The 121896-nt window shown below is 39.7% G+C and overlaps 8 protein-coding genes across 9 annotated transcripts in view; 2 read left to right on the top strand and 6 right to left on the bottom strand.

Moving 5' to 3' along the window:
* Positions 1–248: 248 nt before the first annotated feature.
* LOC130917754 (extracellular calcium-sensing receptor) lies at positions 249–10131 on the top strand. Its single transcript, XM_057839420.1, has 13 exons — positions 249–302; positions 384–462; positions 539–659; positions 854–1083; positions 1204–1286; positions 2125–2304; positions 2445–2633; positions 2711–3184; positions 4096–4305; positions 4383–4506; positions 4566–4759; positions 9327–9608; positions 9709–10131. The coding sequence occupies exons 1-13, from the start codon at positions 249–251 to the stop codon at positions 10129–10131; spliced, it is 2643 nt and encodes an 880-aa protein (XP_057695403.1).
* A 7017-nt stretch (positions 10132–17148) lies between these two features.
* LOC130917753 (extracellular calcium-sensing receptor-like) lies at positions 17149–23304 on the bottom strand. Its single transcript, XM_057839419.1, has 9 exons — positions 23105–23304; positions 22738–23032; positions 22571–22657; positions 22086–22355; positions 21507–21707; positions 21165–21425; positions 20841–21068; positions 20646–20769; positions 17149–18074 (listed from the first exon to the last, which is right to left on the bottom strand). The coding sequence occupies exons 2-9, from the start codon at positions 23023–23025 to the stop codon at positions 17149–17151; spliced, it is 2385 nt and encodes a 794-aa protein (XP_057695402.1). The 5' UTR covers positions 23026–23032; positions 23105–23304.
* Positions 23305–29533: 6229 nt separating this feature from the next.
* Positions 29534–34373, bottom strand: LOC130917750 (extracellular calcium-sensing receptor-like). Its single transcript, XM_057839416.1, has 6 exons — positions 34270–34373; positions 33921–34206; positions 33018–33836; positions 32712–32933; positions 30511–30634; positions 29534–30444 (listed from the first exon to the last, which is right to left on the bottom strand). Exons 1-6 carry the CDS (start codon positions 34356–34358, stop codon positions 29534–29536), a joined length of 2451 nt encoding a protein of 816 aa, XP_057695399.1. The 5' UTR covers positions 34359–34373.
* A 5592-nt stretch (positions 34374–39965) lies between these two features.
* Positions 39966–46386, bottom strand: LOC130917749 (extracellular calcium-sensing receptor-like). Its single transcript, XM_057839415.1, has 9 exons — positions 46343–46386; positions 45782–46053; positions 45279–45340; positions 42834–42955; positions 42502–42769; positions 41497–42300; positions 41168–41398; positions 40961–41084; positions 39966–40876 (listed from the first exon to the last, which is right to left on the bottom strand). Exons 1-9 carry the CDS (start codon positions 46384–46386, stop codon positions 39966–39968), a joined length of 2838 nt encoding a protein of 945 aa, XP_057695398.1.
* A 5030-nt stretch (positions 46387–51416) lies between these two features.
* On the bottom strand, positions 51417–54391 carry LOC130917748 (extracellular calcium-sensing receptor-like). Its single transcript, XM_057839414.1, has 6 exons — positions 54252–54391; positions 53851–54139; positions 52954–53763; positions 52595–52822; positions 52398–52521; positions 51417–52330 (listed from the first exon to the last, which is right to left on the bottom strand). The coding sequence occupies exons 1-6, from the start codon at positions 54260–54262 to the stop codon at positions 51417–51419; spliced, it is 2376 nt and encodes a 791-aa protein (XP_057695397.1). The 5' UTR covers positions 54263–54391.
* Positions 54392–61859: 7468 nt separating this feature from the next.
* Positions 61860–64833, bottom strand: LOC130917747 (extracellular calcium-sensing receptor-like). The gene is made up of 6 exons (XM_057839413.1): positions 64673–64833; positions 64302–64593; positions 63425–64213; positions 63130–63351; positions 62933–63056; positions 61860–62773 (listed from the first exon to the last, which is right to left on the bottom strand). The coding sequence occupies exons 1-6, from the start codon at positions 64759–64761 to the stop codon at positions 61860–61862; spliced, it is 2430 nt and encodes an 809-aa protein (XP_057695396.1). The 5' UTR covers positions 64762–64833.
* A 9558-nt stretch (positions 64834–74391) lies between these two features.
* LOC130917377 (extracellular calcium-sensing receptor-like) lies at positions 74392–91051 on the top strand. 2 transcript variants are annotated; one of them, XM_057838711.1, is made up of 10 exons: positions 74392–74465; positions 74531–74825; positions 76773–76859; positions 80921–81028; positions 81829–81995; positions 82060–82513; positions 84805–85035; positions 86431–86554; positions 86629–87101; positions 90200–91051. In XM_057838711.1, exons 1-10 carry the CDS (start codon positions 74407–74409, stop codon positions 90632–90634), a joined length of 2433 nt encoding a protein of 810 aa, XP_057694694.1. In that variant the 5' UTR covers positions 74392–74406; the 3' UTR covers positions 90635–91051. The 2 variants fall into 2 exon arrangements, with proteins under 2 accessions (XP_057694694.1, XP_057694693.1); XM_057838710.1 differs by lacking the exons at positions 74392–74465; positions 74531–74825; positions 76773–76859 and adding an exon at positions 79444–79712.
* A 19262-nt stretch (positions 91052–110313) lies between these two features.
* LOC130917376 (neprilysin-like) overlaps positions 110314–121896 on the bottom strand; it is an 89290-nt gene continuing 77707 nt past the window's right edge. Inside the window, exons 21-23 of the mRNA XM_057838709.1 lie at positions 116268–116363; positions 116076–116152; positions 110314–113726 (exon numbers count right to left, since the gene is read on the bottom strand). Of these exons, the coding sequence (XP_057694692.1) occupies positions 113627–113726; positions 116076–116152; positions 116268–116363 (273 nt within the window). The 3' untranslated portion in view covers positions 110314–113626. The remainder of the gene's footprint in view (positions 113727–116075; positions 116153–116267; positions 116364–121896) is intronic.

The following is a 121896-nucleotide window of genomic DNA, read 5'->3' as shown; positions in this document are numbered from 1 at the left end:
TGCTTTTATGTTACTTCAGTGGTTTAAAAGAGGCTAACTGGTTGCACTTTAAAAGACAAAACTGGCCACTTATGCTGGCCGCCTTTCAATAAGTGGATCCCTGAGTGGGTTATCTCTGCGGCCTTGTTGCTTTGCACTTGAAAAACACAGCTGCCTACTTTTAATGACTGTTTTTGCTGCATGTTTGGGACAAGGGAGATTGAATGGGCGTCTTTTCGCCCAGGGCAGTTTGCGACACTTAGAAATAGATGTGCAATGAGACGAAGCAGGAGGCGGCCACTGAGGCAAAGTACTTCTCAGGTGTAGGTTGTATTATGCGTAATGTCTCTTTCATTGAAATCATTGGTGTCTTTTGAATAATTATGTTTTGTGTTGTCTCACAGTTTGCCCATGTCTTGGCTCTCCTGTTTCTTCATGCGCCGGTGGCCATCCTCAGCCCCGCTGATGCTTTTGGTGGGGCTGGTAAGCAGACAGCCTGGCCTAAGGGTTGGTCTACAGGCAGTTCACGCACAGTCTTGCCATCGGTGGGGAACACCAGCTAGCCGGGGGCTTTACCAGGATGGAGATATCATCATTGGTGGACTGTTTCATCTCCACTACGTACCTCCAACCACAGACCACAATTTTTCTAGTGAACCAGATTACAAAGAATGCACTGGGTATAACTGACGTTCACAGTTTAATTATTATAGTGCATTTATTTTAGGTTTTCAATTCCATCATGACTGTCCATCATTTCCTATTCAAGAATATGAAACAATCTTTACGATAAAAACACGGAGGTTTCATTGGTCAATCAGGCTTCAAGTTCAACTCACTATAGTGTTATGCTTTGTTTGTCCCTTCACTCCAGTTTAGAGCAACTCCCTTTACAGTACATTTATGCCACGGTGTTTGCCGTGGAGGAAATCAACCGGAATCCTCGTCTTTTGCCGGGTGTAAGCCTGGGCTACCACATCCGCGACAGCTGCGCCATGCACCCGTGGGCCACACAGGCAGCTCTTGCACTGGTGAGCGGGGACAGCAGCACCTGTAACCTCACGGTAACGCCAGTGCACGCTTTTGAGGAAGGTGGGAGAAAAGGTACCATCAAATAGCATTATTACCATGTGGAGTTGGAGTTAAGCAGATATATATGTGTTTATTTATTTATTTATTTATTTATTTATTTATTTTTAAATAACATTCTTAGTGTCCTTCTAGGTGTTCCGTTGATCATTGGTGGGGCTTCATCCAAAACAGCCATGATACTCTCTAGAGTGCTTGCGCCACTCTCTGTGCCTTTAGTAAGTTTATTCTATTGTATGTTAGATGAACTTTACAGAGATAATCATGTTTAATTTCAATTGACACAGTCAATAAGCCATTAGTTTATACATTTTTAGTGTTATTATAGTTTTGGTTCCCTGGGCCAGTGTTTTTTCTGTTATTGTATATGTTTGCTGCAGCATTTTCGGAAGTTCTAAACACAATGTATAACAAATTAGTTATAAAGGTGAATGAGAATAATAAAATGTACAAAATATTTGAAACAATTGATAATGATCAAACATGGTGAAAACCGAAAAAAAAAAAAAAAATACAAATCAAAATATTAATATATCAGGGCAGCACAAGTCGATATACAATGTATTTATTTATTCATTTCAGGCAGTTGCATTCATTGAGAAATTACATGTTATTACATTTCAAGTAACAAAACAAACACACAAAAATGCCTGAAAGGGAGCAGGACAAAGAGAACTTAGAAGCACATTTCCCCCCCCAAATTTGGCTTTTGAATGTTTATTGTGTGTTATTTTTTTCATAATTAGACACCTACTTTTGCACCTATTTGCATTTTTCCAGACCTTGGAAATTATTGATATAGATTGATAAATTTTAATAAGTTGAAAGAAACACAGAAATACACAGTATAAAACGTTTGTATTGCCAGACCTATTCTATTTCACAATATTTGAATGATGTATGTACCTGCACAAGAAGAGCAACCTATTATTATTTTTTAGCACAGGCACATAAACATCTTTTCTTTAATTACATTTTCATATGATTTCACCAAAAGCTCTTAAAATGTACTCACATTTTTAGAATGTTGTACCCAATCTTTTTGAATTCTATTAGATGAGCTACCAAGCAAGCTGTCCTTGTTTGAGTGACAGGCGCCAGTTTCCCAACTTCTTCAGAACCGTCCCCAGCGACATTTACCAAGCTCGGGCCATTGCCAGGCTGGCTATATACTTCAAATGGACCTGGATCGGAGCTGTGGTGGCGAACAATGACTATGGTCTGGTGGCTGTTAAGGTGACCAGTATCAGAAATCCCAATAATTATGCCACCCTTTTTGAGGCATTCATTGATTTTAGTTTATAGTGTGTAACAATTGTATGTCATTAGAATAGGGTAAAAAATATCATTAATAATGTCATGTTACGGGCCACTAGGTATTCCAAGAGGAAACTCAGGGGTCTGGGGTGTGTCTGGCCTTTGTGGAAACTCTAAATAGGCAAATCATCAAGAATGATGCCAGGAAAGCAGCCCTTGCCATTAAAGCATCGAGTGCCAAAGTGATCCTGGTTTTTTCCTGGTACACGGACGTTAGAGAACTGTTTCTGCAACTGGCCGAAATGAACGTGAGATGCGAGCACTGCTTTACAAAAAAATCTTTAACGATTGTGTATCATATGACCTTTATGCATGCTGACATCAGGTGACTGACAAGCAGTTTCTAGCTAGCGAGGCCTGGAGCACGAGCGGCAATCTTCTCCAACACCCTGTCACTTCAAAAGTGGCGAGCGGTGTCCTGGGCATGGCCATTCGAAGCTCGCCGATCGTCGGATTCGAAGATTACATCCGTGGTTTGACCCCGTCACATCGCCCGGATGATCACATCTTGAGAGAATTCTGGGAGAAACAATTTGCATGTAGGCCTTGGCTATCCAATGTCACAAACCTGTCTGACTGGAGTGCCTCTCTGCCCATGTGCGGTGGGGAGGAGAGCCTGAAGGGGGTGGATAATCTCTTCACTGACACCTCCCAGCTACGACAGGCCTATAACGCTTATTTGGCTGTTTACGCCGCAGCTCACGCCCTCCACGACAGACTCTCTTGCCCTAATTCTAATATGGTCTCCAGGGACAGCAGTTCAACCTGTTTGTCACCCGGAAACGTTAAGCCTGCTGAGGTAAGTATAGTTTAGTGTGAGACTCATTTTATATTCATATATTTGGCAGTGGCGTGGTTAATTGTAACAATATGGGCTGACGGATAGTGCAGCAAACCTTTAACTGAAATGGAATTTTGTGTTTCATTTTGGAATAATAGTTTAATGAAATGAATAAAATATAAAATAAAATTTTAAAAAAGTTTTTTTCTCCCTCCAATGCATTTTCCTGCCCTACTTGGCAAACATAAATATTTCCTTTTATTTGTAGTCATCATTCTAAAGTGTATTAGAATTGAAGCATAGACAAAGGACACATAATGAATGATAAAAAAAAAAAAAAAACAGCAAACGATGAAAAAAAAAAGAAAATAGAAATACATTATTTTACAAATAAAACGATAAGAACAGCGGTATTGAACTATCGAACAACAATAGATGATCGTACCTTTAAAAATAATAACAATTGGAAATTAAGTAAATATATGAAAAAATGCACTGATAAAGAAGTTTAATATTTTTTATGGATTGAAATAATCCGATCAGATAATTTTAAATCTATATATTTAAAAACAATAAAAATCAAATCCAATAAATTACAATATGTTTTTGCAACTTCAAACTAACTAAATAAAAAACATTAAATAATACAATAATTAAATATTTATTTAAAAATAAATAAAAACATATAACAAATAAATAAAAACATAACATATAATAAAAAATATTTCGTAATAAAAAAATATAAAAATATTTAATAATCAGGAAAAGACAGCTGATATACTTCACTAAATGCTTCAGTATAAGCTGAGCCCCCCTCTACTGTATTTATGACAGTTCGTCTTAATTTGACCAAACCATGTTACAAAAATGTTATTCTTTACACATGAGTTATTGTTTTTCATGCCTTCATATGCCTTCTATGTTTTCAGCTCCTGCAGCACTTAAATGATGTCAACTTCACCACACCACAGGAGGAAAGGCTTTATTTTGAAGGAGCAGACATTCCTGCTAAGTATGACCTTGTGAACTGGCAGATGACCACAGACGGTGTTTTGAAACTTGTTCTGATTGGCCGAGTGGAAGGCTACGAAATCCTTATGAACGACTCAGCCGTCCAGTGGAGCTCGGGATATAGCCAGGTGCCTAATAGAAGCCTATTTGCTAAAATACTATACACATAGACAGTTAATGATTAGCTTACAATTTTACTTTACAGGTCCCCACATCTGTGTGTAGTGAGAGTTGCCCTCCTGGAACCAGGGTGGCCACCAGGAAAGGAGAACCCATCTGCTGCTTTGATTGCATCCCATGCGCTGAAGGGGAAATCAGCAACATAACCGGTGAATGAACACAAAGACTTTTATTTTACTAGCTGACTTATTCTCTTGATATGTTTCAGGTTCACCCACTTGTGACCGCTGCCCACTGGAGTTCTGGTCCAACGCCGAGCACACAGTCTGCGTTCTACGACAGCTGGACTTCCTGGCCTTCAACGAGACCTTGGGCATCACCCTCACTGCAGTTGCCGCGTCTGGCACCTTGGTGACCACTGCCGTCTTTGTGGTCTTTCTCTACTATAAACATACGCCTGTGGTAAGACTGTACACACTGTCATTTCAATTGACCTGGGAGCATAGGCGGAGTTCGACTTTTGGGGCAGAGGGGCACAACATGTTGATGACCCTGAAACGCAGTGTCAGTAATAAAATTAACTTACAAGAATATTTATAATAATAAGTTGACAATGAGCATTTTTGTTTCCCCTCATTCTTGAGGGGAATTCTAAATCAGGCTGCTTAGGCAATACTTTTCGCCAAGATCGTCATCCATTGAATATGGTATGCCCGCCGTGTCGTGCCAATGTAGTTATCCCAGTCAAAAATTGTATCCCCTGGGTTGAGCCATATGGAGGTAGATTTATGTCTTTATTATTCAATCAAAAAAAAAAAAAAAGTTGTTTCGATTTTTAAAAAAAAATAAATAAAACAAAAAGTTGCTTCGATCAAGCAACTTTGATGATTGAAGTAATGTTGATTTGCATTTTGGGCCAAACTTTGGCTAAGACATTTTTGTCATTATTCAATAAAAAAATAAGTTGCTTCATAAAACGATATATTTTCAAAAAGAAAAATCACTTCAATCAAAAAAAGAAAAATTTCAATGATGCTAAAAGTTTTTGAATGCGAAAAAATATTTGAGATTGAAAAATTTGCATTTGAACACTTCATTTTTCTTCGAAAAAGTTTTCTTAGATAGAAGCAATCCTTTTTGTGTTTGGGCCATATTATGGGTAGGACATTTGTGTCTAAATCATTTAATCCCCCCAAAAAGGTGCTTCAATAAAAAAAAAAATATATATTTTCAATCAAAGAAAAAAAAATCATTTGAAAATTTTTTATAAATTTATATGCAAAGCAAATGACCGTCTAAGTTGCTAGTCACATGATCTGTTCAAAAAAAATGTTGTTTGTTTGTTGCAGTTTTATTGCTTTACAACTTTTATATACATAGGAAAGTCAATTGCATGCTATGACACTTTTCGGCCACCAGAGGGGGCCTGGCCCCCCTTTAAAATCCAGTTATGCCTGGGAGGTCACATTTTACATACCTCGATTTGATTGCTCGAACGCAGTGGCTCTTAAAGGGAAAGACAAATCTTGATTGATTGATTGATTGATTTATCATGTACTTGCCAGCACAAAGACAGTGGACAGCTTTTTAAAAGTTAGCACTGGTGACCTTTAATCCTTTAGAGAGAAGGTGACTATTTTTTATTTAAAAAAAAAAAAAAAATTAAAATTGACACGTAAGACCTTTTAAGCAACCCTAGGTAGCTTTTCACTTTTGGTCGATTTTAGGGACGCTGGTAGACAAAAGCGGTAGTGTTTTGCTGTAAGGAAGACTGCGTTTCCCATGGGGACCAGCGCACATCTGCACAGTGTCGTAAAATCATGATCTCCCAGTGGCCTGTAGATGGATTAAATGATAGTTGTTTTTCCAGCAGCTGTGTGAAGGATGAATAGTAAAAATGTAATTAATCCAGTTGTGGCTAAACAATAGCATATGATGGTTAGCAACCGTGTGGCATAGTGTGGCTAACCCCCCAACCCCACTCGAACTCGTCAGTGCTGATGAGGTCCCAATGTTTTTTCTTTTGTCCCTGGTAGCATCCCTTTTAAAATATTTTATAAAGGTTGAAAAGTTACTTAGTGTTGCATTAAGTAACTATTTTTAGTTTAAAAATGTTTTAATATTAGCGATTATTATTCATATTTATTCAAAATTATTAATCATTATTGTTTTGTATTTTATCTTTGTACAATTATAAACAAATTTATAGATTAATACAGTGTTATTCAAAGATAAAATAAAAAAAACAGAAATACATTGGCTGCAGATACCACTCTAAAGTTGATTTTTGTTTTCGTAGTATTAACTCATTACCTGCCATTGACGGCGATAGACGTCCAATTCATTTGAAGTGGGAGAACTGGCCGAAAAGGCCTATCTTTCAGTGCGGGTGACGGCACTAGACTTCCATACCGTTGTTAACTGGAGGGTAAAGTTCATTCGCCCCACACAGTTAAAATGGATTGGACATCTAGCGCTGTCAGAGACAGCCAATGAGTTAAATGAGTGCCCTGGAAGGATTAGTTACCGTCAGTATTGTTAATCTTACTTTAAAAGTAAGAATTAGTTACAGTTACAAATTACTTCTCCCAAAAAGTAATTGAGTTAGTAACTCAGTTATCTCATTGTATGAGTAATTAGTTACTCAGCAAAGTAACTCACGCTACTTTTCACGTTCTAAACGTTTTTACATCATACATTCTATAACATTTTTTACGTCAAAGATGTTTATATTTACTGATTGAATATAAACACTGTAGTTTAGAACATTTGGTATTTACCCGTAATTTCCCAAATATAACGCACACTTTTTACCACCAAAATCAACTTGTAAAATCATGGTGCGCATTATACATGGGTACAGGGATGGAGACAGAAATATATATATATATATATTATATATATATGTATATATATATATATATATATATATATATATATATATATATATATATATATATATATATATATATATATATATATATATATATATATATATATATATATATATATATATGAAGACCAATTTTTTTTTTTTATTGACACGGCCATGTTGTGTTGAAGAAAACGTATGCGACGATGCGTTGCCGACCATTATGGTACATGACGTCACCATTTTGTTTCAGTAATGCTTCACTCTAATTGGTTGAATTATTTCATCTGTGTTAAATTCAGTTTTTTTCACTCTTCATAAAGCACTGAATTTAGTTTCTTGTACTCATTTGAGTCAACGATTATTGCAACTCGGACCATGACAAACATAAGACAACACAGACTTCCTGTGTCCGTCAACTATATCTGTCCCTCGGGAAACTCAAACCCAAATAACAATAGTTCCTCTTGTTACCGTCTACAGCAGGGGTCCCCAACCTTTTTTGCACCTTTTTTGGGTCTTTTTTTCACGGACCGGTGTTCTGACAAATTTTGCAACCCATCAAAAATTGCAACGATGCGGTTCTGCGCATGCGTGTAACGTTAACCATAGTCGCAAAATGTGCAAATGCAGCCATTCCAAAGTGAACACTACAAACTTTCTTGAAAGAGAAGAATATTAACTTACGCTTGATCATGGAAGGACTTGTAGAAAAGTTCTCCTCAGTTATATCCTGCCATGTAAGCTGCACTCAACAACTGCACACCGCTCTCACCATTAACGACTTCGCCTTGTCGTCAAACATTAATTAAGAAGCCCGCTTCACAAAGATACGGTGTTGGAAATTGTAGCAAGGTTTTCAAAGCTCTCGTAGTGATGTCAGGATATTCCAGAATGACTTTAATCCAGAACCTCGGTAAAGTTGTCTTCTCAAGTGTTAATAAGGTCGCCGTCATATGCGATTTCGACAAGTTGATCTTCCTGTTGCACAGACATGCTCGAATCACTCGGTTTATTCACAAACGGGTCATGAATCCACTCATTCGCCGTTCATGGGTCTTTGAGGTTGTAGGCTCGTCAGGTGCCTTTTTCGCCGTAAAGATATCTCCAAAGACGTCTGTTTTCCAGTCATCTTCACTCGTGTGGGGGCTAATTATTTCTGGGAACAAATGTGCTGCGCCTGCGGCCTAGCAATACGTTATTATCGAGGACTAGCGCACATAGATATATTATATACACAAACAAGATGTACTGCTAGCAGTCCAATCAATGGATTTCTATGACAACATTCTAATCTATCCCGTAGTATTATATCTAGAGTCGACAGGGATATTGGTGTGTTAAGCAGGGCCACAGGGTTAATTCAGCCAGAATGCGGTTGTTATTAAATTATTTCTATGCGGCCCGGTAGCAAATGCGCGGCAGATGGGGACCCCTGGTCTACAGCGATGCGCTCTTTCCGATTTCCGACTTCAGTCCTCACTTTTATTTTACCGTATCAATCCAAAGAAACATGCACGTTATACATGGGTACAATAATTTCCCCTAGATTTTACAAGTAAATTTGGGGTGCACGTTATACACGGGTGCGCCTTATATTCGGGAAATTACGGTATTTGGATCAAAATATATTAGTCTGTTAAGAAAACATAAATGCAGACTGACCATTAACCAGTGCAAATCTTTGAAACTGTATGTTAGGCCTACTGCAAAATAGGCAGAACACTATCCTTAAGCATGCCAGAAAGTAACAATATTAAATATTGAAAATAATTCAAGTTTGAGAACGCTACATTTGAAATTCCTTGGTCTTGTTGTGTTTGCCAGAGCGTGCAGTGAAGCAGGGCATGAACCGCCCACGTAGCCACCTATTCCCGGGCAGCTGATGTGTGACAAAATCAGACAACACGCACTTCATTCAACCAAATTGTAGTAACGCGCCCTTTCAAATCCTCAGTAAAGGTCATGGTGTTGCAAAGATGGGAAAAGTAATTAGATTATTCACTGCTGAAAAAAATAACGCTGTTATTAACAACAGTTACTGTACATGCCAATGACATAATAAAAATAAGAAAACTGCCCAATACTACTATAAAACAATGTACTGTAACACCAACAAGACGGACATAACCAGCTGTTTTATCATTGCCCTTTCAGGTTCGAGCCAATAATTCCGAACTGAGCTTCCTGCTCCTCCTCTCGCTCAAACTCTGCTTCCTTTGTTCGCTTCTGTTCATCGGCCGTCCGTCCGTGTGGTCCTGCCGCTTCCAGCAGGCGGCTTTCGGTATTAGTTTTGTGCTGTCCGTGTCCTGTCTACAAGTCAAGACCATCGTGGTCCTGGCGGCCTTCCGTTCAGCCCGGCCTGGTGCTGAAGCTTTGATGAAGTGGTTCGGTCCGGGACAGCAGAGAGGAAGTGTGTGTTTGTTCACTTCCATACAGGTCAGAGTGGAAATAGATAATTGCAGTTTTGCAAGAGTATTCGTAACTTTTTGAGGAGTTAGAATTCTATTAATCTGAGATTTGCATTTTTTTTCAATAGATCATCATCTGTATAATTTGGCTGTCACTAAGCCCGCCTGAGCCTAAACCAGACTTTGATACCCCAGGGTTAAAAGTCACCCTAAAGTGCGACATGGCCTCTGTGGTGGGTTTCTCTCTGGTGCTGGGCTACATCGGTTTACTGGCTTGCACTTGTCTCCTGCTGGCCTTCCTCGCCAGGAATCTCCCCGACAACTTTAATGAGGCCAAGATGATCACTTTCAGCATGCTCATCTTCTGTGCCGTGTGGGTGGCCTTCGTGCCCGCCTACGTCAGCTCGCCTGGGAAGTACATGGTTGCTGTGGAGATCTTCGCTATGCTTGCCTCCAGTTATGGTTTACTTTTTTGTATTTTTGCCCCAAAGTGTTTTATCATTCTTTTGAGGCCGGAAAAAAACACCAAGAAACACTTGATGGCCAGGTAGCAAATAAAAGCAAAGCTATTGTTTATTTGTTTATGCTATGAAACATGTATTATCCATTTTTTCTAATCAGTAGTACTTGACCATATGATGAAATATACCGGTATATATCAACACATGAATAATGGCTAATATTTTATGTTGTCCCCTGTTCCTAGTTGACTAAGATGTTTTTTTCTGTCTTGGGAGGGCCTTTCTTGAATTTTATACCCATTGCTTGACGTTTGAAGTGGCTTTATGATGAAAATGCTGTACAACTGCATCCAAGCCTGTTAATCGCCCATCCTACATACTCATTACGCTAGTTTGATAGACAATGTCTTGTTTTACAGAAAGTAAATTAAAGATATCTTTGCTTATTTCCTCTACTGTTTTCTTCTTGTGTATGTTTTTGGTCCGTAATGATGACAACGGAGGCAATATTGTGATTAAGCTTAACATACTGTACTTATTATCAGTGGCGGACTTGGCAATTTTGGGGCTTAAGGCGAACATATCCAGGGGCCCTTTTCATGGGTCAGGGGTTAAAAAAGTGAGAAGGGTGTGTAGGAAATATGTTGCGGTACACTATGACTGTCCTAAACGACAAATTTCTCCTGATTAGTCAGCTGACTAGTTATACAATTAGTCGACTAATCTAATAATTTTCTTTCTTTTTTTTTTTTTTTTTTTTTTACTAATTTAGCGATGACATTTTTGTTGACGCTTATTAATTCACAAAACCATTTTGGAACACTTAAATTCTTTATTAAATTACAAATAATCATGTAAATAACAATAATTAATCACAAATAAACAATGTGGTTAAATGCTGATAGCATTTACTAGTGCAAAAGAATGGAAAATAAACAGATTCAGAACTCTGACTTTGCCTTTCCATCATTATTCAAAACAATTCTTAAAAAAAAAAAAATCCAGCATTATTATTAGGGTTGTTCCGATCATGTTTTTTGCTCCCGATCCGATCCCGATCGTTTTAGTTTGAGTATCTGCCGATCCCGATATTTCCCGATCCGATTGCTTTTTTTTTGCTCCCGATTCAATTCCAATCATTCCCGATAATTTTTCCCGATCATATACATTTTGGCAATGCATTAAGAAAAAAATGAATAAAACTTGGACGAATATATACATTCAACATACAGTGCATAAGTACTGTATTTGTTTATAATGACAATAAATCCTCAAGATGGCATTTACATTATTAACATTCTTTCTGTGAGAAGGATCCACAGATAGAAAGACTTGTAATTCTCAAAGGATAAATGTGACTTTGTATATTGTGACTTAATATTGCCATTTAGTGTATTTGTTGAGCGTTCAGTAAATGATACTGTAGCCATTTAACTGTTCTGCCCAAATGCATGATGGGAAGTGCAACCATGACTGTGCGTTGTGGTACCAATTGACATATCTTCTCTGCATTGGGAAATAACATAGGGTGTTAAGAAAAAGATCAATTACTACCTTTCTTCCCCACATTGCTTCCCATGATATTTCTAATCGTAGGGAGAGGGATTGTAAGGCTTTAGCCGATTAAAAAAAGGCTCCAAAGGCTGCCAAAATTCACTCTACTCATTTTACGCTGCCTTTTAGTTGAATATATAGGTAAAACGGTGCCATTACAGATTAAACGCAACACTGCGTGAGTGGGTCGTGCAGCGCATGATATAATTGCGTTAAATATTTTAACGTGATAATTTTTTTAAAAACATTAATTACCGCCAGGATAAATTTGATAACCCTACCTTAAGCCTAAACTAAAGACTCTGGATGAGTGTAACATATTATGTCTGTAACATTAAATACAATTAGAAAATGATTTAATTAAAAAATATATATATATATTAAAAAAAGGCATCTCCGATATTTTTTTGCCGATTCCGATACTTTGAAAATGACGTGATCGGACCCTATCGATCGGGACATCTCTAATTATTATTATAGTATACTACTATATAAAATAGTAGTATAATAATTATAATAATTAGTCATTGCCAATCATATTTGTCATAGTGTCATTTGAAAGTTATTCTTAGTGTAGAATCTGTATTCTGTTGTATTTACTCAACATATTATAATATTAATTCTGAAATATGTGGGATTAACTCCAGGAATCGTTATTTATATGACGAACATGACGTGCTTTTATTTTGAAATGTTCACCGCTAACCGAAAGCTTAACACTGTGTAAAAAAAACATTCTTCGTCATTGCTCGTGGTGTCACTAATAGATCATTTAATTTTTTTTTTTGTTAGCAAATGCTGTTAACCAGCTGTTGAGTGTTATTGTATGACTGATTGGAACTGTACTGCATTGTTTCGCCACAGGGTGTGCTATCGTGTATTTTATGTTCGGTTTGAAGAAGATGAAGAAAGTTAAAAGAGGCATTAGTTTTTAGGGATGTGGTTTGATGAAAAGCTTACATGGGCACAGCATATAGATAGATTGGTGGAAAAATGTAAAAAGGTCAATAACATATTGAGGTGCCTGTCAGGGAGGGATTGGGGAGCAGCGAGAGCTGCCTTACTCAATATATATCGGGCGATCATGAGGTCTTCAATTGATTATGGGTGTATGGCTTATGCCTCGGCAGCGAACTCCCACCTCAGAAAGCTGGAGGTGCAACAAGCGCACGGTCTGAGAATATGCAGTGGAGCTTTCAGAACGTCACCAGTCGCAGCAGTACAGGTGGAATTGGGGGAGCTCCCGTTGAGACTTAGAAGATTGAAAATTATGCTTGCATATTGGGTGAGTGTAAGGGGCCATGGAGACACACATCCAGTAACGAAAGTGTTGATGGACAGGTGGGAGGACACAAATCAACAGAAGATGACCTTCAGCGGGGTGGGGAATGCAGTGGCAGAACTGGCAGGGCTTAGCCAGTTGGAGTTCGGCAAAACCAGTACCAGTATCCAGTGTTGCGCCCTGGCTATTCACAATGCCGGTGGTAAATTTTGGGATTAAGGAAGTGATCCGGGAGAGGGGAAACCAGGGTATGGTGGATGAGGAGTATCTGGGACAGAGGTATGGGCAAAACGTTCTGGTATTTACGGACGGGTCGAAGGATCCGGAAACTGGACGTACTGGGGCGGCGGTACATGTGCCGAGTTACAATGTGGACATTAAAACGAGGTGTACAGATCACTTGTCTGTTTATGCAGTGGAAGTAACAGCAATTATAATGGCACTTGGTTGGGTTCAAACAAATGGGATAAAATTGGCAGTGATTGCTTCGGACAGTTGGTCGGCGCTCACGAGTATTTTAACCATGAAGTCCAGTAGACTTGACTTAGTATTTGAATTGCACAGGCTACTGTATGAAGCACAGAAAGGTGGGCTCAGGGTGGAGTTTGTGTGGGTCCCGGCGCACGTGGGGATTGAGGGAAATGAGGTAGTGGACATCCTGGCCAAGCAATCGCTGAGAGCACTGGGGATAGAAAGGCAGGGCGTCCTGAGTAGAGCGGAAGGGAAATCCATTATTGGGGGCTACATACAAAAGAGGTGGCAAGAGTATTGGGAAGCACAAGAAACGGGGAGACATTTTTTCTCAATACAGTCACAGGTGGGTATGGGAAGGAGATTGGGGAGAAGCAGAAGGGAGGAGGTGGTGTTGAGTCGAATGAGGATAGGACACACGGGGCTAAATGATTCGTTGCATAGGATAGGAAAACACAAAGATGGGAAATGTAAACATTGTGGGGAGCGTGAAACGGTTGAACACATTCTAATGGTATGCGGGAAGTATGGAGAGCAGAGGGATCGGTTCAGAATGGTGCTGCACCAGGCAGAAGAGACATTTGGGATGGGAAATGTTCTGCAGATGAAAAGGGCTAATATTCAAAAAGGGCTAATAAAGTTTCTCAGGGACACAGGGTTGTTGGACAGGATATAGGAAGAGGGTAATTCATTAGTATTTAATTCGGTTGTTACTATGTCATTTATCCAATTTTTTGGCTCGGGTTTTATCTACACTCTGGGTGTGTTTCACTGGTTGTCAGGAGGGATTACTTTTAGTCTGTAACTGCCAGATCTCGTGCTAAACCGTCGGTCCAGTAGGTGGCGGTAATGCCCCACGGCACCGAGGGGTAAACTGCCAATAAACAAAAAGAAGAAGAAGAAGAAGAAAGAGGCATTAGTGGCCTGTTCTCAACTTCTCCCTCACTGCGCTTTGGCTCTCATGGAGAGCACGTTCGCTCATGTGTTCGAAATAAACGATAGCCGTCGTGCAAAGTAGCAAGTAAGCTGTAAAAATAGCGAGCTTAGTGACGTGAAAAACACGAGAGAGCTAAGTGAAGCTAACAAACAGCTAAGCGATGCTAAACAGAGCTAAGCCAAGCTAAACGGCGCTAAATGAAGCTAAGCGACTGATATTCAGTCCATCGTCGTGGAACAGTCCATTGTAGTGCGTGTATGTGGGGGAGAGATAATATAAATGCAGCATTCAAATGGCTTTCTTTTTTGTTTTGTTATTTGTTTGTTTGGTATGCCGACATAAATACATGACGAATAGTTGGGGGTGCTGCTGGCTCCGGTGGCCCAAGCCCTTGCTCGTTGGGGCAAGGGCAGCTGGTTGCGGGCCCCCCAGGCGATCGGCTACTTCACCTGAATAGTAACTCCGCCTATGCTTATTATTATTGTCTTCAAATTGTCTGGCTTTTTCTCATTCAACCAAGTGTTTCATCATTGTAAAAGTGAATTTATAATACAGGACTCATTAAAAATAGCAGCTTCTAAATTTATTCAGATATTTAGGAAAAAATGAACAGATACATATCACTCACAATTCCCTTCCAAGGCAATGTCTACACGAAGCAGGGTATTTGACAAAAATATGTTTTTCTACAGTTTTCAAGTGCCTATGACAGCAAAAAGCGTGTTTATTTGATATTTAACGCTGTATTTTATGCTCCTTAATGAAATGGACCGCTTGGATGTGTGTGGAAGCAATCGTTTTATTTATTCCATTTTTTAAATCCCGCGCCATGAAAATGAGCATCTTCCGGCTCCAGTCTCGGGTTTAGGACGAATGCAAATGTGACGTCACCCGGGTCAGCATCTCACAATATGCCACTGCTTTATAGCATGCAGATGGACTGCGGATTCAGTTGATTTTGCAAATTAATTTGTTTTATTTTTCGCATCATGCCAGCCAAATGTACTAGTTGCTGCACCAGGAAGAGGCGTGTGAGCCTTTTTGGATTTCTAAAAGTTCCCGTTCACCCCGGAGATTGGCCAAAACAAGTCTAACAACTGTGGGACCATTTGACTTACGAGGAAGTGAGTAACTACGTGTTTGGTATTATGTCAAATACTGGGATCATTGCACACGTTTTAATTAGGAAGTGGCTTGCATTTTGTGGCTGATTGTCCACCAAGAAGGCCACTCGGCAGACGACCAGTGGCTTGTCACACACCCCTCTCGGTCCTCTTCGCGTGCCCGCCGAGAGAACGCTATACTCGGCTTATGCTTGTGAAACCCCCCACTCTCGTCTGCAATTTGCTATAACGTCCAGACTTCCAGCCCCCTCTGCCCTCTTCGTGTGCCTGGCAATAGACCACTATCCTCGGGTCATCCTCCTACGTTGGCTGGTTTGTCTGGCGGTCATTCTCCAGCATTTCCCCCTCAACAAGCATTCCTGCCCGCAGCAGGGAAATGACGAGCTTGCTCGCCGCCGATCGGTGAAGGCTGTCATCTTCACCGCCATTTGTGTCATGAGTTGGGGTAGCTTTTTGCTTTTTTTTATTTTCGAAAGGTGAAAAAGATTGGAACAGCAGCTCGGCGGTCATTTTCCAGCTGCTTCCCTGTCAACGAGCACTCTTGCACGCAGCAGGGGAACGACGAGCTGTAACTTGCCCGACGCAAGTTGTCGGTGAAGACAGTCAATCCCGCCACCATGTGAAATGTTCCGGGGTAATTTTGGGTGCTTTTTCATTTTCGAAAGGTTTGAATAAGATTTGGAAACGCCGCTCCATTCGGGTTAGCATGTCGGCTCGCTGTCACGCCTCCTACTTTGTTTACACTCTTCCCTCCATCTCCGAAGTCAGGTCAGGGAAATGACAAAAGCCGGACTAACTCCAGTGGCATAAAATACCGCTTGGGAGGTGCAAGAAGTCAACAGTTTTGACCATTATGCAATAATTTTGCTCTTTCATACTGAAAAATGCATTTTTAATATTTCATATATAAGATATATAAGATAAGACTGTTATTTGTCATGACCATACCATTTATTTAGGAATTGGGGAAGAATACTTAGATAAAAAGAATATCCTGTAAATATACTGGAGTAAAGAGATTGAAACAATGATGACATTTTGCTGCTCCGTGTCATATTTTCCCTCGTTCTGAATCCTCCCTCTCAATGGGCTGAATTCTAAATCAGCTGAAATTGTGACCCTGCCGATGTCATCCTCCAGCTGGGGACGCTAGAGTATTATAATGACAGATGTGGCTACACAGCAGATTAAAAGACTAATTTCTCGTCATCTGCACTTTGCCAAATTGTTGTATATAGTCGAATCATCTCAAAATATGATTCTAATTCACATGGTAATGCTATTTAAGATTTTTTTTATGCTGTCGCAGGCACTTTAAACGAGGGTTCTTGAAAACTGTGCCCAGAGTGAAGATTTCTGCATTTGTGGCGCCTGTTGTGAACACTTGTAACCAAAGATTTAACTGTGGAAACGTCACTGACAGCGACAAACTTTGTCCCTACGTCACATATGAGACCAATGTTTACAATTTGAGTAAATTAGAGAGGCGCTTTTTTGCTTCCATTTGTCTACAAACTCTTGCAGTGCTTCATATTGAAGAATACACGCGAAGGATGGGGTATTATGGACAATTATTTTTCACGCATTGTAATGAATGTACTTAAAAATCAATAAATGCGGTTGGCTGTGGAAGCTTTTTTTTTTCTAAAAACGAGACGGTATGGACATAATTATTTTTTTCCTGACGTATTAGGTCAGGATCCTCGGTTTTAAAAAACCCTGATAGGTGTAGACATGGCCTAAATGTGCTTGTGAGACTTGTCTGTGCCTCGCCCCATGATGGCTTTCTTGGTGTTCCTCTCTGGTCTCAGAAGTATTATGTAGCATTTTGGTCCAAACAGCGCCACCAAGAGGCCAAAGCTAGAGGCCAGGATGGCAAAGACCTCAACTGCGTCCGCGTAATTTCCCGGAGAGTTGATGTAAGCAGGGATAAATGCGACCCACACTGCACCGAATATTAACATACTGAATGTAATCAGTTTAGCCTCGTTGAAGTTATCAGGGAGATTTCTTACCATGAATGCTAGAAGGAAGCTGAGGATAGCCAGTAAAGCAATATAGCCTAATAGCACCGCAAAACCGAGCGTGGACCCGATGTCACACTCATAAACGATCTTGTCTTTGTAGTAATTCATGTTTTTATGAGGATTTGGTGAGGCAGAGACAATCCAAGCAATGCAGACTACAGCCTGAATGCAAGTCAGAGCCATAATTGTGCCTCGCTGCTGCATGGCTCCAAACCACTTGAGACTGGCTCCCCCTCCTGGTTTGGAGGCCCTGAACACAGCCAGAACGACCATAGTTTTAACCAATATGCAGGACACGCAAAGTACAAAGCTGATGCCAAACGCTGCGTGCCTCAACTGACACGTCCACAACCTCGGGTGACCAATGAAGAGAAGTGAACAGAGGAAGCAGAGCTTGAGTGACATTAAGAGCAAGAAACTGAGTTCGGAATTGTTGGCCCGCACAATGGGCGTGCTGCGATTATAAATAAAAATCCCCAGAACAACAGCGCAGATTAAAGTGCCTAGTAAAGAGAAGCTTGTCAAACAGATGCCGAGGGGTTCGTGGTAGGAGAGGAACTCTCTTTTCTTTGGCACACAACGGTCACGCTGAGGACTTGACCAGAAATCTTCTGGACAGCTCGAGCACTCCATGGAGTCTGTAGAAACAAACGTCATCACAAAGAATTGAAGCGTAATCTTGCCCTTTCTAAAGCTAATTTTGGTTACGCTATGGCAGACATATCCAAAGTCCGGCCCGGGGGCCAAATGTGGCCCGTGGTTAAATTTCATCCGGCCCCCAGTCATAAAATCATTAACGTCTGGCCCACACACACTTAATAAATTGGTCAGCAGTACTGCTACCAGCATATGAAGTAGCTTACAACCTAATTGCTGCTCCTCATTTACCCACTAAAAGGCAGCAGCACTCTAAGCAACATTACCCCGTGTAACCCTTTACTCCCAATTTTCTAAAATGGCGACAATCAACAAAAAAAAAAGAATGTTGATTGCGACAGCCGACGCTTGAAGGATAGGTGGAAAGTGGACTATTTCTTCACTAAAATATGCAACAACTGTGTCTGCCTCATTTGCAAAGAGACAGTCACTGTTTTTAAAGAGTTCAATGTGAGGCGATATTACCAAACAAGACAGGCTGACATGTACGACAAGATTACAGGGAAGATACATCGTGAGAAATTGAAGCTAGTTTAATTTCACAGCAGCAGTATTTCGCAAGAGCCCGAAAATCGAAAGAGAACGCCACAAAGGGTAGTTGCTAGATTGGTGAAATTATGAATTAAAAAAAATAATAAAGCAAATGTGACACACAGAATGGCTTGCTAAAATTGTCTTAAATATATTGTTCTACGTAAAGGAAGTCAGCCAAGGTCGGCCCCCTACATTTTTACCACACCAAATCTGGCCCCCTTTGAACGTTTGGACACCCCGCGCTATGGTCTTGTGTTAAATCTTTTTTTAAAATTCCCAGATAAAAGCAAGCTCTGTGTAGAGCTAAGGGCCGATGCGAAGGTCAGTAGCTAGTTAAGCAAAAATGATATAATCAATTGTGTGAGGCTTTAGACCAGGGATCCCCAAACTTTTTCCTGTGAGGACCACATAATTTTTTCCTTCTCTGATGAGGGGCCAGGGTCAGTTTGTAACAGAAAAAGTGTGACGATTGCAGGAGTGCATAAATGTAAAAATGTATTGTTTTTCAGAAAGCCACAATCAAATAACCCTTTCTGGATTCTTCACGGAACAAAAGTAAATATAATATAATACAATATAATATAATATAATATAATCAGGGGTGCACATAAGTGGTCGACATGCGCGCATGCGTACTGAACGTAGACAAACGCGCTGGCCCTCAATGGCTTCCATACGCTTTTGCGTACCGATGGAAGACCACTGTATTTGCGGCGGAGAGGAGAAAATCACTTCTCAAAATGTCAAAGAGGCAGGCCCCACTGAGTAATTATTTCCGTGTTCCCCCACCCCCGTCAAAAGACAGACAAATGACAGAAACATCAACGGAGCGACCGAAAAAAAGGACTTTTGCTGAAAAGTGGCTGCAGGAGGTACCATGGCTAGAAGCAAATGATGCTTGCACGGAACTGTGGTGCAACATTTGCCGTGAGAATCCCAATGTCGCTAATAAGAGCAGCGCATTTTATGTAGGGTCAAAGAATTTTAGCCATCCAAACTTTGAAAAGCACGAAAAAAACAGAGCATGTGGCAATTTGGCAAATTATCGATGTCAGACAGGACCCCACTCACCGTATGGACAAGTGGCGGAATAAAGTTATTGAAGAACAGCGCCATGCGCTGACAAACGTGTTTTTGCTCGCATTTCACAAAGCTAAACATGCACGTTCAGTGAGCTCTTATGAGGACGACATCCCACTTTTACAAAGGCTTGGAGTTAATGTGGGAGCCGCATATGAATGCACTTTATTTTGAATTAGTGCTTTTATGTTTATTTCTTTACATTTCACTTTAAAGTAATGCCAATTTTGTTGTGCCAGTTAATGTTAATCAAGCGTTAATTGTTTATATAATTAATTAAAGGTAATTGGCTCTAAGTAAAGCTTGTCATAATTTTATCACATCAGGTGGGTCGGCTCTCAAGCTCAATGAGGACCAAGTCATATCTCCAGGTCCTCCTCTGAGAACCTGGGCAAAAAAATATGTGCACCCCTGAATAGAATAGAATAGAATAGAATAGAATAGAATAGAATATAATATAATATAACACAATTAATTAATCTGGGTTTTTCCACAGAAAAAAGCCAGGAAATAAATAACACTATTGAAAGGAAAAAAAAAAAAAATGCTCTCTGGTATTGTTCAAGGGGCCGGACCAAATGTGGAGACGGGCTGCATCCGGCCCGCGGGCAGTAGTTCGGGGACCCCTGCTTTAGACAGCTCGGCAAACAAAGATTATTCCATAATTTTGGTTTGTATGAATCCTACAGATTTTTGTTTTTGGGGTGATATACAGTATATTTAAGAGCAAGCCATATTCCAATACTTATACAGTTTGTATAAAGTGCTAATGTGGCCTGAGGTTGTAATAGTGTACTGTACATTAATCGATGTACGATTTTAGTCATTTGCAGCTCATTCTTTGTCTTCGTTGTTGCAAATGACCCCAAACAAGTAAATACGTAGACATTTTCACTATTCACAGCTAAAATGTTAAAAACCTGAAAACAATGACACACTTGTCATGTTGCTGATCTTGCCCTCGGAGCAAAGGATGCAGTCAAAGCAACACACAGGTTGACTTTTCTTTCTGGCCATGCGAGAACCTGGAGGACAACTCTCACTGCACACAGACTGAGGAGGCTGCACAAGAGGAAAACAATGAATTGAACATTCTCACAGCATAAGTATACTGTACCTTATAACAGTTGTACCGTTTTGGATCCAAATCCCCAGACAATTTTATCATCATGAAGTGTGAGCTCTTCGCCTTTTAGTGCTGATTCCTTAACATCCCCAACATGCTGAATCTTAATTTGGCCATCAGGCAGTGTTTGCCAGTTTGTGACATCGTATATCCGTACTGCATCACCAGTGTCGTCAAATGACACTTGGTCACCAAAAGTTGTGGTAAAATTGACCTTTTGCAAATAATGTAGAAGCTGTGAATAATAAACAATAAGAAAAAAATAAGAGTGGGTATGTGCATGACTAACTGGACCTCAGTACACCGGTCTATAGGCTACCTATTCCTATACCTGCCATGGCTCTAGTCCCTGCAAAGTAGCACAACTGTGACCCCCGAAAGGCCCTCTCCCAGGTACGCACTGCAGCAGGTCATGTAGAGCGTGGGCAAGTGCGTAAACTGCCTTATAAATATTATACTCCGGTCTGAGATTCGAAACATCCAAAAAATCTGTCCCCACATTCGTAAGGTTTTCGTTTCCTGTGCATGTTACTTCCCCCGTTTCCAGTGGTGCGAACCGACAGTGAAATGTGTTTTCCCAGAATTTTTTCACCTGGAAATGTATTAAGAAGAACAGTAGACAATGAACTTGACTGTTACAGTTGAAGGTGCAGTTCCAAATTCAAAGGCTTACCAGACTGTATTCACTATCATCATGTTTGTCAGGGCGTATTTGTGAGAGGAAGTCGCGGAGTCCCGGTATTTCTCCTCTACGGATAGTGATGCCCACTGTGCCCCTCAGGTAGTACAAGAGACGGGGTGTTTGCAGCACTGTGGCTGCAGACCAGGCTTCACTGGCTATCCACTGCAGGCCTGTCACATTCTGCTTTTCAACCTGATTTGTAGGGTTCAGATTATCCCAAAACAAAGGAAGTTTGAACTCCTTATTAGATGTTTTAGCTTTAATCGACAGTGAATTGCAAAAAAATGAAAAATAAAAAGATGAAAAATAAAATAACTTTATTCTGATCTTCTTCAATATGGCATGCGTTTACATTTTACAGTTCTGCATTTCCCTGCTGATTAACTAAAAGAAAAATGAAGATCAGTACTCGACATTACCCGCACAGTCTAATGACTGTGGTCATTTTTTGTGGGAAAAATAACATTTTCAACTCAAGTAGTTTTCACAACTCAGTTACAAATAAAAAAGCTGTCACTTGGATTTGCTAAGATGGTGTTTGTCCAAATCGTACACTATTTTGATTCCTACCTCATCCAACAGATGCAGCATGTGGGTCTCGTGTGCAAACACCATGACAACGCGGGCTGTTGATGTCCTCATTAAGTTCACAATCCTCTGAAGGTCGGGTGTGTCGTTGTCCCAGGGAAGGACTTCCAGGTAGGCCAGACAGCCGCCGCCAGACTCAGCCAGCTGGTGCTGGAAGGCGCGAGCCACACCTACTCCGTAATCGTCACCTGTCACCAGCAGACCGGCCCAGGTCCAACCGAAGTGTTTCAGGATCTGAATCAAAGCTCGCACCTAAATAAATAGATTGCACTCATGCAACACTTCAAGCAGATTATCAGATTTGAAAATACATCTTTAATCCTCTCACAACCAATTGTTAAAACCTCTGAACAAATGATCACATGTTGTATTACTTTATTTATTTAGAACTGAGCATCAACTTTGCAAAGACATACTTATACAGCTCTCATAACTATGCTTCTTTGTTAAAACATAAATATTCAAACCTGGAAGTCGTCATTTGGGATGGTTCTGAAGAATGATGGGAAGCGTTTCCGGTTGCTCAGACAGGAACAAGTAGAAAAGTAGCTCACCTGTTCATGGAAATGAACACAATGCACCTCAAGTAATTTGTGAAACCAGTAATTAAATACAGAATAAGGAGGACCCTCACAATAGGCATTCTGTATAAACCTAGCACCATGGACGTGGCGATAGAAAATGTCGAATAGGAATCACCCACAATTCCAAGCACCGGAGGGGGTCCCACACAGTCGTCCTGCAACACAAATTGCTTCTCTTGCCCCCCAACGAGTGACAACCCTCCACTGAAACCGACCACAAGTTCGCCGCAGTTGTCGTAAAGTCGATAGCCCAGAGTCAGGCCTGGCAAAAGCTCCTTGCTTCTGTTGATCTCATCCACAGCGAAGACCATGGTCATGACGTGCCTGAAGCCTAACATGTCAAATCTGACACACGCAATTTGTCAACACGGGAGTGAGTGGTATTCTTAATACAGCTCGGCATCTTCCTGTACGTACCCCTGGCACACGGGCTGCTGTGGCTCCGAAGTGAACGCCTGCTCAGGGAACACGGACGTGAAGTGCACCTCAAACAGTCCGCCCAGGACCACATCGCCAGGTTGGTGCACTTCGTTCAACTTGAAATGCCTCCATAGCTTGCAGGAAGTCGAATTGGGGGATGAGCTAAAAGAGGATAAGGAGAGATGAGTCAAGAACAGAAACAAGAGAAAATGCTTCTCTAGGAACACCCCCATGACACCTGGTCTCACTTCTGCGCATCATGCCACGATTTATATGCTGTGCTTTTTCACCATATTTACTGACATGAGCACCTCCCATTAGGATATTAAAAATGGGGTTGGGAATCTCACTGATTGGCCCAATAATGAATAGTCATCCAAATTAAATTATGCATCCTATATTTAACCACAGTACGCTTGTGACTTAAGTAGAAGGAAGAAACAATTAAATTCTCTTCCACAAGGTGGCAAAAAGTAGTATTCACCCTTCCATCAAAGATGAAATAAACAAATAGCATTGTGTGCAACTAAACAGGCCTAGATTTCACTATTCGTAAGATTTACGAGTAAATTCAGAAGAGAGCTCAACATTACATTGTGACATATACTATGGTGGAGTTCCATGAAATAGCACGGACAACAAATTTTAGCGGGAAATCCAGACTTCCTTCCCCCAGCCACTTTGGTTAGCTCGTTCATGGGCATACCAAACCATTCCCAGAGCAGGGAAGGAAACATTGTCTCTCCAGCAACTCTTGGTAATCCCTAAAGCCTTCACCCAGTGTTAAATGTCTAGAACACCTAATTAAGGAGCAGTGCTTAATTTGTAAATCATAAGGTGCTGGAACGCAAAGTACATAAGACAGCGCAGGGATGACGAGACAGGCACAGGTCCCGGAACATCAGCAGAAAATGGTTCTGAAAACAACACGCAAATTCCCACTTGCCATGCTGTGGAACTTACAAGCCTCAATTTCAGATAATATCCATGGTATAAATGTTATGACAACAATTTACAATTATTTAGGCTATACTCTGCACTGCACGGGCAATTGCCCGCATAACCACAGGTGAGACTTACAGTACACAGTCAGCAATTAGTTTCTCAACAGGTCTAACTTGTAAAACATAAAAAAAAATAAATAAATAAATGAATAAAATAAAATAAAAAAACATTACAATAAATACTAACACAAACCCATTCTTATGCGAGTTTCATCCCCCTGTTTTCTCCGTCCCCAAAGTTCCCACCGCCTTAAAAATTGTGCGGCCTAAACCCAAATTTCCATAAGTGTACTGGCCTGTTGCTCCGGCTGTTGGTGGTCCACCTGGCTGACTGCTGGCGCTGTAGCTGGCCCCCACTCCGAGTGGCGTTGAACCTGACCAGCTGCTACAACGGTAGCAGCCTCCTGCCCCGGCCTGGCTGGCTGTCCGTGAACCTGGCTAGCTGCTGCGGCGAGAGCCTCCTGCTGCACCCAGTCCTGCCCGTTAGCATGACTGCTGCAGCTGCTCTCATCACCAGTTGTTGCTTTTCTGACTCGTTTTAAACCATCTTCCTTCTTGAAAAAAGACAGTAAATGCAACTGTCTTTTTGGCATGTTGAAATACGTTGGTCCTGGCTGCATGCTTCCCAGATGCTGCAAATTTCCAGGTTTTTTTTTTTTTTTTTTTTTAATGTCAGGAGCGGGATTTGTTGGTGCTGCTTTTCAATGCATTAACAAATCTCCTACTCTTTCAAATTATGTTAAATTTTCACAAACAGCATGCAATTCTTGGGATTTGTTCTGTAAATGAATTTATGCATATTATTATTTTGTTTAATTAAAAAAAAAAAAAAATCTATATCATTATTATCAGTGATGCACGATAATACATTTTTCAACCGATAACCAATAATTTCCTCCTCATTCCAACCGATAACTGATAATGTCAAGCCGATAATTCTATTAAGAGATTTATGTAAAATTTTAAAGTACATACAAGAGAAAATATTACTGTGCAAAAATATAATTTATTGCTCTTTTTTTCAACATGAAATGTGCACAAGTAGTAAATTCCAACATCTAAATAAAGACAGAATATCTGACGTTGTGTAATGGTAAACTTTTGGCAACAATTACTTACAGAATAAATACCTAAGTTGTACAAAAATGCCTTTAAAAGTAAGCCATTCCTAACATATAACATTACTACACTGCAAAACACACCTCCTTAAAACTAGTTAAATTCCCTTGTTTTCAGTGTAAATTTATTTGAAATAAGTGAAATTATCTGCCAGCACTTCAAGAATACTGTATTTCACTCAGATTTCTTGAAGGAAAATAGCTAACTGAAAATAAGATTAACAGCCTTATTTTAAGCAATAAATTATTATACTTTATCCTAAAAAAACGTTCTTTATTCAAGAATAGGCATGGTTCAAAACATTATTTGAAAGCATTTTTTCTTGATTTAGGTAAAAAATGACTTTTTTTTTTTTTTTTTAGATGTATGGGCTCAATAAGGGTTAGGGTTTAACCTAACCCTAAAGAAAGTGCAACAATCCGGCACATTCATCTATTAACTAGTCTTTAACACTCAAAACAAGATGGGGAAAATTATTCGACAGGATTTAAGAAGAATGATCTGTTTAAGACATCATAAATTTACAGCATACTGAATGCATTACTGATTGGCTGAATTCTTTGTGAGTGTGGTTTGGTGCATGTTCAAATTATTATCTAACCACTGTGCCGTCATGATAAGCATGCTTACTTGACATTGATAAGAGAAATATAGTGTAAGTAACTTAAAGCAATATTGCATCACAAGTAGGAGTGGAAACCTCTTCGTACTTCACGATACGATACGATTTGCGATACAAAGCTCACGATAACGATGATCTGACGATATGGCGATACAACGATTATCGATACATTGGTCAGGAAATAATTCTAGGATATTCTACAAACGACTAATAAACAGAAAAACAAGCTTCTGCTGTGAATTGGAATGAGTTTATCGCTAGTACACGTCCAATCAGTTTGAACTGGGAGGGTGGCAGCGAATGAACATTCGTTCATTCACTGCCATCCCTCCCACTTCAAACGGATTGAACGTCTTTGGCCGTCAGGGGCAGCCAATGCCAGCCTATGAGGTAACTTTGGGCCATTTAAGGTCATTTTACCTGTTGATGTTCAGTTACTTCAGTTATTTTATGGGTCACTTCCTGTTTATTTCGAGTTACAGAACAGGCAGTGACCTGGGAATCAGCCAAATGAATAGGTAGTGACTCAAATGACTCAGTTTTGAAACCATGAGTTTTAAATGACCTTTTATTTAATGATCTGCGATTACTTGTCGCTGCTTGTGGAGTGGATAGAAGCCTCTTCTTCCACTTACACATTTTTAGTGGGAATTATCCTTCCCTCTCTCATGAGTGCCACAGAGTGACTAGTGGCTACTCGTGGCAAAATATTTACAGGCTATATTGCTAAAATCATGTGGCAGTGCATTTGCGATCATTTTTTCCCCCAAACTAAAGTCGCATGACCCCAGCAACCTGGTGCCACCTAGCAACCTGGTGGCCCAGGCAACTGCCCAGCCTGCTCATGCCAGGAACTGCCACTGCTGCCAGCCTAACTTTTTACATCAAAGTTCTATTAAGAACAGGTGTTTGTGTTTTGTGAGTAAGAGAGAACCAAAATCACTGTTTCTTAAGCCTGAGGCCGAGCTATACTTCCGCGTCAGACCTGCGCCGTCAAGGAAGACCCGAGTTGCGACCCTGCGCCGTAGCCTGACGCGCTCCTCTCGAATTTTCTAACCTTCGTGTCACATAGGCGCGTATGACGTGGCAGAACCAGACTGTGATTGGTCCGCTCAGACTGTTGTTTCCGGTTCAGCGCGAGATCACCACCATTGTAGAATACAATCAAACATTATTTTCTACACGCAAAAATGGACCAAGCCGACGCGAGTATCATCGATGAGCAAGTCTCGTCAAGACATTATTGTGATTGCCAAATGGCAAGGTCGGCGATTGAAAAAAAAAATTTAAAAAAATGGAAGAACCACCGAGACGTGTGTGTTCGGAATCGAGTGGCAACACGAAGTGGTGACCCAGTCGGCCAAAAACTGCCAACTTTTTATCACTTTATGTCGTATTTTTAATTTTCAATAACAGACAGTTCACACACGATACATCATCACTGATTGAGAGTGCCTCGGTGCTTTTCATGATAACGTTAAAATCAAGGCTCCCAACGCAGTTTGGGAAGTTCCATAGACGCCAGAAATCTGCTATGGCTTCCCACTGGCTGGTTGTAGGACATGGCAAACAAATCGGGCTGGAGGGCTTTGCAGACCTTGAACGCAGTGCTCAACGCCAGTTTGAAGCTAGCCGCCACAGCTAGCTCTCTCCACCCGAGTCTAAAACTCTCTCTGCGGCATCAAAAGTCGGTCAGATCGCCTCAAAACCGTCTTCTGCGTTGCCTGCCCCTCAACATTTGTAATTTCAATATTTATTCAGTGTTGATGAGCAGAATATTTACTTTCAAGAGTTCCATCTTCCATTGTTTATTTTTTCTCCCTTAAACTAGACTAGCGGAAGTCAACAAGCATGCCCCAAAACCGTACAAACATAACAACATACCCCTCTAGTGGCTTGGCGGTGAATTACAGAGCAACGCGTTCCCTCACCGCAGAACTATCGAATGTCGAATGACGCCGTAGTCGCTGCGCCGTCACCGCAACGCGGGAGTATAACCCAGGCTTACGGCATCATTCGACATTCGATGGTTGTCCGGCTAGGTGACGCGTTGCTCTGTAATTCATCGCCAAGCCACTAGAGGGGTGTTGTGTTATGTTTGTATGGTTTTGGGGCATGCTTGTTGACTTCCTCTTGTCTAGTTTATTGGAGAAAAAATTAACAATGTAAGATGGAACGCTTGAATGTGAATCGTCAGCTCATCAACATTCAATAAATGTTGATCATACAAATGTTGAGGCGAAGGCGACACAGAAGACGATTTCAAGGTGGTCTGTCCAACTTTTGATGCCGCATAGAGTTCTTCTAGCCTCGGGTGAAAACCAGCTAGCTGTGGCGGCTAGCTTCAAACTGGCGTCGAGCACTGCGTCCAGCGTTTTGTCCGAGGTCTGCAAAGCCCTCCAGCCCGACTTGTTTGCCGTGTCCTACAACCAGCCAGGGGGAAGCCATAGCAGATTTCTGGCGTCTATGGCACTTCCCAAATTGCGTTGGAAGTCTTGATGTTAACGTTATCATAAAAGCACCGAGGCACTCTTAGTCAGTGATGATGTATCGTGTGTGAACTGTCTGTTATTGAAAATTAAAGATCAAAACAACTCTTTTGACACCAAACCTGTGCTTTATTCTTCATATACTTGAAGTGTGACACGTAAATAAGTTACAGACTCACAGCAAGCATTTGTACACAATAAATGATGAAGTGCACCAACCACAAATACGACATAAAGTGATAAAAAGCTGGCAGTTTTTGGCCGACTGGGCCACCCATCTTGTGGCCACTCGATTCCAAACACACACGTCTCGGTGGTTCTTCCATTTTTTTATTCAATCGCTGACCTGGCCATTTGGCAAACTTTTGGTCTTGACGAGACTTGTTCTTCAGCGATACTCCCGTCGGCTTGGTCCATTTTTGCGTCTAGAAAATAATGTTTTACAATGGCCGTGATTTTGCGCTGAACTGGAAACAACGGTCTGAGCGAACCAATCACAGTCCGTTTCCGCCACGTCATATGCGTTGACGTGACGCGCGTGTTTGAAAAATCAATAGGACCGGGTCAGGCTACGGCGCAGGGTCGTAAATCGGGTCTTCCTTGACGACACAGGTCTGACGTGGAAGTATAACTCGGCCTTTAGAGTCACTGTGATGTATTATGATACCATTGTTATCATGTATGTCACTGGCTACCAGTGTCAGCTCTGCTGGCTGGAATAGGCTCCAGCATCAAACCCTTTTGAGGAAAAACGGTACGGAAAATGGATTAATGTTATCAAGTTGAAAATTGTATTGTTGTTGGGTGTATGTGTGAGTATGATGTTGAGATTCCTCCCTCCTCACTAATTGCCACAAAGAGTCCTCGTTTTTGGTGTTGTGGAAATGGCCACACTATGGAGTGCTCTATAGCTTTTGGCTTTGACATGATAATTCAGTCACTTCTGTGTTAAAGTAATTGTTTTGTTCTGGAACTTCAACCACCTAGCTACCAAATCACCAAGAGAAGAATTCATAAATAGGACACCAATGATATACAGTGGTTGGGTGTTTTATTTCACGCTTGTTGATCGGGAAACCATTTCAGAAAACCTGCTATGTACAGTCGTTGCGTAAAGTTACTTACAAAGTTCCCTAATATGCCTGACTTTTTGTTATCATTTTATTGAAAGGGATACTAAAATACAATAATTTTACGGACCGGTAGTAAGCATTTTACCCATTACGTGCTTTTTGGTATTCTTTTCTGGCCTTATTAGTATTATGTAACATTTAGGCGCAAATATGCTAAACAGTAAACCAAATGCTGAAGACAAAATGGCAAATATCTCAACAGCGACTGTAAACTTGCCGGGAGAGCCGACGTACGCTGGAATGAAGGTGACCCAGACAGCGCAGAATATTAACATGCTAAATGAGATAAATTTGGCCTCATTAAAATTATCTGGAAGCTTCCTCGCAAGAAATGCCAGAACTAAACATATAACTGAGAGAAAGCCTATGTAACCTAGCACAGCGTAAAACGCAGCTTCAGAGCCAGTGTTGCATTCCAAAATGATCTTATTGCTATATCGGAAAACCATGACTGGGAAGGGTGGGCTTAATTTTAGCCAAAGTACACATATTAGTATTTGGACCAGAGTGCAGGTGCAAACTATGATCCGCTGTTGCATCGGTCCAAACTTTCCGGCAACCTTGCTGCCGGGAAATGAAGCTTTGAAAGCGGTCACCACCACAATGGTCTTGCCCAGGACGCAGGAAATGCAGAGGGCGAATGTCACTCCGAATGCCGTATGGCGGAGCATGCACACCCGCGCCTCGGGTCTGCCGATGAACGTGAGGGGGCAGAGAAAGCACAAAAAGAGGGAAAACAGTAAGAAGATGCTCAGCTCAGAGTTGCTGGCCTTGATCACTGGCGTTTGTCTGTAGTAGATGAAGATGAGCATAATGGATAGTGACAGTGAGGCACCCAGTAGTGACACAGCAGTCAGGGCTATGCCCATTGGTTCGTCATACGCCAGGAATTCTGTAGTTTTTGGAACACACTTGTCCCTCTTCTGGTTGGACCAGAACTCTTTCGCACAGGGTGTGCAATCTGCTGCACCTATTGAGTGACAATGTTCGACTTAAAATTCGTTTTCTCGCGTATCTAACATGTTGATTTTCACACCTGTTTGGTTGGCAATAGTGCCAGCAGCACATGGGATACAGTCAAAACAGCAAATAGGCTCCCCCTTTATTGGAGCTTTCCTGGTCCCCACTGGGCACTGTTCAGAGCATACTGATATCGGAACCTGAAAAATTTAGAATATGTAGGATTCACTTAAATGCTTTGATGGAAGGTGAAGCAGTACTTGTTACCATTTCTTGCCAGAGGTGGGTAGTAAAGCGTTACATGTACTCCGTTACATTTACTTGAGTAACTTTTTCAGAAAAAAGTACTTCAATCAGTAGTTTTACTCAGCTATACTTTTTGCTTTTACTTGAGTATATTTGTGAAGAAAAAAACGCTACTCTTACTCCTCTACTTTGGGCTACACAAGAGTCGTTACATTTTTTCTCTTTATTCAACATATTAGATTTATTTATTTTTTTGCCAGCTGTGCTGAGAGTAGAGACGTGCCTGGTGTATTACCGGGGTAGCTCTACCGATTTCACCAATGAGATGTCGCAACAATAATCACATTACTCCATTATATACTAGTAAATCAGACGAAAGCTTGCCGTTCTATCTTCACGACGGCCTGTTCAATCATGTGGTCTCTTTAAAGCAACGTAAAAAATGAAGTATTTGATATAGCACTGCCCTCAGCATAACTCGAAAGCGCGAATTTTAACCTCTCTCACAGTTTTTATTTGGCACCGATTGACCATGGAAAACCGGAGATATGATCCTTTTAATTTCAAAATAGTAATTATGAAGGAATGCTTCATTATTCAAACTTGGAACTATTTTCTCCACCAGAGGGCAGTCATGCTCTTTGGACGAATAATGCTTCATTTAAATTTTTTTTCTCTCATCGGAATTGAATGATTTTTTTTTTCTTCTGTATTTTTTTTGGGCTTAATGTGGCTATGTAATGGGTTATTATTAGAGATGTCCCGATCGATCGGGATGGGGTCCGATCACGTCATTTTCAAAGTATCGGAATCGGCAAAAAAATATCGGCCTTGCCTTTTTTTAATATATATAACTGTATATTTTTGAATTAAATCATTTTCTAATTGTATTTCACGTTACAAACATAATATGTTACACTCATCCAGAGTCTTTAGTTTAGGCTTAAGGTAGGGTTATCAAATTTATCCCGATAACGGCGGTAATTATATTTTTAAAACTGTATCACGTTACAATATTTAACGCGATTAATGCATGCGCTGACCCACTCATGCATTGTCGCGCTCAATCTGTAATGGCGCCGTTTTACCTATATATAGAGAAAAAAGGCAGCATATAATGAGTAGAGTGAATTTTTGCAGCCTTATTTTGATTGGCTAAAGCCTTACAATCACTCTCCCTACGATTAGAAATATGGCAAGCAATGTGGGGAAGCTAGGTAGCACTTGATCTTTTTCTTAACACCTTATGTTATTTGCCAACGCAGACAAGATATATGAATTGGTAGCACTACGCACAGTCATGGTTCCACTTCCCATCATGCATTGGGCCATGGCTACAGTATCATTTACTGAAAACTCAACAAATACACTAGATGGCAATATCTAGTCACAATATACAAAGTCACAAGTCTTTCTATCCGTGGATCCCTCTCACAGAAAGAATGTTAATAATGTAAATGCCATCTTGAGGATTTATTGTCATAATAAACAAATACAGTACTTATGTACTGTATGTTGAATATATATATTCGTCCGAGTTTTATTCATTTTTTTCTTAATGCATTGCCAAAATGTATATGATCGGGAAAAATTATCCGGAATGATTGGAATTGAATGGGGAGCAAAAAAAAAGCAGTCGGATCGGAAAATATCGGGATCGGCAGATACTCAAACTAAAACGATCGGGATCGGATCGGGAGCAAAAAAACATGATCGGAACAACCCTAGTTATTATACAATATCATTATAACAATAGTCCATATGGATAACTTCGTGTTCAGAAAAAAATACTATTGTTTATAAAATAACAAAAATAAAAGCAGTTATTCACAACGTTACCCGTTACTTGAGTATTCTTTTCACCAAACACTTTTTTACTTGTACTTGAGTACATTTTTTGGATGACTACTTTTACTTTTACGTGAGTAATATTATTTTGAAGTAACGCTACTCTTACTTGAATAACATTTTTGGCTACTCTACCCACCTCTGCTTCTCGCCAATTTGTACTATAATTGAAACTTATATCACCATTTTGTCCGTCCTCCACAATATCTCCTCCTCCTGGATGCTGAGCTCATAGTTGCCGTTCTCAGTCGAGATGAAGTGACCCACTGTCACGTGTTTTACCTTGCCATCTCTCAGTTGCCAGTTAATGAGGTCATATGAAGCCGGTGGGTCTCCGTTTTCATCGAAGTAGACAGTATCACCGAACTGATTCTTAAATTTTACTCTTTGGAGGTGATAGGTCACCTTGGGGAAAAGCCAAAAGAACAGAAGTCACGATGGAGTAGTGTTTGCTCATTTTAAAAATATATATGAGTTTTTAGGTCTCACCTGCTTTGCCTGAATGTCTGCTACATTCAAACATGGTCTTGCTGGTTTCTCATTAGCGGTGTTACAGAAAAGCAGGTGGTGCAGGGCATGTGCAATGGCATAAACAGCCTTGTACACATTATATGAGACTCTAAGCTCCGTGACATTGAAGAAAACATCCTGGGAATTCATTAATGTCTCATTGCCGGTGCATATTTCATTCGGGTTTTTAATTTGATCCCCAGGTACAACAGCTTTACATCCTACCATTATCTTCCAGAATTCCCCCACAAATGCTGTGCTTGTATCTGCGTAAGGGCTGATGCCTGTTAGAAACGGCTTCAACTTAGGAATTTCCATTTTATGCACCACGAAACCGAGGGCTCCCCCGAAAGCTCGGTAAATTTCCGGGGTGGAAAGTCTAAGAGCTGTTATCCAGGCCTCACTGGCAATCCACTGGATCCCTGTGATGTTCTGTTTAACCACCTCTTTCATAATAGGGTAAAAGTCACTCCCGGGTGCAAAAGCAAGAATAACTTTAACACTTGATTGTTTAATTATTTCTACAACTGCCTTGATTTTTTCCAAAGAGTATGTGCGCAGAATTGTCCCGACAAAAGCCACACAAACCCCAAACTTTTCAACCTCTTCTTTAAAGGCGAGGACACCATGACGTCCGTAGTCATTGTCTGACTGTATGGCTCCAATCCAACGCCAACCGAAGCGTTTGACCAGGGCGGCCAAAGCTTTTGCCTGAAAATAGTCACTGGGAATTGTTCGAAAAAATGTAGGATACTTTGACTTGTCACTTAAACAGGCACATGTTGAGAAGTAACTCACCTACAAGACAAAAAAAGAATCGTCAAACTGAAAAGTCTTCATTTCAGATAAGATGTAAAATAAGACATTAAAGTCGTCTCTCACAATTGGGACTTGGAATGGTCCAAGTGTCCCTGCTACAGCAAGAGACTGAGAAGATCCAGACTCAGCTATGAGGGCAGATATTGCCGGGAGACAAGATGAGCCCGGTTCTCTCTCCTCCATTCCACCAGCTAGTGTTAGAGCAGCACGTAAAGTGTTAGTGGGCGATGCACATGAGTTGAGAATCCTGTACCCCAGTGATATGTTCGGTAATAGGGTTGTATTTTTGTTGATCTCTTCAATTGCGAATGTCATCACTTGAGTCCATCTAAAAGCTCGCAGATCAAACCTAAAATGATGTGGTGAGATAAATTGATCACTGGTAGACAGACTATTTAGATTTTAAACTCACCCTATACATTCGACTCCAGATGGGGTGTGCTGAAATGTTGAGGTGCTGCCTATCTCTTTTTCAAATATTGGGAAAATGCCCCCTATCATTATGTCTCCTCTCTTTGAAAGACTAGGCATGTTAAACCTGCCAAAAAGCTCACAGCTACTCACTGTGTCAAATCGCAGAATAGAGGGAAAAAGAGAGGACAAGAGGATGGCTCTGACCAGCATGTTTGAGCTGTATTATTTACGAGAGGGAGGACTTGTCTATTATATGATGCAAATGGACCCTTCTCTCAATGAACAGATGATATAATTCCCATAGGTAGGAGGCAGCCATCAGGTGTTGGATTCAGAACATTGCCCACAGAATACATAGAAGTGGGAGAGAGTGGAAGATAGTTAGAAGGCTATTTATTTTTTTCTATTGCTGTTCTTGAACATAATGATTACAACTTAGGACAGAAATCAAGTTTCTGAGTGGAAAATTGTAATATTAACAGGGTTGCTTTTAAAATGTACAAAGAATAAACAGAGCTTGCATAAGATAGATCAGTGAAGCTCAAACTTGATACACTAAGTACAACTAATTACTAACCAAAATTTGTGGCTCTCCAAGAAAAAAAAAAAAAAACATCAATTAGAAAAGAAACAAGTTGAATCAAAATTGTACTGACATCATTTCGACAATAAAATACAAATGTTTTGCCACTTTAGTTAAACACAACTGAATTGCACTAAACAAATACAGTGGTATGAAAAGTACCTGAACCTGAACCTTTTGGAATTTCTCACATTTCTGCATAAAATCACCATCAAATGTGATTTGATCTTTGGCAAAATAACACAGATGTAAAAACTGTCTGCTTTAACTAAAACCACCTAAATATGAATAGGTTTTCATATTTTAATGAAGATACCATGCAAACATTGACAGAAGGAGGAAAAAAAAGTAAGTAAACCCTCTGGCTAAGGAGACCTATAGAGCAATCAAAATAATTTTTTACCAAACAATTTAAGTCAGGTGTGTGCCCAATCACTGATGAGTGGTTTAAAGCTGCCCTGCCCACTATAAAACAAACACCTAGTAAGAATTGTCTTGATGAGAAGCATTGTCTGTTGTGCATCATGGCTCGGTCAAAAGAGCTGTCTGAAGACCTGCGATCAAGGATTGTTGATTTGTATAACGTTGGGAAAGGATATAAAACCATATCCAAAAGTCTGGATGTTCGTCAATCGACAGTTAGAGAAGTTGTCTACAAAGGGTGAGTTTGGCACCGTTGCATCTCTCCCAAGGAGTAGCCGTCCACCAAAGATGATGCCAAGAGTTCAGCGCAGAATACTCAGAAAGGTAGAAAAGAACCCTAGAGTGTCTGCTAAAGACTTACAGAAACCACTGTCTATATATACTTTATTAGGTACACCATGCCAGTAACGGGTTGGACCCCCTTTTGCCTCCAGAACTGCCTCAAATCTTCGTGGCATAGATTCAACAAGGTGCTGGAAGCATTCCTCGGAGAGTTTGGTCCATATTGACATGATGGCATCACACAGTTGGTGCAGATTTGTCGGCTGCACATCCATGATGCGAATCTCCCGTTCCACCACATCCCAAAGATGCTTTATTGGATTGAGATCTGGTGACTGCAGAGGCCATTTGAGCACAGTGAACTCATTGTTATGTTCAAGAAACCAGTCTGAGATGATTCCAGCTTTATGACATGGCGCATTATCCTGCTGAAAGTAGCCATCAGAAGTTGGGTACATTGTGGTCATAAAGGGATGGACATGGTCAGCAACAAAACTCAGGTAGGCTGTGGGGTTCCAACGATGCTCAATTGGTACCAAGGGGCCCAAAGAGTGCCAAGAAAATATTCCCCACACAGTTACACCACCATCACCAGCCTGAACCGTTGATACAAGGCAGGATGGATCCATACTTTCAATGTTGGTGACGCCAAATTCTGACCCTACCATCCGAATGTCGCAGCAGAAATCGAGACTCATTAGACCAGGCAACGTTTTTCCAATCTTCTATTGTCCAGTTTCGATGAGCTTGTGCAAATTGTAGCCTCACTTTCCTGTTCTTAGCTGAAAGGAGTGGCACCCGGCGTGGTCTTCTGCTGCTGTAGCCCATCTGCCTCAAAGTTCGACGTACTGTGCGTTCAGAGATACTGTTAAGATAATTATCGGGGTTTGATTCATTAAATGTTTCCTTGGTTGGTTGATTGAATATTTGCTTATGCTCATATATACCATAAATAATACATACTGTCATATTCTTCTTACTTCTAGTTATGCTTATGCTCATATATATCGACATCGACATTTGTTCCAAACGCTACCTCCTCTAATGAGGAGAACTTCCACAAGGCCCTCAGAGCAATCAGCTCCCCTGGTAGAACGATGTAGGGTCACTCTGGGGAGTGGACCCCCGATGTGTCCAGTTGGTGGGAAGCAACGTTCGGTAAGTATAGGTCAATGCTGTATACTATTCTGGTCTCTGTGACAGTGTTCCTGATGGCTCTGGGATTATGTGGTTGTTGTTGCATTCCCTGCATTCGTGTTATACTTCACCGGTTTGTTTCCGCGGCTATAGGTCCACGATTACAGGAATTATAACCCCTTTTGGCCCTGGGAGAGGAGTATGACACAGGTGCCCATACGGAGTGTGTAGTTTGCGAAGTGGCTCTCAATGGTGACGATCTCCCTGACGACTGCGATGACAATGATGGTTTCTCCATTCCGGAAACTTTCTTTCAGACCCCGCCACCGCCTCCAACTCCGGGTGGCGACAATATGCATGTCTAATGATTCGATTGAATAAAGCCTTTTTTAGGAGGTTCTTTTTGATGATGTTTTTGTCGCAAATATTGAATAAACAGGCGGGAAATGTTAAGATAATTATCGGGGTTTGATTCATTAAATGTTTCCTTGGTTGGTTGATTGAATATTTGCTTATGCTCATATATACCATAAATAATACATACTGCCATATTCTTCTTACTTCTAGTTATGCTTATGCTCATATATATCATAAATAATATATTGCCATATTATTCATATTATTCATATATAACCAGATTGTAGTATAATGCTTAAGTGTTACAAAGTGTAGAAAGAGGGTCGGAGTGGCTTCATGGCCGCGCCGTTGCATAACTAGACCTTCCAGGCATCCTAGCACCTGGGGTTTTGGACTTTCGCCTAGCCCCTCGAGGACGATTTTCCATCCGAGGACATCTTCCAGGGCCACAGCGGTGCGCAACTGGAAGTGTTTGGACTATTCTGCTGATTGTTTAACGTTGCATAACTAAAAGTGTCTGCATTATTTTGACTGCTTATATATTATTTTGACTGTTTATATGATTGTTTTGATTGTTTACATAAGCTCTTGCTACACACACGTGTATCACTTAAGTTCCACCTACATGCACACACATAGCCAATAAAAAACCACATGGGTGTCGCTAGCTTGCTTTCCCCTCCCTCAGTGCGACGCCCATTTTGTTCAGGGAAAACCCCTAAATAAAATACCAAGGAGGGTTTTTTTCCTTTAGATCAATCTTGGTGGCTAAAGAGCCACATGTTTGACCTCCTTGGCCAAGAAAACTGAGTGTCTTCTCTCCTTATTTTTGGGCAATTTTACAATGTCTACCTAAGGATCTAATTTTGAACTTGACAGATACTCTTCTGCCTACCTTGGTTGTAACGGGTGGTTATTGGAGTCACTGTTGCCTTTCTATCAGCTCGAACCAGTCTGGCCATTCTCCTCTGACCTCTAGCATCAACAAGGCATTTTCGCCCACAGAACTGCCGCTCACTGGATATTTTTTCTTTTTCGGACCATTCTCTGTAAACCCTAGAGATGGTTGTGCATGAAAATCCCAGTAGATCAGCAGTTTCTGAAATACTCAGACCAGCCCTTCTGGCACCAACAACCATGCCACGTTCAAAGTCACTCAAATCACCTTTCTTCCCCATACTGATGCTCGGTTTGAACTGCAGGTGATTGTCTTAAACCATGTCTGCATGCCTAAATGAGTTGCCGCCATGTGATTGGCTGATTAGAAATTAGGTGTTAACGAGCAGTTGGACAGGTGTACCTAATAAAGTGGCCGGTGAGTATATATATTAGGGGTGTCAAACGATTAAAATTTTTAATCGAGTTAATTACAGCTTAAAAATTAATTAATCATAATTAATCGCAATTAATCACAATTCAAACCATCTATGAAATATGCCATATTTTTCTGTAAATTATTGTTGGAATGGAAAGACAAGACACAAGATGGATATATACATTCAACATACGGTACATAAGTACTGTATTTCTTTATTATAACAATAAATCAACAAGATGGCATTACCTTTATTAACATTCTGTGAAAGCAATCCATGGATAGAAAGACTTGTAGTTCTTAAAAGATAAATTTTAGTACAAGTTATAGAAATTTTATATCAAAACCCCTCTTCATGTTTTCGTTTTAATAAAATTTGTAAAATTTTCAATCAAAAAATAAACTAGTAGCCCGCCATTGTTGATGTCAATAATTACTTATATATATATATATATATATATATATATATGTATATAATTAATTTTTTAAATTAATCCTGACAGTATTCTGCCTTTTGGTAAGTTTTACAGCAAGGCTTTTTGTGCTGTCTAACAGCGAACTCTTGTGGTTGCTTTGCGACATGGTTTATTGTTGTCTTGCCAGTTCAATATGGCTGCACGACGTCTCGGGCTGACGCCTACGTTGTAATGTTGTGCCTATATGATCCTTGGACAAGATTTCTCCGTAAGTATGGTTGTTGTAAATAATGTACATATTATGTTAGTAAGCGAAATGTTATATTTTTTGTATGAGACGCTTTTTGTTTATGTTTAGTGAACCTGTATAGCGTGCTCAGCTAACGTTGTTGCTAATGCAATGCTTGTGCACTTTTTTTTTTTGTAGTTTTACGACGGTCTAAAGAGGACAATGGTTTGAGGCCATTTTATTAATAAATCAGATGAAAAAGAAAGAAGTCTGATTATTATGGCGTCGTTCACTACCTGTCTAGCTTTGGAAAAAGTAGACGCTTCGGAGTGAGGACAGCATAGACAGATTTAAATGACAGTAGAGTGAAATGCCCACTACAGTCCTTATGTACCGTATGTTGAATGTATATATCCATCTTGTGTCTTATCTTTCCATTCCAACAATTTATTTTACAGAATATATATATAATTTACAGAAACATATGGCATATTTTATAGATGGTTTGAATTGCAATTCATTGCGATCAATTACGATTAATTAATTTTTAAGCTGTAATTAACTCGATTAAAAATTTTAATCGTTTGACAGCCCTAACATATATATATATATATATATATATATATATATATATATATATATATATATATATATATATATATATATATATATATATATATATGCCCATATAATTGATGGGCATGACCGTGAAAATTCAGATTTGTCCCGGTCAACGGTTCCAGGGTACTTCACTTTTTCTCCAATTTTACAAAGTATTACTCTAGATAGGACACCTGGCCCACAAAGCAAATAAGTTTGATTTTATATTTTGCATGAAGACACGGACCCACTGTCATCAGATTCAATTTATTCAGTAAATGGATGTAACACAGTCTACAGTGGAATCAACATACTGTAAATTGCGATAGATTTTTTGACATCAGGGACACTTCTAAAGGTTTCTTGATGGTATTTTTCCCATGAGATGTTTTTTGGAGTTTTTTTCCGGCGTGAATATTATAATATAGCATTTGGGAAAAAATATGCAAACCAACAACCCAAAACTAGAGGCCAGAATGGCAAATATCTCCACGGCAACAGTGAACTTGCCTGGTGAACTGACATAGGCTGGAATGAAGGCGATCCACACCGCACAGAATATCAGCATGCTAAAGGTGATTAGCTTGGCTTCGTTAAAACTGTCTGGCAGCTTCCTGGCCAGAAAAGCAATAATAAAACACAAGAAGGCTAGAAGTCCAATGTAGCCCAACACACCCCAGAACCCAATAGCTGAACCCAGTGCACATTCTAGGATGATCTTCTCTTTGTAGTAATTCAGATTCATTGCAGGAAATGGAGGACTTGTACAGAGCCATATAATACAGAACAGAACCTGAACTAGAGTAAGACCCAGCACACAGAGTCTCTGCTGGCTATGCCCAAACATTTTAAATTTGTTCCCAGGAATCGTGGCTCGGAAAGCCATGACTACCACTACAGTTTTCCCCAGTACACAGGAGATACAAATCACAAAGGTGATGCTGAAGGCAGTGTGGCGCAGCATGCAGGACCACTCAGTGGGCTGGCCAATGAAGGTTAAAGCGCATAGGAAGCAGAGTTTTAAGGAGATGAGCAGCAGGAAGCTCAGCTCCGAGTTGTTGGCTTTGACGATAGGAGTTTCCTTGTGAGTCAGAAATATGATTAAAATAAGAGAAGCTAAAAATGCGCCAACACAGCTTACTGCGGTTAAAAGAGCACCCATGATCTCTTTATGAGAAAGGTACTCAGTGGGTTTTGGAATGCAGCGGTCTTTCTTGGCATTAGGCCATAATTCTGGTGGACATTCCAAACAGTCAGGAGAATCTGGAAACACACAGTCACACATATAATTGAATCATTTAAGCATGTACCTCTGTACAAAACTGGGTTCAGATTCAGATTCCTCACCTGTCTGATTGCTTATTGTTCCCTCGGGGCACTCAATGCAGTCAAAGCAACACACGGGTTTGTTCTTGTTCATGGCCTTTCGGGACCCTGGAGGACACGGTTCCTTGCACACAGATCGTGGCACCTGGCAATGCAAAACATAGAGGAAATTGTAAATGTTATCTATTTGTATGTTGTTCAAAAGAACCGCAGGGCTCATCCCTTTACCTTTGTGTTGTTTCCCCCCCAAACAATTCTTGCATTGTCCTTTAGCTTGAGCTTAGTGCCATCTGGAAAAGAGGTATCATAGTGGCCTATGTTTACGATCTCTACCGAGCCGTCGTCTCTCATGTGCCAGTTGACTAAGTTGTACTGGGCCACAGTATCGCCGTTGTCATCGAAAAATACCTTGGCTCCGTTCTGCATTGTAAAATTCACATGCTTAATGTGCTCCAACACCTATGAAGATAACAAAATCTAGAGTCAATTAAAAAAGCATGTTAAATTGTCAGTTTAGACAGTGCAATGACAATAGATACTGTATGCCTTATATTTACCATCTTTGGCTGGACCTCTGTCTTGTTTACACAGGGCTTTCGTGTAGTGGGATTTAGCTCATCTTCACACTGTAACAATGCATGAAGTGCATACGCAGTTAGGTACACAGCTTTGTACACGTTATTCACAGCCCTGAACTTGGTCACATCCGTGTAGTCATTGGAGATGGTCTTCAGGTCTTCCACACCAGTACACAGGATTGAATTGTTGGAAGGAGAGAAGTTGCAGTTAAAGAACTTCTCCCAAAAAGCCTTAATTGTACCAGTCTGAGGCTCATCAGATGGTTTCAAGTCGAGTAGGAATTCACCTAGTCCTGGAATAGACGCTTCTGGAAGCGCAAATCCCATAGCCCCTTGAAGTATGTTGTTCCTCTCCACAGAAGCAAGATCCTGTTGTGTGATCCATGCCTCGCTGCCGACCCAATGCTTCCCACTTATGTTGTAACTGGCCATTTTAGATAGGAAAGACTTGGTGTAAGATAAGGACATGAAGAGCAGCACTACCTTGGATGACGATTCCCTGAGCATCTTCACAATGGCTTCCTGCTTTTTTTGAGAGGTCTTATGGTAGGATAGCCGATATTCAACACATATGCTCTCCTTCATTGCTTCCACAATGAATGCAGCTGTACCCTCACTGGCATACAAGGAAGGAGAATAAATGATCCCCACCCAGCGCCAGTCAAAGTACTTCATGAGCTGCACCAGTCCCAGTATCTGAAAACGGTCACTTGGCACCGTTCTGAAGAAGGTGGGGTACAGTTTCTTATCTGACAAACACGCACATGTTGAAAGATGACTGACCTTCAAGTGAAAGAAAGAAACACGAGTTAAAAATCCTCCATAACAGGAACATATCCCTCCTGACGTACGGCGAAAGGCAGACTACAATTTGAAATGGTTGACAGTCAATTACAGGGAACATTATTAGGCCCAAACCTTTCAGACAAACACTTTGACATTAAATTCAGTTATAAAAAAAGAATTTCAACATTTTTCCCCCACCTGTGGAATGGACAACGGGCTCAGAAGAATGTTAATGTCCTGACTCACTCCTGAGGAAGAGTGCCCAATGAGAGCCTGAATTCGACTACTGCAAGTAGACTCATTCCGACTTACAGCTTCTATCGCCGCTCGTATCAGGTTCTCACTACCGCAGCCGTTGTAGATCCGATAGCCCAAACTGACTCCTGGAAGGAGCTGTGCATTCCTGTTGATCTCCTCCACCGTGAAGATAAAAGTGCGGGCAAATTTGAGCTCTCTGTCATTTAACCTGAAAATAATTTCAAATGTTGAACCCTTGGAAGAACAATATGCAGTTTTCTACATTTACTCACTTTATGCAGTATGAGTCCGGGATCGCTTTGTAGTCATTATCATTTAGTTTCCGGGTGCTTGCCAGGGAAAAAATCCCTCCTATCAGAAGCTCTCCATCCTTGGAGAACTCCAAGAAGCCTGTCTGCCCAATCAGTTTGCATGTTTGATTCTCTGATTTTGTCGTTGCCAGCAAGCTGACGAACATCACAATGAACCTACCCATTGTCAACCACCCTCCCCTCTGCTGATGCAACACTGACCCTGGAAGCTGACCTTTATAGAGAATGCTGCATCCCAAATACATGTTCTCCCAGTTCCCAAAAGAATACTACGTGTTTTTCCAGCATTAGCTATCACTTTCAAGTGATGTTCAGTCAGATTCATTATCGGAGTTGATAAGGAAATGCATATTCTATGAATTACTTTAATAAGAATTTTATTCATTTTTTTTAACTTGTCAAATATCATATGAAGAAAATGACGCAGAAAATCACTAAAACCATTGAGTGTTTCTTTCAGTGCCATGGCAGATAGGTTGCATGGAAAATTCAGTATTTTGCAATTCATTTCTAAGTTTTAGTCAAAAACAGAAAAGATGGCTTTTTCACTAATCCATCACTATCCTAGTTATTGATTTCTTGTACTGCTTTTTTCCCTTCGTTTTGAACAAATCATTTTTGTTGGTTGGAATCTTTACACCTGTAGAAACTTCATTTTTCAGGAAATTAAAAAAAAAACAAAAACTGTTCAGTCATTAATCCTGAATCACTAAAGAGAGCAAGATGTTTTAAAGACCTTTGAATTGGTTAAAAATGGCTAAATAAAGACATTCATGGTGTTGGCCAGCCAGTTTAAAATATGTATTTTGAACATTAAATAAATTATTCCTCCATCTGCCACTGGAGAAAGCTTTTGTACATCTGATGTTACTTGGACGACACTTTGAGAACCATCAAGATAGAACATTTCTATTCCAACTGTCCCGTGGAATCAAGGACAGGCATAAATACATTTATGCTTCTTCCGATTTCTGTTCAAACATATGCTTGACATTTTTCATGTGTGGGTGGACGTTAGTGGTCTGACTGTAAAAAAAAAAAAAAAAAAAAAGGTACATTTCTGCCCTCTTCTGGTGGTTTCAACTTAATAACCTTGTCTATAATTATAGAGTTAAAAGTTTTTCTGCTCCAAACAGTCACACACTAAACCATCAGGAAACAAAATAAAAAGATGTAAAAACACACCTTGGCCACAAAACAATTTATGATTGTTAGGATATCACAGATGAGAAGAAAGTTTTCATTTGCAGATTTTTAATGAGACACTAAGCATTTATTTATTCAGTTCAGTACCGCTAATCCTGAAGAGAGTCATAGGAGTGCTGAAGCCTATTACAGCTAATTATGGCCGGAAAGCAGGGTGCATCCTGAATTGGCTGCCAACCAATCGCAGGGCACAAGACACCAAACAAACATTTTAAATTATTTTAATGTTTATCTATGATCTCTAGTATGTTAAAAAAATACCTATATGTAATAAATGTGCCTTCATATTAATAAAAGGTGACCTCGCATTATTTTTCTCTCTTTTTTTTTCCCCCAAATTATTTTTCACAACCTGTAGTTTCATTTTATCAGGTTTGCTAGGCAATTTGTGTAGGAATGTGCAAGGTCACCCGCAAAGTCAAAACATCAAGACACATAAAAGCACCATATTGAGGTTGTTAGCAATCTTAAACTATGCTTAGACAAATATTTTCAAAATGATGTTATCTTTACTGCAATGGTATGGAAACATTTAAGCATATACAAATATAACAGGTCTTAAAGTTGTAATTGATTTACACAGTGATGCCACATCTGTCTCCATTGTCATATTACTTGATTTATCTTAATAATCAGCACGTACGTTTTAGGTGCCCTCGAATTGTGGACGCAGACTTCCATTTGCACAAACAAGAGAATGCTTAATGGAGTCAGATGAGCCCAGATACAAAGCAGCAAAGTGAGAAGTAAGGAAAATGCATAGTACAAGTGAGATGTAAGATCCATGTTTTCAAACCCAAGCCAAAATTGCAATGGTGAGCCTAGCGATCCATCTTCAAACCAATGTTTCTCATGCCTGGGAGGGAAAGGAAGGCAGAGAGTCAAGCAGAGTATAAGCATAGTGACAGGGAGAACTCTGCATTGCTGCCGATTGGGTCCTAACCTCTTCATGGCACTTTGGACAGCCGTCCAGGAAATGAGCACAAGGGAACTTTGACCCAGTGAATACTTCATCCCAGCAGCCAGGGTTATCCATGACCAGTGAGAGGACAGAGGAATGGTGAGTGATGACAGGCTCCAAAACAGTTTGAAAGAAAAACATGACACAACAGAGATATTTTCTACTCTAAGCGATGACATTTTCGTCCGGGTGGCATGAACACACGCCAGCAAGATGGCTGCCAAAAACACTCCCCTGACCCATCTGCTAGCGTCCCCGGCCAACCAGCCTTCATGCTTGGCATGCCGGAACGTGGCGGCGTCTGTGAGGTAGAAATCCACAGTTAAGACATCTTTAGTAACATTTTGCCTTTCTTTTCCCTTCTATAATTACCTGCTCTCGAAAGAAAGGAACCTTTTGGAGAGTACGTCGCGAATGTTTGTGCTGGGATCTGCATTTCATAAAATAATACTTCAGTTTGATGCAGGGTTAAAAACTACAGAAACACTTTTGTTGCACTTTTGTTCTTATAGAACAACATAGACATTAATACAATCAACATTTGCTCACGTTGCGATGTAGTTTAATGAGATGGTTACTTGACTATTTGGGGATATTTGGAGTCCAAGTTGATTGAAATTGAAGTGATACTAGACTCAACAGCTCTTGTGTTGGATTTGAATGCATTGACATCTTAATGTTGCAAACACAAACAATTATTTGCTCTTATCTGTAGGTAATTTTAGAGGAAAAACCTGCTCACAGCAGATCCCAATGTCAACCCTCTCTGACGCCGCCATCGAAATCTCCATGTCATCAGTTTGGAGCACAGGTTCCCACATAGCTACCAACGTGTGAGTTCCGTTGTATAAACTTTGTCTGGATCGGAATTCAGTGTTGCCGTCCATATTTTGCAGATCCGATCGAGTGCGAGGGGTGATGTGCGCGATATTGAATCTTCTGAGATGTGAGCCATTAACAGTGGCGTCTTTCCTTGAGAGGATACCATGCAGGACAGAATTCTCCAGAACAGGTCTACAAAAAGGTGAAAAGGAACAAACGCCTTGATTTAGACATCAAGAAGTGCCCTCGTGTTGGTTAATCAACAGCCATAAACTGTGAGATTACTGGAATTTAACAAATTCACTCCAACTAATTGTTATATATGCAAAATCTATTAAATGAGTTAAAAAGTACTGATTAAGTCTTCGTCATATAAACAATTAATGAATTACTGAGGAGTCTGTTGCTGCTGTGCATATCTGGGACGTAAAAATGACTGAAAGATAAGATGGATGAAGCACCCGCAAAATATGTCACTCACCTTTCAAAGGTCAGCACAGTTTTACCAAGAATATGGGGTGGCATTTTTGAGCCCTCACAGTCTAACTGGTGACGAAGCTGACAAAAGCAGCCAGGTGACACGTTCCAAAAGAGCAATGCCAAATAGACCAAAACCATCGATGTCATCTCAAAGCTTTGTCTTAGGCGAAGTCAGCCTTCTTTTGATGGGGGGCTGACTTTTTATAGCCTCCAGTTTGCTATCAAAAAGTAGGAGGAAACTTGAAAACATGTGACAGCAATACACCGAGGGACCCGATTTCCTATAAGCCAACAAATCTTTCACTCTTATCAATGAACTTTAGAAGACTGCACATAGGGTTGCCAACTCCCTGAACAAAAAAACAAAAAAAAACACCTCCTTGGTAGATAGAGCCCGCCGGCCCGATAACCGTTCCCCTAAATTATTTTTTGTATGTAAAAAGGGATATTTTTTAAATAATTGTTATATTATTTTACTCAAACCTGAATTAATTAGGTATATATTTGAGTGATCTAGGCACATGGGAAAACAATAAATATCAGCAATGTATTTTTAATACAAATAATTGTAGAATAAAATTAACATCCCTCCTGCTAAATTTAAATCTATATAATTTAAGATGTATAAACTGTATAATTTTTAATTTGAGCCATTCGTGTGTGCGTGTGGGTGTGCGTGCGTATGTCTGTGTGGTTTTGGTCGTTTTTAAAAAAGTGCAAACTTAAACTCTGAGGTAAACTGTTTTGTTTTATTTTAATGTGCGTTTAAAATCCCCACAGCAATAACATTTTTGCAAATTATCACACCAGATATAATGTGGAAATACAAATGAAATTGACAGAACACAAAAATACAATTACTGAAAATAAAGTACATAAAGGACAAAAACCCCCATAATTTTTAACATGCTTTTTACTTGCGCTTTACTCAAACCTTTTATTTCCCACACCCATATTGTCTTCCGTTAGCGACAGTACCTCTACCAATGAGATGAGCGGGATTGTCATTGTTCTGTCAGCTCATAGGTCAAAAAGCAGGAGCGGTGGGGGAATGCGTTTCCCTGCATTTCCTTGTAAAGCACCATACCGGCATTCGTTCGTTCTACAAAAAAGACACAATTTTACAAAAAAGACACTATTTTCGGGTTTCATGATAATACGGACAAAGCGCAACATGTACTGTATTTTTCGGACTATGAGTCGCAGCTGAGTATAAGTCGCACAAGCTATAAAATGCCCAACAAAGAGGAAAAAAACATATATAAATCGCACCAGAGTATAAGTCGCATTTTTGGGGGAAATTTACTTGATAAAATCCAACACACAGAACAGATATGTCATCTTGAAAGGCAATTTAAAATAAATATAAAATAGAGAACAACATGCTGAATAACTGTACAGTATGATAATGTTATATGATGCATGAACAATGAAATGCGAACGTGGCCGGTATATTCACGTAACAAAGCTATTAAGAGTTATTCAGATAACTATAGCATAATGAACATGCTAACACGTTTACTAAACCATAAGTGTCACTCCAAAACACCAAATTAACATGTGAAATGATATCATAATGTGTTAATAATTTTACAGATAAGTCGCTCCCGAGTATAAGTCACACCCCCAGCCAAACTATGAAAAAAACTGCGACTTATAGTCTGAAAAATATGGTACTTTTCTTTCTGAATGCGGGACGATTCCATTTTTCAAGGGACGGTTGGCAACCCTAACTGCACGTTAGCTTGTGTTGGCTTGATAGCAAACAAGATGGAAAATTCCAAAAATGTCTGATAGGCAGGCTAGGCTGCTCATGGTAAACGTCCCAAAATGAGGCACAAAAAGGATGAAAAGGATTTGGCAGTTGGGAAAATTAACTAAAAGTCTGCTGCTAATGATTAGCAGCTTAACAAACATACAACTATAGTGAAAGAGTTGCCTGCAATAGTCAAATGTGAGTCTCGACGAAGTGTGTCAGAAAAGTTCCGTAACTTTTCTTTTAATAACATGGCCTCTTCTCACTTTTAGCCACTTTTCACACATTGTCACTCCAAATTTCAATTTGCAAAAAAGTCACATATTAATCAATTCCTACTTTGTTTACTTAATCAGTACTGACAATCATTTGGGGTGAGAAGTTTGAAGTACGTAGTGCAAGAAAATCTGATTAATATACAAAATATGGATGTATGGGATGGATTGCATGTATGGGTTTCACAGTACACTGTGACGAAATGGTGGACCAAAAATATGGGCCCCTTTACATTATTTTGCTTAGGGCCCCCAAATGGCCTGGGCCGGCCCTGGCTACATACAGGTAGTCTCCAGGTTACGACATACCTGGCAAACGTGAATTCGACTTTACGAAGACTCTCGTCCACTGTTTTTTTTTTTGTTGTAAAAATGTTGGCTTTTGTTTTGTGATGCACGCTTTCATTTTGGTGCTGAAAGCATAGAGCAGGTAGTACTCCCAGATGCAACTACGAGCGCATGTATGCATGAAAAAAAACATATTCGGGCACATGAAGAAGACCGCATGCGCACACACGAGGAAGAGTGCACGCATCCACACGAAGAAGTCGCGGAGCCGAGTGAGAGCAAGGGGAAAAAGCCTGCGCACACATTTGTTGCTTGTGAAGCATCCACAGAGGCAACACCTGTATATAACATATTTTATACTGGTTATACTGCGTTTTCAATTGTGGTCGAATATTTGGGGCGAGTTTATGTTATTGTTTTTGATGATGTGCGGACACTAACTGATACATGCTAATCATTTGTGCGGATTGTTATTGCGTTATCAGCAGCTAGTTATAAACACGTTTGAATTGCTGTTATTGAAGATGAAACTGGTTTAATTTCATTTTTAGTTTAGATTCATTCTACAAGTGTTGATGTCATGAGCAGCTGAATAACGTCAGCAAACCACATGGACGTCTGACATCGTCATTTCAAAGCTTAGCTCGCTGTCTAACTAGGACTTAGCGCCAACGTCTTGGCGAGGACGGTACAATGACATATAATACATGTTTTTGATAGTTTATTTTGAGATTTAGGGGGTACTTAAAGGGTTAATTCCGTTTAGGCGGAAATTTACCATCGTAGGAATGGAACTCATTCGTAAGACGGGGACTACCTGTATTTGATTTCCTCTCATACAAGATAAAACATGATCTCATACCATTTAAATTCACTACTCACAGAGTTGTGAGCCATTGTGGATTTGTTTTAGCACATTACCATCAAATCAAGAAGATGAATAATTCGTTTGAATTCCATTTCCATTAACACAATATTAATTACAGTACTGTGCTTTGACTAGTGGTGACACATTTTTTAAAAAAATTATTTTATTTTATTTTTTTGCAATTTTTGAAGCTCAAATGGTACCAACACTTACTGTAAATTCATTTTCTCTCTCTTTTTTTGGTAAACTGTTTAGGGAAAGGAGGTTTTTCTTTTTAATCTAGCCATTATATAGTACCTACCAATAAATTAAATTAAAATAACATAAAAGAGCCTTATGCAAACTCTGCTACCACAAAATTGTAAGCATACATAATTGCATATACAGTAAATTTATTATTAAGATGAAGGGTCTGCGGTTGGCAGTAAACGTTCTTGTACACCATATTATATACAGTAGTAATCTAAAGCATAAGTATGCTGCAGGTTAGAATTGTAATGACCTGTAATCAGAGAAATTAATTATTTAGGAGAAATAGAAGCAAAAAAAATAGTCAAAGTAAGAAATGTGCAACCCATGCAAACTCCCAGTTGGCATAAACCAGACAACCATGTTGTGATCGGGGTGTTAATGAACCAGTGCTGCCATTGTTTCCTGCTTGAGACAACATGCCACCTGTTGTCCATGTTGTTGTCAAAGAATGGCGCAACATTGTTACATTTCTTGCCTCTTACCATTTGTTGCCCCATGGATCAACACCTCAGGGTATCAAGGTTCCGCATGCAACAGATGAGGACTCCTTTAATTAATCTCCCTCTGGTGCTCCTCTTTGTTGTTTTTCTATTATGTTTAACGTGTGGTATTGCATCATCGTATACTGTATTTGAACTTGCAAGCTATCTGGGGATGTTGGGGTGGATGTGCAGGCCTCAACCAGTTTGTAAACTGTGTAAATAATAGTTAGTACATCTAATTAGAGCAACCTCAACTTGAATTCCTACTTCTGTTCATTACCTGGAAATTATTTTCTGTTGCAGGCGAGAAAAAGAAACATTGTAGCCTATGAAAGCCTGTACTGTAAATGGCTGACATGCACATACAAATTAACCTTTTATAATTTCAGATAGAACCTTTACTAATTTTTTTCCCCCTTTACTAATTTTTTTCCCCAATATCCTAATGTAACATAAACAAAACAAACTAAATAAACACATCAAACATAATAGTGCAAAATACCTGATCATGTTTTGTTCTAATCTTAAAAAAAAAATAAAAATAAAATCAGCATTAATTGTATATATTATCGTATGCGTAAATGTATTTTATTTACTGCTGATTTGTTTTTGCCAGCCATTGTCAGATAGTACAAGCTCTAGTTCCCTTCAGCCACCAATCAGAGAAGTTGTATGTAAAATGGATGAAGAATAATAAAAAGTGTTACTTTGAACAACGTATTAATTGTATTATAATTATTATTAGACATACTGGTATTACTGACATATACTAGCATACTGCATAAATGTCATGGTGGTTATTTCAATAAGATAAGCAATGAAATTTAAAATAGTATTGCCACATCATTGAATAAAAACACATACACAGTAAATTGTTCCTGGTGGCAACCTTTATTCTGATCTTCAGAATCAATCATATGGGATTACATTCAGTATCACAGTTTGTAGTTTGTGAGTTCGGGTTTCATGGAATTTGCTTGTTCTCTCCGTGCTTATGTGGGCTTTCTTCAGGTACATAATTTTCCTCATACTGTACACTCCTAAAACTCGTAGGTCAAATGACGGCAGTTAATTGTCTATATATGTTCAGTAAATCATTTTATTTCATACAAGCCTTGTGATTGGCATGGGACCAGTTCATTATGTACTCTTTATTAAGATGTATTATTATATGATCTTCCCATTATGTGTTTCCGAGTGTTCTTCTCAGGCCTAAACAATATTATAAAGCATTTGGGCATGAAAATGCAAAAAAGCAATCCATAACTGGAAGCCAGGATAGCAAATATCTCTACTGCCACAGTGAACTTGCCAGGAGAGCTAATGTAAGCAGGAATGAAGGCAATCCAAACTGCACAGAATGTCAACATACTGAAGGTGATTAATTTAGCTTCGTTGAAATGATCAGGCAGCTTTCGAGCTAAGAAAGCAATGACGAAGCACAAAATGGCCAGAACTCCAATGTAGCCCAGAACGGCCCAGAAGCCGAAATCGGATCCCAGTTGACACTCTAAGATTATTCTGTCTTGATACAATATCATATTATTAAATGGAAAAGGAGGACTAATAGATAGCCAAAGTATGCATATGACTGCCTGGATTAGAGTGAAGACCACCACGCACACTCTCAGCTGCATGGGTCCTAACCACTTCATGAGATTGCTGTTTGGGAGCGAAGCTTTAAACGCCATTAAGACCAGTATGGTTTTCCCAAGAATGCAGGATATGCACAGCACAAATGTGATACCAAAGGCCGTATGGCGCAGCATGCAGGACCACTCAGTGGGCCGGCCGATAAAGGTCAGAGAGCAGAGGAAGCACAAGGTTAAGGAGAAGAGCAGAAGGAAGCTCAGCTCCGAGTTGTTGGCTCGTACCAGCGGCGTTTCTTTGTGGCAGTAAAAGACTATCGTTGTCATCGTGGTCAGGAACACTCCTAACAACGAAAACAAGGCCAAAAGAGATCCCAGGATTTCTTTATATTTCAGGAACTCAATTTCTTTTGGGATGCACGTGTCTCTGCGCTCGTTGGACCAGAACTCCGGCGGGCATTTCATGCAGTGTATAGAATCTGTAACCAGAGTTGTTAATTTCATTAATATTCATAACAGTATTTTTGCCAGTTGTGGTTGAATCACCTGTGGAGTTACTGATCTCTCCTGCAGGACACATGATGCAGTCATAGCAACACACTGGACGTCCTTTCTGGAGGACCTTGCGGCTTCCCGGAGGACAACTCTCACTGCACACTGACACGGGCACCTGTCACACAAACACAATTACAATCATCCATAAAGAACCCACAAATACGAATTTCAGCAACAACTAACTTCACCTCAGAGTGTCCATTCCCCCACACCATTGGAATGTTATTCATGATGAACTGGTGGCTGTCAGGTTGGGAAGCATCATAAATGCCCACCGTCACTCCTTCCATGGTTCCTCTGTTTGTTATCTGCAGGTTGACCAATTCGTATCTGGCTGGTGAGTCTCCATTTTTGTCGAAATATACTCTGTCACCTCCTGGAGTGGTGAAGTTCACTGAACTGAGATACTGCAGGACCTGGTGTGCAATGTGTAACGTTCAAAGAGTTTAACGAGTAATCAAACCAAACGCATTGTCGCAAGCATTGGTTTACATTTATAGTGGTTGGGTTTTACTATAGTACCTACATTAATACTGCCACTTCTCACCTGCCATGGCTCAATGTGTGTAGTATCTGCACAGCTCCCATTAGAAAAGGGGCCTCTCCCTTCTTCACACTTGAGTAGGGCATCAAGTGCATGGGCCACTGAATACACAGATTTGTGCACATTGTTGGTGAACCTCAGCTCAGAGACGTCAGTGAATTTTGACTCTACATCTCGCAAGCTCTCGAGGCCGCTGCAGAGCTTCTGCCCCCCAGTTGCTGGTTTGAGGGAGCAGTCGAAAACATCCTCCCAGAAGTCTAGCAGAAACTGGCTGTCAGGGAACAGCGAAGGGTGGAGCCCCCTCAGGTGTTCCTCCAGCCCGGGGATCTGAGCCCTGCTGACGGTGAAGCCCAGCGACCCTAAAAGGACACTGTGACCCTCGCTGTCAGTTAGGGAGTGATCAGTAATCCAGGCATCGCTGCCGACCCACTGCAGACCTGTGACGTTCAGCTTGTACAGCTCCTGTGCCAACATTTTAATTTCTCTGTGAGACATAAAGGCCAAAATAACTTTGGAAGAAGCGTTTTGGATTTTGGATGTTATCCTCTGCAGATCCTCAGGTGGACCAGATGATGAGAAAGTATCAGAATACTCTATGCACACTCCGTATTCGTTTGCAGCCTGGGTGAAAGCAGCGATGCCATTGAGGCCATATTCATTTTCCACCGCAATGGCTCCGATCCAGGTCCAGCCCAGGTGCTTGACAAGCTTTGCCAGTGCTTGGCTCTGGTAGTAGTCACTGGGAATTGTTCTGAAAAAGGTCGGATACTCTTTTCTGTTGCTGAGACAGGCACAAGTGGCAAAATGACTGACCTGTCAACAAAGACACATGACTTTGTGGTAAAGTTGCCAAACAATTCAATTTTAGAATATTTATGCCATCTACAGAGTTCTCCTTACCACTGGAACACGGAACCGTCCTACAACCGGTGCAAATGCAATGGTCGGTCTGGATCCTGAATGTCCTAGGATGGCTTGCACTGTCTCAATTTTTGAGCAGTTTTCGATGTTGAATTCTCTTTGGATGCCACTCACCAGTGATAGCGCAGCTCCCAGAATGTCCATGGTTCCACAGGCGTCATAAATTTTGTAACCCAGTTTCACGCCAGGGAGCATGTCTGGGTTTTCATTAATCTGGTTGATGGTGAATATCATCGTCTGTGCAAATTTAAATTCCCTAAAGTTGAAACTGGGATGAGAACAAATGCAATTTCACTCAGATTCAAGCGATACATAGTGTTACTGAAAAAAAATGCATGAATTGAACATTGTTTAGCCTAAGAGAGTTAAATAGCACATACTTTTTACACATTCTCACACTTGGAATTACTTCAAATGTATTAACAGCATAGTCTTGCCCTGTGCGGAATGAAAAAATGGCCCCAATAATAAGATCCCCGTCTTGTGCCAGCTCAGGCAGGTACGGTGGCCCTTTCAAGTGGCACACACATTCCCCGCCCTTCTCTGTGAGTAAGACGAAGATCAGCAGGCTCAACAGTGACATAGTGTCGCTTAGTAAACTGGGCCAGCCAGCTCGATTGGCACATGGCAGGGCTTTATACAGTGGGGAGGGAGAAGTTGTCATGGGAACCTCAGGAGACCCAAAGAAAACAAAAAACTCAAATCGAACGGTTTGCGAAAAATTCGATTTATTTGTACAAATAACAAGGCACATGATGTTATCATTTCTTTATTGTGTGTTTATACTAATGCTCTCAGTTAAATGCGTTAAAAACTACGTAACGCAAACCCCATTTAACGCTGTTCATTTTTTAACGCGCGATAAATTGTGGCCTTTCCCTGACCCCGTAGTTTAAAATTGATGACAAAGCCCCCTCTCATGTATCCTTAAAACTAGTTAAATTCCCTTGTTTTCAGTGTAATTCTAGAAATAAGTGCTTCAATTAAAAGTTTTACTCAGATTTCTTGAAATGAAATGAATAAAACTAGCTAGCTGAAATAAGTTTAATAGACTTACTTTAAGCAATAAATGAGTATATTTAATTTTTAACAAAGCTTTGAAAAGTCAAAATTTTCTTAATTAAGGAATAGATATTGTTCAAAACATTATTTGAAAGCATTTTTTTCTTGATTTAGGTAAAAAAAAAACTTTTAGATGTGCGGGTTTAATAAGAACAAATATTAACATTTACAACTAAATGGAATAATCTGACGTATTAATCTGTTAACTACTGTAATTTTTACACTATACTGGACTGTCTCAGGAAATTAGAATACACAATATTCTAATTTTCTGAGACAGTCCTGTATATTGTTCTATGTAAAGGACGTCAGCCAAGGTCGGCCCCCCACATTTTTACCACGCCAAATCTGGTCCCCTTTGCAAAAAGTTTGGACACCCCTGCTTTAAATGGTGGATTAATGTACAGGACTGTCTCAGAAAATTAGAATATTGTGTATTCTAATTTTCTGAGACAGTCCAGTATAGAGCACCTGACTATAAACCGCCACCCCCCAAATTTGACACAAAAATTATATTTGTTAATAGATAAGTAGCACTGGACTATTAGCCGTGTCTGTCCTCATTGTAATATGGGATATTTACATCAAAAGATATTAACCGGTAACACTTTATTTGACAGTGACATCATATAACTGTCATAAGAACAAATGAACCACCTTGAAGCTTTGAACCAATTGGCTTCAAAGCTTCATTGCGTCAAGAAGCTTCCTTTGGCCATCACTGCTCCCTTGGGGGAGACAGTCAACCTCTGCTGCCACCTGCTGTCAACCCTGTTGTTGTCCATCATTCCTCCTAGCATGCATCGTTGCACTACATATGTAAATAACAATCAGAATTCATGTTCTGTGCTAAATATTTTTTCAGTTACTGTTCCAGTTGTTTCATTAATTGCTAATTATGGTATTTGGTAACAATTTATTTGACAGTGGTGCCATAAGACTGTCATTAGACAATCATAATTATGACATGACACTGTCATGAGCATTAATGAATGCTTATAACAGATGTCATTTAGTGTTATCCTTAAATTATCTCACTTTTGAATGAATGTAAAAGATCCAAGATGGACATAAATTGAGTTACTGACATAATTTGCCAGATGACACTTAATGTCATCTGTCATAAGCATTAAGTAATGGCCATGATAGTGCCATGTCATAATTATGGCGGTCTTAAGACACCGCTGTCAAATAAAGTATTACCTATTAACCTGAAAATATCAACAAATAGGCCGCACTGGACTTTAAGTCACAGGATTCAAAATGAAGAAAAAAAGTAGCGGTTTACAGTCCAAAAATCATGGTAATCTTTAACACTGTAAACAAGATGGAGAAAATTATTGGACTAGATTTAAGAAAAATAATCTCATTACAACATTATAAATTTGCAGTGTACGCCAGCTCTGGGGGAGAGCCAGAAATCATCCTGGTGAGATGATCCGTGTAAAACTTAATTTTGTGTTCTAATGACAAAAATGAGGCGGGGTGACAAATATGTATCCGCCTAGCAACTTGGCGTGACCGATCATGGTTGTTTTCGAGCATGTTTGGATGAAAATGTAGCGATAAACCTCCTGGCGCATATGCACAGCTCTCGTGGCCACTCAAGACGCACTATAGTGACTACCTGTCAGGAACGCGGGCAGGCAGGTTGTGTGGACCCAAATGCAGGGAAACAAAAAAATGCAGCGAGGCAGGTGGCACTGGGTAACACAGTAGGATGCAGATTGCAGGATACACTAGGAGAAGGCACAACAGGTGAAATCAATGGGCAATCACAGAGACAAGTCACACTTGGAGAAAACCAAAACAAAACCTAACAGTACCCCCCCCCCCTCAAGGGACGGATCCCAGACATCCCCTAGAAAACACAAAAGACCTAATAAACATGGCGGGCAGAAAAAGGGCCCGGAGGAGGGAGCAACGTCAGCCCATCAGAGTTAGTCACGCAGGCGACCTGGTCGCCAGACATGGGCCGACCGCACGGGTTGATCGGGAGGGCGCCCGGGGCGCCAGACGTTGGGCGACCGCACGGGCAGATCAGGCGGGCGTCCCAGATGAGGTAGTTCTCGGTCGTCCATGCCGCCAAGTCGTGGCAGGAAGCAGGGAGCAGCATCGTCGGGGCGAGGGTCAGGAACTTCGGCGTCTGCTGGCGTGGCAGCAGCGTGGTCGTCTGCTGGCGTGACAGCAGCGTGGTCGTCTGCTGGCGTGGCAGCAGCGTGGTCGTCTGCTGGCGTGACAGCAGCGTGGTCGTCTGCTGGCGGGACAGCAGCGGAGTCGCAGGAGTCTGCTGGCGGGACAGCAGCGGAGTTGCAGGAGAAAACAGGAGCGGTCGGCGTGGGCACAAGACTGCGGGGAGTCGGCACGGGCTCTTGACTGCGGGGAGTCGGCGCGGGAGGCACTTGGATGCGGGGAGCCGGCGTGGGCACTTGACTACGGGGAGTCGGCGTGGGAGGCACTTGGATGCAGGGAGCCGGCGTGGGCACTTGGATGCGGGGAGCCGGCGCGGGTCCATGCCATCGGCGTGGACGAGCACGCCAAGGCTTCCGGGCGATGTTCTGTGGCAGACTGGGTGGCACATTACACGGTGAAATCGAAGGAGGGTAGTAGGAACTACGGCCCTTACCTGGGCGCCCCCGCTGGCCACCATGCGGAGGTCCAGTGTAGATGGCCAAACGGCAACCCAGGTAAGGGTCCAGGGAAAAAGACTCGGAAGGGGACGTGGAATGACTGGGCCGTGACAAAAACTGAGAGGGTGAAGAATAGGGCATGGAATCAAAATCTGGGTCGGAGTCGTTGTCAGAAAGAAAATCATATGAATTGTGACATTCTTCAAAATCAGAAAAATCTCAATCTAAAAAAACGTGGCGAGGCAGAACATGATCAGGGAAACGGGCGGATGGTCGTCGGTGTGCATGCCGGTGCCGGGTTTTTCCCGCTGGGTCCACAATCGGTTGTGTCATTCTGTCAGGAACGCGGGCAGGCAGCTTGTGTGGACCCAAATGCAGGGAAACAACAAATGCAGCGAGGCAGGTGGCAGTGAATTAAACGAAGGGACGGGTACACGAGGGCTTGGACGGGACTTGACTTCAACGTTGACATAGACACTGACATTGACAATGACACAACAAAGAGTGACAAGAAACTGGGTGCTTATATACACACACGCAGGCAAGGGGTAACGAAACAATGAAGAACAGCTGGATGCAGGATGTAGGATGCAGATTGCAGGATACACTAGGAGAAGGCACAACAGGTGAAATCAATGGGCAATCACAGAGACAAGTCACACTAGGAGAAAACCAACACAAAACCTAACACTACCATATTTTTCGGACTATAAGTCGCAGTTTTTTTCATAGTTTGGCTGGGGGTGCGACTTATTCTCAGGAGCGACTTATGTGTGAAATTATTAACACATGATATCATTTTACATGTTATTTTGGTGTTTTGGAGTGACACTGGTGGTTTGGTAAACTTGTTAGCATGTTCTTTATGCTATAGTTATCTGAATAACTCTTAATAGCTATGGCCACGTTCGCGTTCTGCCTTTGGCAATGTGTGTTCAATTGTATTATTGACTTTTTTATATTGAAATGCATGCTTTTAGTTTGTGGCGTTTTCACGCCCACGTGAGGGCGCACTCGCACTTCTTTACGTGAAGAAGACCGCACACAGGCCAGAAGAAGACGGACAGCTACACAGCTCTGAGTGAGTGGGCGAGTTAGCGAGAGAGAAACACGGCTGCAAACCTACGTTCATTGTTTATGCTTGTAAAATATCTTTAGAGGCAACGCCTGTGTGTATCATCTTTTCTGTTGTTGTTGTGTGGTTTCCACCCGCGATCGGACACTTAAAGCCAGTTGTGTGGCTGTTTGGACGATGTGCTAATGCTACCGAACGCATGCTAACCGTTTGTTTCATTGCTGTAACAGCACCTAATTATCATTCATTTACGTTGATGCGAAACTGTTTGGTATCGAGGACGAAAGTGATTCCGCAAATTATATGGACATCAACCATCGTTATTTGGGAGTTTAGCTCACTGTATAGCCAGGACCAAGCCGTAGTGTCCTGGTGAGGGCATTATATTCACATTTCGTTGTTCATGCACTGTACACTTATTCAGCATGTTGTTCTCTATTGTGTTTTTATATTAAATTGCCTTTCAAGATGACAGATATGTTCTATTTGTTGGATTTTATCAAGTAAATGTCCCCCAAAATGCGACTTACACTCCGGTGCGACTTATATATGTTTTTTGTCTCTTCGTTGGGCATTTTATGGCTGGTAAGACTTATACTCAGGTGCGATTTGAAGTCTGAAAAATACAGTAATCCAAATGGAGATTTGTGTATGGCGCCATCTACTGATTGGCCGCCATTACTGGGATGTTTGCACACCTATAGCAGCCCACCGTCAGCCAATGTTAACATTAGCTGCTGTTGGCTGTGTGCTTCGGGCAGAACATCTCAGCAACGACAGATTGGCAACTTCCGGTCGTTTTGCTCGGATTAGTCAATACGGGAAAAAGCACACGGAGGATCGGGGTGGAATCCCCGTGTCTAATGAAAGGTAACTGTGAAATAAAATGTCGCACTCTGGGGCAAATTGTGGCATCTATTATATTTTATTGAACTGCAATGTACAGGTAAACTGTAAATGAATGTGTGGAATGAAAGAACGAATGCTTCAGAACACCACGAGAACCGCCAACATGAAGACTCCACACTGCAAATTTTGAAACGTATTAATTAGATTTTTTTTTCTTTTTTTTCTATCTTGTTTTGAGTGTTAAAGACTAGTTAATGTGTCAGATTATTCCACATACTTTAAGTAAATATTACTATTTGTTTTAAGCCCATACATCTAAAAGCTGGTAATTTTTCACCTAAATCAGAAAAATTGCTTTCAAATAATGTTTTGAACGATATCTATTCTTGAATTAAGAACATTTCTAATAGGGCTGCAGCTATCGATTGTTTTAGTAGTCGATTAATCGATGAGCTAGTTAGTTAGATTAATCGAGTAATCGGATAAGGAACATAAAAAATTAAAATACTTGAGCTGAGCCTCAAACGGTATAAAAAAAACAAAAAAAAATGAGGATCTATGTACAACAAAAGAACATTTGGCTAACTTACATAGCAAAAGGCCGCTAGCCTAAATGCTACAAAACGCTAATGTTTTTTTGTTGTTGTTTTTTTTTTTTTTTTTTTTTTTTTTTTTTTTTATACAATATGCTCTTAACAAATTGTTCAGACACATACTGCCACAAAAAAAGCGGTTAAATATACCTATAAACTACTTTACGAATGCATTAAAAACATTAGCTCAAACAAAAACTTACCTTATGTTGGTCTTAATAAGGAGCAACTGGATTTAGTCATGTGAAATGAGGCAGACTAGAGGGCAGTGTATCCACCCAAATCAATTAAAATAAATGCAAACACTTTCAAAATAAACCATTACAACACCACTTTAATTAAACGAATACTCGAAGCAGCTAAATTTAATTCGAATATTTTTTTCTAATCGAATACTCGAATTAATCGATTAATAGTTACAGCACTAATTTCTAACGAACAAGCTTTTTTTTTTAAGATTAGACTAATTTATTGCTAAAAACAAGTCTGTTAAGCTTATTTTCAGCTAGATATTTTTATTGTTTCAAGAAATCTGAGTAAATTTGCTTGAAGCACTGCAGATAATTTCACTTATTTGTAGTAGATTTATACTGGAAACAAGGGAATTAAAATAGTTTTAAGGAGGTGTGTTTTGCAGCACAGGTGCTTCGCGCGCAGTCGATCAAACTCACTATTTGCGGGCAAAAGGACACAGAGGATCGGGGTGAAATCCACGTTCTCAGGCAAAATGTAATGAATTAACCCTAAATGTGGCAATCTGAGGTGGATTGACTGGTGCAAACCGCCCAAAATGCACTGTGAACTATGTAAATGCTTTGGAAGTCAAGCAGTTTGGTGAGTTCAATCATTTCGTCTCATTTTTCACATTTCAATTTTTTTGGTGATTTAATTCATAAATAATATTAAACCAATGATAACAATTAATATTTAATTAAAGTATGCAGTACATAGAAATATGTTAAATATAGAAAATATATACCACCCTATTATTTACTTATGTATTTCCCCAGTTATTTGGGGAAAATGGAAGTTTAATTCATCTTTACAAGCGTAAAGTTGCCCAGCTCTTGTTTCTAATTAGGCTCACATTGGTGAATTCTTATGTTAATTGATGTATTTCAAACTTCAAATATACATAATCATTTTTGCGCTGAAAAAATTAAAACAAAATGCGATCAATCACGAGGACTGCATGCACTTGACAGCACTTGTATTAAATTGTTATTATTTGTTTATTCATGTATTTATTTTAAGTATCTAGTATCAAATTGGATAAAGTAAAGGTTTTTCACACACACAAAAAATGCCAGTTAACAATGAGTTTACTATGGAAAAAATGTGATAGCACTAATTTATACTATAGTTGTATGCTATGTGAGATTAAAGGACTGTTGACAAAATTTATGGTACAAATGGCCTTTTCATCAGTGTTAGTGATGATTTTGAAAAATCAAAGATGTAATGCACTATTCATGACATGAAACATGTCATAAACATGAATAAATGCTTATAAATGACAGATGTCTTGACGTGACACTAACTCTAAGCCTAACCCAAAGACATTTGAAACAATGTCAGTTTTGCATCAAAAGTGCCATATTTTACCGAATGACATCTGTGATAAGCTGTCCTTCATATTCATGACAGGTGTCATTTCATAATTACGACAGCCTTATAACACTGTCACAGGAAGCATTCAAATACATTCTTACTAAAAGCAGGTTACCAAAGAGGTTCTAACACAATCTATGAATATAAACAAACAGTTGAGATATCTTTTCACAAGGATTTTACTGTCCTATTACTCCTGACACTCTTCTTTGTATTCTTCTCTGGTTGCATTAGTAAGATGTAACATTTAGGAACAAATATGCAAATGAGCAGTCCAAAACTGGACGCCAGTATTGCAAATATCTCTACGGCAACACTGAACTTGCCCGGGGAGCTGACATAAGCTGGGATAAAAGTGATCCACACTGCACAAAATATCAGCATGCTGAAAGTGATCAATTTGGCTTCATTAAAGTTATCAGGCAGCTTGCGGGCCAAAAATGCCAGAATGAAACACAACATAGCTAAGATTCCTATGTAACCTAGCACAGCCCAGAAGCCAACAGTTGAACCCACAGCACACTCTAAGATTATTTTATCTTTAAACTCTTTGAAATTTTTGAAAGGAAATGGTGGAGCAATTACAAGCCAGATGATACATATGATAACCTGGATGAGAGTGAAAACCAGTACACTGAATCTTTGCTGAAGAGGCCCAAACCACTTCATTACATGACCGTGAGGAATTGTGGAACTGAAGGCCATCAGCACTACGACAGTTTTCCCCAGTACGCAAGAGATGCAGAGCACAAAAGTGATACCGAACGCTGTGTGTCGTAGCAGGCAGGACCACTGGGTGGGCCGGCCAATGAAGGTCAACGAGCAAAGAAAGCACAAGGTTAAAGACAGGAGCAGTAGGAAACTCAGTTCTGAGTTGTTGCTCCTGACAATGGGAGTTTTCCTGTATTTAAAGAAAACACAAGCTACAATGACAGTCAAACAACAGCCAGATAAAGACGTCACGGTGAGCAGAGTTCCCATGACTTCCTGGTACGACAAGAACTCTGCTTGCTTTTTTGTGCAGGCGTCTCTCTTCTCATTTGACCAGAACTCTGGGTGGCATCGTATACATGTGACAGAATCTGAAACAGTAAGACAGGACATCTGTAAAAGTTTTCTCTTCTCATATATCTTCTGTATACCAATGGCAAAGAAACTCTGACCTGGCACCTTTGTCAGTCTAAAAAACATAAAATCTCCTTTGATCATGAAGGTTTACCCAGGCCTGCGATAAGTCATACCTGTGATGTTACTTATTTCCCCCTCAGCACACCTGACACAGTCATAGCAACAGACTGGCTTTCCTTTCTGCAGAACCTTGCGTGTCCCCGGGTGACATTTCTTGCTGCAAACCGACACAGGGACCTAGATGATTGAAATGAATGGAAATTGCAAACTAAGCTTTGCAATTACTTCAAGCAATCACACTATAGCCCACCTTCTGTGAGTTCTGTGCCCAAATCAGGGACCTATCATGTAGTTTCAGCTGGATATCCGCAGCAGCGTCATAGAAACCAACTGTGACAAATTTGACTGCCCCATTTACTCTTGGCTGCCAGTTAGTAATTTCATATTTGGCTGTTGGATCCCCATTCTCATTGAAGTGGACCTCATCTCCTTCTTTAGTTCTGAATCGAATTTTCTTCATGTGCTGTAAAATCTAAAGGGAGATTGATATGTATAAGCTGATGCCGTGATTTAAAGAAAAAAAAAAAACTTTTATTTGGACTTACTGCAAGTGGGTTTAGCTTCACTTTTGTATTACATATTGCGTTACATTCCAGAATGTCATGAAGCACATGGGCCACAGCATACACAGCTTTATAGACATTGTTAAAGATTGGCATTAGTGACATATCAGTGAAGCTGTTTTGAACATTGCTGAGGTCTTCAAAGCCACTGCACTGAATCCCAGCTGATGATTTTGTCTTATCAAAATAACAGTTGAATAACGTCTCCCAGAATTGCCTGAACATGTCATCACCCGATGAATTCAGGCGTTTCACGTCCAACATGAACTCCCTCATGCCGCTGACGTGTGCTTTGGGGATGGCTAGCCCGATGGCTCCATCTAGGATGTGTTTTTTATCCATAGCTGCGGTTTGAGAATCAAAAATCCAAGACTCTGTGCCAACCCATTGATAGCCAGTCAAGTTATGATGAGACAGTTGATGTATTAACACATCCATGTCCATGTGGGAGAGGAAGGTAACAATCACTTTTGATGTGGAATCCTTAATAACATCAATTATCTTTTGTATTTTGTCTGGTGGATCTGTCCTAAAGAAAGCAACTGAGTACTCCAGACAAATACCAAGCTGTCGGGCAGTCTCTGTGAAAATGACCATTCCGTTATTGCCATAATCATCATTGGTTCTGATAGCTCCCACCCAGGTCCACCCAAAGTACTGGACCAGCTGTGCTAGAGCTCTACTCTGGTAATAATCACTGGGTATTGTTCTGAGGAAAGATGGGTATTTGACTTTATCACTAAGACAAGCACAAGTGGCAAAGTGGCTGATCTGCAAGAAAGATGGAAGGCATTACTGAAAATATTTACAGTAGTTCAGATAGTAATCACAGTATTCGTTTTGGTCATTTCCTACCTACCAAAGGGATGTGAAACGGTCCAATGACAGTAGCTATAGCCATGCACGGAGAGGAAGATGTCTCTCCCACAATGGCCTGCACTTGGGCTGGGCGGGTGCAAGACTGTTCCATAGGGCCATCTACATCCCCACTTGTCAAAGCAAGTGCGACTCTCACCCCTCTGGCAATGGAGCCACAAGAATCATAGATTTTGTATCCAAGAGAAAGGCCAGGCAACAGGTCGGTGCGGTTATTGATCTCCTCGATGGCAAAGATCATAGCCTGGGCAAACTGGAACCCTCTAAAATTTAAACTGGGTGCAGACAGTTGAATGAAGCAGCATTTTAAAAAGTGATAATAAAATAAATTAAACTGAGTATGTTGTAGTTTACCTGGTGCACTCCAATAGTGGCGGTTTGTGCTCGTAGCTATCTTGACGGTCTTTCCAGCTGCTATGTAGGGAAAAGATACCCCCCAACATGATGTTTCCATCCTTAAACAGCTGGGGTCTCTCCAGATCTCCTATGCGCCTGCAGATTGGCTGCTTGGCCCAGGAGAAAGAGGCTACGAGGAAGAAATGTAGAATTGCCCATCCCTGCTCTGCCCACATGTGTTTAGGTGACATAGTGTCTGAGCGTAAAGCTAAACCACAAAGTGACATGACACAGACCATTATTTGGATCAAAATAGCATACACTGGTTTTTATATATGTTAGAGCTGACCCATGAGGTCATGAAGGGGATGCACAGAGAAGTCTGGCTCAGTCCCATGAGTATGTAGAGATTTTTTTTAATGGCCTTAACTCCAGGTGGTAACCGTGAACCATTTCTGTACCCAATGTATCTTGCCAGACACAACTGAATAAACATGAAGCAGGAACTCATATCCGGATCATGGAGATTTAGGTGTTTCTGTTGGTGAAACACTAAAACCCAACGGAACGCCTCTTTCAATACTGTCCTAGATAAAGTCCAGCCAGAAATGTTTTCCTTTCTTTTGTCCTTGCTCTAGCATAATTCCCTTTTAAAACACTGTCATAAAACCTGACCTAACGCTTCACACCTTGACGCAGTGGAGTTTGTCCTTGTCCACTGCGAGTGCTGACCTGCTGTTCTGATAAACATTATGATGGCATTAATGTCTTAGTCAACGTGGACCACGAAGGACCAGCGAAAATCAGACGAAAACATTATTGTTTTCTCAGTGATATACAGTGGTATGAAAAAGTATCTGAACCTTTTGGAATTTCTCAAATTTCAGCATAAAATCACCATTAAATGTAATCTGATCTTTGTCAAAATCCTACAGATGTAAAAACAGTGTGTGCTTTAACTACAACCACCCAAACATTTATAGGTTTTCATATTTTAATGAGGATAGCATGCAAACAATGACAGAAAGGAGAAAAATAAGTAAGTGAACCCTCTGCCTAAAGAGACTAAAAGAGCAATTGAACCCATTTTTAACCAAACGATTTAAGTCAGGTGTGTGCCCAATTACTGATGAGTGGTTTAAAGCTGCCCTGCCCATTATAAAACACACACCTGGTAAGAATTGTCTTGATGAGAAGCATTATCTGATGTACATCGTGGCTCGGTCAAAACAGCTGTCTGAAGACCTGCGATCAAGGATTGTTGATTTGTATAAAGCTGGGAAATGATACAAAACATACAAAACCATCTCTAAAGTCTGGATGTTCCCCATTGAGATGTTGTGGCATGACCTAAAGACAGCAATTCATGGCAGACATCCCAGGAATCTGACTGAACTACAGCAGTTTTGAAGAGAAGAATGGGCCCTGATCGATGTGCCAGACTAATCTGCAGCTACAGGAAGTGTCTGGTTGAAGTTATTGCTGCCAAAGGGGGAGGCCATAAAATATTAAATGCGATGTCACTTGTGGTGTCACTTACTTAACCCCCCCCCCCCCCCCCTTCTGTCATTGTTTGCATACTATCCTCATTAAAATATAAAAACCTATAGATGTTTGGGTGGTTTTAGTTAAAACAGACACTGCTTTTTCATCTGTGTGATTTTGACAAAGATCATATTTGATGGTGATTTTATGCAGACATTTGAGAAATTCTAGAAGGTTCAGATACTTTTTCATACCACAGTACATACTCGTAATCGAGCATCCTCTGATGTTTTTGTAAAATAATCATGCCCCAAGTTCGGATTTATTAAAAATCTTATTTAGCCTTGTAGTAAAGTGCTTTTTTAAATTCAACTTTCAGGTGCAATACATAAAACTGAATCCATTAAGAGCAGTCATTTAATGTTATTGTGATGTTTAATGTAAAACAAACCCTTGCATAATACAGTATAACCGTGTACGTAAAAAGTACTTTGTATTATACAGTATATACCCGCACTTTTTCCAGAATAAAACATCTGTCTTGTTTTTCATGAACATGTAGGCCTACTGCATTAGTGTATTTTTGTGCCAGTTATGAAAGTGGTACTTGGAGGGTTAAGCATTTTTTTAAAATTTGAGAACCGTTGCTATTCTGTGCTACGTTCTAACACTTGGCAACAATACTGAACTGTTTATAGTACTGTGAGCATCACATTTGTGAGCTCCATGCACCGAAATGACAACTTGTGTTGTAACATTTCTAAAAACTACACTGCTATACTAAAACCATCGCATTTTGCTATAAAGTTTTGTTTAATTCAGTGTGATTCTAAATACAGAGAATAAACAAATTTTAAAATTTGAATACATTATCATCAGAACAGGCAGGAACGAGTTATACAATATTATGCATCTTCTTTCAAGGGCTACACAATCATCGCTCACTTTAAAGTTGCTGCATGAGTGTTGACCATTTAAAATGATATGCCTTGATTTCCTTCCCAGCTCTCACTCATTTAGTAAAACATTATCCTGGCACATTTGCCCTTTAATTTATCATCACTGTCTCATTAACTCCAAACAATTCTGCATCCAGAAAAGAGGATTAAAGTTCCTCTTGTGATTGTTGGTCAAAATAAACACTTCCACACACACGATTAAGCTGAGCGTTGGCCGGTGTCATCTTTAATTAGCTGTTATTGTTATTTTCCAGTGAAGGGGATGTTTAACAATTAGCTGATGAGCCTCTCAGGGCCTGTTTTAATTAAACAAGAGGATGTTTGTGTGTTTGCAGTGAATTGAGCGGCTCAAACAGCTTGGTGTTCTCCGGAGGGATGTGATTGAGGTCTGATGCCTCGGGCATGACCTTGACTTGCACCTGACACGCACAAAGGCTAACAAGTTAACATGTCCCTACGGAGTGGATTGTCTCTTGCCTTCTGTCACAACTTGCTGTTGCCACTGTTGCCACTTGAACTCCTTGAGGCCACTGGAAACATTTAACTTGTATTTGATCTTGAAATGACATCCAAAAATTGTAGGTTGAGCTTTTCCCTGAGCTACATCCAGCTCAGCATTGGCCTTAAAGGTTTGACTCAGTACAATACCCACAAAAGTGTTTGGGCCTAGAAAATGGTGACTTACAGTGTGTAAGTTTAGATATTTTTAAATTATTCATTACGTTTTTGTTGTTGTTGTTGTTTTTTTAATCACTTTTTTAAATAGTGGTGAGTAACCGAGTAACGTAATCATGTGTTTTTGTCTCTGTAAGAGTGAATAACTATGTATGGAGTATGTACAGTCAGGTCCATACATTTTGGGACATTGGCAAAACTTTTACCTCTTTAGCTCTTAACACTATCGCAATAGTTTGCAAATGAAGCGAGAGTATCTTTGGACTGTATACCACCTCTCCACAAAGTCAACTTACCATAACACCTAATGTAGATAAATACTTGAGAAAGTAATTAACGGATGGATTAAATTTTAATATATACTGGTCCTTCTCAAAAAAATTTGCATATTGTGATAAAGTTCATTATTTTCTGTAATGTACTGATAAACATTAAACTTTCATGTAATTTAGATTCATTACACACAACTGAAGTAATTCAAGCCTTTTATTGTTTTAATATTGATAATTTTGGCAAAAAAGTCAAGAAAAAACAAAAATCCCTATCTCAAAAAATTTGCATATCATGAAAAGATACTCTAAAGAAGCTACTAACCTAATCATCTGAAACAACAAATTAACTCAAAACCCCTGCTAAAGATTCCTGAGGCTTTTAAAAACTCCCAGCCTGGTTCATTACTCCAAACCGCAAACATGGGCAAGATTGCTGACCTGACTGCTGTCCAGAAGGCCATCACTGACACCCTCAAGCAAGAGGCTAAGACACAGAAAGAATTTTTTGAGCGAATAGGCTGTTCCGAGAGTGCTGTATCAAGGCACCTCAGTGGGAAGTCTGTGGGAAGGAAAACGTGTGGCTGGAAACACTACACAACCAGAAGAGGTGACCACACCCTGAGAAAGATTGTGGAGAAGGGCCGATTCCAGACCTTGGGGGACCTGCAGAAACAGTGGACTGAGTCTGGGGTAGAAACATCCAGAGCCACTGTGCAAAGGCGTGTGCTGGAAATGGGCTACAAGTGTCGCATTCCCCAGGTCAAGCCACTTTTGAACCTGAAACAGCGGCAGAAGCGCCTGACCTGGGCTACAGAGAAGCAGCACTGGACTGTTGCTCAGTGGTCTAAAGTACTTTTTTCAGATGAAAGCAAATTGTGCATGTCATTCAAAAATCAAGATGCCAGAGTTTGAAAGAAGACAAGGGAGAAGGAAATACCAAAATGCCTGAAGTCCAGTGTCAAGTACCCACAGTTAGTGATGGTCTGGGATGCCATGTCAGCTGCTGGTGTTGGTCTTCTGTGTTTTATCAAGGGCAGACTCAGTGCAGCTAGCTATCAGGAGATTTTGGAGCACTTCATGCTTCCATCTGCTGAAGCAGTCATTTCTGCAAAAGGATTCCCGACTAAGTATTGAGTGCATAGCTGATATAATTAATTGAAGGTTGATTTTTGTTTGTATTAAAAAAACACTTTTTGTATTGGTCGGATTAAATGTGCTAATTTTTTTAGATAGGGATTTTTGGTTTTTCTTTACTTTTTTGCCAAAATCATCAATATTAAAACAATAAAAGGCTTGAACCACTTCAGTTGTGTGTAATGAATCTAAAATATATGAGAGTCTAATGTTTATCAGTACATTACAGAAAATAATTAACTTTATCACCATATGCTAATTTTTTGAGAAGGACTAGTACATGCAAGCACACACACGAAGCCACTTACAGCACGGACAATTCTGCCATCTTCTGACTATGTCGTGCAAACACTACAGTGGCGGAGCTAAATTAAAAACATCCTCGGTTGGTGGGTGTGATTAAAAATACTAGTACACACATGAATGCCCATACATGAGTAAATTTAAAGCATAAATTTATTTTTCTGAATTTTAGTTGATATTTTAACAAATGAACCATTTGAACACTGCAGCTTTATTGTATTAAAGTAAGAAGTGCACTAATTGAATTAAGGTGACATTGTATAATTGGTGGACCCGCAAGTAACAAAATTTAAGAGTACTTCAACATCGGACTTAAATTGGAGGCACGATGAGCAGAAAGGGTGTGATTTGCAAAAAATGAAAAATAGTAAAAGTACCGCATCAATATTCATTATAAACAGTAATTATTGTACTTGGTCTCTGAATTCTTTGATGTAGTTTAATTGATACTAGTGGTGATTGAGAACCTCTATTCAGTTAAATACGCGTACACATCTAACCCAGTTAATTCCATTTTGTCAAAAGCAACATGAAATATAAACCAATGTTGATATTTTTGCAAATTTTGGTGATGAATATTTAAGACATTTGATTGAAAAGCATTGAAAATGGCATATCTCAACGACGATGGTGTTGATCAATATTTTGAATTTTGATCTATTTCGATTCTGTTGTGCTCAACCAATCACTATGTCAATCCAGACAGATGTAAGGTTACACCCTTAATTAACATTGTGGCTTTGTTTTATAAGATATTTTAACGTTTTGTGTAAAAAGCAAATTAAAATTTGGCACGTATGTCAAATTTGTCTGAGCAAAATGCATAAAACACAGAAGACAAAATAGAAAAAAAAAAATGCCACACTTCTATGACCTTTACATTAATTTGTATTTTATATGATATGTAAATATATTATGTCATTTAAAGGTCAGCAAATTAGCTGTTTTGAAAGAGCCCTGCACACTTTTAATTAAACCGCAAATTAATTCATTTCCCCCATTGCACCTGATGACCACGTTTCTCCCAGGCAGCCTTGGGCTCACATGTCATCATTCGTACTGGAAACTCTTGCTTGTCATTGCTTGCCTGTCAGCCTGCTGGGAATCAAGTCAGCCGGCAGCTGAAAGATCGCGCTCTCGACGAACAGACACAATAACACATTTAAGTGCATCCCAAGTGTGTGTTGCAATCTGTACCGTGGGTTTATTATTGCTGCCAACTGGCTGATTAAGATAAAAAACAGCACCAGTCCCAAGGCAAACCCACAGCTGATGCCTTCAAGTTGGCCCAAGATGGACGTGCAAACTCTAAAGTGACGTAACAAGGAACCCGTGAATTATTTATTCATCAGTACTTGAACCTGGTTGTACAGAAGTATGAAGTATGTAGCAACCATCGATGAATTTCCCAAATAAATACACACTGCACTGTACACTGCCCTGAATGTGAACAGAAGCCAAGATTTAAGAAGGGCTTTAGTGACATAATTCACAATGACGGCTCTCACACATATTACTGAAAAGCTCTCATACAAACTATTGACATTCTCACATACAGAATTGAATCACATATTATATACTAAAATGCTCTCAAACATTGTCCTGAAATGCTTTCAATACAGTATTTTCAACTGAAATACTTTCATAGAATACTTTGATATACTACATGTTTCAGTTGTGTGCGTGAGCGTTTAGCTTTAGTGTTTCAGTAGTACCTGTGATGGTGTTTAAGTATAATGTGTAAGAGGTAATTCTATGTCCCTGACAAACCTTTATTTTTGTTCTTAAACGCATTGTGCACTATATATGCATCAATGAATTAAGTGTATAAGCATGTGAGAATTAGATACACACCAATAATACAGGGAGTGGCAACTATATCTGCATAAATAACATAGTCTAGTGTAGGCTATGCAAGGGAAATAAAGTTGTCAAGCAGCATTATACATACACAATATTATGTCCACAAATTGTTTAAGATACAGACATAAAAAGGAATATACAGTATACATTTCCATGTTAGTCATCCAGTGGGGGTGGAAAGTAATGAATTCAGTAAGTAGATTTTTGTATAACTTGTGTTTTTTTTAGGAATATTTTTTTTAAATTAAGGTAAATTTGGTGGAATAAATGTTTTTAATTAGAGCCCGAGCACAGAGTGCTGCAAGAGCCCTATTGGAATGCATAGGATCTTCTTATTTTTTTTTCGTGGCAAATGAAAATTCGCCAAATTGGAGGCCTTAACATGCTCGAAAACTAACCAAACTTTGCACATACGGTCGGCGTAAATTTTGATAATTTTGTGGCCTTGCGAAATTAATATAACAAGATGGCTCAGTGGCGCTTCACTGAATTTTTGAAAAGGCCTCTCCTATTACGTTTTTTCAACATAGAGCAGTGAAATTTGGGGAGTCAATACCTTGTTCAAAACTGCTCCAAAAAGTCTCTTGCACCCAACAGGTAATCGGTTATTTTAAATTGAATGTGGAAAACATGTAATTTTAGTCGATATACAGGGTGCATACTTGAGACCTTGGTGCCTAGCGAGTTAGTTGGATCCTCCTCAAAATTAGTGAGACTGTTCATTAGGACATATGTGATCTTAAGTTATCAAAATAATGAGTTTTCATTCACAGGCCTGACTGGGACGGGGTGCCAAAGTCGGACATTTTTTGGGAAACACGCCAAATTCAGTAAATGACTAATAACGCCCTGATACAAGGTACAATCTTTTTCATATCTGGCATGTATGAACGGTATCCCAGCCTGAAGACGACTGCATTGAAATATTAACCATTAGGCCCGGTGCCCTCTGCTGGGAACAGGGACCGCCCTTTTTTTTACGAGACAGGCTCCTCCTTCAAGGAAAACAAAATCAATTGATCTCAAACCTGCATCAGGGTGGCCTTAAGATACGTGTTCAGGTGCCTAATGAAAAATATTGAGTTTTCATTTAAGCAGAGGGGTCCAAACAGGAAAGTGAAAATGACAGTCACCATTTTCTCACCACAAATTTTGAATAGTTATTACTTGGTAGACATACAACATATCTGCGCCAAACTTCCGTGCTTGGTGAGAGTCGTACCCTGAAGGGTCCTGTAGGGGTCATTTGCATCAACCCCACAGTGCCAACTAGTGGCAACAGAAAGTCACTCATTTTATTTCTACATGTCCAATTCTTTTCAGGTTGGTCGTTGTCGACCTTTTGCAATACTTCATTTTAAGGCCCATATCCACATGTCTTTATCTGTTGCTGTGACGACCCTTTGTTCGCTATTAAAAGAAGGTAGATTTATTTCAGGGACTGAGGTGGCGTATAGAGCCACCAAATTTGGCATACTTGGTTGAATTGGCTCGATAAGAAGATTAATTTTGGTTTTTAATAAGGGCATGTCTGGACAGCTCAGTAGCGCCTCCTTTTTTGTAGGAGCCTCTTCAATAAGGTTTCTTCTCCTAGGTGTGTGTGAATCTATTTTCTAATCCCCCAAAAAAGGTTTCGAGCATGTTAGGTTCTCATGAAATGATGAGAGGAGGACGATCTGCCACCACCCTGACCTGCGTGCCGTCCGAGTTGCGTGACTTTCAAGTAGCACCAAACTGCGAGGGCCAGTTCAGTTCTAGTCTAAAGAGAAAGCGAGAGAGATTCATCCATTTGGCTCTGATAAGTGCAGACATCAACACATAGTAGAAACCCAATTGTGTCAAGAAAGGCATTTTGGACATCATCCGTTCTAATTGTCAGCTCTCACCGTGATCAAATCAATACTGTGGAAAAATAACATCACAAAAAAATAAATATCAGGACAATATTCAACAGATATATAGATATATAAGGTAACCTCAGAAACTGCTATAGGAACCCACACGCCTGTTTTTTTTTCTTTCAATGTAAAAAAGAATTTTAAAAAAATCAAAAGATTAAACAGAACATTTATAACACATAAACTGCCAGTGAAAAAGTTGATAGACATTATTTCATTTTTTTTTTCATCAAGTTTTCCAAAAATTAATTCTTGATATGTTAATGATTTATAACACTCTCCTTAGACAACTATATTTTTCATGTTGTGTGTTTCATCATATGCAAAATCGAGCATTTTTAACACTGTGAAATACTTGGCTTCATACTTCAAAAATATATTGTAACATACAACATGTCGAGCTCTCTTTACCCGACTCAATTTTGGACCCTGAACCGTTCAGAAGCAACACCTTAATGGCTCATTATTTTCACATCATTATTTTTCTTACTAACTGTACTGAGTTGGAAAAGTGAAAGCAAGAATGTGATGAAGGGTAGGCGCTATCTCATTATGATGAGGTGCTAATTCTGTCCATTCATATTTCATTCCGCTTTCCTCATTACATAGAAACTTATTTGTGTAGCCAGCTGTCTCTTACTATCACTGAAGGCTGACTTAGGCCCGCTCAGGCGTGACATGGTGACCTGACACCTCTAATGTCTCATATCCGTTTGGGCCAATTTTATGGTTGTTATTTACATGGAAACCAGGTTTCCATTACCATTGATTTGCCAGCTCAGGGGAAATCAGTTCAATTTGACAATGATGCTATGTGACAGGTTGTGTATACCGTGTAGACTTGAGGCTATAAAGCTTTGTGACTTAGCCGTGGGGTGCTAACACAGATGCAATGAAGAATCGTGGAAGGTTACCAGCTAGATGCTAGAAAGGAATATACTACTGTAATTTGCTACTAAGGCATGTTTTGGTGTGAGACCGCTGGGTCACGCTGGAGGACAGAACTGGTGGTGTGGAGCGTCCTGTGGGTGGCGATGGTGTTCCCCCACAAATTCCACCAACACCGCAACCAGCAGTGTGATGTCATCCTGGGTTCGGGGAGCCTGCCAGTGCTGGAGAAAAAGGGGGACATCGTCTTAGGGGGGCTCTTCTCCCTTCACGATATGGTGGTGGAGCCAAGTCTGACCTTCACCTCCAAGCTCCCTTTAACGCAATGCACCAGGTTATCACTTTGAGGCAATAATAACAAATGACCTATTTAATTTTTTTTTTCTCATTTTCTCACAGGTTTAACTTCAGGACATTTCGCTGGATGCAGACTATGATATTTGCTATTGAGGAGATCAACAGGGAGGGCAAACTTCTTCCTAACGTCTCTCTTGGATATAAGATTTATGACTCTTGCAGTACCCCCCACCAGGCTCTGAAGGCCGCCATGGAGCTTATGAGCAGTGAGAATGCCGGAGGGGAGCGGCAGGGTCAAGGCATTTGCAGGGGGGCAGTGTCTGCCGTGATAGGGGATGGAGGCTCCACCCAGTCCTTAGTCGTGGCCCGCTTCTTGGGTGTCTTCCATGTGCCACAGGTAGGAGACAAACACTAAATACTGCATTTATTTAAATTATTTTTAATTATTTAGTTACACTTTATTTGAATTCTGTTAATGACAGTGTATTCCTGACATCTGTCAAGATTTACAAGACCATAAATGAATGCTTATGACATGTTACAACATGTCCTAACCCTAATGAAGTTACAGTGGGGCAGATAAATATTTAGTCAACCACCAATTGTGCAAGTTTTCCTACTTGAAAAGAGTAGAGAGGCCTGTAATTGTCAACATGGGTAGACCTTAACCATGAAAGACAGAATGTGGAAAAAAAAAAACCAAAAATAACAGAAAATCACATTGTTTGATTTTTAAAGAATTTATTTCCAAATAGAGTGGAAAATAAGTATTTGGTCACCTACAAACAAGCAAGATTTCTGGCTGTCAAAGAGGTCTAACGAGGCTCCACTCGTTACCTGTATTAATGGCACCTGTTTTAACTCATTATCGGTGTAAAAGACACCTGTCCACAATCTCAGTCAGTCACACTCCAAACTCCACAATGGCCAAGACCAAAGAGCTGTCGAAGGACACAAGAGACAAAATTGTAGACCTGCACCAGGCTGGCAAGACTGAATCTGCAATAGGTAAAACGCTTGGTGTAAAGAAATCAACTGTGGGGGCAATTATTAAAAATGGAAGACATACAAGACCACTGATAATCTCCCTCGATCCAGGGCTCCATGCAAAATCTCACCCCATGTCGTCAAAATGATAACAAGAACGGTGAGCAAAAATCTCAGAAGCACACTGGGGGACCTAGTGAATGACCTACAGAGGGCTGGGACCACAGTAACAAAGGCTACTGTCAGTAACACAATGCGCCGCCAGGGACTCAAATCCTGCACTGCCAGACGTGTCCCCCTGCTGAAGAAAGTACACGTCCAGGCCCGTCTGCGGTTCGCTAGAGAGCATTTGGATGATCCAGAAGACGACTGGGAGAATGTATTATGGTCAGATGAAACCAAAATAGAACTTTTTGGTAGAAACACAGGTTCTCGTGTTTGAAGGAGAAAGAATATTGAATTGCATCTGAAGAACACCATACCCACTGTGAAGCATGGGGGTGGAAACATCATGCTTTGAGGCCGTTTTTCTGCAAAAGGACCAGGACGACTGATCTGTGTAAAGGAAAGAATGAATGGGGCCGTGTACCTAGAGATTTTGAGTGAAAATCTCCTTCCATCAGCAAGGGCATTGAAGATTAGACGTGGCTGGGTCTTTCAGCATGACAATGATCCCAAACACACAGCCAGGGCAACAAAGGAGTGGCTTCGTAAGAAGCATTTCAAGGTCCTGGAGTGGCCTAACCCTAAACCCCATAGAAAATCTGTGGAGGGAGTTGAAAGTCCGTGTTGCCCGACGACAGCCCCAAAACATCACTGCTCTAGAGGAGATCTGCATGGAGGAATGGGCCAAAGTACCAGCAACAGTGTGTGAAAAGCTTGTGAAACGTTTGGCCTCCGTTATTGCCAACAAAGGGTACATAACAAAGTATTGAGGTGAACTTTTGGTATTGACAAAGTACTTATTTTCCACCATGATTTGCAAATAAATTCTTTAAAAATCAAACAATGCGATTTTCTGTTTTTTTCCCCCCACATTCTGCCTCTCGTGGTTGAGGTTTACCCATGTTGACAATTACAGGCCTCTAATATTTTCAAGTGGGAGAACTTGCACAATTAGTGGTTGACTAAATACTTATTTGCCCCGCTGTAGCTAAACCCTAACCCAAATGCATTTGAAACAATGTCAACTTTGCATCAAAAGTGACACAATCCACTGAATGACACGTAATGACAAAACTTAAACATTCATTCATATTTAGGTCAGGTGTCATGATTAAGACATAAATAATTCATATAACGTGTGACCAATAGATACATAGAGATGATAGTAATTGTTGTAATATTTGTCATTTAGGTGAGTTACTTTTCTAGTTGTGCTTGTCTGAGTGACAAAAAGGAGTTTCCTGCTTTCCTAAGGACCATGCCCAGTGATTTCTTCCAGGTGAGTGGTCAGCTATTTTAGGCAAGACATTAAGAATTTAAATGAATTCTTAAAAATAATTTATAGTAGTGTAAAACACAATAAATTATTAATTCAAAGTGTTTATACAGTGATCCCTTGTTTTTCGCGATTAATGGGGACCAGAACCCGCTGTGATAAGTGAAAAACCGCAAAGTAGCCCCGCCCACACACACCCCAATTTTTAAATTTTTTTTTAATTCAATGTATTTATTCAGATTCATCATTGGAAATAGATACATGTAAGACAGAATATTTCACTTCTTTCCCCAAAGTATATTTAAAATATATATATCTATTTTAATACATGTTTTTTAAGCACTTCAAATGTAATAATTATCATAAGTTTGAAACATATTACTGTCCCACCGAATGATTTTTATTAATTATTTTATACTTTTATTTCAGTAGTCGAAAAATGCTTGGCTTTATTAAATGCTTCACTGAGTGAGTGTACTCAAATCTGCTCGGAGCTGCTCACTGAAACACAATGAGTTGCCACAGCAACTTATTAACATGTTAAACGTCGCATGGGACGCATGAGGTGCTTCAGAAGTTTGTGACTCTAGCAAGAGCAAACACATTCATCTGTCATCAACGTTAACTTTAATAAACAACTCCAGTGCACGTGCACTTCCTGCCTGACGAACAAAGAGCAGGGAGAGGGAGGGAGCGGAGGGGGGGGGGGTTGCTGTGCGATCGGCTTGGGACAGCTCATCTTTATATATATATATATATTTTTTTTTTCAATTGAAAAAAAACTTCTGGGATGGACAGAAGGCGCGAAGTTTGAAGTGTGAAGTAGCAAAGGATCACTGTATTGTTGTTGTTGTTTGTTTTACTAGGAGTGGCTGGTGGACTCATTTTGCATGTGTTATGAAGAGCAATGTAGGCCCACATGTATTCATACTAGGGGTTTTCTGGTAAATTATAGGCCAAAATTCCAACTCAGTACATAGTAGGTCTCATGCAAATACAGTGTGGCTCAGGCCCTGGGTAAAAGATGTAATGACTAGAGACTAGCATGCATTTTTTGGGAGTTCTAATTAATTCAACAGAGGTCTAAAAACATAGTAAACATGTTGTGTGAACCTATATTTGATACATTTATTATATTCCACATATATATATATATATATAAATATATTATATTGAACAATAAAAGTGGGTCGCACCGATCTGTGTATCTATGTATCTGACTTTAACCCTTCAGTCAAGCGCTCCAAGATGGAATGACTAATAACTGGTTAAAAGTTATTGAGGTAGGGAAAAAAATCACACATAGCTTGAATAACTCAAAAGGGTGATGGTTACAGGGTTACAGCCTTGAAAATTTTGTCAGCTCAAAATGCATGGCACCAAATTATCTGTGTTATAGCATTATTGAAGTTTCTCCTATTAGTCTATAATTTTCTGGACCATAATTCACACTTTTTTTGGTTGCATTTTTGGCTGGTGCCTATGACTTATACTCTGGTAAAACATATAAATTGGCTGTTTTTTTTTTTTTTTCCCCACTTTGAGAGCTGCGAGATTATGTTATTTTCCCTCTTAATTGTGCATTCTTTGGCTGGTGCGACTCATACTCAGGTGCAATTTATAGACTGGAAAATACAGTTTTTATGTTGTGAAAATTGAGGGAATGTTTATACAGTGGTACCTAGACATGCAAAGTTAATTCGTTCCAGGACCCTGTTTATAAGTCGAGCAGGATTTTCCCATAGGAATACATTATAATTCCATTAATTCGTTCCAAAGCCCAAAAACCTGCACTAAATCCTTAATAAATACTGCTGGTACTATTACAAATGGCAATAACACATTGCAAAACAAACAAACTATAAATAAAAATCTGAATAATAATATAAAAATAAAAGTAATTCCTGTAATAATGTAATGAATGGAGTTCTAATTTGGCAGATGTTTTTTGCTGTACCTGAACGCAACGCGCGGCTAACGTGACAGAGAACACCGCCAACTGCGGCGGACAGTAGGCGTTTTGTGTTGGATAAGTTCTGAAATAAATGATAAAAACCTAACGAAGCTGGCGATTTCTTTGGCGATGTTACCTTAATAATAATTGTTACCTTAACTTATAAAGACTGGTGGTCGGAGGAAGCCCGTGGAGATGTATTGTTGAGCCAGTTCACGGATGCGCACCCCACGCTCATATTTTTCTCTAATTTGCATCATCATTTCAATGTTAAGTGTCACCTTTTTCCTTGTTTCACCACCTGTACCAACCTTTTAGAAAACTGTGTTGATTTCTCTCAGAAGAAAATCCGCCATGCGTTCGTTTGCGGTGCTGTGATGTGGTCGTATTTCGAGCATGTCGTTGGATTTAGAAAAGATCGTGTGTCGAGGTACCACTGTATATATTATCTAACAAAATCCATGAAATTCCTTTATAATTAATTAGATTTTAATTTTGTGGATTCTTGATTGGATGAAAATTCACTTTGAATGTTGCTGTTTACAAAATTTAATGTGAAGAATTTTTTCCCTTTCTTTTTCTTTTTTTCACGAAAATTCCCCAGTATATTTAAATTAGGGCTGTCAAAATTATCGCGTTAACGGGCGTTAATTATTTTTTTTAATTAATCACGTTAAAATATTTGACGCAATTAACACACCCGCTGGCATATTGCCTCAAACATTACAATGAGGCCGTTTATGGACATTAAGAGTGAAGAGAATGCCACCGGCCGCTTGGGGGCAGCGGCGTTCCATACTCATGTTATGTTTTCTAAACGTGGGAGAATTAGTAGTTGTGAGACGTTTATGCTGTATTCACAATGCAATGCAAATTGCTATTTGTGCTCCACACATATTTCGGTAAGTTTTCTTTCTTTTAGTGGCAATTATGTGTCTCTTGTTTTATTTTGGGTAAGATATGTACAGGTACAGTGGGGAGAACAAGTATTTGATACACTGCCAATGGGTTTTGGCAGTGTATCAAATACTTGTTCTCCCCACTGTATATGTTATACAGTAAAGGCGAGTGGACACAGGGGCGCCGTTTATTGACATAAGCTTCTCCTTCACAACAAACATAAGAATCGTTTAGTGAAAGCACAACAAAAATAATATTCCTATCTCTCAAAAAAAAAAAAAATAATGTTCTTAGAAAGAAAAGCACTTCAGTCTATAGCAGGGGTTCCCAACCTATTCCACTAAGGCACACTGTGGGTGCAGGATTTCATTCTTACCAAACAAGATGACAACAATTTTTCCCCAATCTGGTGTTTTACAAGTGCAATCAGTTGATTGCAGTCAGGTGTGGCTTGTTTTAGCAGAAGCCTCATTGGTTCAACTGTCTCTGCTGGATCGGCTGGAACAAAAACCAGGACCCACAGTGTGCCTTGAGGACTGGGTTGAAAACCCCTGGTAATGAGGCCCTATTCTGACACACAGTTAAACAACAATGCTAAATAAACTGGCATTCATATCAATTTAGCTATGCAAAATACATGTAAAACTTTTCACTCTATATTTATTATTGTTCTTTTTATTCCTCTTATTATTATATTAACTCTACTTTTGATTGAAAATTTTACAAATTTTATTAAAACGAAAACATGAAGAGGGGTTTTAATATAAAATTACTATAACTTGTAGCTATAACAATTATCGTTTAAGAACTACAAGTCTTTCTATCCGTGGATCACTTTAACAGAAAGAATGTTAATAATGCCATTTGCGGATTTATTGTTACAATAAACAACGACAGTACAGTATGTTGTATGTATATATCCGTCGTGTGTCTTACCTTTCCATTCCAACAATAATTTACATAAAAATATGGCATATTTTAGAGATGGGTTGAATTGCGATTAGTTGCGATTAATTACGATTAATTAATTTTTAAGCTGTAATTAACTCGATTAAAATTTTTAATCATTTGACAGCCCTAATTTAAATACTTTTGCATTTTTCCCGAGTCTGAAATGTGCCTCCTGTGGCATTTCGTTTTTCACGAATAAAAATACTTGAGTAATTAATTCAGGGAGTCGTGCCCATGGTGTGCTGTATATTTATTTTAGGTTGATGCACTTGTCCAACTGGTCAAACATTTTGGCTGGACTTGGGTGGGAGTGATTGCAGGTGATGATGCATATGGCCGTAATGGTGCAAACATCTTTGCTGATGAGGTGAGTCAGCAAAATGTGACCGTTGTTCTGCCAAAATCTGCTACATCGGCGAAACGTCCTACATTAGTCGAATTTGACACCCACCGTGCGCTCTAAACTTGTTTTGTGTAGATGCATACAGGAATAACGTACTAAAAAAAATGCCTGCAGAAAATACCTAAATGTAGTTATATCAAATAAGGACAGTTTAAATACGCTACGTGACTAATGTGGTCAACTGCTTCAAAGCTAACACAAAAAAAACACAATGGTTAAAAGTATGAGAGGGTAATACATGCAAAAAGTATCTTTGAGGCAGTGAAAAGGTTCTAAATAACTAAATAAAAACAAAAATAAGTACTCGCCGCTTCTAACCGATGTGCGAATGCGTGTGGATGCATGCGCAAGCGCGCTGAGCATTGTGTAGGACGTTTCGCCGCGTAGTAAGGAATGGCCGAACACCGTTTCAGTATGTTCGGCAATTAACCTGGAAAAGAAATCCAGCATAAACTAATTTGTGTACCAGCAAATCCAGGACCAAAACACAACAAATCCAGCATGGTCCTGTTGGATTTGCTGTGTTGTAGTACTGGTCTGGCAACTTCAGAAACCAACATATGCTGGATTTCTTAGCAGGGAATGACAGTAGAAATTCAACCATTTTATTTCCACTTAAGAAGTGAAGAATATAGTATACTGTATTTATCTTTTTTTTTTTTTTTTTTTTTTTTTTACACCGACTATATCAATTTGACTAAACTGAGACAAGATCATCCTTGGCTTGATATCGTCCTTGGAAAACATTGGCTTATATGTCTCAGGTTCAAAAATTAGGCACATGCGTTGCCCTCCATGAAGTCATCCCCAAGAACCGAGCACAGAAGGCAATTTCAGCCATTATCTCCAATATCCGCTCCTCCGGGGCACGTGTGGTCCTTGTGTTTGCTGTGGAACAGGATGCAGCGGCGCTTTTCGATGAAGTTCTCAGGTGGAAAAACTCTTTATTGTTCAATCACCTGGAGTATGACATTTTCAGCAATATCGTATTACAGGGAAGGTCTCAACGGGATACAGTGGCTCGCCAGCGAGGCTTGGAGTACAGCGGCTGTCCTATCCACGCCCAAAAAGTACCACGCAGTCCTCCAGGGCTCCATGGGCTTTGCCATCCGTCGAGTGCACATTCCTGGACTGCAGGACTTCCTGCTTCGTCTGCATCCATCTAGCCCCGGTGCTAGTGAGGACCCTTTTCTGATACCGTTTTGGGAAGAAGTTTTCCAATGCAGCCTTGGAAAGGGAAGTGTTCAGCTGCCGTGCACTGGGAAAGAAGATCTGAAAAATGTGGAAAATATCTACTCGGATGTGTCCCAACTGAGAATCTCCTACAATGTTTATAAAGCAGTGTACGCTATTGTTTATGCTCTGAGAAGTTTGGGCGGCTGTGAGGATGGGAAAGGCCCTTTTGCTCAACAAGCATGTCCAGATGCTTATAACATACAGCCATGGCAGGTATTATTACATAAAGATAGTCACAAAAAGTTAGGATTGTTTGTCTTTCAGGTCAAATTTCAGGATGAACCTGTGATCTTTCAAGGTGTGCCTAATTCATAATTATTTAAACTTTCGAAAGGACGTATTCCTCTGTATAAAAGTAATTAGTTGCTCAAAACCACAACAGAAACCAGGTCAATACTTGCCCAAAACCAAAAATTCCAGAGACCGAGTCAAGACCAAGACCGAAACCATACATAGAACAATGCTGTGCCTTGTGGAAGTTGATTCAGATGCCAGACCAGGACCATCAAAATATGTCTTGACCCAGAGCCAGTCGTGACTATACAGTAGAACAATAGTTTTACCACATGTATTTGATCCATGAATGGGCTAAAGGATTGACTGGTTCAGTTAAAACTAGGGCTGTTAAACGATTAAAATTTTTATCGAGTTAATAACAGCTTAAAAATTAATTAATCGTAATTAATCGCAATTCAAACCATCTATAAAATATGCCATATTTTTCTGTAAATTATTGTTGGAATGGAAAGAAGACACAAGACGGATATATACATTCAACATACTGTACATAAGTACTGTATTTGTTTATTATAACAATAAATCAACAAGATTGCATTAACATTAACATTCTGTTAAAGCGTTCCATGGATAGAAAGACTTGTAGTTCTTAAAAGATAAATGTTAGTACAAGTTATAGACATTTTATACTAAAACTAGGGTTGTTCCGATCATGTTTTTTTGCTCCCGTTCCGATCCCAATCATTTTAGTTTGAGTATCTGCCAATCCCGATATTTCCCGATCCGATTGCTTTTTTTTGCTCCCGATTCAATTCCAATCATTCCCGATAATTTTTCCCGATCATATACATTTTGGCAATGCATTAAGAAAAAAAGGAATAAAACTCAGACGAATATATATATTCAACATACAGTACATAAGTACTGTATTTGTTTATTATGACAATAAATCCTCAAGATGGCATTGACATTATTAACATTCTTTCTGTGAAAGGGATCCACGGATAGAAAGACTTGTAATTCTTAAAGGACAAATGTGACTTTGTATATTGTGACTAAATTTTGCCATCTAGTGTATTTGTTAAGCTTTCAGTAAATGATACTGTTGCCATGCCCAAATGCATGATGGGAAGTGCCACCATGACTGTGCGTAGTGCTACCAATTGATATATCTTCTCTGCGTTGGGAAATAACATAGGATGTTAAGAAAAAGATCAATTACTACCTTGCTTCCCCACATTGCTTCCCACGATAGCTCTAATCGTAGGGAGAGGGATTGTAAGGCTTTAGCCAATTAAAAAAAAAATCTCCAAAGGCTTCCAAAATTCACTCTACTCATTTTACGCTGCCTTTTAGCTTCTATATAGGTAAAACGGCGCCATTACAGATTGAGCGCGACAATGCGTGAGTGGGTCGTGCAGCGCATGAATTAATTGCGTTAAATATTTTAACGTGATACAATTTTTAAAAAATTAATTACCGCCATAATCGGGATAAATTTGATAACCCTACCTTAAGCCAAAACTAAAGACTCTGGATATGTGTAACATATTATGTCTGTAATGTTAAATACAATTAGAAAACGATTTATTTAAAAAATATATATATATAAAAAAAAGGCAGATATGTTTTTTGCCAATTCCGATACTTTGAAAATGACGTGATCGGACCCGATCGATCTGGACATCTCTAATTAAAACCCCTCTTTATGTTTTCATTTTAATGATATTTGTAAAATGTTCAATCGAAAAATAAACTAGTACCTCGCCATTGTTGATGTCAACCCATAAAATCAGTCGCACCAAAGCGCCAGCAAAGGGAGACAAAAAACACAAGTAACAAGTGGACATGACACTGCTGTCATTTTAATCTGTTTGAGCGGGCATGTGCGTTAGTTGCGTCAAATATTTTAACGTGATTAATTTAAAAAAATAATTAACGCCCGTTAACGCAATAATTTTGACAGCCCTAGTTAAAACTGATATTGAAAGCAGGCTCATGTGGAATAGATGATCTGATCAACAATAGTTTGCCTGTGCAAGTGTTCAAACAGGATGTTCTCAGGAAAAAGAGCAAGTCTGGTGAATTTTGCTGTTCAACATCTTGTCAGGAAAAAAAAATATTGTGCAAGAAACTACTGAAAAATTACACACTTGGACTTTTTGAGTTCATCCTGAAATTTCACCCAATAACTGAGTGTCAGTGTAGGTAGTGGGATTAAACTGCACAAGATGTTGTTTTTTTATTTCATCATGTCCCATCTCTAGCTGCTCCACTACATAAAACAAGTGGAGTACATCACCTCGTTTGGGGATGAAATCACATTTGACAGAAATGGCGATCCGGCAGCTGCCTACGACCTGGTCAACTGGCAGTTGAGTCCAAGCGAAGGGATAAAGTTTGTCACCATCGGAAAGTTTGATGAGAGTGTCTCCAACAGACAACAGACGCTTCAAATCCAAAGCGAGGATGTCGTGTGGAACGGCAACCAGACCCAGGTAAAGATTTCATTAAAATACTTGTGGGAACACTGCATTAGGCACACCTGTGCAACATATTGACATAGATTGCAAGAGCTGAACATAAAAAAAAACAACCTTGCATTTAGATAGAGAGAACACAACACAGTTGGAGTGTGGTTGATAATATTCCCAACTGTCCTGACCACTGCTGTTCTTCCATTTCCTTTTAAAAATTTATTGTACGGGGTACCGAGCCCCTTGTAAGGCCGATTCGGTCCCTGTACGACCGGTGTCAGAGTTTAGTCCGCATTGCCGGCAGTAAGTCGAATCCATTCCCAGTGAGTGTTTTTGGTCCGCATTGCCGGAAGTAAGTCAAATTCGTTCCCAGTGAGGGTTGGACTCCGCCAAGGTTGCCCTTTGTCACTGATTCTGTTCATAACTTTTATGGACAGAATTTCTAGGCCAGGCGAAGCGTTGAGGGTGTCCGGTTTGGTGGCCTCAGCATTGCATCTCTGCTTTTTTGCAGGTGATGCGGTGCTGTTGGCTTCATCAAACCGTGACCTTCAACTCTCACTGGAGCGGTTCACAGCCAAGTGTGAAGCCGTTGGGATGAAGATCTGCATCTCCAAATCCGAAACCAAGGTCCTCAGTCGGAAAAGGGTGGGGTGCTCTCTCCAGGTCAGGAATGAGATCCTGCCCCAAGTGGAAGAGTTCAAGTGTCTTGGGGTGTTGTTCATGAGTGAGGGTAGGAAGGAGCGTGAGATTGACAGGCGGATCGGTGCAGCGTCTACAGTGATGCGGACTCTGTATTGGTTCGTAGTGGTGAAGAAGGAGCAGAGCCAAAAGGCCAAACTCTTGATTTACCAGTCGATCTACGTTACGACCCTCACCTATGGTCACGAGTTGTGGGTCGTGACCAAAAGAACAAGATCGCGGATACAAGCGGCTGAACTGAGTTTCCTCTGCAGGGTGTCTGGGCTCTTACTTAGACATAGGGTGAGAAGCATGGCCATCCGGGAAGGACTCGGTGTCAAGCCGCTACTTCTCCGCGTTGAGAGGACCCAGTTGAGGTGGCTCGGGCATCTGGTACGGATGCCTCCTGGACGCCTCCTTGGAGAGGTGTTCCGGGCATGTCCCACCGGCGGGAGGCCCCGGAGACGACCCAGCACACACTGGAGAGACTATGTCTCTCGACTGGCCTGGGAATGCCTTGGGATCCCGCCGGAGGAGCTGGTTGAAGTGGCTGGGGAGAGGGAAGTCTGGGCTTCCTTGCTAAAGCTGGTGCCCCCGTTACCTGACCTGGATTAAGCAGTAGATGATGGATAGAATTTTATCGTACCGTATTATAGGATTGAATCTTATTAGTTCAGTATCATTTTAATGTGAAGCTCTATAGGAACCAGTGTAGTTTGTGTTGCCCTTGTTGCACAGGTCCCACTTTCAGTTTGCAGCAAAATTTGCCCTCCGGGCACCCGCAAGGCCATCCGACCTAACTTCCCTATCTGCTGCCATGATTGCGTGGTGTGTACAGCAGGGGAGATTAGCAATCAGACCGGTGAGAAAAACTAACTCCTCATATGATGAGACTTTCAGGTGAGGTTCCTAAAGCGTCTTTATTCTGCCTCTTAGATGCAATAGAGTGTGTGCGTTGCCTGCCTGAGTTCTGGTCCAATCGTGACAGGACGGCCTGCATTCTCAAACAGGTGGAGTTCCTGTCATTCAGCGACACCATGGGCATCACGCTGATGGCGATATCCCTCATGGGCTCCTTCTGCACCTGCGCCGTGGTTTTTGTTTTCTCCTACCACAGGACCACACCCGTGGTCAGGGCCAACAATTCCATGCTGAGCTTCCTGCTGCTATTCTCTTTAACTTTGTGTTTCCTGTGCTCACTCACATTCATCGGTCGACCATCCCAATGGTCGTGCATGTTCCGCCGCACGGCTTTTGGCATCACCTTCGTGCTTTGCATCTCTTGTATCTTAGGGAAGACCATAGTGGTTCTTATGGCCTTCAAGGCTACACTTCCTGGTAGTACAGTCATGAAGTGGTTTGGGCCGGCACAGCAAAAAGCCATCATTAGCCTTTGCACACTAGTACAGGTGAGCACTATTCAAGGAATACGCTTAAAAAAAATTGCATTAAAAATAAATAGATAAATAATTAATGGAATAAAAACAACAGAGGAAGAGCTTATGGCTTTACGGTCTGTGTACCTTTCGGCTATTCGTTTTTCCTCCTAATTTTGGAAAACAAACTAAAAAAACAAAAAAACAAAAAAAAACCCGAAAAGAGCCAAATTCCCCAAAAACGAAAAATGAATCGTTTTTCGTTTACCGATCAACAACTGGTAATTCAATAACGGAAAACGAGCCTTAATCTATTTTTCCAATATCGGTTTATTGAACTGAAATCGAAAAACAAAATACGCCCAATACAGTGGTACCTTGACAGACGATTGCTTTGACACATGATCTTTTCAGCATCCGACCTAAAATTTGACTTGCCATTTGTTTCTACATCCGGCGACATGCTCAAAATGCAACGATTCATGACAGTGCCAGTTTCTTTGTTTTCCCGCACGACGGACGCAGGGCGGATTTTCTTGTGAGAGAAATCAACATGGGTTCCAAGAATGTTAGTGCAGGTGGTAAAAAAAGAAAAAAGGTGAGGCTTACCATTGAAATGAAGATGAGAATAATAGAAAAATATGAATGTTGCGTGCACGTCCGTGAACTGGCTGGACAATATCTCTTCGGTACTCCTTCGACCTCCGTTCGCCGGCCTTTATAAGTTAAAGTGACAATCATTATTATTGTAACATCGCAAAAAACAAAATCGCCAGCTTCGCCAGGTTTTTGATCATTTATTTAAAGGGATCCTCTATTTTTTAGACAAGTAATTTTTAAAAGATAAATGTTAGTATGAATTATAATAATTTGATATTAAAACCCCTCTTAATGTTTTTGTTTTAATAAAGTTTGTAAAATTATTTTAAGTGATAGGTCGCCATTCTTGTCACGTCGCAGTGCGTGACGTCACTGGTCCCGTTGACGAAATTCCAGCGTGTCACTCGTTAGCTTTTCTCAACATGTCAGTTCTACCCTTCCTATTTGAACCAGATCTGAAAAGTGAAGAGCAGGACAGCACTGCCGGTCGTTCACAAGACGAGCTTCAGGGAAAAATGCGTGCAGCAAATACCTGATAAGACAAAAGTTGGGCAAAACTGGTGATGCGAGAGAGTCCTGTTGGGAACTCTGGTTGGGAGCGAGAGTGTAAGCTTTCCGGTTTTATTAGCAGATATTCAAGGTAAGCATATTGCGTTTTCAAACTTATCCCAATATAATTATGTAGATTGTTAGCATCCAGAGCTGTCGTGTGCTTTACATACAGTACAGGCCAAATAGCACACACATTGTACATTGTAACGCGTGGTAGCTAGGATACGTGTATAAAAGTACCAAAAAGGGGAGAAGCTTCCACTTATGCGCATTTATTCACAAAAAATAATATTTCCACCTTGACCACTCTTCACTCGGGAGCTCAGCAGTACGCAAACACGCGTTCCCATTGTTGTAACATTGTTGTAAGGTCCATGTCAGAGTCACTGTCGTCACTGTAGCGTGCCATAGTGCTTTAATTATTTAGTATGATTTGGGGAAAACTCCCACGAATAGTCAACAAAAAAAGATAGCAATAGTAATCCAAATCCGCGTATTTTTTACTCACTCGGAGATCCAGGAATTAGACCGATCCCATGTCAAGGTCGTAGCTACGATCAGGCCGTAGATTCCACAAAATAGACTGATCCGAAAAGCCGCTGTGGGACCGACGAATTAAAAAAAATGGACAGATCCGAAACCAATATGGCAGACGCGGTGGGACCGTCTGATCCAGAAAATAGACGGATCCCTTACTTGACTGAGGATCCAGGAAAAATGTTCGGGCGCCAGTTGTAACGCGTGGTGGGAAGGATACGTGCATACAGGGACCAAAAAGGGGGAGAAGCTTCAACTTATGCACATTTATTCACTAAAAATAATAATTCCACCTTGACCACTCACTTCACTCCCCTTGTTTCCATTTGACTGGAAATTGCATCCAAAAGCAGCGCATCGTGGCATTTTACTTCGCGAGTTTAAAATTGCAATAAGCAATTGTTGAACACGCTACACATTTGGAAAGATGCCAGTAACGTCATCACTGCGAGCCCGCAAACCATGGCGCCAACTAACGGTCAAAATATGGACTAAATATTATAAAATACTGCCATTGATTTAACATTTTATGTGTTTCTAACAACATATCTTAGTACAAGAGAACAATTGTGGTTTATTAGAGCCTACATGTATTTAAGTTAGAGGATCACTTTAAGAACTTATTTAACACAACATGCCTACAGTTTGACGCAGTAGAACATGAAAAGTGAAAGTAAAAATTCCTCTCTCACTCTGTCACGTCAGCCACGCGGTGCGTTCAGGTAACTTTGTATGTAGAGATACCACTGTATTTTCCACGAAGTTGGCTTTTACAATGAGCCATGACACGAAAGACATCTTCTTATAAATTAATATTATGTGGCTTCAGCAGGGTCTTGTCGCCCTCTTGTGCTAATAATTTACGTGGGTAGTCTTCGTTTTCGAACAATGGCTTTGGATGGCTATGCCAATTTAATAGTGACAATGAAAACAGATCGCTTCACATCTAACGAAATAGCCGCACACGAAGAACAAGAAGAACATCGCCTTCCGGGTAATCGTTGGAAAACAAATATTGTTCGGATATTGGTTTTCTACTTCAGCTCAATAATATGAGATTGAAAAATTGGATTAAAACGTGTTTTCCATTATTAAATTACCAGTATTTAATCGGGAAACAGGAGATGATTCATTTCTCACTTTTTTTGTAAAAAATACTTACATAAGAGCAAAAAACGAAATTAGGCTCATTTCCGCCTTTTGTTTTCCAAAATTAGAAGGAAAAACGACTCGCCGAAGGGTACACGGACGCTTAATGCCCAAAAACAGTAATCAATCGTCACCAGCATATTGTTCTCAATTGACTGTGAACTCATGAATAACCTAATAAGATTTATAATAATATTGCTTTGAAGAAACTGGTTTATTTCTTATGTAGAGAAAACACTTCAAATTTTAACAAAACTTCAATTTAATGTCTGTGTATTTATACCCAAACACAGGTGATAATTTGCACAGTGTGGCTGACCGTGGCTCCCCCGACCCCTCGCAAGCTGATTCCCCGCGAGAGCGCCATCGTCATTCTGTTGTGTGACGAGGGCTCTCCGGTGGCCTTTAGTTTGGTCCTGGGCTACATCGGTCTGTTGGCATGCCTCTGCCTGTTGTTGGCCTTCCTGGCTCGGAAGCTGCCAGACAATTTCAACGAAGCACGGCTTATCACCTTCAGCATGCTGATTTTCTGCGCCGTGTGGGTCGCCTTCATTCCTGCATACATCAGCTCCCCAGGAAAGTACTCTACAGTCACGGAAGTGTTTGCCATCCTTGCCTCCAGCTACGGCCTGCTGGGCTGCATCTTTGCACCAAAGTGCTACTTAATTCTATTTAGGCCCGAAAAAAACACCAGGAAACATCTCATGTCCAGAATGGACAAGTTTTAGCCATATTCAACAATGGAGGAGGGACTGAATGTTATCAGAAATGTTTTTTTGACACTTACTGATGAAATACGCACTCGAAAAAATGCACATGCTCTATTTTAATTTTCAAATAGGTGTTTTTCATTTTATATACACATTAGTTGTTTTTACACATTACAGAACCCATTGTTATATTTATCATATAAGAGAGTCGATTAAAACACTTATGAATAAGCATTGCTTAATAAATATGTAACGTGATTAAAATTACATTTTAAATAGGTGTTTTTCATTGTATATACATATTAGCTTTCTGTTTTTACAAATTACTGAACCCATTGTGGTATTTCTCATGTGAGAGATTCAATTAAAACACCTATGAAAATGCATCGCTTAATATGTATGTAACTTGATTGCACAAATTGTATGACTTTTGTCCCTCTGAGGTTTCCGTCATAACAAATCTGTTGAGTTGACATTTTGGTGTAAATTATTTTTGAGCTGATTGGTGTTGATTTAAAAAAAAAAAAATAAATAACCCGAGCAGAGTTAAGATTGCTCTTGTCAATAGCGTACCGCACAAATGATATTTTTAGACCGTTAAATCGCCACCGTAACCCGGAAGTGGGTCAACATGGACACGCCTTTGCATACAATACATATTATTACTGCTCGTTTTCTGCCGGTAATCTTTCAAAAAAGAAAATGCCGTGTAAACACTGCTGCTATGAAACTTGTAGAAATGACTCTAGACATTACGACATATGAAGGATGTTTTCTTCATACGTTTCCCGAAGCCAAAAACTCGGAGGAAAAAATGTGAAGAATGGATCAACTTGCGCGGACGTCTAAAAGACCAGTTTAACGCCAGCAAGGTGAAGCCATTCACATTTCATATGCAGCAAACATTTTCTTGGGTGCCATGGTCCTACAGAGCACGAAGAGGTAAGCCATTTTGATATTTTTACTTATTTTTTAGTGTGGCGTTTTGCTGTGCTGCTTCTGTCTGACAATGAATGACCTGAAAAAAATTAAAATGGTATCTGACTGCCACTGTTGTTACATTTTCTGTTGTAAAAAAAACCCCAAAAACTTTAGAACGGGGGAAGTGTAAATAAATTATAGAATTAAGATTTGAAAATTTAAAAGTGTTCGTTGGCTGTCACTGAGTAGCATTTGCGATCGCTACACAAAAAAAGCAATGTAAATTACCCCCAAGAACGGTCAGACGTAAGACAACCAAAGGATATAATATATAAGAAAGACGGCATATGGTGGTAAACGATAGATTGTTGAAGCAGAAGAATGTCATTGTCAGTGGCGTAAGGCAATGCACACAAGAAAAAGGTGTCGATAAAAAAGCTACCTCTGGATCAGGACGGCTTGTTTTCCCGTCTTTTTCAGCCCTCGACACTCAAGCCATCTCTTTAACTGAACATTTGTATGTTCTTCCACATCTTTACCAGTGAATTTAGCACCAGCGACATCCTTTTCGGACAGAATTGGAAGGTTTAGCTCAGTAAACATCTCGTTCGTACACTATTTTCCTGCATTTAGCATTAGAGACAAACGCGAGCTTGACCCACATAGCAACAGTTGCTAACGTCATGAATATTAATGAGCAAAAGTGACGTGTTGCGTGTGGTATGCCATTAAGTGATTTGAACACAGACACTCCAGGCAGAGTTAAATGTACTAGCAGAGTTAATCAGCCACAACCAGTTTAAGTGCCTGTGTCATTAAACAAAGCAGACGCAAAGATTTGTGGGTGAAGTGACACCACGACTGTAAGTAGTGTTGTCTGTAAATAGGTGGAGTGTGTTCAGTTGGAAAAGACGTAGAGCCTGACTTTGGTGCTTACTGAATAAGGGATGCATAGTCACTCTGTTACCTCCATGTTCTGCTCTAGGGTCCTCCACTCATCCAGAATATGAACAGCATCACAATGATGCTTTCAAATTAACACACCTATTGTAGGAATATAAGACAATTGTTATATGTTTTCAAATAAGCTAAATAACTGTAATCGGATGCTTCAATGTTGTTAATTCAGGGGCAATTATGAAATAAATCTCATACTGGATGCTATAATATTATTAAAGTTTTACTGCATTGTGTATAGATTTTAATTGAATATTATTTAAATTCAAGCCTATATAAATCCAACAAAGATTAATTTCCAGATGATGTAATAGAATTATCTTTCTCTGTGGTCCTTATAGTAAATTCATTTTTATATTGGGCTTGTTGTTGTTTACGTTACCACCACCAGATGGCAGCAGCGGGTAACGTTGCACTGCCATCAACTGCATGAAAATAGTGTTAAAACTTAGATATGCAATGCATTTAAAACACAAAAACATTCTAATGCAAGCCTATTAAAAAAAACTTTTCCCAGGTATTTTCAAATTGGTATTGTGTAATTCATTTGTATTTTTTTAATGGTTTTAACACTTACAGTCATAAAAAAAACAAAAAAAAAAAACAAGTCCAAATCACATCCATAAATACATTACATATAATAATTTGACAGCAGTATTTTTTAAAAGTTGTTGCACAACATACAAAGTATTACAAAACTGAATATAATTTTGTATTACATACGGTATATTTTGGAGTAATGAATCTACAGAGCCCCATGTCTGCCTTAATGAAGCAGTATTTAGTGCTGTATTTTTAAAATGTACATGTGGACCTAATATATAGGCAGATCAGCAATTAAGACGCAGAATAAATATTCACTGTTGTATTTGTGTTGTTGATAAACAAAGAGCGTGATCTTAGGTCATGTGACTTGCCGTAGCTGCTTGAGACACGTATTGATTATCCAGAAGGAAGTGATTAGTCATGCTCCTGGGCTTCATTAAGAGGAGGAGATTTCGCAAAGGATATTCGTTGACTTTAAGTTTTCTTTTCTTTTCTTTCTTTTTTTCTTTTTTTTTTTTTTAAACGTTGCCCTTTTCTTGTTGCAGTTGTTTAATGATAACAGATCCTGAATGCCTTAACGTTCCAAGAAGCATTACGAAATAATTATATATTTAAAAAAATGACTGTGGAGAGCACTGACTACCAAGCTAATTCTTTTTTAAATTGTAACAAATTATGATGTGAATTGTACCCAAAACATTAAAAAAAAAAATAAATAAATAAAAATAATAATAAAGTATTTGTACACAAAACAAACAAACATTGCCATTACTTTATTTTAACCCATGAACGATAACTTAGGATATTATATGTTGTGTTTTTTTTTGTTTTGTTTTTTGCAGATGATTGACAAAGGTGATGTGTTCGTTTAACGTGAGATGTGTTTAAGTCCGATTAAGTGTAAAGTGCTTAGTTGCCACCACGTTTTGTGGCGAAATTGACCGCGTGTATGTACGGCGTACTTCCTGGTTTTGCGCGCACATTCGTGCCCGCCCCCACCTTTTTGATTATTGGCCTGTGCAATTTATTTGTGTGTTGTTGATTCTTATGCTGTCAATTTCAGTGTTGGGAGTAACGCCGTTATAAATAACGCCGTTACGTAACGGCGTTATTTTTTCAGTAACGGGGTAATCTAACTAATTACTTTTTCCGCCGTTACGACGCCGTTACCGTTACTCACGGTCAAAAGCGGTGCGTTACTTACTCTGAATAAATTGAAGAAACTACCAGCCGTGTCGAGTCGACTGTCTGCTCTGTTGATTTGTCATCCAAGACTTTGGGTGCGTTCAGGTTCGAGAATAGCGCACGTACTTCTGACTCCAAGCTGTTTGTCCCTGCTCATTCAATTAGACAATGCTTTCCAAAGTTTGGTAACGTTTCTGTGTTTGCTACACCTGATGCTGGCCTCGTTCCCATCTCCCACTGTCAGCCAGCAATAATTCTGCTTCCATCTTGATGATGGCAGACGCTTTGAAGGTGACGTGAATTGTCGGGAAACGAGCCTACCTGAATACATCCCCTCGAGAGATGCGATGGAAGTGATTGTGATTGGCTGAGGGTTAGAGCCATGTGTCGTGGTAAGCCAATCAGAGCCGGTGAATTCACAAGCAAACCGGAACAGCGCATGCGGCAAACACACACACGCAAAACAGATGCACAGGGTCGGGATGGCAGAGCATTCAGAAGAAAAATTGTCCCTTAAGAGGTGGAGATATAGACACTATTTCAAGTTTGTCGAAATTAAAGGAAAGAACCTGCATGTAATGTGTAATTTATGTCCCGGGGCAAAGCTTTTGTCGACATCTGTGGTAAGCAATTCAAATCTGCTGAAGCACCTACCAAGTTAACTACCTGTCAGTTCTTCTCTATTCCACTGACTAGAATACTGCTCAGAAAATTTCAAATTCTTTGACATACAACAAGTTCTTTTTAAAGTAACGGAAATAGTAACTAGTTACTTTTACTATAGAGTAATTCAGTTTCTAACTCAGTTACGTTTTGGAAGAAGTAGTGAGTAATGTAACTAATTACTTTTTTAAAGTAACGTGCCCAACACTGGTCAATTTGCATTGTTTTACATTGGCACTGATATGCTGTTAAGACTAACCCCTAAACCCTAACCCAAACTTCGCAGTTTTTGACATTAGGTGAAATCTTTGAGTTAGCGGGGGTCTAATTAGTTGGTGGAGTTGATTTTACTCTGCAATTTTTAGTTATTTGTTAGTTTCAGGCCTCTAGGGTGAATAAACTATCGCGAGTCAATGGTGGTTGAAATCAACTCCATTGACTAATTAAATCCGCGCTATCTCGAAGATTAAGCCTTATGTGGAAAATTCTGATCTTCTTTAAATTCAATTATCGGAAAGTCAATTCCATGCGATGACATTTTTCTGTTCTCATTCTCATGTTGAGGCAGCAAAGGGAGAAAAAAAGTAACTGATAAATTACTTTTAAAGTAACTTACTTACTTTGAAAATAAAGTAATCAGTAAAGTAACTAGATTATTTTTTGAGGCTTAACCAGTAATTACTTTTTCCAAGTAATTTGTGACAACACTTGCCACGTTTACATGGAGCCAAATATTCCAATTACAATCGGAATATTTGTTCAAACCGAATAAATGTGTTCCATATAAACACCTCAATCGGAATGAACAGGCCCAAACCGAATGGAATTTCATTCCGATTCACAGGGGTGGAATATTCCTTTTCCCAAACCGATTAGAAGTAAAATTATATCATGTAAACAGGGAAGCGGAATGGTGTCTGGTTGCGTTCTTTCTGCGCATGCTCCGTACTGACGTGGTGGCGTCACTTGGTGACGTAAGTAACGTCACTTGCAACATGGCTTCCAAGCACACGCACAGCGCACCCACACAACTTTTTAAATGAACGGCGTATCATTCTGAAGTTTTGTTTCCACTCGAAAAGTTAAAACAGCAGCTGATCTGACGATCGATCTCCATGTTTTGCAACGTGACGCTTTGTTTTGATTAATCTGCGCATGTCAGACGGCAGTTGTCAAACGTCCTTTCGGAATAAAGGCAGTCACATGTAAACGCTGGATCGGAATAGATGAAGTGACATGTAAACAGCTGATGTGAAATTTCCATTCGGAATGATTTGAATCGGTATGAATAAAAGTCAGTATGTAAACGTGGCTACTGATTGTGATACTATTCTTTTAAAAAGATCAGTAAACCAATAAAATGGCTGTCAATCAATAAAGTTGAGTCCAACCCCCTTTCTGCTCTATGCAATGACGGTTCCAGCAATTGTTTTCTGTTTATTTTGTACTTCTTCATCTATCATGTACGTGACAATGTTTATAATTGACTGTCGAAGCCTGGCGGTGTGAACATGGTGGCGCTTGTGCAATTATCAGGCTGTATTGATTATAAAGGCCAATTAGGATGAAAGCCATAAGTGAGACTAGTGAGAGAGGGGAGGTGAGAGCTGTCATCCCTGCGAGAGACAAGTGTTCGCCCAATTACACAACGCACCTCTCGCGCTCCTACTCCTTTTCTTGTCTTGTCTTTCCACATCACTTGGCTCATGTTCATTTCATCAGCGCCCTCTCTTTATCAGAAATGCCAGCCCTCCCTGTCAAAATGGAGTAACTGTCACCGTCAATAGCAGCCAATAAGTTCAATATAATGAAGTGCTCAACCACTTTCTTTGTGTAGAATGTGTTTCACGCACAACGTTGACTTTTCTAAAAAAAAGCTTGGTATTATAACAAAGAGTTACATGCAGAGTTGTAAAAACACATATGAAAAATAATTGTGTCCTTTTGCTCATCTTGAATTTATTGGCAGAGCAAAAGTTTATTCTGGCTTTTCTGTTCCAAGACAAACTTGATTGCTTCATGGAAACTTGGCCGGGTAGGTTCTCAGTAAAAAAAACAAAAAAAAACACAAATATATTGTGATAAGTCTTGGGTGATTCTGACCTCAGGCTGTCTTAAAGAGGAGGCCTTCAAATACAAGTTGTTGCTCCAGCAGTTCATGAATCATGTTTTTTTTTTTTTTTTTTAAACAATGTGTTAGAAATATTAAGATAGACATAAATTCCAACAACTGTTCCTCGCAACAGTAATCTGCTTAGAACACTAAATAAATAACAACTAGGTATGTGCCAATCGCATATTTTTCACCTTATTTTAAGAATCTGCCGATACAGAGTCCTTATCCGATACCGGAAAAAAAAGTGTTGTTAAAAAAAACACACACACAAAAAAATCGCATATTTTTCACCTTATTTTAAGAATCTGCCGATACAGAGTCCTTATCCGATACCGGAAAAAAAAGAGTTGTTAAAAAAAACACACACACAAAAAAAAACCCATGTCATTTTAAATAAACGTTACTGTCCCACAAAATTATTTTAAACGAGAATAACTCAGAAAAATGCTTCCTTTTTATTAAATGCTTTATTGAGTGAGTCCACTCAAATTCACTCACGCTGCTGAGAAAGCCTCACTCACACAATGAATTGCCACAGTATACTAAGTGTTGCTCAATGACCTCATAAATTTGGCGGCCTCGAAGACAATGAGTTGCCACATGTTTAACAGGCTAAACGAGTCGGCTCCTTTGAAGTGCAGTGCTACCAGGCTTCTCTGGCAAGATGAAAGCCTCAAGCTGTTTGCCTGGCACCGCCAGACTATTCTCCCTGTATTTTTCAAACACTGTGAGAAATAGTCTGGGACCCAGCCCATTAACGGCCTCTCAAACAAGTACAAAATCAACCGTCCAATCAGATTCGTTTATTTGCGTGACGTGTCTTAACGAGTAACGTCACTCCGAAAGTCGTCTCTACAGCAACACAGATGGCGAACGGGAGAGCCGAGAATATGTTCCAATCCGCGGTAAAACCAGTTTTAAATTACCAAAAACACATCGACACAAGTCATTGACAGCAGTCAACATGGCTCGCGCTAGCCATGTTGAATAAACGTCTCCTTTCTCCGCACACGCTAATTACTTGTCGCTTTAACAACGTCACGTCTGCCCGTCGCTGAATGGCAGGGTGAAAGTGGCTAGAATTTCTTGCCGGAACTCCCCGACGTGAAGTGTCGTCACGGAGCCAGAAATTTTATTTATTTATTTATTTTTTTCTTTTTCTTTTTTTTTTTTTTTTGGGGGGGGGGGGGGTCAAATCTCTTAAACTACTGAAATGCAAAGAAAACTGTTTTAGCAGTTATTTCTATAACACATGCAAAAACTGATTTTCATTCAAAATTGTATTTTTTTCAATTATTTGCAAAATATAAGTTACCATAAACAACAATAACCCCAACCTCCACTTCCTAATTTTTATTTTCCCTCATTTCTTCACATACTAAATGCCAAATCTCAATTCTAACTATTTAAGAACATAGGATGTACTGTATATTAAAATTGAAGTTAATGTAAACATTTAACTTTTTTTTTAATAACAAAGATATGAGTAACACATATTCAGAAAAATAAGTACAAATGACTTATATTATGCAAAGTGAAATGGAATATATTTTGAAGATCGCGAAAACATTGACTTTTTTAAATCATAAGGAAATGAATAAGTAGCCTTACATAAATTAACAAATTTAAGTCCAAAGTGTACATTGAAAGCTAAGATTTTCTGAACCTCCCTATCATAGCAAATAAAACTAAATATGATAAATACGCCTCAAGTATTTCGTTGCTCTTAAAGATTTGATCCATTTTATGTTGCATTGTTGCATTGCCCTTTTTTGTCGCATCAATTCAACCTTTTTTTTTTTTTTTGCTGTTCCAGAAAACATGCACATTTGAACCAATCAGAGCTAACCATCTCTGCTGATCACATGTCAGTCTGCCAGCCAATTGAACGGATAAATGAGTCAAGGCGTTTTGCTTTGCTGCATGTACTCGCATATTAACGTGACTCATCATCGTCTCATAACTGCAGCAGCTGAGGAAACCTCCATGCTGTCCGTGGAATAAATAAATGATAAATATTGGTGGAAACGGATTACGCTACTCAAGCACTTTATGCTTGTTGTTAACACTTATTTATGTAAATCTGATGTTGGTAGATTGATGTTGGTAGATTGTTTTCTTCATGGAGATGAAATGCATGTTGGCACCTTAGCATTTTTTAATTAATTTATTATTATTATTTTTTTTACATAGCGTTTTGACAGTTGCCGTCATATTTTCGGAATCAAAATACTGTGTACCGGAACAGCATTCCGGCCCTGAACCTTATACCGGAACTGCGTTCTGGCACTGAATCTTATACCGGAACTGCGCTCCTGACCGTTCTGGCCCACTTTCACCACTGCTGATTGGTCCACTCCGCTGTCTGTTTTCTGTGGCTTGCTCCGCCCTCGGAATTTGATCCGCTGGACGGTCGCCAGAATCAATCGCTGGAACAGCGGTGAGTCTGGTATACCAGGCAATCAAGCTGTCACTTATTGTTAACTTTAATAAGCAAATGCTAGCTGCACTGGTGAGCAAGAAAAGCACCGGGACGGGGAGTTAGAAACTGTGCGAACATGATGCAGAGAAACAAATACCTCCTCTATACGATCGCTTCGACATCCGCTGTAAAATTTGACTCGCCATTTGTTTCAACATCCGACGACATGCTCGAAGTAGGACGATTTATGACAGCGCTGCAGTTTCTTTGATGCACGGGCGAATTTTCTTGTGAGAAATAAACATGGGTTCCAAGAAGGTGGAAATGATACAAAAATATAAGTTTGGCTTATAAACTTGATAATACGGCCATACAATGTCTACAATCGACCTTCGTTTGCCAGTCTTTATAAGTTAAGGTGACAATTATTATTGGGATAACAATACCAAAGAAACCCCAGCTTCATCAGGTTTTAATCATTTATTTCAGAACTTGTGCAACACAACACGCCTACTGTCCGCTGCAGTTAACGTTAACAACAACAGAACATTAAAAGAGAAAGTAAAATCTCTACTGCACCTATCTCACCGTTACGTCAGCCATGCGGTGCGTTCAGGTACAAAACACATTCTTCACATTAGAACCCGATTCCTTACATTGTCACAGGAATTATTATTCCTATGATTTTTACATTTACTTCATCATACTTGACAGGACACGGGAAACGGGGCCGATCCGTAGGGGGCCTATTTTCAAAAACTTCAAATTCCAACATTTTCAAAACCAAAGCTGTTACCGACCTAAAACCAAAACAGGCACCTACCTTAGCCTCCCCTAATTTTTTTTTTTTTTTTTTGGGGGGGGAAATTATATGCAAAGCAAATGACCGTCTAAGTTGTTGACCGTGATCTGTTCGAAGAATAATTTTGACCCATTATAAAACTATATTTTTTTGTTCATTTCATTCATTTTTGTTGTAGTTTTATTGCTTTACAACTCTGATATATATATATATATATATATATATATATATATATATATATATATATATATATATATTAGGGCTGTCAAAATTATCGCGTTAACGCGCGGTAATTAATTTTTTTTAATTAATCACGTTAAAATATTTGACGCAATTAACGCACATGTCCCGCTCAGAAAGTATTCTGCCTTTTGGTAAGTTTTACAGCAAGGCTTTTTGTGCTGTCCAACAGCAAACTCTTGTGGTCACTCTGCGACATGGTTTATTGTTTTCAGTCCAGTTCAATATGACTGCACAACGTCTCGGGCTGATAATGTTGTGCTTATATGATCCTTGGACAAGATTTGTCCATAAGTATGGTTGTTGTAAAGAATGTACATATTATGTTAGAAAGCAAAATGTTATATTTTTTGTATGAGACGCTTTTTGTTTATGTTTAGTGAACCTGTATAGCGTGCTAAGCTAACGTTGTTGCTAATGCAATGCTTGTGTTCTTTTTTTTTTGTAGTTTTACGACGGTCTAAAGAGGACAATGGTTAAAGGCCATTTTATTAATAAATCAGATGAAAAAGGAAGAAGTCTAATTATTAAGGCGTCGTTCACTAGCTGTCTAGCTTTGGAAAAAGTAGACGCTTCGGAGTGAGGACAGCATAGACAGATTTAAATGACAGTAGAGTGAAATGCCCACTACAGTCCTTATGTACCGTATGTTGAATGTATATATCCATCTTGTGTCTTATCTTTCCATTCCAACAATTTATTTTACAGAATATATATATAATTTACAGAAAAATATGGCATATTTTATAGATGGTTTGAATTGCGATTAATTGCGATTAATTACGATTAATTAATTTTTAAGCTGTAATTAACTCGATTAAAAATTGTAATCGTTTGACAGCCCTAATATATATAAATATATATACATACATATATATATATATACAATTTTGTATATAGGTACAAAATTAAATGGCTGCTAAATCACCAAAAATATGAAGGGATGCCAAAGGTAGTAAACGGAGAAATATTACTCTAATTTGTTGTGAGGTAATTTATGTTCTCCTGAACCCTCTAGTTTATGTACTGTAATTGAAAGCCAATTCAGTCAGTCAGAGGCCTAGAATCCGCAACTGCTAAACCCCTCTCATCCTTACTTTTAAAGCTATTAAAAGAATTCAATTTTTTTTTACAATGCAGTAACACTGTTGTCCGAGATGCCCTTGAACTGTATGTTTGTTGCTGTGAAAGTGATCAATCACACACCACTTAAATGGAAAATGAGACAGACGGACGTTTGCTGTTTGCTGGTCATGGCAGAGTGAGAAAAAAGTGGCGTAAAACCGTTACGGCTTGAAAATGTCAATTTATGCCAAATGAAAGCAGCTTTACGATTTTACTGTCAAACTAAAGATAAAACAAAGAGTGCTATAGATAGGCTAAGGAACAGTTTCTATAAGACGGGGTCCTTTAGCAACGTATATCTGAAAACTACAGGTGCTTCTGTAGACAGACCATTTAACAAAACATAACCATGTATTCTTTATCACATGCCCAAAATGGCCAATATTCCTGTAGATTAGTAATTGCATGTCTGCATGGCCCTTTATACAGTCAACTGGAGTCACATTTTTATTCAACATGAAGTGAACTGTAAATGCCCAACTTTAACAGGAAGTGAAACCAAATCAACAGGAAGTAACCATAAGCGGATTTTAAGGGGGGGGGCAGGCCCCCCTGTTGGCAAAAAGGTGTCATTGCATGTAATTGTCTTTCCTATATATATAAAAGTTGTAAAGCAATAAAACTGCAACAAAAATGGACAAAAAAATATATTTTTATAATAATGGGTTAAAATTATTTTTCAAACAGATCATGTGACTAGCAACTTAGACGGTCAAAAAAAAAATTCAAAAAAGAAAATATTTTTGCAAATGATTTTTTTTCTTTGAATAATTGTTTTTTTTTTTTTTTTTTTTTTTTTTGATTGAAGCAACTTTTTTGAGGGATTAAACGATTTAGACACAAATGTCCTACTCATAATATGGCCCAACTACGAAAAGGATTGCTTCAATCAAAGAAAACTTTTTCAATGAAAAATTAAGTGTTCAAATGCAAGTTTTTCAATCTCAAATATTTTTTCGCATTCAAAAACTTTTTCCATGATTGAAATTTTTTTTTTTTTATTGAAGTGATTTTTCTTTTTGAAAATATATATTTTTTGGAAGCAACTTATTTTTTGATTGAATAATAAAGACAAAAATGTCCAAGCCAAAATGTGGCCCAAATGCAAATCGACATTAAATCAATCAAAAAAGTTGCTTTAATGATAATAATAATAAAAAAAAAAAAGGACTTCAATCAAAATAAGAAAAAAAAATCAAAGAAAAATAGCTTTCACATGCATTTTGTTTTGGTTTCTAATTTATTTTTGCATTCGAACGCATTAATTTTTTTGTTGAAGCTACTTTTTTTTGGTTGAAAATATATATTTTGATTGAAGCAGCTTTTTTTTTTTTTTGATTGAATAATAAAGACACAAATCTACCTCTAAATATTGCTCCACCCAGGGGATACAATTTTTGACTGGGGTAACTACATTGGCACGACACCGTCGGGCGTACTTTATTCAATGGATAACGATATTGGCAAAAAGTATTGCCTAAGCAGCCTGATTTAGAATTCCCCTCATGAATGATAGGAAACAAAAAACGCTCATTGTCATCTTATTATTATAAATATTCTTGAAAAATTAATTTGATTTCTGACACTGCGTTTCGGGGTCATCAACATGTTGTGCCCCCCCTGCCCCAGAAGTCAAACTCCGCCTATGGAAGTAACCAGTAAATGCCCCAATATCAACAATAATCGACCCGCAGAGCAATGCATCCCAACACAATTTACACAGTTTCTACAGAAATAATAAATATTATATATTTTTTTCCAGGTAATCATAATGTACAAATGAAAACTCTTTACAAAAATTCCTGCTGGGTTTTTCAGGCGGGCTGGAATGGATTATTGGCATTTCAGTCAGGAAAGATGGTCAACAGTGTTGAGTCCCCAGCTGGGGAAAACCCTCCTGGGAAAAAAATCAGAGCGGTCCGAGCACAGCTGAGACCAAATCCACTGAGAATTGCATCCAATGAGAAAATATTAGGTGTACGCCATGCGGAATTTCCATTTCTGTGAAAGCCACAGTACGTGACTGAAGGCTGAAGAAAAGTGTGTTGAATTCCAAGTGGAGCATTTTGAATAAGGTGCAGTTATGCATGATGCCAATGTCAAGACTTCGCAACACTGCACTTGGATAGCTGAGAGTGATGTCAGGAAAGGTAAGAAAGCAGTAAATACCTGGCACAATCTATCAACATATATATTTTTTATTTCACATGCACCGTCACTTTGTTCTGTGTGTTTTCATCTCCAGCCAGGACCCCGGCGGCCTCATCAAACAAACTCTTTCCGGTGCTGCTGATTGTCGGATGGGTCATCGGCTGCACGGCTGTCCTTTATTTTGTCTTCATTTTTGCATGAGCCAAGAAAGATGTAGTTAATGTATGTATGTCTTGTTGGATAGTTAGAAAAATTGGTACATTATATTCTTTAAATTGGAAGTTATCATTCTCTGTAAGCCCCTCCAGTTCAAATGAATCTGACATCTATCGCCATCAATTTCTGCATTGGCAGGGGCCTTTTTCATTTAAATAAATAAATAAAATTATCAATGTATGTTTGTCAGGTGCCAATTTGTTTTTAAATAAATTAAACACTTTTGGAAAAATAGACAAAATGCACTTCAAAAAGGATATTAGTAAAAATAGTACTAGTATAGTAATAGTATTTTACAGTATGTTGTCATCCTCTTAATGGGAACCCCCGGACTTATAGGCTCTAATAAGCCACACTCTTTAACTAAAATATGTTATTAGAAACACATAAAATATTGTTATTGATTTAAAAATCTATGATATTTAGTCCATGTTTTGACCTACGGAGGGCGCCATGTTTTATGCGTGCAACGTAAATAGTCACTCCCTAGACAAACTCTACCGGGTTACTCCAATTTCTTCTACGTGGCGAGACATCCAACACATGGGCACATTGGTTAAAAGTGGCGAGTCTTTACATGTATTTTTATTGAGTCTTTTAGTACCTTTTCATTGCCTCAAAATAATTTTTGCATGTTTTTCCTCTCATACTTTTAAGCATTGTGTTTTCTTGTGGTAGCTTTAAAGCAGATTGTTCATCTGTTGACCACATTAGTCAGGTAGCATATGCAAACCACCCTTACAGTGTATCACAAAAGTGAGTACACCCCTCACATTTCTGCAGATATTTAAGTATATCTTTTCATAGGACAACACTGACAAAATGACACTTTGACACAATGAAAAGTAGTCTGTGTGCAGCTTATAAAATAGTTAATTTATTTTCCCCTCAAAATAACTCAAAATATAGCCATTAATAGTCAATAATAGCCATAATAGCCTTATAGCCATTAATTGCCAATAATAAAAGTGAGTACACCCCTTTGAAAACACGTACATCCCTAAATTTCTAAATTGAGTACTGCATATCATTTTCCCTCCAAAAGGTCATGTGACTCGTTACAGGAGTGCTGTCAGCATTGCTGCAGAGTTTGAAGAGGTGGGGGGTCAGCCTGTTAGTGCTCGGACCATACGCCGCACTCTACATCAAATTAGTGTGCATTGCTGTCACCCCAGGAGGTACAGTACACAAGAAAGCCCGCCTGTCTCATCAGACCATAGTACATGGTTCTAGTAATCCATGTGCTTCGTTGACATGTCTTCAGCAAACTGTTTGCGGGCTTTCTTGTGTACCGTCTTCCGAAGAGGCTTCCTCCTGGGGTGACAGCCATGCACACCAATTTGATGTAGAGTCCGGCGTATGGTCTGAGCACTCAAAGTGTACTCACTTTTGTAATACTTAAACGTAGTAATATCAAATTCAATGTATTTTCTTAAGGCATCTTTAGTATGTTCTGTCTGTATGCATCTAAACAAAACAAGCTGAAAGTGCACAGCTGTACTTTTGGTGTCAAATTCGTCTCTTGTAGGACATTTTGCCGGTGTAGCACATTTTTGCAGAACACTTTTTTTTTTTGCTACTCTCATCTCGTCTCATCCCGTCTTTCCTGTTCATTTTTCTTTTGCTGCTCATTTTGTGAAATATCGACAGTGCTGTCATGCTCATTAATGTTCCTCTCGGGTTTAAACTGAAAGGGTTGAACAGATGAGATGTTTATGTTGCTAGAGTCATACTCTGGAATCCTGGCAGCATAACCATATGATGAAAAACAATGGTGACCTACTCGTTATACTAATATTACAAATTGTATAAAAACGAAAACAAGAGTATGGAGGTAGATTTGTGTCTTTATTATTCAATCAAAAAAAAATAATTGCTTCAATAAAAAAAGTTGCTTCAATCAAAATAAATATTTTCAATCAAAAAAAGTCACTGCAAAAAAAAAAAAAGTGTTTAAATGCAAAAATAAATTTGAAACTCAAAAAATGCATTTGAAAACAATTTTTATTGATTTTTTTTTTTTTTTTTGACTGAAGTTTTTTTGATTAAAACATTTTTTTATTGAAGTAATTTAGTTTTACTTTTGGGCCACATTTTGGCTAGGACATTTGTGTCTTTATTATTCAATCAAAAATAACTTGCTTCAAACAAACAAAAATTTTAAAGAAAAATCACTTCATTCAAAAATTTAAAAAAGTTCAAAAAATTGAAGTTCAAAAAGTTTTGAACGCACTTTTTAAGTGGAAAAAGTTTTGAAGGCACTTTCTTTTGATTGAATCATTTTGACACAAAGATAGAATAGAATAGAATAGAATAGAATAGAATAGAATAGAAGCACTTCCTCGCATCAAAGTCATCCGCCTGAGGTGCGCTATTTCAGGCTGGGGCCCGACGACTGGTGGCCATCATCTTGCTTCATCACGCTTTTATGGTTTACGCCATTGGCGGAGTCACTTGTCACTCAAACATGTCGGAAGTAGCGGCGAAGTTCAAACTTTACGTCAAAATGATTCAATCAAAAGAAAGTGCCTTCAAAACAAAGTGACACTACAATCAAAAAATATATATTTCAAATAAAAATATATATTTTCAAAAACATAAGGGAAGGGCAATTTTATTTTTGCAAATGATTTTTTTCTGTTATTGAAAATAGTTTTTTTGATTGAAGCAACTTTTTCTGGGATTGAATGATTTAGACACAAATGTCCTTCCCAAAATATGGGCCAAATACAAAAAGGATTACTTCAATCAAAGAAAACAGTTTCAATGAAAAATTAAGTGTTCAAATGCAAAGTTCTGAGTCTAAAATATTTTTTTCGCATTCAAAAACTTTTTTTTTCTATGATTGACATTTTTTTTTTTTACTTTTGATTGAAGTGATTTGTCTTTTGAATTTTTTGTTTGTTTGTTTGAAGCAATTTATTTTTTGATTAAATAATAAAGACACAAATGTCCCAGCCAAACTGTGGCCCAAATGCAAAACTACATTACTTCAATCAAAAAAGTTGTTTCAATTAAAATTTTTTTTTTACTTCAATCAAAAAAAAAAAAAAAAAAAAAAAAAAAAAAAAATCAAAGAAAAATAGTTTTCAAATGCATTTGTTTTAGTTTCAAATTAATTTCTGCATTCAAACACTTTTTTTTTTCATTGAAGAAACTTTTTTCTTTTGATTGAATAATAAAGACACAAATCTAATATCAAATTATTTTAACTCATAGTAACGTTTATCTTTTAAGAACTACAAGCCGTTCTATCCGTGGATCCCTTTAAAATGATTGCCTAAGTCATTTTTCTCCCCAATAAATCTGCTTTAGAATTTTCATAAATATATAAAAATTCACCGAACAGTTCAGCATTTGTGTTCCCTAAAACCTCTAGGTAAAAAAAAAAAAAAAAGACTTCGGCGATAACTTTAAGAAGGCATCAAACTTAATACTGAGTACTTAATTTTTCTGAAAAGATTTTTTTGTGAGAAGGGATTTAGTTTTTTAGGATTTTGTTTGTGCTGACCAACCTACAGAGCACATTTGAACCTGTGCAAAACACTAGAGCACCTTCACACATAAACATCATGATAATACGGACAAGGCAGAATTTTGCATACTTAGTCAGTTATTCAGTTTAAGTAGATAATTAAGGGTTTGGAGCGTCACTAACATGTAGATTAATGGCAGATGTTTGCTAGTGAGCAAGTCCACTAATATTCTCAAATATGACGCACATGTATGACTGGATCAGAACAGGAAATTGGATTTTCAGTAATACCGCTGCCGTAACTTTCTGGAAATCACTTGAGTGCCAGTTAATAAATAAAATATGACATATACTGAACAATGCAGATCATATTTGTTATACTGTATAATTGGCTTAAATACAGTAAATACTGCCGTTTTCCACAAGGTGGCATTATTTTATATCAATGCTTGTTGAGGGAATGCGTGTTACAGAGACAGTCCAGCAGATTGTAGCAGGGAATAAGATGTTAGCTGGATCAACGTACATGGAGAAGCACATGTAAATTGCTGAGACAACTGTAAACAGTAAGGAATACAAGTGCCTTGGTTGCAGATTACAGTGGGCCACACCACAGAAGGCGGCTGAGAACAACAAGGTTAAGGTCCTGTGAGACTAGAGCTTCCAGACTGAAAAATAGTTGCTGTCTAACTAACCGGTGTTCGACAATTCCTTCTACGCCGGGAAACTTGCTACAATATGCTATGTGCAATACTTTCTTACGTGCAATATTTAATGCCTTCACTGTCACCTGCTGCTACTTCACTTCTATTCACACATATTTGATGTGTAATACTTACTTACGTGCAATATAATAACGTGCAGTATTCAATGTCTTCACTGTCAAACTACTGCTACTTTACTCAATTATTTGCACTGCCTGAACATAGGACTATCCCATACACATTTTATATTATTATTATTATTATATATATTTTTTTAGATTTTATACTTTTATACTTGCAAGTCACTTTGAGAATTTAACTTATTCTGCACTGTAATGGGAGAACCTCCACAATTTCATTGTACAACTGTATAATGACAATAAAGGGCTATTCTATTCTACTCTATTCTATTCTATTCTATTCTATTCTATTCTACAATGCTCAGCGCGCTTTCGCAAGCATCTGCACGCATGCGCACATCGGTTAAAAGCGGCAAGTGCTCAGTATTTTTGTTTTTATTTCGTTTTTTTATGACCTTTAAATTGCATTAAAAATAATTATTGCATGTATTTCCCTCTCATACATTTAACCATTGTGTTTTTTTGAGGTAGCTTTAAAGCAGTTGACCACATTAGTCACGTAGCATATTTAAACCGTCCTTATTTGATATAACTAAATTTAAGTATTTTCTTAAGGCATTTTTTAGTACGTTCTGCCCGTACGCATCCAAACAAAACAAGTTGAGAGAGCACGGTAGTACTTTGGGTGTCAAATTCGCCTCATGTAGGGCGTTTCGCCGATGTAGAACATTTTGGCAGAACACCGGACATGGTGGTGGTGGACAAAGAGCAGAAGAGAGTGATGGTGATAGATGTAACAATGCCAGGGGATGCCATGATTAGGAACAAGGAACATGAGAAGGTGAAGTACCAACGACTGAAAGAGCTTGTCAAACAGATGTGGAATCTGAAGGCTTCCGTTGTTCCTGAGGTACTGGGAGCACTTGGGAACTAACCCCCAAAAGTGTCCCAGGAACAAAATCTGAAGCCTAAATCCAGAACAGAGCAGTTCTAGGGATAGTTAAACTTCCAGGCCGATGGTAGAGGACCCGAGCTTGAGGATGACACAGGTACCACCCCATCAGAGTGAAAGGGTCGTTTATAATTGGTCAATAATTGCGCGATGGGTAAAGGATATATATATATAATATTTATATTTAATCAGAGGTGGGTAGAGTAGCCAAAAATTGTACTCAAGTAAGAGTAGCGTTACTTCAAAATAATATTACAAATAAAAGTAAAAGTAGTCATCCAAAAAAAAAGTACTTAAGTACAAGTAAAAAAGTACTCGGTGAAGAGAATACTCAAGCAATGAGTAGAACTGTAACTGCTTACAAATTTGCGTGAAGCATTATTTGTCCAAAGAGCATGAGTGCCCTCTAGTGGAGAAAATAGTTCCTTGTTTGAAAAATAAATACGTACTTCATAATTACTATTATGAAGTTAAAAGAATTATATCCCCGGTCTTCCGAGGTTAAAAAAAAACGCTTTTGACTCATGTTGAGGGCAGCGCTGATGGATGGGTGACTTGAACAGGCTGACGTGAGCATACAACGGCAAGCTTGCCTCTGATTGGTATAATGGAGTCATGTGATTATTGTCGAGACGTCTCATTGGTGAAATTGGTAGAGCTGCGCTTGCATCGCTAGTAAAAAAAAAAAAATCTGATATGTATATTAGAATAAAGAAGAAAAATGTAACAACTCTTGTGTAGCCCAAAGTAGCGGAGTAAGAGTAGCGTTTTTTTTTCCTTTCTTTTTTTCTTTTTTTTTTTTTATCACAAATCTACTCAAGTAAACAGTATGGCTTATTAAAACTACTCGTAGAAGTACATTTTTCTCAAAAAGTTACTCAAGTAAATGTAACGGAGTACATGTAATGCTTTACATCCCACCTCTGTATTTAATGTACACAATTATACAATTGTTTCCATCATGGCCAAGTTTTTTTTTTTTTTTTTTTTTTTTTATTGTTAAAAAAAAAAAAAAAACAACCCACACACACATTTGGTGGTTGTCAGGACTCTTTGACAATGAGAGCTCTCCACTGTTGGATAAAGTGCGCATCAGTGCGGTTTCATCACACATCAAGCACGCAGAAGAATTGGCTCTCGTGTGTATTAATAGCATCATTTTGTGTGTGCATGATAAATGCATAGAATTGAGTGCCGTTTGCACATTAGACCACTTAGTACCCCACACATGAACTTACACTCATGCACACACACACAGCTGGGGTCACATACACGAGTGAGTTGTTTTACAGGGATATGCTGAGGTGCGGTAATGGTATAGCTCCTGTATGCCCATGTGCAATTACATCAGGATTGTGTGGGTATTATGAATCTCACATTAGTGTCAGTGTCTTGACACACACACATGAAAAAAGGTCATTATTAGTAATTGCAACAGATCAATTTGGTTTTGACTTTGTTGAGTACTCTATGTACATTTAAACTACATGTGTACAGTTCCGTCTACACGTCATGCTTTCCAAAATACAGCGTGGAGCAAACATCCTCATTGTTGACTAATGATAGTCATTTGGAGGCTTAGGGGAAGCAAGAAGTACAAGTTACGAGTCAACTACATTCCACATTGATGGATGGATGGGTTTTAGGATTTTCATTGGCAAAATGAAAACACCTGTTGGATGAACTCAAGAGTAGAATAATATTCATCATTTTCATGCCTTCAGAATGCTTTTCCTGTGAAACAAGGCTAAGTTAAGATGTCCACACACCCACACATACTACGTACACAGTAGTAACTGCACTTGCCCACAGTCATTGAAATATTTTATTTTGAAAGGGGAATAAAACACTTTTTCAAGATGATTATTATAATTATAATACTATAAAATACCGAAGTACAGGCAACTGAGGTATATCAGTGTTTCTACAGGTGAGAGGAGGCTGCGAAAAAGAAAGCCTGAGTGAATGATTGGCGTGAATGGATAATTGAAAAACATTGAAATGTCGCAAAAGATTTCTTCACAAAAGGCAAACGGATTCTGAGTGCAGCCTGCCGTTACATGTATATAGAAAAAGTCCTTAAAGACCTTCAACATATAATTACATGAACCTTAGCTGACTTTTTAGACACCAAAAGAAACATACAGATTCAAATAGTAAATCTCTTGGATTTGAGAATAAGATCCCGCCTCCCTTCCTATGTATAAATGTAGAAAATAATATTTTACTCTTGTGTCCTAGCCTTTAACCTAAACTATAGTGTCTTTGTAATGTAATTTCCATGACACTATACATGAGCTATACCAAATAGTTTACCTTTAGAAAGACTATAATGCTCTGTTTTGACTGTCGCTTGTATTAAATCCATTTACATTCTGCGGGTATACCTAAACGTTGTGGAAAGTGAAAGAAAAATATCTCTTTTAGAAAAAGCGACTCCCATGGCAACACCCCCCAAAAGATCATGAAAGATCATTCACGTTATTAGTTTCTTTTTAACTTGAAAAAAAAGGTTGTGTGCTGCAATGTCATTTAAGTCTACCTCTTTGCCTGTAGTTTCCAATTATGTACCATGCCCTTAAGAGGAAAAAGGTAGGAACCCTTTGAAATGTGAGATATCATCGTAGCTAGCTTCTGGGCTTGGTTCTGGACACACAAATCCACTCTCTTGGTTGGATTTAATATCAAAAACAAAACTGTTAAATGAAAAATCTTAATAAACCAAACCACTAACCCTTTCCCTAATTGACTAACCCTATCCCTAATTCACTTACTATATATAACAAATCAAGCAATTATTTTCAGCCAATAAACCAAACTAGGAAACCCCAAACTATAGACTGACAGAGTGAAGTATCAGGCAATTTGCATCTTGTAAACACTTTTCAAAAGGAAAAAAAACAATAGTGCTAATAGCCGCAACATCAACACTAAAATGCCAAATGACGACATGAGTTTCCCACTTGCAACTGAAATTAAACTTTGGTCAGTATCACTTTGTGATCATCTGTCTTCGGCTTTTCAGAACTACTTAGCCAGTATATTGTTGTAAGACTAACGTTAAGCCAGTTCAACGTGTCTAGAAGCACTCCCATTATAAGCCAAAATTCAGACCCACATACATTTACTTCTGACTTAGCGGCTAACACCATAGAATGATTTCTACCGAATAAATACTTCTGAAAAGCTAAGTCTACTTCTTTATTGTCATCCTTTTGCGTTCATGTTATGGTGTTTTTGTGTTGCGCCTCTTAGCGTTAGTGTGTTTTTTTTTTGTGCTTTTTTTTTTGCAAGTGTTTAAGTGTTTGGAATATGCAAATTGCCTGACATGTGCTGGCCACAATACCAAAATATGTTCTAATCAAATTGCAATTGTAACCTCTAAATCCAAACCACTACTTATTTAACCTGACCTCAAAACTATTCTCACTTACCCATGTCATTGCATTCTCAGGGCATGATCCCAACTGGACTGTTCTGCAAACTTTCAGGTCATTTCACACTGAAGAACTCATGTCACCTGCTTCAAGAAAAGAAAAACAACCAGAGTTTCTATTGATTAAAAGACTCAAGCTTAAAATATAAAGTATAAGCCTGACCCGCTAAACTATGAAAATGCATTTTTTTCTATATTTGGTGCACAATTTTGTAATCGACAATAAAGCCTGTTGACTTTTGACTCAGACCAGACCTTAAACACTAATCCACAGAACCTACTTTAACCCTAAATCTCCTTCGAACAGCAGTGCCACTGGTCATGTAAGGCATTGAGATGTGCGTCAAATGAGTCTGTCTGAGCTTTTGAACAAAAGTGTCAATTGGTATCTCAGGGATTTGTGAGAGGATTTTAAAAGCCAGGAGTGTCTGTCGACGGATAGATTTGTACAGTACTGTACTGGTATTAAACATCTGACACCTACACACTGCTCACACACATTAAACAATTCAGTACAATAGCATTGTGCTTACTGTAAAACACAGGTTACGTATTCGCTGCGCTAATTGGCCAAAAATATTTTCTAAATATTTTCTGTAATAATTGATCAAAACGAAGTTTGAAAGTAACACTGGGAGTACATGAGATGAAGGCTGAATATGGCCCTACATAATAGCTCAGTGGTTTAGCCCTCTTCTATGAGTGTGAGTGGGCATTTGGTGTATTTTTAGGCCAGTGGGTTGGAGTACATTAACCCCCTGTGCCGCACAGAACAAAAGTATAAAACAAAAAAACAAGAAGGCAAAGATAGATTTCTGGCTGTCTTCAAAAATGTCAGTGATGTTCACTTGATGAAATGGACAGGTGACGATGTTCCGAATATTAAGAGTCAGCGCTGTTATTCTCTGAGGAAGTGCACACACTGCAGCACAGCTCCATTTACGTTGGGAGCTTTCACTTCCTGTATGAGGCCATAGGGCCGATGAGGCAGTCCACATAAGCCCGGAGAGCTTTGCGTATCACCATATGCGGCACACCTTATCTGAGACCATGTAGCTGCTGCTGTTGCAGCTGTAGACTTTGGCAAACTCGGGAAAGTTCTGCAGGGAGCCCAGCACCCTGTTTTACACAAACACAAAGTGAGTGTGCGTGGCTGTATTTGATTCATTTGCCCTCCTTGTCTGTTTAACACTAGAACTACCAGGGTTTTTTTGTGGCTATAAAGAAATAACAGTAAAGCGTCAAATGACCCCGATACCAAACTGACTACTTGGCTTTGTCAAACAATAGACCACTCAAACAAGCAATCAAGCACCCTAGGTGTGAAGGTGCGGGTTTCACTCTGGATAGCTGCAATTAGCATCTTGAATATTTGCAAATCCAGACTTGTTAACTCCTGGGTTAGTGTAAAAATGATGAGAGGGCCATGTGGCATGAAACTACGACTAGCATCCAGAACTGTAGAAAAAAATGAGTGTTAAAACATCTGGGCCAAATCCCATCAAGCACCTTTACTTTGTCCAACATTCATTTGTCAAGGTTCACAGTTTAATATGTTGAAGCACACAATGACCAAAGGACTTTCCACAGCAGCTCAAACAGCTGTTTAGTCACAGCAAACACAAGCTTCAGTATACAATGCATACAGTGCTAGCCAAAAATATTGGCACCCCTGGAATTCTGTCAGATAATGCCCAATTTCTCGTAGAAAATGATTGCAATTACAAATGCTTTGGTAGTAATATCTTCATTTAATTTGCTTGCAATGAAAAAAAAAACACAAAATGATTTAATATTTACCCCCCATTCTCTTATCATTTTACACAAAAAAACAAAAAATGGGCGGGACAAAAGTATTGCCATCCTTTGAAAAATCATGCGATGCTTCTCTAATTTGTGTAATTAACAGAATACAGTATGTTACTTACCTGTGGCACATAATAGGTGGTGGGAATAGCTAAATCTACTTGCAGCCAGTTAAAATGGATTAAAGTATACTTAACCTCTGTCCTGTGTCCTTGTGTATGCCGCATTGAGCATGGAGAAAAGAAAATAAGACCAAAGAGCTGTCTGAGGACTTTCACAAAATTGTGAGGAATCATGGGCAATCTCAAGGCTACAAGTCCATCTCCAAAGACCTGAATGTCCCTGTGTCTACCGTGCGCAGTATCATCAACAAGTTTAAAGCCCATGGCACTGTGGCTAACCTCCCTAGATGTGGACAGAAAAGAAAAATTGATGAGAGATTTCAACGAAACATTGTGCGGATGGTGGATAAAGAACCTCAACTAAGGCCTCAACCTGAGAAAGACAAAAACGTTTTGGAAGAATGTTCTCTGGTCAGATGAGACAAAAGTAGAGCTTTTTGGGAAAAGGCATCAACATAGAGTTTATAGGGAAAAAACGAGGCCTTCAAAGAAAAGAACATGGTCCCCACAGTCAAACATGGCGGAGGTTCCATGATGTTTTGGGGTTGCTTTGTTCTCTGGCACTGGACTGCTTGACCGTGTGCATGGCATTATGAAGTCTGAAGACTACCAATAAATTTTGCTGCATAATGTAGGGCCCAGTGTGAGAAAGCTGGGTCTCCCTCAGAGGTCATGGGTCTTCCAGCAGGACAATGACCCAAAACAAACTTAAAAAAAACTAGAAAAAAGTTTGAGAGAAAGCACTGGAGAGTCCAGACCGGAATCCCATAGAACACCTGTGGAGAGATCTGAAAATGGCAGTTTGGAGAAGGCACCCTTCAAATCTCAGAGACCTGGAGCAATTGGCCAAATGAGAATGGACTAAAATTCCAGCAGAGCATTGTAAGAAACTCATTGATGAATATCAGAAGCGATTGTTCACAGTTATTTTGTCTAAAGATTGTGCTAACAAGTATAAGGCGGAGGGTGCCAATACTTTTGTCCGGCCCATTTTTGGAGTTTTGAGTAAAATGATAATGATTTTTTTTTTTTTTTCATTCTCTTTTGTGTTTTTCTTTGCAAACAAAATAAATGAAGATATTACAAACAAAGAATTTGTAATTGGAATCATTTTCTGGGAGAAATTGAGCATTATTTGACAGAATTGCAGAGGTGCCAATACTTTTGGCCAGCAGTGTAAGCAAACTGTAGCTTTTGGGATATGTAAAAAGGTTGTCCACCCGACTGCCTGCCTGAGTGGTCCACTGTCCAACAAAGCCAAGGCAGCCCTGCCTTGCAAACACTCAAGATGCTAATTGGAGCAAGCCAACCCTATGGTTTTGCGAGTGTGAATGGGAATGACTAATGAGGACCATAGTGCTGTGCAGTGATATGCTAATTAGGGTGAGATGATCCTTCTCTGGTTACAAAAGTTATTTGTATCAATGAGCGCCTTGAAAGGTGGAAAAGCGCTATATAAGTATAACACCAACACCAACCAACACCAACCACCCTTGGTAGCTCTAGTGTTTAATAGCATGATTGAAAGATTCGAACGTACCTGAACTCTCCTGGACTGTGCCGATCCGACTGGATGGAACTCAAAGCATCTTCCGATCGATAAGATCCACACCAAATCTGACACGGACAAAAGCACAAGAAACTATCTATTTGAGATCTGCTTTTGGATTCAGGATTTCTACTAAACATTATGGTTTATTATCCATCTAACCAATAAAACATTGTCCGTTACCTGAGCAAAGTTGAGAAAGAAAAGTTGATCGTGGTTAAGGTCAAGTCCTGGCAGCTGTGCCTCCTCACCATGTTTCTTTACATAGTTCTTGTAGGCCTGCACACACCACATTAGATATTTACTTTTTCAACAATGCTATAACAATGAAAACTCACCTCATGCCCCCCAAAAAATCAAAAAGTCTCACCAAATATATTTTTGCCACTTCTGGTAAAAAAAAAATATGCCAGATAAAAATCCCATTAAAGTATAATATCAGCAAAAAAATATAACTTTTTTTCCAGTACTACAATAGTATGCAGGTTTTTTGTCTTTCATTATTCAATCCCAAAAAAGTTGCCTCAATCAAAATATGTGTTTTCAATCCAAAAAAGGTCACTTCAACTCTCACCCTCATTTTTATCTATTTTTTTTTTCCATCAAAGAAAAAAAATAAAATGTTTGAATGCAAAAATAAATTTGAGACTCAAAAATGCATTTTAACACTACACTGGTACCTTGACAGTACATACGAAGTTAATTCATTCCAGGATCTTGTTTGTAAGCGAAATGGTCGTATGTCGAGCAGTATTTTCCCATAAGAATACATTATAATTTCATTAATTCATTCCACAGCCTGAAAACCTACACTAAATCCTTAATAAATGCTGCTGGTACTATTGTAAATAACAATTACACAGATTAAAACAAATACATTATGAATAAAAATCGGAATAATAATATAATAATAGTAATAATAATACCTGTAATAATGTAACGAATTGGGTTTCAATGTGGCGGATGTGTTTTGCGTGGTGTACCTAAATGCACCGCGTGGCTGACTTGACAGAGTGAGGGAGGACTTGTTACTTTCACTTTGTTCAGCTGCGGCAGACAGCAGGCATGTTGTATTGTACAAGTTCTGAAATAAATGATTAACCTGACAGAGCTGGCGATTTTTTGGCGATGTTACCACAATAATAATTGTCACCTTAACTTATAAAGACTGGCGAATGGAGGTCAGAGGAGCACCGTCGAGATCTTTGGCATTCTTCGGCCATATTGTCGAGCCAGTTCATGGACGTGCACACACACCACCATATTTTTCTACGATTTTCATCTTCATTTCAATGGTAAGCGTCACCTTTTTCCTTTTTTCACCACCTGCACTAACATTCTTGGAACCGATGTTAATTTCTCTCACAAGAAAATCTGCCGTGGTTCCGTCTTGCAGGGAAACAGAGAAACTGCAGCGCTGTCATAAATCGTCGCATTTCAAGCATGTCGTCGGATGTAGAAACAATTGGCGAGTCAAATTTTACGTCGGATGTCGAAAAGATCGTTTGCCGAAGCCATCGTATGTTGAGGTACCACTGTATTTTCCATTAATTTAATTTTTTTTTTTTTTTGATTGAAGAAGCTTTTTTGATTGAAATAATATTGTCTGAAAAAGTGAAACAAATTTTGAAATCCCTTTTTTTAAGTGAATCATTTTGACACAAATGTCACGCTTCGCTATTGGTCAGACATGTTTGAGTGAAAACTGTCTACACTAATGGCGTATTTCTGAAAAACACGAAGAAGCAAGAATCATGGTTGCCGTCAGCTGCCACTTGCCAGCCCAGCAAGCCGTCGAGCAGTGGTGGAGTTGTTGGCAAGTAGATTTTAAAAAGTATTGAAACTATTCTGTCTGTCATATTTGTGTGTGTTCTCAGTTCTTTTTTCTTTATGCAGCACCTGATTGAGCCAGATTGGCGGGGTAACACGACACACCTGTGCTTGATTAGGAAAGCTCAGTATTTAAGGAAGCCTGTCACCATCTGCAAGTGTCGGACTATTGCTTGCTATTTGCCTTGCTTACCGCCTGTGTGTTCATCGTCATCCTTCGAGTTTCCCGACGTTCTACGGTCGTATTCTGGTTTGGTTAGCTTTACTTTAGTGCTCTTTTGGACTTTGTAGTTAGACTCTTGTACTCTGTTATATTCATGCATTTTAGCGTGCTCTCTTAGTTGTACTTGTTAAACTCGCGTTTGTTAGCGTGCTTCCTTTGTTGTACTTGTTAAACTCGCGTTTGTTAGCGTGCTCCTTTTGTTGTACTTATTAAATACAAACATTTACTCTACTGATCTCCTGGTCTGTGTTTTGGATCCACATTAACGGCTTGCCGTTCCTAACAGAATAGTCCGACCATGGATCCCACAGACTCGGAGAGTATTCGCCATGCACTTGCCGGTCATGGCCATACGATCAGTAAGCATGAACAATTATTAAATGAACTTGTGAACGTGACCACCGCATTAACCACTAGAATAGAAAATATGGCCCCACCTGCACGGACCGGTGGTGTAGGTAACGCTGCCGCGGCGCCCGATCACTCCACCCCGTCTCCGGTTGTTCCACCGGCTTCTTTTCGGGAGCCGGTGTTGCCACACCCCCATCGTTATGAGGGAAAACCTGGCGCTTGCCAACAATTTTTGCACCAGTGCTCTCTTGTATTTGATCAACAGCCATATACGTTTGCAAGTGACAGGTCCCGTGTAGCGTATACTATGAGTCTCCTCGCCGGTAAAGCGGCCACTTGGGCAATGGCGGTGAGCAACGCTAATCCCGCGATCCGTCAATCGTTCGAGATTTTTAAAACTGAGTTTGTGAGGGTTTTTGATCACCCGGTTAGGGGCAGGGAGGCAGGCAGCCGTCTGCTGGATTTTTTTCAGGGCGATCTTAGCGTGGCGGACTACTCCATTCAATTTCGCATTTTGGCCGTGGAGTGCGGTTTTGGCGAAGCTGCGCTGTGTGGAATTTTTCGGCGGGGGTTGTCTTCTGCGGTGAAAGACGAATTGGCGGCCCGGGAGGATTCTTCGGGCTTGGAGGACCTGATTTCTTTGTCCGTAAAATTGGACAATCGGCTGAAGGAGCGTGAGAGGGAACGAGCCTTGGAGCAGCGGGGACGTCAGGGGTCGTCGTCATCGTGGAACGGCCCAGCTGGGGTCCGTGCTGAGGGCTTCATCGAATCGCCATCTGCCTCTACGCCGACGCGGAGTCCGGCCCTGACGGGGGAGGAGCCAATGCAACTCGGCGGCGGTCGTCTTCCTGCGGAGGAGCGGCGGAGACGGATGAGGGCAGGCTTGTGTCTTTACTGTGGCTTGCCGGGGCACCACATCTCCACCTGTGACGCGATTCCTTCACGTCGTCCTGGATCTTCGGCTCCTGAGGTTCCTCTCGCCCGAGGGGGGCCCAGGTTCGTACGTGATGGCAATCAGTCAAATGATTTGCCTCGCAACGAGTTGAAAGAACTAAAACAAACTCTAAGTGAAATGAGACTGCAATTGCCGGGAGAAGTTTCGCATGGTGGGGTTAATTTTAGGTTCACTGCCTTAATAGATTCGGGGGCAGATGACTGTTTCATGGACCAGAGTGTTGTTGATGCGCTTAAATGTCCATTAATAAGACTCTCTTCTCCCAAAAGGGTTTTAGATCTCGATGGGCGACCCCTGGCGGACGTAAGGTTTATAACGCCCCCGCTTAAAACCAAGTTGTCCGGGAATCATTTTGAGGTCCGTAGTTTTTTGATTATGCCATGCAAATCGGCTCTGGTTGTGCTAGGGCTCTCCTGGCTAAAAGTGCATAACCCTAATATTGACTGGGCTAAGACACAAGTAGTGACTTGGAGTTCCTTCTGCTACGCGCACTGTTTACGCTCGGCGTGCCTACTTCCTGATCAAGCCCAAACTGTTCCCGAGCCTGTTAATTTGGTAAATGTGCCTGCCGAATACCATGATCTCCAACACGTTTTTAGTATAGACCAGGCTAAGACCCTGCCCCCGCACCGTCCTTACGATTGCGCCATTGACTTGCAGCCCAATGCCCCTCTGCCTAGCTCGAGATTATACAAAGTCTCTAAACCTGAGCAGGAGGCTATGAAAGAATATATAACCTCTTCCTTGGCAACTGGCCTAATTCGCCCTTCGTCTTCACCATTGGGAGCAGGGTTTTTCTTCGTTGGTAAAAAAGATGGGGGTCTTCGGCCGTGCGTCGACTACCAGGGCCTTAACGAGATTACTGTTAAAAATAAATATCCACTGCCATTGTTAGATTCGGCCTTCGCACCGTTAAAATCAGCCACCATATATACTAAATTAGACTTACGCAGCGCTTACCATTTGGTTAGGATTCGGGATGGAGATGAGTGGAAAACCGCTTTCAAAACCCCGCTCGGACATTTTGAATACCTGGTCATGCCTTTTGGTCTGACTAATGCACCTGCCGTTTTCCAGAGCCTCATAAATGATGTGCTTCGTGACATGCTAAATATCTTTTGTTTTGTTTATTTAGATGACATTTTAATATTTTCAAGAAGCTTGCAGGAACACCGCCAACACGTCCGCATGGTCCTGCAAAGACTTCTGGAAAATAAGTTGTTTGTCAAGGCCGAGAAGTGCGAGTTTCACCGGGGGTCAATGCAGTTTCTTGGTTTTATCGTAGAAAAAGGGCAACTACGGCCTGACCCAGCCAAAATTCAGGCAGTGGCAGAGTGGCCAACCCCCACTTCACGTAAGCAGCTACAAAGATTCCTCGGGTTTGCTAATTTTTACAGGCGTTTTATCCGGAACTATAGTATGAGGGCCGAGCCCCTTACCAGGCTGACCTCTAATAAACGCCCATTTGTGTGGTCCTCGGTGGCGGAGGCCGCTTTTGTAAGTCTAAAAAGGGCATTCACTAGCTCTCCTGTCCTTGTTCACGCTGACTCAGATCTTCCTTTTGTGGTCGAGGTTGACGCGTCGAGTTCCGGAGTGGGGGCCATCCTATCCTAGAGGTCTGCAGTCGACCAGAGATTGCACCCCTGCGCCTTCTACTCTCGCCGCCTCACCCCCGCAGAGGCAAATTATGATGTCGGCAACAGGGAGCTGCTCGCTATAGTCCAGGCTTTGCAGGAATGGAGGCACTGGTTGGAGGGGACGGAGGTGCCGTTCCAGATACTCACCGACCATAAGAACTTGGAGTACCTTCGGGCTGCCAAGCGCCTCAACTCACGCCAGGCCCGTTGGGCGCTGTTCCTGACGCGTTTCAACTACGTGATTACTTACCGTCCAGGATCACGCAACGGGAAACCGGATGCCTTGTCGAGGATTCATGAACCAGTGGAGGAGAGGCCTTCAGAGGAGCCTGTTGTTCCTGAGAACCTGATCATCGGCGCACTACGATGGGAGGTCGAGCGGCTTGTGGAAGACTCTCTACGAGGTGTTAGGGTGCCCGGAGGCTGCCCTGCTGACAAACTTTTTGTTCCAGAAGCTCGGCGTGCGGGAGTGCTGAAGTGGGGGCACACCTCAAAGTTCGCCTGCCATCCGGGTGTGTCCCGCACGTTCTTCCTAATTTCCCAGAGGTTTTGGTGGCCAGGTATGCGAAAGGACGTCATGGACTACATTTCAGCTTGTTCCATCTGCGCTCGGGGCAAATCAGTCCATCAAGCTCCAGCGGGACTTCTGCGCCCATTGCCTGTTCCATCTCGCCCCTGGTCCCATGTTGCACTCGACTTTATCACTGGCCTTCCACGCTCAAGGGGATATTCCGTCATCTTGACAGTGATTGATCGGTTCTCAAAGATGGCGCACTTCGTCGCTCTCCCAAAGTTGCCTTCAGCTCTGGAGACCGC

The sequence above is a fragment of the Corythoichthys intestinalis genome, chromosome 6 (genome assembly GCF_030265065.1).
Source record: "Corythoichthys intestinalis isolate RoL2023-P3 chromosome 6, ASM3026506v1, whole genome shotgun sequence".
NCBI classification, from domain to species: Eukaryota; Metazoa; Chordata; class Actinopteri; order Syngnathiformes; family Syngnathidae; genus Corythoichthys; species Corythoichthys intestinalis.
Note: the sequence above shows the minus strand (reverse complement) of the source record. Positions and strands in the feature narration are given on the sequence as shown.

What these genes read in the sequence shown, in the direction of transcription:
- LOC130917749 (XM_057839415.1), bottom strand. Translation starts at nt 46,386, where the DNA reads ATGCCACCCCATATTCTTGGTAAAACTGTGCTGACCTTTGAAAG. An exon ending in CCGGGGACGCTAGCAGATGG is followed by an intron (nt 42,956 to 45,278) that starts GTCAGGGGAGTG and finishes CTGATTGGGCAG; the next exon opens with ACAGGCTTCTTGGAGTTCTC. An exon ending in AACAATAAGCAATCAGACAG is followed by an intron (nt 40,877 to 40,960) that starts GTGAGGAATCTG and finishes GTGTGTTTCCAG; the next exon opens with ATTCTCCTGACTGTTTGGAA.
- LOC130917753 (XM_057839419.1), bottom strand. Translation starts at nt 23,025, where the DNA reads ATGTTAGGCTTCAGGCACGTCATGACCATGGTCTTCGCTGTGGATGAG. An exon ending in GTTTATACAGAATGCCTATT is followed by an intron (nt 22,658 to 22,737) that starts GTGAGGGTCCTC and finishes TTCCATGAACAG; the next exon opens with GTGAGCTACTTTTCTACTTG. An exon ending in TCCCAAATGACGACTTCCAG is followed by an intron (nt 22,356 to 22,570) that starts GTTTGAATATTT and finishes CTATTTATTTAG; the next exon opens with GTGCGAGCTTTGATTCAGAT.
- LOC130917750 (XM_057839416.1), bottom strand. Translation starts at nt 34,358, where the DNA reads ATGATAGGGGGCATTTTCCCAATATTTGAAAAAGAGATAGGCAGCACC. An exon ending in TGTGGAGGACGGACAAAATG is followed by an intron (nt 30,635 to 32,711) that starts GTGATATAAGTT and finishes TAAATTTTTCAG; the next exon opens with GTTCCGATATCAGTATGCTC. An exon ending in CACTATTGCCAACCAAACAG is followed by an intron (nt 30,445 to 30,510) that starts GTGTGAAAATCA and finishes GTCACTCAATAG; the next exon opens with GTGCAGCAGATTGCACACCC.
- LOC130917377 (XM_057838711.1), top strand. Translation starts at nt 74,407, where the DNA reads ATGGTGGTGGAGCCAAGTCTGACCTTCACCTCCAAGCTCCCTTTAACG. An exon ending in CCTTTAACGCAATGCACCAG is followed by an intron (nt 74,466 to 74,530) that starts GTTATCACTTTG and finishes ATTTTCTCACAG; the next exon opens with GTTTAACTTCAGGACATTTC. An exon ending in GTGTCTTCCATGTGCCACAG is followed by an intron (nt 74,826 to 76,772) that starts GTAGGAGACAAA and finishes TTTGTCATTTAG; the next exon opens with GTGAGTTACTTTTCTAGTTG.
- LOC130917748 (XM_057839414.1), bottom strand. An exon ending in GACGGTTCCGTGTTCCAGTG is followed by an intron (nt 53,764 to 53,850) that starts GTAAGGAGAACT and finishes CTTTGTTGACAG; the next exon opens with GTCAGTCATTTTGCCACTTG. An exon ending in GGGGGAATGGACACTCTGAG is followed by an intron (nt 52,522 to 52,594) that starts GTGAAGTTAGTT and finishes TTTGTGTGACAG; the next exon opens with GTGCCCGTGTCAGTGTGCAG.
- LOC130917747 (XM_057839413.1), bottom strand. Translation starts at nt 64,761, where the DNA reads ATGTTGGGGGGTATCTTTTCCCTACATAGCAGCTGGAAAGACCGTCAA. An exon ending in GACCGTTTCACATCCCTTTG is followed by an intron (nt 64,214 to 64,301) that starts GTAGGTAGGAAA and finishes TCTTTCTTGCAG; the next exon opens with ATCAGCCACTTTGCCACTTG. An exon ending in GGAAATAAGTAACATCACAG is followed by an intron (nt 62,774 to 62,932) that starts GTATGACTTATC and finishes TTACTGTTTCAG; the next exon opens with ATTCTGTCACATGTATACGA.
- LOC130917754 (XM_057839420.1), top strand. Translation starts at nt 249, where the DNA reads ATGTGCAATGAGACGAAGCAGGAGGCGGCCACTGAGGCAAAGTACTTC. An exon ending in ATGGTCTGGTGGCTGTTAAG is followed by an intron (nt 2,305 to 2,444) that starts GTGACCAGTATC and finishes ACGGGCCACTAG; the next exon opens with GTATTCCAAGAGGAAACTCA. An exon ending in TGCAACTGGCCGAAATGAAC is followed by an intron (nt 2,634 to 2,710) that starts GTGAGATGCGAG and finishes TGCTGACATCAG; the next exon opens with GTGACTGACAAGCAGTTTCT.